Here is a 144,179-nt window from a genome sequence, read left to right as displayed (position 1 = left end):
CCGCGCACCGAACTAGGCTGGAGGCGATCGAAGAGAGGCGCTTAACACCGGAAAATATGTTGGAGTCAACCAAGTATTGGAATCAAGTTGTAATTGAGTTGAAAACGATTCACCAACAGCTAAGGGAAACAAAACCTTAGAAGAAAACAAAAACCAAACCTAACTTTCAATCGGGACAGTTTAACTCTGAATGAAAGGGCAACCCTGAGCTCATCGATGCAGAACCTGAATATAGAGATTCAAATGTAAACCAAACCAATTGGGATAAGCCGAGCCAGGTCCCTTCTGTCAGCATTCCTCTTTGCTCAAGTCCAGCTTCCTGCTGAGGCTAAAGTTTTTGCCACGCGTAAACAGCTGTCTTTGGCAAAATGCAGCATTCGGGTAAACCGTCTTCTGGCGAAACAAACAAAACAACCCTAAGCCCTAAGTTTATGAAAATGTTGAGGAAAAACGAGCATTTGGGTGCTCGCCGCTAAGGGCAAACCAAAGCGGCAGCGATCCTCTGAAAATCCAAACTTTTGCGGCAAAAAGGGCTGGACCGGTACGGGTAAGTCTTCATTTACAAGCTAATTTCCGCTGCTCCCCGCTTTCTTGGCTCTGATACTCAGGTTTGCCCTGAACTCTCTTAAGGACCTATTCTGGTTTCATGCCTTCCTTCAACTAGAGCAGATCTCTTGTTCCTGACGTCTCAATGATGACCCCAGATGTACTCTTGCTGATCCTGGCTTTTTGAGCGGGGACCTTTGTTGATTTCGGTCTTGGCAGTAGGTCAATGTTAACTTTTTTGCGGTTCGGGGTCCCGCTTATTTGTTATTCGATTTTTTAATATTTCTCTTTTTATTAGGTGCTTCCAATTGTATGTGGGTTTGGAGGTCTGCTGTGCCACAGCCCCCCGTAGCATGGTAAGGTCGGACTTACTCACTAAGGCACCCAGATATCGGTGAGGCTCCGTCCGAATATAGTCAGTTACCACCATCTGCAATGGGAACGGTTCGCATTACACCTTGGATTGGGAGAGGCGTTTTTCGTCTCCTCGGTCTAAATTCATAGCGTTTTGTTAATAGTAAGGTGTGTACCCACCATGGACTGAAAATTTGAGGTACTTGCGAACACAGGAAGGGAAAACACTCTTGCCCTAAATATTGTTGAGTTCCCCAAAAGTTTTGTGTAGAGTTTGTTACGTACGCAACAACTGTGACCCCACGTTGGGCGCCAAATCTGAAACGCTGAAAGCACCGCGTTAGATTATCTTGACACCAACACGGTCAACGAGGCTGTCCACCAACCAAATTCCCCTAATAGGTTTGCCAATCATGAACACCGACTGCGCAAAATAATATATGGAACCGGTCAGCACGTGCTGGAGCCAACCCGAATACTAGAAGTTCGGCGAGATGAGGGCCGGTATTCTTAGTTCTCAAATATTATTTCCCTGTCAGCACAGAGCATTATACTGGAAGCGGCAGGGGACCACCGTTTAGGTTATGTTGAGCCACCGCAGGGCTACTACAAATAAGGACCAATTTTGTGTTAACAATTCGATATGAATTGATGCCCTTGAACCCGATATTGTTCGCTTTAAAGTAACTTATTGAGGGCCTGGCCTACAAATAGAGTTGTACGCAGTTGTAATAAGGATTATGGCTCTATTCACGAGCTTATTTGATTGCCCATTGATAACAGAATCACCCATCGTGATCATCTTTAATGACGCATTATCCTTGAACTGTATACAATCAGGGACATAGTAACATTTCCGAATCTTATCTCCCATCGTGTTCCCCGGCAAAAACATCCGAAACAGACAATGGATCCTCATTCCATTCAAGTCAATTATCCATGTCGAATGTTTCCCATGTATAAACATGAGTGAAATTCCCAACTCCTATCAGTGAAGCCACTGTGTCGCTCCCCTTCGCCAACTTTTTATTCCATCAAACGCATCGAGATTAGGATTTCATCTGTTCCTTTTACTTATAACGCCAAGAAATCCAACGAAAACAATTTATTTTAATGAGCATAAATCTCAGATGGGCCATGAATTCAGCCTCCATTCAATGTATCATCAAATCAAAATCTTTCCACAATATTCGTATTTATTTTTTTGTTGCTGATATTCGTGGGGGAGACAAAATACTATCGCAACATTCGCCATTGAATCATTCGCAGGACAGCAGGATGTATCTGCAAATCTAACGCGTGCCATAGGATGAAAGCAGAGGCAATTCCTAAACTTCACCTCTGGGAATTCGTCTGGTGCGGAGCGAAAAAACAAGATGAGATATTGAATTTTGCGGTGTGACTAACTTTAAGTTAAGTTAGGGAAAGTTAATCCTGAAATGGCAGAGAAATATGAGATTGCACTAGCGACGTAATTACACGTCGCCTGGAACTGACTCCAGAACGCCTGAAATTTGAAACGAGAATATTTTTGAGTGTAAATTGGATGAATGGCGGAGGAATGACTATCAAAAATAAATTTACAGAAGCACTAGGAATGGTTCAGTTGACTACAACGACAATCGGGTCAAATTTCAGAGGAGGCAACAATTTTCGAAAACTTCGAAAAGGTCCTGAATCTGAGGAAAGAAGCGGATGAGACATATATCAGCGTAGGACAGACTTTAGATACAAGTCGTAAGACCATTTGAAAGATTCCTCCCAGAATACAAAGAGAAATTGCGACTTTTGTCAGCGGCATCTTTTACATAGTCACAGGACGAATCTCCCATTAGTATCCTTCGGAGTTGTCACATAAACTACCGATTTGGCAACATACCTGTGTATGCGCACAGGGAAAAGCCGGGGAAAGACACCTCGGAGGAGACACCGGGTGGAAACGTACCGAGGTCCCCGAAGAGCTCTCGAAAGCCATAGAGGCGGAAAGGACTGGATCAGCCAGCGAAGGAGACCTACTGCCCAGGGAAGAGAAGAAGCTGGACGACCTAGAGCTAGAACTTCTTAAGCTTAGGGTGGACAGCGACGCGCAGGAAAGTGCCAATGGCCAGCACTAAGATAGCCCAGATAAACCTTCACCACTCGAAAGCTGCATCCGCGGTAATTGCAAGGGCAGGTTCCAAGGAAAACATTGGAATAATGCTAGCTCAGGAACCTTGGGTGCACAGGGAGCAGATCGCGGTCTGCAAGGAGGAAACATGCAGGCAATTTAGGACTCCTCTTGCGAAAAACCAAGAGCTTGCATCATTCTTAAACGTAATTTAAAATATATGTTTTTCAGAGTTCCCGACCGGAGACCTCCTGGCCAAGCCTCATTGGAAACCGGGAGGAGCACTCGAGAGGCAGTCGTGGCATCGGGCTATTTCCCAGGAAACGACAGCCGGGTTCCACCAGAGCAAGTCACTGAACCGGTGAAGTACTGTGAGAACCGAGCCTTACCACTTCTCCTCGGCTACGAGGTATTAGACATAACTCTAGAAAATACTCTAATGAACGGGCTGGCAGAAATTGGAGAGTGTCGGATGAGCCCTTTATGTCTGATAATCACAATCGACATGGAAATAAAACAAATAATAAGGAATCCCAGGAGAATGGGTTGGGATTCGCAGTTATCATTGCTTTCTAACCCAATATGGCCTTCAATCCACAGTATTCAGACCTTATTGAATGAGCTGTGGATCAGGTTCAGCCTCTCATACCAGTTTAGAGTTCACCCGGTTGGACCTAAGTGCCTTGATCGCTGCTTGGCTGAAGGCGAGAATAGCAATGTTCTTCTCTCCCCAGCTCCTTTGGAGGAATGAAAGAGAAACATCTGTCTATGGCGTCTATTTCCGCCTAGAAAATGCTAGTGGCCTTACCCATTGACTCCAAATACATTTTCCTTGGACGAATGACACCAGGACCCGCTCCATCTGCTGTGAGGGGTCTGTCAATGTACGAAGTAATCAGTTGCTGGTTTAGGTCGTATGTCACAACTACGCTCTCCCAGTTTGCCTTGTGACTGCAACGTGTTCCAAACCTCTTGTCGAAGTGAAACCTCGTTGTTATGTTATCCCTTGGTATCGATAATTCTAGAAATCTTCCTTCCTTCCTTCACTGATACTCCTGCCTCCTTGCCTGCATCTGTATGTGCAGATGGAGAGGGATTAATCCCAGAAGGACCTCCAGGGATGCCGTCGGGCATGTCCTCATACCTCGTCCAACTGCCTTGTGCGCTGAGTTCAGTTCTTGCTGCCCAGATTACCGCCTCAAGTAATCATTGGCCTTACTATCGCTGTGTTTATCTAAAGTAGTATCTTCGAGGTGCAACCCCTTGTTTTTTTGCTGTGGACCTACAAGTCATAAAAGTCCTCGTGGCTTTCCGACAAGTGTTTCCAACATGCATCTTCAAGAGTAATTTTCGGTCAAGCGTAATTCCCAAATATTTGTCCTCTGTTTCTCTTTTCACCTCCATGTCATGTAACATTATGGCTCTCAGCTGATCGAGTTTACGCCTCCTAGTCAATGGTACTATGGTGGTTTTGGCTGGAGTGATACGCAGCCCCACCTTTCTGTACCAGGCACTAGTAACCCTTAATCTAATTTGGATTCTATCCCATAGAGTGTCCTCATATTTGTCCGTACAGATTGTAACATTGTTGTTTTGGGCGCGAACGATGTTAGGCAAATTGGTCTGAAAGATTTAGGGCGAAAAAGATTCTTTTCCCCCGCCTTCGAAACCACTTTTGCCCGCCTCCATGCCTTTAGTATGTACCCCAGGCCTATGCTGTTCCTTACCACCCTCAGAAGAGACTCTAAGATGATTTCTAGCCCTCTCTTCATTAGCGCTGGGAAGATGCAATCTTCTCCGGGTGATTTCGTGGTTTAAACCTTCTCACTGCCAATCTTACCCTAGCTTCTGAGGATACCTCATTTGCTAATTTCCAGTTCTCCTTTCTTTCCCTTTTATTCATTGTTCGAGTGCCAGGCAAAATATTGTCGCCAGCCGCCGTGTGGTAGGACCCCGAGAAATGAATTCTGAGAAGCTGGTGTACTCTGTCCTCCTCATTCTTAGTAAATGTCCCATCTACCTTCTTCAAACAGCCAGAAGGGTCTAGTTGTTTTTGTGACTTGATTTGTTCGATCCCTTCATCGAATTCCTTAAAGCTGTTCCGTGTTGCTACCCTAATCGCGTTTCTTTACGCCGTCAGTGCATTTTTGTACCTCTGATAGTCCCCGGTTTGTTTTGCTCGGTTGAGTTTTCGTACCTCTGTTGTCATTCTGCCCAAGTTCCTGTTTCACCATGGTGCATGCCTTGATGACTTAATTATTAATAACTGCGTTAACGGCATCGTTTAACCTCCTTCTTTCATTCACGAATCTCGGACAGTGGAACACAACATGCTCCGGGTACTCGGATGTAACGGCGCGTTCGGGACAATCTGGAGACCCAACCAATCCGAAGCGATGCAAGCAGTTCCTGTATCCACCGTATTCCGTAGGGAACTGCGTTAGGTGGTAATTTAATTCTCCATGCTTGCGCTCTACCCATCTCTCAATACAGGGGATCAGTGCATGGGTCCAGCAGCCCTTTTCAGAACTATCCCACCATTGCTACCATCTCATGTACAGCTCCTTCCTAGTTACTTTTAGGAAGCTTGCAGTCACCTTTCTTCTCCGGTAGAGACAGTGTGTCTTATTTGCCAGAAAATCGAAGGGAATCATCCCCGCGATGACAAACACTGTCTCACCTGATACCGTTCTGTATGCACTGCACTCCTTCAAGGCAAATCCATACTTACCCTTCTCTGGTTCGCTGTGTTATCCACTGCACACGCCCAGACAGGAACCGCGTATAGCAGAATGGATTTCACCACCCCCGCGATAAGCACCCGGCAACTAAATTTTGGCCCTTCAATATTTGGCATCATCCTTGCTAGCCTTTGCTGCCTTTTCGCGAGTATAGTCCAGGTGTCCCTTCAAGCTCAACTTGGGGTCGATCATTGAACCAGGTATCAAACGACCGATTTTGAAACCACCTCGTGATTGCCAAAGCGGATTTGTTGTGTTGTTCTTCCAATGATTGTTAATAAGGACCGCCTCCCTTTTATCTTCCGCCTGGTCCAATTTTACCATTAAGAGCCATGCTTTGATAGCATGATTGGTTTCACTTGCATGCAGTTCCATGTCCAGGTGGTCTTCCACAACTACTACCACTGCCAGGTCGTCTGCAAAACCAATCAATGTTGCCTCCCTTGGCTCGAGAAAGCCGAGCACTCTGTCATACATTATGTTCCACAGTAGGGGCCATAGTGCTGAGCCTTGAGGAACACCTGCTGTCACAACATATTCCTTCGGTCCGTCTCGTAGCAAAGAAGTATCTCCGAAAAATAACTCTCGATTATCCGAGCTAAGTAATCAGGTACACCCAGTTTCGCAAGGGTGCCCTTAATCCAACCCCAGTTGGCTGAGTTAAAGACATTCCTGACATCCAGTTTTACCACCACGCAGCACTTATCAGCGGCAGATACCTGCCGGGCCAAGTCTTCGGTCATTGAAATGGCATCAACCGTGGACCGCGCTCTACGAAACCCATACTGATGCTCCGATAGACCATCCGCTAGTTCAACGAACGGAAGCAGCTTGTTGTATATCACCCTCTCCAACATCTTCCAAATAGCGTCTAAAAGACAGATACGGCGTTATGAAGAGGGTGCGCAGAGTGTTTTTTTGGGGTTTCGGTAGCAGAATCAACAGGAATCAGCAGGAAACACTCCTTCAACCATGCATGATTAAAATGTACTTATGAACCATGCGCGCCTGATTTCAATAACCAACTTCAGGGCTTTGTTCAAAATCCTGCCAATCCCGGAACCTTATTGTCTCCAATTAGTCTACAGATCTCCCGTAATTCCTCTTCGGTCACCCCGGGGATTGTGAACACTTTCAGTTGAATGATTGGATGAGGTCTACTTTCTGTTTGCTGTGGGAAAAGGATTACGATTGTTTTGAACAAGAGTCGCGGGTACGTCACTTGGGGTGATTTTTGTCCACGAATCTTGTTCATTACAACCTTGAAAGCAGCATCCCACGGGTTCGTGTTGGCTTCAAGGGACAACTGCTTCTAGCAATTCCGCTTACTTTCCCGTATAGCCTTCTTAAGGCTATTTCGAAAATCGCGGCATTCTTTCTCCGACTACTGATGTTCTGGCTTTCCTCTAGTCCTTTAGCCTCTTCGCTTGCAGACACCATGGTTTCAACTGCGCTATTTCTTGGTTCCAGTTTGGTTTCCTACTCTGATGGAACTTTTGTCACTGTAAAGTCGCATGCCTCAGTTATCCGTTGATATAACTGGCTCACTTTTTCCAGCACCGTTCCACTCGGGTCGTAACCTCCTTCTAAAGCCGCCAGGAATGTCTCTTCCTCGAAAGCTCCAGTGGACCACCCAACTATCCTGGTTTTTCCGCTTATGATGTTCACTCGATTGTCGCCTCCCCCATTCCTGATGTAGAGAAAGATGGCCTGATGGTCACTGTGAGTATAGTGCTCACTCACCCGCCAGAACATCCGTCTCGCCAACGAGGTACTGGGGTTGGTTTTTTTGATTTTTTGAGGAGGTGCAAATCTTCAAAAGACACTGGCCTGGACATACCAGCTTGTGGAATTTTTACCCCCTAAACCTTGTACTGACAATACTGACAATACCCTATATGCCCCGTGAGAAACTGAGTAAGATTATAATTAATCTCACCGTGCTCTCCCTCCAACCACTCCTTAATGGCAGGGATGAGCCTATGTGTCCACCGACCCTTTCCCGAGCGTTCCCAATGCGCTTACTATTTATTTAGAGATCTCTCCCTTTCTACGTTCTTCGTCCCCAATAAAGGAAAGATAGACTTCGAATTATATATATTCGTCATCTCATCTGCCAAGATGTCAATGGACATCATTCCAGAGATGACGAATGCTGCATCCTCTGAGACTGTCCTGAATGCCGATCACACCCTTAGGGCTGTTCTTCTGTAGACTGAACTCAGTTTGTAAGCGTTAGATGTAACCTGCAATGCCTTTCCCCAAACGGGAGCTGCATAGAACAGGATCAAACTCACTACCCTAGCCATAAGCACTGGTACTGGGGTAGGTTAGATCGACATTGAGCCTCCTCTGCCTCGGAAGATGGGAACACATTCCACGCTGGCGAGTACCATGTCCAGCGCCGCGAAGGTTTCAAGCAAGTTTTGGCCCAATGATTTGAGGCTGTGGTGTCTAGCGTCCAACACCAAGCCGTCTAGCAGCTCCTCATGTTGCACTAATGTTGCACTAGGAGGAGCATAGCATCTGTAGATATGAACGCTGTTGGCTTTCGCCGGTACAAAGCCGGCTCCCCGGAATGCCATTGTTTCTCCACATTCGACTCTCGAATGGTTTGCGAGAGCTAGTCTTGAGCGGCGTTTGAGGTTGATTTGTATCAACCTCATTTAGCCTTACAATTCAACTCCCTCCTTTATGCCGGGCACTTGCCACCTGCAACGTGCCGGACATTTACTCCAGTTCTCCCTTTGCATAACATGCATCGTGGATCTTCCGTGCAGTCTTTGATAAGGTGGCCCCCTTTGCCACACTTCTTGCACCTTCTCAACATATTGTAATCGCTAGTACATGCTGCTGCAAAGTGACTGAAATCGAGCCATCTGAAGCTTCACTTGATAGATATTTGCTCTCTAAGTCGACATACGACCCTACCTTGCCCGCGGTAGTCAGTTTAATCCCTGATTCCCCTGGGAAGGTAATAATAGCGGTCTGTGTACCTCCAAATGCCTTCTTCCTCCTTTTGATGGCACTGTCTTCTCGGTCGCTAAGGTGCAATTGTTTCCTTAGCGCAGCACAGATATCCTCTAATGATGTGACCTCGTCTAGTTCTTTACACTCAATCATTATTTGTTGCTTCCGACCTTTCATGTCTGCTTGCTCAGCTAGCACCTTCTCCACCTGGCCGCGAAAGCTATCCACTATCACACTAAATTTGTTTAGTTCCAGCAACAAATCCCCCCTTTGCGTTCGCTTGATACGGCTCACATTGCCACCTAGGTCTGTTAGTTCCGAATCGGCTTTGACTTTCCGAAGGATGTCGACCTAGGTCTTAACTCCTTTCTTTGAAATAATGATCACTTCCGGAGGAGTATTCTTTTTCTCCTTGTGCCGCTTTTTGCCGCCCACCTTTGTCCATTCTTCGGGTTTACGAGCTGTAGGCAGTTCCCCTTTTGTCACAGTTGGACCCGTAATCGAAGAACTACCCGGAACTTTAGCCGGCGCAGCTTTCTTTAGCGATGAGGTTTTTTTCTTCTTGGCCGCTTATTCGTCACCAAAGGATTCAATTATTCCATCCCTACTCCGCGTTCTCACCTATTTTACGTTGAGGTGGTCTCACCTGCGTCTCCCGTGTGACTTTGCCACATGACGATTGGACGTTTTTCTCCACCACTCCCCTAATAAAGGACAACTTAATACTTCGTATCAGAGCCCTGATATTTTGGTGGATATTCCGCCTATCTTTACTGAACTCACAGAGCTCATTTATGCGTTCCCGCAATGAAACCAACGCCGCTGTAGTTTGCTGGCTTCCACGATCGCCTTTTACTGCATCGATAAGTATGTCAGTCCGGGGACTCTCCATGTTTCTTTCCGAGTCCTTCGACGAATCTCGACTGCCTAGGGGTAAGGTTGCCTTCAGTGGTGACCTCCCAAGTTTTGAGCTTTTCGAAAAGGATCAGGTGTAGATCTCATTCCGACTCCACTAAGATCTCTTGTAGCATTAGCCAAGCCCTGTACTGAGGCACTGCGGTCACTGGATTATGACGGCCGGGAGCCACTTGCGCACTCCCGCCGTTAGTGGGTTTTCAAAGCTCTGCACCGTAAAAAACTACCTTTCTCGTCCTCCATATTTGGTTTGATTTCTGGGTGTCCTTCCCATAGCCAATTTTTATCCACGGGTAGGCATTTACTTCCCACCTACCCGGTCTGCCCATAGGCATGCCCATGCATGAACATCTCCTGTGATTGGCCCTAACGCATCCACCAAGCATTCCCTTATCTGCACGAAGGGACGCGCCTGATGGAAGATTTGGCTAGGCTCCCTTGAGATACTATGATTAATAGGCACAGTAAAAGGGACACAATAGTTCTTTAAGGACGCCGTGCGACAGCCCCTTAACAGAGTAATAGTATCCTTCAACGAATACCCTGCACTGTAGTTGGCTTAACGACAGCATTTCCATTTTGCTAATCAAGACGCGGCAATTTATGTCCCTACGATGTTCGGTAACTACCTGCGGAAGGTGCTATCCGCATGTACCAAAGTTAGATCCTGCAGGAGCATCTGCTCTCCGAAAGTCCCCGAACAAAACTTTGTCTGCTACAACCTCCGTTAAATTAAGTGCTAAAATCAACTATCATCGTCACGATGCACTCACTAAATTATGTCTACGTTGTTGGTGTTTCCCCGTTTTGTAACTTTGAGACATTTTAACCTTTGAGATAGCATTTCAGCGCTCTGATATGATATCTACAAGGACGCGCGAATACCGCCATACACCGTCGGGATATCTGGAATAATTTCGAGTCATAAAAAGTTTACACTGTGAATGTAAAAGGCCATGATCATAAAGTGCACTCCTTTGTGCCAATAAAAAAATTTAATCTGCTTTACTTTATGCATAATGGAATACAAGTTGGTTACGTAATGGCTCGATGCCTCGACTCTTCTCATGTTTTAACGATACCCTTGACGCAGCTCCTTTGCTGCAGATAGAGCTTCGATTGGATGCATATGAATCGTTTAAGGATATAAGCAATTGAAATCGTATCCGAGAGCAGCTGGGTCAAGGATTGCATACAATTTATTGAACTCCTGCGAGCCTTTCCGGGTAAGGTGGCCTTAATGGGGGAATTTCGGAGAATCGTCCTTTCCTATGCCAAATTGATTCCTACCAATAAGTTTAGAGTATCTACTCCTTCCTCCACTATTAGTACCTATATATAATAGAAACTGAAGCTCGAAATTGGGCGTCTATCTACTAATAACAACTTCCTTTTGAGATCCAAAGCCAGGACCTCCGAGGCAGGGATACTATCCTCCACAAATTTCACATTTTCATTAAACAGAATAGCGTTGGCTTCCCTTGGATACATCCACGACCGAAGCATGATTGAACGATTTGCTCCGGGGTGGCTTCAATTAAGTTCAATCCTTCTTCGAAATCATCCCTCGCGGCAACTGTTCAATCGCATGCTGACCCGCATTCACTCTCGTGTCAGGCGAATAAATTTGCAGAATCTGAGTAAGGACGATTTTCATTAATAGTCAAAGCGCGCGATAGTGTCACAAAGTTAATACGTTGAACAATGGACTAAACGCTGATGAGGTTGACAGAATGTGTAGGCATGCATAGGCGTGAATGTAGGTTATTGCGTGATTATATGATAGTATGACGTAATTGATTTTGAGGGATCAATGATTGGTTGACGGTTTATTAAGAGCTCGGTCTATTCAACAAATTGTGCGTTATCAATTTTCAATGAATTATAGGCAATTGAAGGCATTAAACGGATTACGGAAAAGTGGATAGTTGGGAGCCTTTTGTGGAAAACGGAACCTTATTAAAGTCGATTCATTGTCTGGCTGTCTCCTCTTTACTCTTTCAAATCGTAGTGAGATCAAGAGTTTGAAAACCTCACCTGTCCTTCGGCTATTTGAAACCCTCATTCACTTAAACCCTGTCCTTCTGCTTATTCCAAGGCAATGATACCACATCGAGAGCAGGATCAATTACTAGCTGCTGCTCAGAGTCCAGCTGGCTCAAATTTTCAGAGCCAGCCCGTAGCATTCACGAAAGAAAGCAGCTCTCCCACCCTGCAGCTCCAAACCTCTCTGAGGTCCTCCAAGAATAGTTTACCCAGTGTGCGTAGCCTGACCCTAGCTAGAGCTGGGCAATTGCAGCGGAAGTGCCTGAGAATTTCCCCTCTTCTCGCAGCTTCAGCAATGCGAATCCCTCTATTGGTCAGTGCCCCATGCAGTCTGCCATATTCTTCTGTTCATTTCCACGCGTCTAGCAAAGGAGCTCTTGTGATCCGGTTCTGTTATAAACGGGCCAAATCCTCTTTGGTTTGGAACAGGTGATAAGCCTTTGCCACCTAAGGCCTGCGGCTGCTAAATAGTGCGAGCAGATTCCGCTCTTGACAGTCGCCAACGAGAAACCGACCGTACCCGCCGCAGGACTGCCTGTCCCCCCTGGCAAATCCTTCAACCCGCTCATTCTCCTCTATGTTCCTTTCATCAGGAACCCAGAGGGAGGTGACCTTAAGCGTGCCACCTAGATCAGCGCGTTTCTGCACTGCCCTACCAGCCTGGAGGATGCCTTTTCTCTCAGTCAGAATGGCTATGTTGCGCTTAGCGCTCGGGTCATGCCCCAGTCATCGACACGCTCCTAGTGTCGCCTGTACTTCCACTTCGACTACACTGACGACTGGGAGACTAGGAGACCACGCGAATCGGACACACGGTGTGTATTCGAGAAAACCCCGCGGACTCCACCTACCATCTTTGATCCATTGGTAAAGAATACTGTGTCATAACCTTGCAACACGCCGCCGGTCTTCCACTTTGCCGTGATCAGAAAGTCCACAACAAAATTTCTCATGAAGTTCAGCTTGCGTCTAGCAAAGTCCATGGAGAGTGCCCAGATTTCCCGAGGAATTTTGGCCAGGATGTTACTATGGCCGTAGGGTTTCGCTGTCCAGCATCCTGACTCAAGTTATCTGATGGCACTCCACGCTACAACGTATTTAATGTAGAAGTCTAACCTCAGGGGTCGTCAACGACTCTTAACGGGCTGCTTACGATGCGGGGAGTGACATCCCCGAGGTGCCCGAGCAAGTAGTTCCGACCCTCTAGCTGGTATAATACCTGCGTCCTAGGTAGTAGGTTCTCGGCGAAGAGCGAACTGCTAATGACCAATACACACCGGGGAAAACTGTGAGTCCTCGGAGCCGTCGATAGCTCTCTATCCACTTCGATGGGGTGATATGAGCCTAGCTCTGCCAAGGTGGTAGCTGCGGCGTGTACCAAGTGCCAGCCCCTTTGGGACCCTGGTCGGATAGTGTTCGTTGAACCGATATTAGTATACCGCGTTGCCCCGAGCGAACGCTCATCCGTCAAAAATACCCGACGAGACATGCGGATGCGCAAATATACGAGAAGACCTGCAAAGCGATGCGGCACGGAACGGGAACTCAGACAGTACCACGCAGTGCTATAGCTGCGGAAAAAGGCACAGTGGAAACTGCCGAAATTAACCAAATGATTTCGAATATAAGCCGAGTGGGAGGGCTGTCAACTACTCTGTCGCAAGCTGAAGGGGAAAAGCTTATTAAGAAATGCGCGGCAGTTGTGAAACGCATGCGATCTGCGACGTTCCCTCAGAAAAACGTCGGCGAAGGGGTGAAAAACGGTCTAATGGAACTGGAGGAGCTCCTGGATAGGATTGCATATTATAGGCGGATATGGAAAGTAAGAGAAAATCTGCAGAAAGCACAAACAATCGCGCCTCCTGGCGACAACACTACGAGTGCCAAGCAGATCGTAGACAGCCCAGAACAAACTGGGGAAAAAACGAAAGAAGGAAGGGACATCCGAAGGAGACTTCACTCAGGTACTCTCCAGAGCTCAAAAGAAGAAGGCGAAGAGGAACAAGAGGCAACAAAACGTCGCGCCAGCAGAAAAACCTAAACGCCTAAAATGAAGGCGTACACAAAGGACGGAGCACCAAAAGAAAAGGTAGGGAGACGAAGGAGGATTAGACTGCCAGCTCTGCTTATCAAGCCGACGGAAGGCAAGACATTTGCAGAAGTCCTCAGTGAAATCCGTTACAAGATTAAACCCGAAGACAACGGAGCAGAAGTCTGTTCAATTTGTAAAACGAAGGCTGGTGGAGTCCTAGTCAAACTAGTCCCAAGGACATCAAATGAAGTTACGCTCTGTGAAGCATTCAAGGGGCTTCTGGGAGAGAAAGCTTTGGTTTCCAGTCTGGAACCCACGTACTCTCTAAAAATCCGAGGTCTTGACTACCTCAGAGAAAAGAACGAGGTAGAAGAGGCCATCAAACGCGAATGTCCGGAGATAACCGATGTCTGGATTGGTATAACCTCTGCGAAATCCCTAGGCCAAAAACTTGCTGTGATGAAAATTGCCAAGCAATATGCGAGGGAGCTTCTAAACAGCGGGAAAATTAAGATTAGATTAGCAATTAGAATCGGGGCCACCCCAACCAAATGTTACAGATGTTTGGATTATGGGCACATGTCGGCAACTGTCGGGGACCTGTCAGAAGGTGCAAATGCAGTCAGGCAGGCAAACACCTACAACGAAAAGGAAAGCTGCGCCCTATACAGGGACCGTGGCGCGTCTGATGAAAACGCTGATTCGGATCGGTGTCCAGTCTTCAGAGCAGAACTGGAAAGACTTAGGACGTGGTCAACATGATTCGCATCGTACAAATCAATATGCACCGGAGTGCCACCGCTCATGCTAGCGCAATTCGCTACGGAAGCTGATTTAGTGCTCATCAGTGAACAGTACCGAAACAAGCACCCAGTTTCATGGCACCCTGACATATCAGGGACCGTTGCCATCTGGGTTCGGGACGGCACCCTCCATAGGGTTCTTGCCCGAGGCCGACGAGACGGCTTAGTCTGAATTCAGTGCTTAAAGATAACGCTTTTCAGTGTGTATCTTACGCCTAATGAGACGGTGCCGGATTTTCGACGCAGTCTTGATGTTCTGGAGAACGCTATCTTAGGCACAGAGAGGCGAATCCTAGTTGGAGGCGATTTCAATGCCAGGGCTCTTGAATGGGGCATTCCTCATCCACACTCCAGAGGAAAACGAATTCTCAAAATGGCGGCGGGAACAGTACTGGTAGTTTTAAGCACCGGATCCACCTCAACATTGCGGCGCTAACGCTGCGAGGAAGCATTCCCGACGTAACCTTCGCGTTGGAGTCTCTGGAGTCGCTGGTGGAAGGGTGATGAGTTCTGGGAGACTTCTCGGCAAGTGAGCATCAATACATTGCCTAGGAAGTGGTTGACACAAACCCTCGGTGGGCGCCACCCCAGCGTTCTTTCTGCGCATGGAAAGTTGCGGAGGTGAACACCGAGAAGGTTGTCGAAACTCTTGGAACAGGTGGGGCCGCGCTGGAGGGTACTCCTGGGGATGGTGACGCTGCAGCTGACACTGTCGTAAATTCAATTGGAAATCTGATAACGACGACCTGAGCGGCCTCCATGCCTAGGTGGGCATCGAGACGTGGTAACCTTCTATGTGTTGATGGACGGTGGAAATTACAGAGCTCCGAAAGGGGTGTCACACTATCCTTCGCTTATCACAAGATCGAAGCGACCGGGAGGAAGCATGTACCATAATAACGGAGTACAAACCAGCCAAAAGCAGACTCCAGAGCCCAATATACAGAAGCAAAGCTCGCTGCTGGCAGAATCTGGTCGACGAGGTGAATGGGGACCCCTGAGGACTCGGTTACAGACTGGCAACTCGAAAAATCGGGGTTCTGCAGAAACCCTGTTCACTTAAGGCTGAGCAGATGGATCGCATTGTACTGGCACTATTCCCCCTACACCCCGTTCGGGATGATGATATCGACGTCGAGAACGTCGAGGAGTTTCCGCTTTTCTCTATGAAAGAGTTGGGACAGGCAGTCCTCCCTATGAAAGGCAAGAAGGCGCAGGACCTGGTATGGTATTCCAGTAGAGATATGCAGACTGGTATTCCAACATCGGCCAAAAGGGCATTTTTTCTTCTCATTGGAAGGTGGCGAGCCTTGTACTGATCAGCAAAAGGAAAGGCGACCCTGAGTTGCCGTCTTTATACCGCCCACTTTGTATACTTCACATTGCTGGCAAAGTGCTCGAAAAGCTCATCAGAAGTAAACTCTCTGAAATGATACGGGCTGATGGAGACTTATCCCCACAACAGTTCGGTTTTAGAGCAGGCGAATCCACAGTTGATGCTGTGATTCAAATGCCGTTCGACGAGCAAAGGCACATAGTCGTCGAACTCGAAATGTGGTGCTCCTTGTAACGCTTGATGTCAGAAACGCCTTTCATTCCATATGATGGGAAGACATTCTAGGCACATTAGACAGTAGTTTCCATGGGCCGAACTGTCTCATATTGATATTGAGGGACTATCTGAGGAACCGCTCCCTGCTCTACGAGACGTTAAGCGGGTAAGCGGATGGATGGTTTCAACTTCGCACTGGAAAAAAACCAAAGTAGTTATCCTGACTAAAAAGAGAATTCCGACCCTGCGTCCCATATCGTTCGGCGAGACGATAATCGAGTCAAAACCAGGGGTAAAGTACCTCGGGCTGACTCTTGACTCAAAGATGAGCTTTTTTGAACAAATTAAAGCACCAGCGAACAAAGAGTTTCGACGTTAAATAGGCTACGTCTAACAGGCCTTCCTTTTTGCTGTGATCGTGAACCATGTATGCCAAGGAAATATACATGTTCCCTGTCCCCGCCTGCGCCAATTTGACCAGGACTAGGTTGCCGAAACTCATGTCCGGACACAGAGAAACGTTCACAATCCTCCTCGCGAGGATATATGGTCAAGGTCTGTCCTGATCAACGTCTTCTGCGCTACGGAATAAATTATAATACTTACTTTGGAGCCCTTTGATGGTTCGATCGCCTCCGGCCCAAGATTCCTGTATTAGAGCCATACCAATGTCTTCCCTTAGAAGAAAGAGAAGAAGATTTGCCGAGGCGCACTTCGAGTGCTGCAAATTTATCTGCGTTAACCTCAGCATGATCTGTTTGCGTGAGGTTCATCAGCCTCCATCGGACCGTCAATCTTCATTTTCAGCAAAGGCTCGTTAGCGGTGTCGACTGGAACCAGGTCGTCATCCTCCAGGCCTTCTCCGTTTATTCGGAGCAGAAAACATTGGCTGTTCGCCTGGAATTCTGCCTCCTTGGTAACCACCCAGTCGTCCATGGGAATCCAGGGGTTTTAATGGCGCAGGAATTGGACGAGTTAGTCCTTACCCATACGGATCTTCGGCAACCAGATGCGAGCCAACTATCTCCTAGAAATATCGTCGTAGGGGATCACTTTATGATGAGCTTTACGCCCTCCCAGGCGTTGCCGATCTTATCGACACACGAACCGAGAAAGTCCCCGGAGAATTGGTCTTCGCAAGCTATAACGTGGAATCCACAGACCACCTGAGAGGAATCAAAGCATGGGATAGACCCCATGTATTCACCTTCGGCGTCCAGGAGATACTCAATGACTAGCTTCGACAGACTGTCCTCAACACTGGTCCACACCTGCGGCGCTAGTTTGCCGCTGGTGGAATCATCATCCCCCAGCGCCACACATAAGTTGCTCCTGGCCACGTCGCTAAAAAGTTTTGCAGTTCGTGACTTGTCAGCTGACTATTGCTGCTTACTTTTCTCCAGAGGTTACTTAACGTCCGAGCCCGTGCATACTCTGCTCCGCTGGTGTTTTTGTTCAACATCGTTTTGAGACCGATTGCTTTTGTGAGCGGTGAACTCCGCCTTTTTGGTCTGCCAGGCATTTGCTGTGATAATCTTCAACAATGGGCTGGTGTTTAGCGAGGTTCTTTTCATCCTTTGGTTCGAAATGACTATTCACCACATCATGTGGACACAGAGTTTTCCTCCAAATAGGAGAGAAATTTCCCCACAGAGCTATTCATTGCTACACCTGTAGTTTCTGCAGAACTACTACTTCTACTTATACACAAATCCTAGGAACCCGAGACCTTTTCCAGTGAGTTAAAGAAGCTCATGATCGTTAAGCTTCCGGAAAAGGACACCCTGGTTGAGCGCGAGAATTAGATGAACATTTGCGCGTTGTCTGCTGTCGCAATGAAAATGGATAAAATAATCCTGGAACGCATCAAGGAACATCTTGAAAGCTTGGTAGATAGAGAGTAAGCTGGTGAAGCTCTTCGTCCTGCATTGTCCGGAGAACATGAAGAGTTTCAATGGACCATCTATTTGTTCTCTGATCGAGTCATAGACCTTGGCCACTGCACTTGGAAAGAGAGACCAACGTCTGACGGCTGCATTAAAGGGGAGAACATCGGAAGCGTTGATCAAATTATATATCTCGGAACCGTAGTTTCTGCCGACGCTGACCTGATATAATTTTGAGCGAGGAACTTCGTTGGTGGGACCCACAATCCTAAGATGGCGACGAGTGAGTCCTCCCAGGAGCACAAAGGGTAATGGCGCGAACTAAATAATGTAGGTGCTGGGACGAAACAAGGCAGCCGGTCTTGAAAGGGTCCATAGTTAGCTGTGAAAAAAAAAATATTAGAAAAAGGACCCTCTAACTCTTCTAGTCGAAGTAACTCTCCAAACTTCTACACAAATACCAGTAAATTAGATTGAATAACTCCTGCGTTTTCAGGATGTTTCCAATCCAATTTCATTCCAAACATCACGAAAATGCATCCCCATTCATGAATTTCTCAAACTTTCCAGCAAATTTCCTATCTCAAACTAAAATCTAATCAAAAGTTATGGAACATATCCAAGGAAGTCTTCCAGACGTAACCATTTAAAATAGAATTACTTAAATGTAAATTTCGAAATGGGAAATAAAGTATTTTCGTATTTTCCACTCCAGTTTCACATAAGTGGAGAGGCTCTATCCAACTGAAAGGAAACCAAGAAAAACTCAGTACACAATTGCAAATAACACAACATCCTTCTTTTCTGTTTGGTAATTTAACTGATACTTAAGTCGATACATTTCTTTTCTCGGACCATTAAACAGGAGACTGAGACTCTATTCACTGGAATCGTCCTGAACTCTCTGGAAATGAACTCTTCTCTAGTCTACACTATTCAACTCTATTTTACTTTAGAAGAATAATTTCCATACCAGGCAAGGACTGTATGGACTTGATGCCAAAGTGCTTTCTATATGGTTGTTTTTTTTGTGCGCTTCCGCAGGATCTGTAGCCAAGTTAGGGTTGTCAGGACATTTTTTTGACAATACACTGAGTTTGGATCTGGGAAATCATAAGTAAAGTAAGCAGAACGTTGGAGTGGACCGGAAAATCGATTCTCATATGTGGTGACCATCCTAGCGAGAAGCATATGATTGATGGATTATTCATGTGATTGTCAATATATCAACCAAGGAAGCTAGCTGTAAACAGGGGGTTGAGGCAGGTCTGAAAGAGGAGCTGATATACAAAACGTCGGAGGTAATGGTTTTTATACTCGGTTGGAAACTGACTCGACTGCCATGCATACCATTTCACCGACACCCTTAAAAGAAAAAGTGCTAAAATAAGTGCCAGTAAAACCTGTCTAAAGTGAGCCACTTTTGTGGCTTCATTTTCAGATTCCTATCAGCCACAAAGTTGATACCAACCATCTTGAAAAAGAGGTGTCGATTCAATTTTTTTACGGGCCTCATAAAATTCCCATAGCAACAACCCTCCATCCAAACAAGGAGAATAATGAAAATGCTTCAATCCTAACAAGTCCCAAATAACAAGGCAAAGGACGATAAAAAAGGAAAACGACACTCAAGGAGAGAACGAGAAGTTTTTAATACACAGTTCATATACGTTATGTGTGTGCATTTGGCAGCCACCAAACGACAAGTCGTACATTTTCCCAAAAGCTATAGAAAGGCTCAAAATAAGGATAGCCTCTATGTCTACTACTTGACTCAGAGACAAGTCACTTTGCTCCGTTGTATTCTTTCGGAAAATTTATGCACTTTTACAATTGAAAGTTTAATGTTCCTTTGCACTGACTACATTGTCACTGTTGCCACCGTGCCAACCCTGTCTGCATTCCTTATGCTTCCTTCTATTCTCCTGGACTTTGCCGTAGCTAAGACACGGGCCCAGGACATCAGGCGTGCATGTACCTATACAATATACTACATCCCAATACGTGGAAAGTACTGCGAAAATGGATTTCGTTTCGTTTCATTTCGTGTCCTATTTTCCTAAGCTTTTAAATTCAGTTCAGAAGTCAAGTCATGTGGAAAATATGTACTTTGGGAAAGCGTGTCCTTATTTCGCGCACAAGTTTTCACTATTTTGCATATCTGCCAAGCGAACATGCCGTACCAGAAACATGGGTAATACACAGTTGTAGTCTATGATTACACTAAGACGTCCCCTCCCCAGAGCCGATTTAAGTTTTGATTTTTTCCATTTCCCTTTTATTATTAGGTGGAAAGGAGCAAAACTCAAAATGAGGAAACACGAAAGAACGTTTGGCCCATAAATTTCCAGGATATTTTTCGGATAATTTTTGCTTGCATTTATGATTCCTTGTTTTTTTGTCCAGTCTCCTTGGAACGCTGCTTCAAGTCTGCAGGATCTGCTTCACCACAGTCACACACTTACGGATATATCCGCCGTTTCAGATAAAAATTCCCAGAATAGCTAATGTTATTGCTTGGGGATATAAACGGGATGTTTTTTTTTCCGCCATGGCGGTTAAGCTCCAAGACAATGGGTTTGGCACCGACTTCCTTGGCGGAGTAATGCTTATCAGGCTTTCTTGGATGCTTGTCGTGTATCATTCTGCGTGATAAATGTAAATTATTCAGGAGACGGAGACGCAGACGTTCAATGTATCCTTCTGGGGGCTTAGATGAATGCGAAATTAATTAGGATACTTTGAATGGGGGGAACGCGTCGAACGCAGACGGTATAATCTGTGGAAAGTGTTTGAAATTAGGATCAACATGACGTGAGTGAACCTTTCTCAGGAAGCAAAACAATGCATAAATCACGTGAACAAATTAAAGCTTATCTTGGAAATTGTTTAAAGACTGCTTGTTACACTGTAGGCTCTCGACGGATGAGCTTTATCCGGATACCATTTGGGAGTCATCTCCACAAGTTTCACCTTGCCAAAATACAATGACGACTTCCTAGCTTATTTCTCCATAAACAGCTACACGTTTCATAGATGAAAGAATTTAAGCCTTTAAATACTTGTATATCTTTGAGGAAAGTACTCCTGAAACTAAAATTGAAAAACAGGATCAACCACTGCAAACATATTTCACAGAATTAACACTGTTTTTACGTAGGAATTCTGCAACACCTCTGAATTTTGCGGTACTTCACGAACCGGTCTGGCCTGGTCTGATTATGCTTCAGGTTAAAGTTCCATAATTCGGCAGGTCCTCACACGACCTCCTCGCGGTGGCCGCTGAAACCGTCTTCAGACGGACCCACCGTGTGCAGGACCAGGCTGCGAGTAGGCTCATCCAACTGCCAAGGATCTGCTTGTCAGCTGGTCATATTTTAGGAGCAAGTGCATCTGGCTCGGGGGTCGTCCTCCATGTACTAGAGAAAGTGCTAATAAGACCTCAAGCCAAGTGGAACAGCATACCCCGAGGACTGCGTGGTCAATGGTCTTTAATATGCGAACTCTGAATACCTTCGGCACCTTCAATTTCAAATGAGACCCTTACTGTAGTGGCCGGGTTAGCCAGGGTGGACATTTTTCACGGACTACTCTTAGGACCAGACCAAGGCATGGACTCAATTATGATGCCAGGTGCATCATCGGAGTATGAGATGCTGGCATCCAGCCTAGAGACAGCAACAACAACACATTCAACGCGAGCCGTAACAGCGCTATGATGAAACCAAATACAGGAATCTCCCGGAGCGAGGCGGCTGACGGACTAGTGGTTTCCAGCCTGGAATCCACTGCCATCAACCTGGGTGTTGCGGGTACCAGATATAATAGTCCTAACCCGAAACCCTCAAAGTCGGAAGATCCCTCAAAACTAAAGACCGACAAGAACATCGATCACCGGAAACCGACTAAGAAGCGAAGCTTCCCTGGTGTCCTGCCAGTACCACGAAGCATGCATATTCTCAGTAAGATTGCTAAGAATAAGGAGGCCGGTACTGTCGAAGCGTGGGATGAAAAAGACCTCGCTAAATACCAGGGGATTGTTAAGAAATACAACAGCAAACGCCTAGCAGATGAGCAGAAGGCGAAGCCCACCGCTCACAAACCCAATTGATCTGAAGGCAAGGACGAACAAAAACACAAGCGGGACAGAATGGGTAAAAGCTCGGACGTTAAGCAACATCTATAGAAAAGTATCCAGCAACAGCCAGACGAGGACCTACGATCTACGAAACCCTTCAGCAACATATCCAGGAGCGACTTACGTGTCGCCCTGACGGATGGTAATTCCGCCAGCGATTAACCAGCGCCGTAGATGTGGACCAGTGTTGAGGCCAGGCTGTCGGAGATGATTATGGACCATCTCCTGACGCCAAAGGCAAACACACGAAATCCATCATCTGCTTCGATTCATCTCAGGTGGTCAAGGGATTCTACGTTATAGCTTGCGAGGACCAATTCCCCTGGGACTTTCCAGGTTTGGCGACGCCTGGGAAGGCGTAAAGCTCAAAGCCATATCCTACGACAAGATTCCCAAAAGACCGGTCGTTCGTATGTGGTTGCCGAAAATCCGCATTTATAAGGACAAGCTCGTGCAATCCCTGCGCCTTTAAAACCCTGAAGGAGGAACTCCTGAAAAACAGCCAAACTTTTCTGCTTCGTATAAACGGAAAGTGCATGAAGGCACTGAAAAACGTCGATTACAAAGTGCGGTTCGGAGTCTGGAACGCAAAGGTGAAAGTGTTCCGGTCTACAAAACCGGACGACGACCTGAATCGAATCAACGCCGCCAACGAGCTGTTGGATGAGATGAGGCTCGATGATCTAACGGGGACTGATGGCCCCCCAAGCAAGCAGATCATGTTGAGGGTAACGCAAATAAATCTGCAGCACAGGAGCCTTGGGCCGGAGGCGACCGAACCATCAAAGGGCGTCAAAGCAAATATTTTAATTTATTCCACATTACAGGAGACGTACGTCTCAAATCTAAAATTGACCGCAATGTCGTCCGTCCAGTCGCTTTCTATGGTTCTGAGTCGAAATGAGGATATCCGCGATCGTTATGGGATTGCATCGATCGTGGAAAAGTTGCGAGAGAGGCGTCTTCGATGGTCTGGTCACGTAATTCGTGCCAACGAGAATTCACTTGCCAAGATTGGTCTGAACATCGAAGTCGTTAATAAACGACCAAAAGGCACACCTAAACAACGGTGGCTTGATACGCTAGATGGGGATTTGAAAGCCTCGAGATTGCACCCAGATCAGGCATTCGATAGATCCAAATGGCGAAACCGATCACGACGAGCCGACCCCGCTTGTGAATGGGACAAAGGCTGAAGAAAAAGAAGAAGAAGAGAAGACACTGATCAGGACAGCCCTAGAGCATGTATCTTCGCGAGAAAAAGTTTGCACGCTTTTCTGTGTCCGGACCTGAGTTCTAGCGACCTAGTCGTGGTCAAACAAGAGCAGGCAGCGGCAGAGAACGTGCATATTTCCTTGACTTACATGGCTCAGCTCCGCCAGAAGAACTACAACATTTGACGAGCACCGAAGCGACGAAGTAGACCAACATGTTGGTAGGCTACAATGCCAATGCATGCAAGGCAGACATTTCGAGGCAACTCGGAAATCAGTGAGAGAGGTGAGTTATTCTTTGATTTTACAATTACTACAAACCTATCGGTGCGTAACGAGGGCACTACACCAACCTTCCATTTCCCCACCACAGAGAATTAAAACTGTTGGAAGGAGGCCCTTGATATCACCCTAATAACCGACAATAGGATTCTTAGGGTGGAAAACTGGAGAGTGTCTGACGAGAGATCTTTCTCAGATCACAGTTAGATACTTTGCAGTCTAGATCTCGCCGCAGAGGTCTCCAAACCCTCCAAACACCCTAGGAGGATCGACTCTAGAAAATTCGAACAAACTCTCAACGAGACGGGTAAGTCATTCTTTTATTTTATTATTAACACAAATCTATCGGGTGTATAACAGGGGCAGTACACCAACCTCCCATCTCCCCAGCTCAGAGAACTGTGACGGTTAGGAAGAGGTCCTTGATATTACCCTAATAATCGACTATTGGATTCTTAGTGTGGAGAACTGAAGAGTGTCTGACCAGAGATCCTTCTTAGATCATAGTTGAATACTTTTCAGTCTAGATCTCGTCACAGAGGTCTCCAAACCCTTCAGAGACCCCAGGATGAAGGACTGGAGAAAGCTTGGTCATGTAATTAAAAACAAAATCACCGATCCGCAAATAAGTAAGGCTCTGCGAAAGTTTCTTGCCTGCTAAATACAGCAACAAGACACTGCCACCGTGGTGGAATGAAGTTCTCTCCAGGCTCAGGAAGCTGAGTAAGGAAACATTCAACATCTGCTACAGGCATAAATATTGGTATCCATACAAGGACTGCCTGAAGAAGTACAAATTGACCATCAGGACCGCCAAGAGACGGTCTTGGTTGGATTATTGTCAGAACATCGAAACCACGAACGAATCCACGAGGCTCAGTAATATTCTGTACAAGGAACATTAGAGCCCATCCTTTCTTAAAAAGTCGGAAGGCTCCTGCACGGAATAATCTGGTGAAACTTTGGAGCTGCTGGTCCAAACGCACTTTCCCGCTAGCGAGGACGACTGTGACCCCAGCCGCGCGAGACTATCAAATCGGTAATAACTGAAGCTAAGATCGGTTGGACTATAAACAGCTTCTCCACATATAAATCTCCAGGCCCAGGTGGCATAATACCAGTCACGCTACATAAACAGCGGGAAAGGGTTGTGCCGTGGTCTGTTGAGATCTATTGGAGCTGCATTTCTTTAAGATGCGTACCATAGTCCTGAGGATGCGCACGAGTGGTTTTCATACCGAAAGCCGGCAGGCACGTCCATGAGTCCACGAAGGACTTTCAACCAATCTGCCCTGCTGAAGACCCTAAAGCGCTTCCTGGACACTTAAGGGCGATTATTGGAGAAAATGCCTTTCTCTAAGTCCCAGCACGCCCACTCAAATCCGCAAAAACCGCTCTCCATTAGGTAATTGCCACGGTTGAACGGTCGCTGCAGTGCAAGCAGTATACCCTAGCTGTCTTTTTGAATATAGAGGGAGCTTTCAACAACCTTATTACCAACGCCATCAAGGAAACCTTTACCAGTATTGGATTGGAAGGGTGTCTTACGCATTGGATTATATCCATGCTAAGTGCCATGATAATCCAGTCGGATCTGGGAGGCAACCACTTGACCAGAGCTGTAAACAGAGGCACGCCTCAAGGTGGCGCCATCTCTCCGGTGCTCCGGTTAATGGCAATGGACGAAATTTTATGAATATTGGACAGCAGCGGGGTGATATTAGCGTCGGGGATGTTTCCGTCCATTATGAGCGCCATCATGGAAATAGTGTTGCGAAAGGTGTGCCTGTGGGCGGCCAAGTGCTGACTCAGCATAAATCCAACGAAAATGAAACTGATGTTATTCACCACCAAGAAAAGGATACCTAAATTTCACCTACCACGGCTGAATGAACAAAGATTGGTTCTTTCCTCTAATGTAAAGTATCTGGGTGTAATCCTGGATCCAAAGCTAAATTGAAGATTGAACAAAGAACTGAGGGTTAAGAAGACCTGAGAACCTTTGCAAAGAAATGGGGTCTCCGTCCGAGGATGATTCTCTGGATATACACCGCTGGGGTGTGTCCAATCCTTGCTCCAAGCTTTGAGAGAAAAATACTATAGGATGAAGTTTAATAGGATTCAAGGAACCGCGAATGCAGGTGCTACTGGGGCTCTGCAGTCCTGCCCAGCAGATACTCTCAATGTACTCCTGCATCTCCTCTCCCTAGACCTCCACATTAAATACGTTGCAGCGTGCAGTGCCGTTAGACTACGTGAGTACGGATGCTGGACAGCGAAGTCCAACGACCACAGTAACATCCTAGACGAAGTACCTCGGAAAATCTGGGCATTCCGCATGGACTATGCCACACGCAAGCTGAACTTCACGAGAAACTTTGCTGTGGAGTTTCCAACCAGGGGAAAGTAGAAGACCGGCGGCGTGTAGAAAGGTTATGACACAGTATTCTTTACCGATGGATCAAAGATGGTCTGTGGAGTCGGTATGGGCCTTTTCTCTTATACAAATAGTGTACCCGAGCCGTATGGGCTCCCAGATTTCGCAAGTGCATTCCAAGTGGAAGTACTGGCGATACTGGAAGTCTGTCGATGGCTGGAGCGTGATCCACTACTTAGCAACCGCGGACTTTAGATTGCGAATGCTTACCAGCTATGATCAAGAGAACTCCTGTGCCAGACGCCCATAGGGGACCATGCTGCCAGGCTTGTCATACCCTACAATTCGCATTGCCGAAGCTGCGAAGAACGAAGGGAAACCCTTATGCACTTTCTTTGCGATTGCCCAGTTCTAGCTAAAGTCAGGCTACGGACACTGGGTAAACCATTCTTCGGAGACCTCTGAGAGATTTCTAGCTGGAGGGTGGAAGAACTGCTTTCCTTCGTGAATGTTACGGGCTGGCTCTGGAGATCGGAGCCGACTGGACTCTGCCTCCCTGCTCTCATAACAGTCACGGTCTTATGAGTTTGTGGCATCAAAACAGCGCTAATTGGGCTTCTCGGAGCGGGCACTGTTCTCATATTAGTAGTTGTTTGCTCTCTTTCTGAAAATTCCTGAAATTTTTGTTTTATTCCAGGTTTTTTGGTCTGATTTGTTAGACATTTCTTCCCATGACTCATCCCAATATTTCTTTTTGGCTTTCTTAATTTCTTTCCTCTAGTTTTCTAAGCCATTTCTTGTTCTGAGTAAGTTCCTGAAGTTGGGCACCTGCCTGAAATCCCTTAAGGCACTCATGTTTCGAAGAGATATGGGTTTAGGAGGATGGACGATTCCGTAGCCTACACAATGACGAAATCTATGAGCGATACCATGACCGTCCGGTTGTGGATAAAATCCGGCTCAATAGGTTACGGTGGGCGGGTCACTTAATCCGTATGGATGAGGATGATCCCACCCGGAAAGTCTATAAGGGCAATATCTATGGTAGAAAAAGAAGACGAGGCAGACCCTGCCTAAGATGGAGCGATGGCGTAGGTTAGGACGCCAGACAGCTTTTAGGGATATCGAATTGGTGGACCTCGGCGCAAAACCGGGATGTCTGGAATTCCTTATTAAGGCAGGCCTAGACCGGATACCGGTTGTTGCGCCGTTGATGATGATGATGGGTCTAGATCCCACCAAGCCTTGGATTTCGTACCTCTCCGTGTTGCAAGTTTGATTTTCTCTTGAATACTATGGATAAAGCCTTGAATGGTGTCCTGTAGTTGGATATTTCCCATCAGATTATCTAGTTTGTTTCTGGCAATTTTGAAACTTGGTTGGATTGTAAATGATCTGCTTTGTAGGAAGATTGGCTTGTGATGACTGTTTAAATAGGTGTCATCTAAGGTTTTCCAGTGCCAGGAGAGTACCTGAGGGTTTGCCTAATTAACAGTATCCCAAAAGGCTGTGAAACTGGCGTTCAGGTTGCCAAGGATCATCGTATTAGGATAGTTAGATAGAAACGGAGTTAGGTTCTCAATTTCTTTTTTAAAGGACGAGGCATTCATTTAAGGCGGAAGGTAGACCGATGCCACAGTCATGTTGGGTTGAAGGTTACACGTTTCTGCATTAATGACATCTTCATCGGTATCGTATTCAACTTTTTTAAATGTGATATCATTTTTGAAGACGATGGCCACCCCTTCAAAACCATCTTCCCTCATTTTGTGTACCAGGCAATAGCCTGTTAATAGTTTGGATATCGGGTTGAAATGAATGGAAAATATTTCTTGGGGTGCTATCATGTCTATTTCCCTTGCATTGTAAAAGTGAATACCATCATCTTTGCAGTTGGAGATGCTTTCAACATTATGCTGCAACACTCATACCATCAGGTATACTCGTAAAAAGGACATCACTGGTGTTATTCAGTTTCTCCGTTAATTTTCTGGCTTGAAGAACTTCTTCTTGTATCCCCAAGTCCTTTTGGCTTTCATATATTTTATTAAATATTAGCATCATCTTGTAGAGGAGTCTCTGGTAGTCAGGGACAATGTGGTATGCAGGGCTATTGAACATCGGACCAACATCATTGTATTGCACATTCTGGGAGCTATTTTGAGTTGAGCTTTTTTGAATACTGTACAGCAGCACAAGTAGTTTGATATATAATCAACACTGTTTGTTCCCAGAAACGTTTAAATGCATAATTTCCGGTAAACTTCAGTCTGCTCCCACATTTTAATACTTTCACCTTAATAACCGCAACGTTGGCGTCATCTGCATAACAACTTGGCCGCCATCTATTGAGCAGCACTTGAATTTCAACGTTTCTGAACAATTCAAACACGAAAATTAGAAGCTTTATTAGAATTGATTTCTAGACTATCTAGTAAAGAAAGTTCAGCGTGGTACTATACGCGCAGATGCTAACTTACCTCATGATAGTCTGAGGTGAGACCAGAAAAAGTATTTTTCACTTTTTCCCAGCAAACCTCTCTTGAACATTTTCAAAAAGGATTCAGAGGATTTAGTTCTGGAAGTTGTCTTCGATATAATGGTGTCCAATGTGTAAGGAAGGGAAGGTCCTTTTTGGTGGGATCTCATCCAAGACACTCAATCCTCAAGTCTACTGAACTTTATGGTGGAAGAGCTGTTAGATATGAGTTGAGTCTTCACTGAAAGCGATGGGAAATGGAGGGTGAAAATGGGATTCGAGCGTCCATGTATATGTATGTTGGTGAAATCAAGAGTAATTGAAAAATCTACTGTACGGAGAGCAGTCATCTTTCGGCTTATCGTCTCCGGAGCGCCAACTTTTCTGTTTTTGTTGTTGCTCCCAAGTTACTGTCATCTCTGAATTAATTATTATCAACAAGTGGTAGAGTCGAAGAGTCGTAAACTCAGTCTACCTTGGTGTGCGGTCGTCATTTCTGAATTTTCCCGCTGAAACGAGTTATCAATCTAACTTAGAACCTAACTGTGGTGCGAATACATTGTTAGTAACAGATTTCCGCTTGGAAGCAACCTTGTGAACCATACAATGTCGAATCCTGTTGTTTACTTGACCCGGAAGGCTACCTTTAGTGCGGCACACCGACTTCATAGGTAATCCTGTTTGACCACTCTCAGTTGGATCATCTAATCATGCCTCTGATTCCAGCAAACATCTTAGTGAGGAGGAGAATCGAGAAGTGTTTGATAAGTGCAATTGGGATAATGGTCATGGCCACAACTATGTCGGTAAGACGTTCTAAGGCCAAGTTGATTGCCCGTTCAATTTGATAAACATTGTTGCTCTCGTCTTTAATCTAATCTTATGCATTCATACGTATCTGCTCTACAGTGAGAGTCACAGTTCGTGGACCGGTCTGCCCGAAAACTGGAATGGTAATGAATATTACGGAGCTGAAAAATCATATGGATGAGGTTATTCTTAAGAATTTGGACCATAAGAATCTTGATAAGGATGTTAACTACTTTTCTGATAAGGTATGTAGAAAATGTTGGGATGAAAGGTCAAAGTTTGAATATTTAAATAATTGAATTAATTGCCGAGCCTTGGGTTTTTTGTCCCGAAAAAAAAATCACTTGCGTTGTAATTATACTATGAAAGGGGGCTCTTAAGGCATATTCTTTCTTACGTTATAGTTAGTATGTCTAGGCGAAAGTTGCTAATCACGAAATGCTATCTCGTAAAGCTAAACTGTACCCTTCCCAACCAGGGAACCTCCTTGTTTACCCCACAATATTAATCTAGCGCCTAATTTACATGGTTTGACCACAACGGAATATAGCCTTAATTTGTTGATCAACTGTGGTATCTTATATCTTGGCTATAATGTGTATCTAAAAATCCGAAAGGAAATTTAGAGCTAAAAAATCATAGTTCCGTGACCCCACATTGGGCGCCATTGACAAATTTAAGTCCACTTATTAGACCATGCCGTACACCTCGAACTTTTTGTAAGAACACAATGCGATAGCGAGCTCTCAATAAGGAAACACCCTGAGGATCTTAATAATTAGCTTCTATGCCAAACGATAATCATGAGCTTCACTCCATTACCATTAGCCATTATAAGTATCTTCTCGGAAAAGCTAGCTAGCTTCAATACTATCCTCCCTACCCAAACTTATAACGAACAATATATGGAACCTCAATAATGATGTTGGAAGATTGCTGACTTAGGACATGACATCACCATCTCCTTGTTCTTTTCCTTTTGTCTTTTTCCTGCTTTTAACGACATCGAATTATCTAGATTGAGTTCATCTTGTCCCCTAGTTTTTATCGTTTTCAAATAGTCATTCAACCTGTCAACCTGTTGCTTGTAACGAATTAAACCAATCTAGTGCAAAGTGGAACATCTTTATCTTAGAGAAGAAAAAAAATCTTGACTGACGGTTTCCTCCAGAGCAGAGGCAACTCATCAGACGCTGCCTCACCTCTGCCCTGGGAGCAGCGTGACCGAAAGTGGCAGCACCTTATGAGTTACCTCTGCCCTGGACAAAATCGTCAGTCAAGATTTTTTCTTCTTTTTTTTTAACTTAGGTGTTTAACCCAAAAAGAGTAGTCTGTGCCCCATAAGAAAGTAAGTAAATTACATCCAAAGTGGTCCGGTCCGTCATCAAATGAATGCAGACTCAAAACTCTCAGCATCCTCAACAAAAAAAATCTTTTTCTTAATATCGCGAGGAGACATCCGTGGTCATTTGAAATTTGAACCTCACTATCCATAATAAGGCCTCAAATGAATGAGCCGATTTTCTTTTCCTATATCTTTTGAACGAATAGAAAGAAAACTGTACAATTTTTATTTTATATCAATTGCAATATAAGGAACTCATTAATGATGGTAATGTACCGCCCACCATTTGCAGTAATTGCTTGGCTTGTGTTGTTGTCAACAACAAAGAATGGACCGATGGTATCCCTTTTTTGTAAGGAGATGCTAATCTTGAAAAGACTCTGGCCTCGATACGCCAGAGTGTAAACCACCCACCACTCACCCTGCCCATGGAACCTCACCGTAAGGTAGTACTTCACGGGACAAAGTTTGCTCACTTTAGCTATTTCTCCTATCTTCTATGCCCATCCTTAGTAACTACGCCTTCCTCACCTCTTCAGCATTTCGCAGTTTGCCCTGGATTGATACGATCATTGAGTTGATCACATACCAATCCTTCTGCGATGTTAGCATCACCAGCTCACCACTCACCAATTTTTCCGGTATCAGTGATTCACCTAAAGTTTTCTGTAAGTTTCTTCTCTCGTCCCAGAATCTTGGACAGTGGAAGAATATGTGCTCTCGGGGACTCCCTCGCAGTTTGGACAATTGGGCGAATTGTCCCATTTGAAACTGTAGAGCGACTGGCGATCTCCCCCAGGCCCCGTCAGAAACTGGGTGAAATTGTAACTAATCTCCCCATTTTACCTTCCCAGCCACTCCTTGATTGTAAAGATCAGCCTGTGTATCCGCCGGTTCTTCCCCAAGTGTCATCTATTTGAACAACTCTCTATTTCGGCGTTCTTCGTCTGTGACTGACTTCAGAGTGTATACTCGTCATCTCATCCGCCAAGATGTCAATTGGCATTATTCCGGAGATGACGAATACAGCCTCATCTGAGACGGTCCTGAAGGCAAGACACTCCCATCGAGCTGTCCTCCTTTAGACCGCACTCAGCATATTAGCACTACATGATATGCGAAATGCCTTTCCCCAAAAAAGGGTGGAATAAAGCAAAATCGAGCTCACCATCTTGGCAATAAGTAGCCTATAAGTATACCGTAGCCCTACCACGTTCGGCATTATACTTGTCAGAGCCATACTCGCCGTGGTTCCCTTATCCTTAGCTTTGTATCTATCATCACTCCCAAATATTTGATGGTTGGCTGATAAGTGGTATTGTGATTACCGACTCTAATTCGAGCGTAACTTCACTTCCGGCGCTTTGCGATGAGGACCGCTTCCGTTTTTTCCCCGCAAGTGACAATCCAACGCTCTCTAACCAGACATTAGTGCTAATGCTTCACAAGAGTATAAGTCAGCATCATCTAGGTGCTTTCCGACTACAACCAATGCAGTATCATCGACTTAACCCACCACCGTGGCCTTCTCCGGAACCGGAAGGTTAAGTATACCATTGTACATGATATTCCACGGTAGTGGGCCCAGTACTGAGCCTTGTGGGGCACCCGCGGAGACAACGTACTCCTTGGGTCCATCATCGGTGTCATACCATAGCGCCCGTTTTCGCGGGTAACTATCGAAATAGCTATGAAAACACCAACCATCGCCAAGCACTTTCCTATAAGGTTCCAACTGGCCGAAATAAATACATTCCTCACGTCCTGGAACACAACCACGCATTTTGAGGGTACAACCCCTTCCATGAATTGCATAGTCGTCAACCATTTTGATGGTATCAATAGTTGCTCTAGCTTTACGAAACCCAAACTTCCGATCTGAAAGGCCTCCTTGGCTTTCGACGATCGGGAATAATTTGTTGTAAATTACCCATTCCACATAGTGTCTGGAAGACATATGGGTCTATAGGCGGATGGTCCACCTCAAGGTTTACCAGCCTTAGACAGCAGTACCAGATTCTACCGCTTGCATGCTGTAGGGAATGCCCCCTGAACATGCACACTTTGAACAATTCATCGAACATGTCCAGTCTGGATTTTACGGCGAGCTTAAGAGCTCTGTTCAGTATGCCGTCCTGACCCGAAGGTTTGTTGTCACCTATTCTGCTGCAAATCTCCAACAGCTCGTCTGTGGTTACTGCAAGAATTGCCGTCACATTCAGAAATGTGTCAGTGCCCCTCTCTTCCTGGGGGGAATAACCCCTGGATAATTCTTAACAAAAGAGTAGGGCCTCAACCGTCCCGTAATAATTCTATAGGCGCTCTCCCACGGATTTGCATCCGCTTCCGAACAGAGCTCCTTAAAACATTCCATCTTGCTCTGCTAGATAGCAAGCTTGAGGTTTCTGCAGCCTACCTTGTAAACGTGCACCTTTTGTCTCTGATTACTCCTACCTACCTCCCTCTGAGCTGTTCGTCTGGCTTGGTGGTAGGCTGATCGAAGGCTAGCCAGTTCACTATTCCACCAGTAGTTGCATCTTCTATTGGAGAATAAGCACTTCCTAGACATGGACGCGTTACATGCCTGGGCGATGCATTGCGTGACATGGAGAGCTCCCTCCGTAGGACCACCTACCTTAGTAGGTTGGTAACGCGCCAGGGCAAACCACATACCAGTGTAGGGCTGACAAAGGTCAGGTCTAATGAGGAAGACTCCCTTTGGGAAAAGTGCTTGTATCACCTTAATTGCCCAAAATTAAATCCAACTGGGCCCCATTTGACCGGCAATCACCTTCGAACTTAGTCCCCTTGCATTGAGAGGAAGCTTGTCTAACATGTCTTCAAGTTCAAACAGTGTGAGACTGGGTGAGTCATAACAGCTGTGTACGTCCACACCGCTTATTTTCGCCCACACGAAACCACTAGCCGATATTCGGCCTTACTGACTACTCATGGATGATCTCAGGTTTGAGATCATAATGAAATTACTAACGAGTCACTGCGGGTTAAATTACCACCTAAGTGATATCTGGGGACACTGCCTTCAGATTCTGTGAAGAGAAGGATAAAATCTCCATGCATCTTCTAGGATAATGTCAAGCAATAGTGCAAAGAAGGTGACGGTATCTGGAAGAATACTTAATACCAGATGCTAGGCTGAAAAATCGAGAAGGAGAAAGTATCCTAAGCTTGTTTCACCTACTTTAATTAATAGGTACATCATAGCCGTTAAAACGGCGAAATAGTTATTTTGAAAAATAGCATCGGTAACAGGATGCAACCCTGGCGGACTCCGCTTTGGATTTGAGGTTTACTTCGGTGGAACACGTGGCATTTTGTGCCAACATATGTTGTTTTGAATGCCACTCCTGCGCAGAGCATTCCAGATACACTCTCTGTTCCCGCTATCAAAAGTTTCCTGGAAACGAAAAAGAGCAGGGGCAGCGAAAATCTAAACTCCGCAAACTGCCAAAATGATCCGTAGGGTGTTGATGGCGTCCATGCCCCGTCAGCCTGTTCTCCATTGATTAAGCTTTCAAGATGTTCTTTGATACGTTTCAGGATTATTTAGCCATTATCTTTCCGACACCAGGGAGCGAAAAGATACCCCTCTCGCACTTATCACACCTAAAACAGGTCCTCTTCTTTAGAATCTTGGCGATCATCCCCTTCTTCCAGACCGTCAAACCAAGCGGCTTCACTCCGTTTGAGTGCATTGATGGCAGAAATGATTTCGCTTTTGCTGCAAGGTATAGTCCTTATCCGCATGTTACGGTGACTAGTCATTTCATCCACAATGAACTTGACCGGCTATGTCCCGCCCGCGATCACTCGCACCAGTTAATAGAGCTTTCGACCCCTTCCGTTCATGGACGTGCTTCCACAACTCCGCAGGCAACCTGATCTTATCCTTCGGGACGTGGCCGACAACCTATGTAGCACCCAATAAAAAAGCATTTTTGATAGTAGCCCAATGCTCATCGAAATTCTCAGGCGGATTACTCAGTATATTTGCCGTCCGATCAAGAAGATAGTTATCCAATCGTCGGACGACAGATGGATCATACAAGCGATTAAAGTTAAAACCCAACTCACTTTATGGCAGGCTCTGTGCTCAAACAATATGCCATCAATGATGAAGCGATGGAAGTAGAAAAAAAACAATATCGCACCATTATCGTTACGGTCGCTATGACCGTGTTTCCCCATCACATACCCGAGCAAGGTGTTGTTAGAGTCCACCTTGACATTCAGACCCCCCCCCCCCACAATATTCAAGCGTACCAACCCAAACTTGTAACAACATCTTCTCAATGTCTGCGGATAGTGCCACTCGAAATTGCCTAAATCGAAGGACGATTTAAAGCAAAGGAGGCTGAATTGTGGGTCCGTTCCACTGCATGTCGTTCAATGAATTGCGTTGGGCGTTGGGGCCGAGGATTTGAAGACAACTCGCAACTTCTGCTGGGGAGCATGGTGTCGAATATAGTAGCCTGAAATCTGCTCTTTAGGCCCTCATGGAGGCTACATACTTCTGTCGCAACTCGAGGTTCGCCGTTCCCGGCTGAAAAATTGTCTCAATGCTGTGTGTCAAATATTGCTCAAGTTTGGCACTTCCACTCGGAACAGGAACTGCACGACGTATCTATCTTCCTTGGTGCGAAAATGGGTATCTGTAAAGATGCGGATGCAGTGATCTACCTCCTGATCAGCATCCAGAAATCTTCCTGATACCAAAAATGTCGAACAAGATCATCTAAGTGTAGCTTCTGGTCGCCAAAATGCACATTAAATGACTGAATTGAAAGTCAAATGTGCTGCACTTCAATTTATGGACGAGCGTTGTAAATGTGTTCTTGAATGCTAGCCAATTATCCAGTGCTGTGTGAAAGCGAAGAATTGCCAGTAGATCTGGTTTAAAGTTCTAACGTACACGTGTTCGGCACCTCTGATTTGGGCTCCGTTGGGGCGCCGCTAAAACCTCTAGTGCTCGGCGAACCGTAACTCACTGCGTCTAAAAACCCCTCATGCGCCTCCATCTCCTTCTCATCCAGCGCCTCAGATTGGAAAATAATATGCACAATAATGTTCACAGTAAACAGCATCTCCTCCAGTTCAATGTAGTCCATTCCCGTGGCTGCTTGGGAAATTAAGAAGCGCTCACACGTGCGGAGGATGCATACTGCTATTATCGTCAACGCCATGAAAAAACAAGTTATTTGCCAGATTCGAGTGTTATCAAAAGAATTTCATTTCAGGCATAAATTAATCGTTATGCCTCATCATAAGATGCTCTAATACTCTGTGAGGCAGAGGTTCAGCGACGACGCGCAAAATGAGACTTTACGCCTCCAAAAAAATCAACACGCTTCCCTTCTATCCACACGTGCAGCTCGTACGTTGTACTAAGTTCAGATCTCACTCCGAATTCCCATGAAAACTCCACGATTGCCAACTGCCAAGCTAGGACCCTCCTTTCTGCTCCCACTGCATGAAATTCCTGCCCCAACCCACTTTCCCCCAACTTTCGTGACCGCCACACCACCTCGTCCAGCTTATCAGCTATCTCTCTAATCAGCCGGTCCCGGTCCCACTAATGCTCATTCTGCTGGGAAAGCTAAGGTTAGAAAAGGAAGGAATAATGCATTCTCCCGTCAGATAGTCCCTGGGCAAAGCAATCTAGTGGCAACATTCTTTCTATGAAGGTGGACTAGACTAGCTCCACCACAACAGACGCAAAAAAAGTGGATCAAAGGTAGTGGATAGCTAAGCAATACTTAGCCATTGTATACCACCCTGAAATGAAAATCATACATAATTTGCTTTCACAGTTCCTAATCAACTAATAACTCTTCTCCAATGATATTTAGAGTATCAAAGAGGAAAGTTCCTGCAGTTAAATAAATCATTTTCATTTAATTTTTCAAAATCCTCAAACGGTGTAAAAAGAGCTTCCAGGAATTAAAGCCATACATTAGTAACAAATTACCTTTCTGACCACTTTCATTATCCGTCAAACTCCATTACCCTTAATATCCCCCAGTCGAAGTAGCGCCGCCTTTCCATGAATAATTCACTGTAAGTCAATAGAAAATAGCGCCATTAGAATGTCAAATGATAGCAACAGTTTCCATACACCCTAATGTCTTTTCCAATAAACTGAAAGGGAAATTATAATTTGAAGAAGTCCTCAGGCTGGTATGACCCACTGAAATAGTAAAATTAGAAGTTCCAGGCCACATACACATTAGAAAACGTGACCAAATAAATGGTTCTACCACGAAATGAATCTATTTCTGTAAAAGATACATAACAAGAAAATTAGTTCCCTAAAAACGAAGTGCTTGAAATTAGATTCCATTTTAAAGCTTATGTGGAGTCGACTGAATTTAAAAGTGGGTCTAAATCCATTGTTTTCAAGTGACACAACACCGCAACCAAATTAGATAATTTGCTTGCGTGACTTGGTCATCGGGTTATTAGTATGCACTTAGAACTGTTCTAAGTTCGGCCCCGTGTCACTTTGAGTAATCAAGATATTCACTGTCACGCAATAATTTAGTGGGACTAAGTCGAGACCTAGTTTTTCCGTGAACTTGGTATGACCGAGGGGTTATATGCAGAAAAGCATTTTTGTTTGAAAAATATTTGAATACTTCAGATCAATTTGCGTGGAAAAAGATATTCTCCTTAAATAAAGATACAGTAGATAAAGATATTCACTCAACTGAGCCCACTAGATTCCCCTAAAATTGACTCCTGGTGTCATATACCCCCAAAAATCATAAATTTCCAATTCTTCTCATTCCAGCCAAGTACAACAGAAAATCTTTCAATTTACATATGGGATCACGTACGTGCACTTATGAAAAAGCCTGAATTACTTTATGAAGTGAAAATAGATGAAACAGACAAAAACTCAGTGACATACCGAGGACCGTATCCATCACAAACCAAGTACACTAACAAACGCTGTCAAGGGGGTAGTTGCAACAATATATCATCCGATTCCGATTAGTTCCTTCCAATTCGCTACAAGCGTAGTATTACCAAGTAAATTCCAGGAGAAACAGGAAAACATGTCGTCAGATAATTAATTAAAAAAAACAATGAATTTATTTAAAATAAATAAACTTTATTATTTTCAGAATAATATTCGTTTTATTTGCATTTAATATTTGTAATTATTTTAATTAGCATTGGATTTATCACATGAGTTTCGTCGCTGTTTATTTATTTATTTGGGTAGCAAAATCTTTTTATTGGTTTTAGTTTAGATAGATTCGAAATTTGAGACAGAAAATTATCTTTTTGTAGTTTTAATTCATCTTCTGAGCTTTCCAGTTGCAATTTGTCATGTTGTAAGCCCAAAACTTAAGACTAGGATGCAACAAGAGTCAAAATTTAAAAATGGTAGGGTTTATTTTTTAGATTAAAATATCTAAACCTGGACTTATCATTTAATAAAAATATATCTATTTTCATGGATATAATGTAACAATTTTTTTTTGCTTTTTACTTTTTATTTTTTTTTTTTAAATTTATCTTAAAAATATATTTGACATATTTTGGGGATGTATCTACTGATCATAACCAAATACGTTCAGGCTAGATACAACCTGGTGTGCTGTGACCAAAGGCCATAGAACTGTCACATATTGTAACTTTTCCTGTGTGGAATTGCCAAATCTCCCAACAGGCGCGTTCCTTCGTGCGGCTCAAGCTCTGCGAATGAAAATGCTACTCCCAAGGGGGAGAATATAGCGAGGTACGGGAAAAAGGAAACAATGCCGGATAACTACCTGAGCGACATAAGGTGCAGCAACAAATCGGCAGCTGCTTTCATCGCCCTAAGTACTAAAATCCTAGAACTTTGCGAATTTATCAAGGAATGCCGGTATATCCAACACAGTATGAGAGCCATGGTTCGAAGCATGAGGTTGGCGTATGGCAAGGCGCAGGATGAAAGAGGAGTGAAGGCATCGGTTGAAAAAGTAAACCAGGCAACAAAAGTGACGCACTCAAAAAACTCGAGGGAGGAAAAACCGCGGAAAAGGCATCATGAACGATTGAACGAGCCAACTAACCAACAATCCCCTAAGAGAAAAAAGGGCTCAACTCCCAAAAAAGTGGAGCAAATAAGAGGTCTGCTCAAGCTGCTGGTGAATTTCATGTAGCCGCAATCCCGGGGAGAAGATCCAAACCCCCTAAAGAAAATGTGGAAGCCTGGAGAAAGGTAGCTCCTTGAAAAAAGAGAAATATAGGAGGACGATACGACAGGAAGTTATCAACACCTCCAAGAGTGGCGAAGGGTCATACGCTGACAACCTCAAGAGAGTGAAGGTAGACCCCGAACTTACCACTTTGGGAGATAATGTTAGCCGCATTAGACGATCTCAGAAAGGAGAGCTTATGCTGGAGCAAAAGAGATCCGAGGTTTCAACGGCGTATAAACTCTTGAGTCAAATTGAAAAGTCCTTGGGACAGGAAGCCGAAATCAGGACTAGCAGACCGAAGATCTCTATAGTGTGTAAGGACATAGATGAGGTCACCACGAAGGAGAAAGTTCGTGAGGCTTTGGGAAAAAAGTTCAACCCCATTGGACTTCAAGTGTCAGCGGTAAAAACACTACGAAAAGCCTGCGGTAGGACACTAACCGCCATCATCAGTCTACCAATAGAGGCATCATGCAAACTGTTGGCAGCAGGAAGAGTAAAAATAGGTTGGATTATCTGTCGCCCTACAAAGCAAGTATCGCTGAAGTGATGCTTTACATGCCTTAGCTTGGGTGATATCGCAAAGGTATGTTCCAGTGCCAAAGGCAAGTCGAAGTTATACCGGAGATGCGGAGCGGAGGGCCACATAAGCAAGGACTATGAAACAGACCCAAATTGTCTACTGTGCAGGGGAAGAAGGAAGTATACCATCGGCGCATTACATGCAGCAGCAGATGCCGAGAATACATGAGAGCACTTAACACAAGTCGCAAATGAGTTTGATACAACACAAATCTACTAAAATTTGGTTAAGAATCCACTTAATGGCGGACCGGACCAGTTGGAAAGCAACATGCTTTCTCGGTTGTGGTCCAGGGAACCCTCATCCATGAGCAAGCACCCAAGTTACAAAATATATGACTTGCGGTCACGCTGCCTCCAGGGCAGAGGTGAGGTAGCGTCTGATAAATTGCCGCCATTAAGTGGATGGCGGACTTAGGAATCCATCGATTCTACAACAAAATTTTAAATTAGCCTCGGCCCGCTTAGGCCTAAATTTTAAAGGGCGGTTTTGTATTCATTATAACTCATACACTTGTCGTGTTTTTGAATAATATAAGGGATCAAATACCAGCTTGTAACCACTTCGGTCACGACGAAACCGCAACTCCTAAATCTACCATCGCAAACCATACGCCAGAAAAAAACATCGATGTGGCCATAATTAGCAGGCCATATCGAAACCACGGTGGTAGCATTTAGGTCAAAGACCAAACGAGCGAAGTAGCGCTATGGGCTTGTGGAGAACAAACCTTCGAGGAAATAACGGAGCATCCGGAGAAGGCCTTCATCCGAGCGAAGGTGAAAGGCGTCCATATCTACAGCTGCTGTGCTCCACCCAGCGCTACACTTGCCCAGAATGAGAAGATGCTTCCCGCTCTTTTTTTGGAATCAAGAAGACGTTGGCCGGCCAATATAGCAGGCGATTTTAATCCGTGGGCTCTTGATTCGGACAGCCGAATACCCAATGTGAAGGGACGTGTTCTCCTCGAAGCATTCACGGAGCTAAATGTGGTCCTGGCGACCTTTGGGGCCTCGTATAATTTCCGGAGAAGAGGCCTGGGGTCTAGAGTGAACTTGACATACGTGAGTACCGCTTTCGCCAGTAGAGTCGCTTGGCATGTCAGTGAGGACTGTACTCACAGCCACCACTAGGCAATCTCCATGGAAATTAAGACCTGATCGAGCTCGAAGAAGAGGTTTCGCAGAATGCCGGGTGATATGCTCGGCTGGCGGGGGACACGTTTTTCGCGGGGCTCAAACCTAACATATCCCTGACATGTGAGCTTGACATACGATTAGAGAAAAAGGCACCCAAATCACCCGATGGTTGACCGAAGCATGCGACGCTACTATGCCCAGACGGCGATTGTTCCCCAGTAAGCAACCCAACTACTAGTGGAACAACGAAATCTCAAGGTTACGAGTCGTAACTGCGTGTCCGCCTAAAAGAAACCAGCCAGTGAGCAAAAAAACTGCCTCAAACAGCTCTGTGACCATGCCGACATAAAACGGTAATGAAAAGGCTGCGAGGATAACCCCAGATGGCCTGTCCGCACCTCCTGGAGCAGATTGTTACCACTCTGTTCCCTCACAACGAAAATAGGGGAAGACAAACGGTTGTTTAGCTAAATGAGGGGATAATTACTCCAGTAACTGCGTAGGAGCTGCGGCTTGACCTTTTCGCCAAAACCTTCGAGGCATGCCTAAAAGAAGGAATATTTCCTGTCCAGTGGAAAAGGCAAAAGTTGGTGTTGCTTCCGAAACCTGGCAAGTCATCTGGAAACCCAGCCTCGTATTGTCCTATCTGCCTGCTGGATACAATAGGGAAAATGATAAAGAGAGTTATCTACAACAGACTCCTGCTCATCGTTGAAGCCAGTAATGGTTTATCGTAACGCCAGTTTGGTTTCTGACGTGTTCACTCTACGGTAGCCGCAATTACCATGGTAGTAAACCTGGCAAAACGCGCACTTATTTCTGCCGGCTGCTCTGCTGTTTTAGCGCTGGATGTCAAAAACGCATTCAACTCGGCCAACTCGGACAATTGATGTCCCCGGGTAGTTAGCAAATTTGGGGGAAAACTATCTCTCAGAGAAAACTCTCTCGTGCAGGACGGATGAGGGCCCCAAAAGGTACATTGTCACAGCCGCTGTACCACAGGGATCAGTACTTGGCCCCCTGTTGTGGAATATAATATATAATGGAGTGCTTGCTTTTCCCGTCCCAGAGGGGATCACGATCGTCGATGCTACTGCTGCTGATGGCCTAGCTGTGGTTGTTATAACAAAACACCTAGAAGATGCGGAAGTCTTCGCACCGGAAAAAGTAAGAGCGGTAAAGTCCTGCCTAGAAAGAGCGGGGCTCACCTTAGCGGACGCGAAAACGGAAGCGGTCTTAATAACCAACCGCAGAAAAAAATAACACTGTGAAAGTGGAATTCGGAGAATCACGGCTATCAAATACCTGGGGGTAATAATTGACACCAAATTAAGCTTCAGGGAACACCTAGAATATGCTTGCTAAAAGGAAGCCAATGTCACTGCAGCACTTGCAAAAATGTTGCCGAAACACTGTCGAAGGTTGCTTCTAGCCAGATTGGTGCGTTCCATCCTGCTTTACTCGTCACTTGTGTGGGCAGAGGCGTTTGCAAACTCTCAGAGGCAGAAGCAGGTGGACTCGATTTACCGGCTGATGACTTTCAGGGTTTGCAGTGCCTTTAGAACAACATCAGATGAGGCAGTATTGATGGTGGCAGGCATGATCCCTGTCGACATTCTGGCGAAATAAATGAGTATGCTGTACCATACAAGACGTATGGAAAGGCATACAGAGCGTAGAAATGCAGCAAGTTCAGAGTCGCATGATCTTTGAAAACGCAGATGGGACGAGTCTACGAAGGGTTGGTGCACGTACAGGCTAATTCTCAACATTAGGGTGTAGCTTGAGCGGAAACATGGGGAGACCAGCTACCACATTACCCAGTTCCTCACGGGACACGGTGGTTGCTACAGGCAGTATCTGCACCGCTTTGAGTTGAATGATTCTCTGAATTGTCTTAGATGCGGTGGCATACCATTGAATCCAGAGCATATGATGTTTCACTGCCCAAGATTCGCAATGGAAAGGAGGAGCTTAAGCGGGAGCGGGAGCCCGGAGAACTTAGTTGCAGAGATGCTGAGGTCCGAGGGCTTATGGTTCGCCCCGCAAACATGTAAATACAGCAGGAGTAGGACGAGTGCCTAAGGCAAACAAATTATAGGCATATCGCTTTCTTTTTGGTGTTTCTAGGTTACTAATTATTTGTATTCTTTTAAGCAGTTGTTTCAGATAAAACTGTGCATTATAATACGAATATATTCATTGTATTGACCTTGTTATCGATGTACAATTACTTTAGAGTTGATCATAAGAAAAGGTGACCTTACTTTCCTATCGTTGGAAAAATAAGACCCAGAATTATATTTTAAATAAATCTTAATCAGTCTCCCTTTATCGAAAACAATCAGATAATAAAAAAGATATTTTAAAACGGCAGTTAAAAGCGGTAAATTTCAATATTTCATGAAGTTTTGCTTTAGTTGTAAACTTTCGCTTCACTTACTGCTTAATTCGATTTTAACTGTGTACATTTAACCCATTTTTATTTTTGTTTATTCAAATGGCAGCTAGCATGAAAACGTAATGCGTAATAATGTATTGAATTAATATTAATGAAAAAATGCATGCATGTTGACGGAACAGAAGCGTTAAGTTTATTTAGACAGTTTATTTTTCCTCCTTAACTTCATAACTCCATCCTGCAACCACATAAATTGATAAAATGGATAATGCCAACCTCTTGTGGTAGTAGGTGTAGTAAAAAGCAACCATTGTGTCCAAATGGTATTAACATCGACCAAAATTGACAAAGATAGGTATGTCAGGTGCTGAGTTATATATCCTCCACAGAAAGTGCAAATTGATCCCTAATAATCATGGTTTTAGGGGAAGTTGCACTACGTCCTGAAAGAACTACGCTCCTTTAATGGTTATAGTATGTTGATCAACCTTATAACCGGCAGAAATTTCGGGATGTATCCTATTTGTTTCAGCCTAACATCTGGTATTAAGTATCCTCTCAGGCGCATGAACCGACTTTGAACCAGTGCTGGACATTGTTTGCAAATATCCCTTGTTTTCCCAGGTGATAATTTAGCTTGCAATAACCCCCCCCCCCCCCTTCCTGTAAACACCCTGAACTGCTCCACTCCTGGCAAGTTCACCCAGTGTACTTAATTTGTTCGATTCTTCAAAGTGATTCTCGTCCATATAGCAATATTCCTGCTCCCTTCTTGGCCAACTCGTCCCCTGAATCATTGCCTTTTAACCCCACAGACCCTCTGTTATAATCAAAATAATAAATCGAAATAAAGGAACGTTAAAAGCAACACAGACAGTGAGCTGTAGGCTCCATGGGAAATTTATGTTCCACACGTTTGTCCCATACAGCTGACTGCATGGAAGGGTACATGAAACACTAAAGTAAATTCGTTAAACAAATAACCTTTCCAAGGTGTGGGTGCACGGAGAGTGCACAATCACTCCCCTCTCAGTCGCCACGAGACGAGTGAAAGGAGGTGCCTGAAAGCAATAGATCAATCCCGGCAGACACCAGACAAAGGGCAATCCCTGTTACGGAGTTCCCGGGCGGTCTTCAAGTACGGCTCCCAGCATCGGAACTATGTACTACGGTGCCGCGACTGCCAAAAGGAGAACGCGAGTTACATGACCATGCATGACCATTTTCCACGATCGGTGTAACCCCATATCAATTGCGGATATCGTCATTTCGGGTGTGACCACTGCGTGTTATGCCACTGGTCCAGCGCATCATCTTCGCCTCCAATATCACAAGGCACCATTCGTTGCCTTTTATGGTCGGCGAACACTCAGAACCATAGAGGACGACAGGGCGAAAAGTACTACTAAACTTTGGAATTTTGGACTTGAAACTTTTATTGATACAAAGAACGTCAATGATGGCACACCATGTCATCCATAATTTCATAGATCAATTCTCCATTAGACACACCACTAGATACCTTGCCTGTAAACATGAACAGAATGGGGAGGAGAGGGCGGGAGTTCCTTGTCTGAAGTGTTGTGAGATCTAGGAAAGCATGGCGTTGCTCAGGCTTCGGAAGTCGCCAGACTGGCATGGGATAACTGGCGAAATATACAAAGAAATCCGGCGACATATTCAGTATCTGCATGAATGCCGCTCACGGGAGGGTTACTCCCTCTTTTCTGGAAAACCGGCAGGGTTATTGTGGTGAGTCACTCGAAAGGATAGGAGAAAGCCTCGGTCGTACGGGCCCATACCACTTTCTCCGGGTTTTCGACAAAGTCCTGGAGTGGATTATGGCCCTGCGACCGAGGACGGGAACATCCCATCTAGCACCGGAAAAATCGCATATTACCAGGGAATTATATCTGCGGGTGAGCTACATCAATGGTAGAAAAGAATTGTGGGTAAATGTGAACCGCGTTGTACTCCACTCAGAGCGGTAATTGACTTGTAAAAGCCTTCGTTGCGGCTCTCCGTGCTGGGCTAATTCCAGACAAACCGTTGGATTTTGCCGTTCGAACCTACTCGAGCAGGGCAATCAGATCCCAATCTGCAACCGGACCTGACAACATCCCATCTGAGCTCTAGAAAGTGAAGAGCTGGGATCCAACACTGTGGCTCAGTGAATTCTTTAACCGGGTTATTCAGGAAGGAAGAACACCATCTGACTGACAAGAAAGTACCATTGTTCCAATATGGAAAAAGAAAGGTAGTCCAGCAGAATGTTCAAATTACCGTCCGATCCGGTTACTTTCCCATACCATGAAGAATGCGTTCAAAAAGCATTCTTGACAACCGTATTCGCGAAATCGTTGAAATAACCGTGAATCAAGCCGGATTTGTCAAGAACTGCGGAACTACTGACGCAATACACGCTGCGCGGTTACTCATGGAGAAACACCGTGAGAAGCATCGCCCTCTTTACATTGCCTTTCTGGATCTAGAGAAAGCGTTTGACCGTGTACCACACGAACTCATCTGGTATGCTTTACGACAACACTTCGTGCCAGAAGAACTCGTGCGCTGGGTTCAATTGCTCTACCACGATCCGAAAAGTAAAGTTCGAAGTATGGCGGGTGTATCAAAACCGCTTCGTGTCTCTGTTGGAGTTCATCAAGGAAGTGCCCTCTCACCACTCCTCTTTGTCCTTGTTATGGACACCGTCACACGGGATATCCAACGTCCAGCGCCCTACACACTGCTTTATGCAGATGATGCTTTCCTAGCATCTGATAGCAAAAATGATCTCGAGCAACTTGTTCAAAAATGGAATGATCGCCTCTTGCAACACGGTCTCAGATTGAATTTAAACAAAACTGAATTTTTGACTACCGATCCCCATGAAACAGGCACAATCACTGTCAGCGGCAGTGATCTGCCTAGAACTGAGCGATTTAAATACCTCGGGTCAACACTATCAGCCAATGGAGAGCTGCGTTATGCAATTGCTCTACGCATTAACGCAACCTGGATGAAGTAGCGTTCCACAACTGGTGTTCTTTGTGATCGACGTATCAACGAACTTCTCAAATCTAAAATTTACCGCGATGTCGTCGGTTCTGTCGCTCTCTATGGTTCTGAGTGTTGGCCAACTATAAAAGTCAATGAACCGTGTCTTGCATTAATGGAGACGGAGATGTTACATTGGACTAGTGACGTGACACACTTTGATCACATCCGAAATAAGGATATCCGCGATCGATATGGGGTTGCAGCGATTGTGGAAAAACTGCGAGAGAGGTGTCTTCGATGGTATGGTCACGTAATTCGCCCTAACGATCGAAGAGAAGAGATAGATAATAAGCGTGCTCCTGAAATTTTATATGAAGGCAGGCCTTAAGCAAGTCGATTAACGACCAAGAGGACTCATTCGCCGATGCCAGGAAAATAGTTCTACCTATTTTGAAGGGACGTGATCGAATGACAGAGTTGTGTGGAACTACTGTGTCCTGGAAACGAAACTGGCATCCTTCCTTACCAGAAATGCCACAAACGGCCTTTTTGTGAATAGCGCTATATTGAAAAGAAAAAGCAAGAACCAACCTAGAAAGGTAATAATTGTACTGTTGTAAATTGTTACTAAAAAATCTTTTTTTAATAAGGCAAATTTAATGTTACTTTCAAAAAATAAAATATATACATCGACAATCAACACTCTCGACTTATGCATTTTATCTTTGTTTCATAAATACATATTTAACATTGATTTAAAATCCATGAACAACGTGTCCTTTGTAACTTATATCTAAAATGAACAAATCTTTTTTCCTTATTTTCAATAACACAAGCAAGTAAAGGGACAATACATACTAACTAGAAACTAACAATTTAATATGGAATTAATTGATCAACATTAATTATATTTGTCAGATCACATCGGAAAAGCTTTAAAATATAAAATAAAATACTTTAGGTTGCGTTTCCTACGCACAGATTAAAACCATAAAATATAGATTGATTTAATACTGAAATTCATCAACTGATGATTACAAAAAGATACAATAACAAGTTTTTTTTGCGAGACAATAATTCGGTGATAATTTTTATTTGTAAATAATTTTCCATAAATAAATTGTAAGTGTAAATAGTTTTCAATTATATTGTATCTGATAGTTGCATAATTTATCTTTAGAAAATAGACATAAATTTCAGTTCGATATGATAGAATTTCTGTTTCTTCTGCGTAGGTTCTAACAACTATGATATAGTGACTTCTATCACAAATTCTAAAACTATTGGAAGCATTTACCTAAATATATATATATATGTATCTATATGTGGATGCGTTTGCAGCTTTGGACTTAAGATAATCTGGAATGCGTGGAATCATAGGAGAAGACAAGAAGTGAAGACCGGACAAAGATTCATGATAATTACTACCATAATTTGGGAAAATTTTAAGATAGATGTGATGAGGCTCAGAAAGAAGTGGACTTTGGGCGGTTTTATCTGAACAAGCAACTATGCATGTACTTCTCAGAATTAAAAGCAATTACCAAACTCTTAATGGTTCTTCGTCTTACGGATTTAATTAGGCAAATAAAAATTCCTGAATTAGTTGAAAACTAACCGCTTTTATGTGAGCCCCATCGATTTAAAGAAAGATTCTTTCAAATTCTCGGTATAGGGGTCGTATACCGGACAATTTTTACTTTTTCCTCAAAATATCTGCATCTAAAATTTCGTGGTAAACAAATCTTATTAAAATCGGTTCATTGTCTGTCTGGCTGTCATTTATTTATCAGTGGAGCGACGATTTCATTCTGCATCACGAGCTCCTTCATAAAAAGTTTCTTACACGTTTTTTTTTCTTCCAATGAAAGACATACAATTGCAACCAGTAAAATCCATCAGCTGACTTTCGCGGCAATGCCGTTTACAACAGCACTCACGTGGCAGTACCTGATAAGATCCCAATTTTTAAAAGAGCGCCATTTTTTTTTTAAATTTTTATCAAACAAGGCCTCGTGATTGAAATATCCATAAAAAATCGGATTGGTTGAAAATAAACATTCAAAATTGTTAGAAAACATCTATTTATGCTTTTCTGTAGATAACAGAAAAGTATATGTATCTTTTTAGCGGAAACTGAACTGCATTCGACACAGTTCTAGCATTAAAAGAGAAACCCTGACATTCTCTCCGGGCAAATACGAAGGTGATGCGTTAACTCAACCGCTATAAACTAATAAAAGCCCCCCACATTCAATTTCACGTATTACGTTCTTAACTGCACGAAGCATGTGATTAGTCAGTCAAATGAGTAAATTTATTATATGATTTTCTGCAATAAATTAATCTTGTTCCGGTAAACAACTAGCTTGGGAAGTACTTACAGATATGGATGCAAGATTTGAACTTGTTTGACTGGAATTAACTCAGGAGACTTTTTGGCGGTTGCCTCGACAAAATTTTTGATTGGCGCACAATTAAATTTTCCCCACAAAATTATGGTTTCAAAAAAGATTTCTGATGACTGACAGTTTCGTTTACCAGAGGATAGGGAAACTCCATCAGACGCTGCCTTAGTTCTGCCCTACCATCTAATACCAGATGATAGGTGTGACGAATGTCAGCGAGCGAACGACCACCCAGGAGCAGCATTTGCCGCACTGGGTGAGAAGATAATGGAGCTCTGTGAGTTCATAAAGGATAGGAAGAACATCCACCAAAATATTAGGGCAATGATCAGCTGTATCAGAATGGCATATGGCAGAGCCCAGGAGGAGAAAGGAGCGTGTAAACCAGAGAAAAAAAGTCACCCAGGCAACACAGGTGATACCTCCTCTGCAAAGGTTACTCGGTGAGAATGCTGGAAAAAGAAGCCACGAGGGGATGAGTGAAATACCTGGACCCCAACAGATCTCCAAAAGGATTAAACGCCCCTCTCCAAAAAAACGAGACCAGGCATTGATAACAGCCAAAGATGTCAAAGGAAAGGCAGTAACTGTGATGCCTGGAAATGAGGCAGAGCATGAAGTGCGAGGCACGAAGGCATGGAGCATTGTTCTCTCCATGAAGAGGAAGGAGAGGAGCAGGATACAGCCAGACGTTATCGTCATTTCCAAAAAGGGGGAAGCAACTTATGCCGACATTCTTAAGCAAGTTAAGTCGGACCCAGAGCTTAGGGATCTAGGAAACAGCGTCAACCGAATGAGGCGGTTGTAAAAGGGAGACCTCATGCTGGAGCTAAAGAAGTCGAATGATAAAACAGCGGAGAAATCCCTCGGTCAGGTAGAAAAATCCCTTGGCCAGCAGACTGAAGTAAGGACCAGACGGCAGGAAGTAACTCTCGAGTGCAAGGACATAGCCAAGGCCACCACGAAGGAGGATGTCCACGCAACACTGGGAAAGGTATTCAAGCTTTCGTGACGACAGGAATCGGCAGTCAAATCGATGCGAAAGGTTTATGGGGGGACGCGGAGTGCAATTATCAGTCTGCCAGCAGAGACAGCGTAAAAAATACTAGCGGCGGGCAGAGTCAAGATAGGCTGGGTCAACTGTCGACTCAGAGAGCGAGTGGACATGAAAAGATGGATTTTGGGCGCATAGCCGCAGCATGCACCAGCGCCCACGATAGATCAAAGTGGCGCAGAAAGTGCGGAAGAGATGAACATATCGACAAGGAGTGCACAGCTGACCCGAAATGCATGCTGTGCGAAAGAAATGAGGACATCGACAACCGACATATTACTGGCAGTAGCAGATGTCCAGGGTTCAGGAGAGCACTAAATACCAAGCCCAAATGAGATTGATTCAAATCGATCTCAACAACTGTGAGGCGGCGCAAGACCTTATCTCACGGATCATCCGAGGGAAGGAAATTTACGTTCCCATTATTTGTGAACCCTATCGCAACTACGGTAATGGTGTCTAGACCAGGGACCAAACCGGTAAAGCAGCGATGTGGGCGTGCGGTGGGCAGGCCATTCAGAAAGTTATGCGACGTCCGAAAGCTGCTTTCGTGAGAGCAAAGTTGGACGGAATTCATGTCTACAGCTGTTATGCTTCTCCTAGCGCAACACGTGCGCAGTACGGGGAAATACTGCACCATTTGGTGCTGGACGTAAGGAATCATACCCCGAAAATCACAGCAGGTAACTTTAATGCCTGGGCCTGTGAGTGCGGTAGTCGAAGGACAAACGAGACCTATCCTGCTCGAGGCGTCTGCCGAGTTGGATGTTGTACTTGCTAATGTTGGGAACTCTTTTACGTTCAGAGGGAGAGGCCTGGGCTTTATCGTCGACCTCACGTACGTGAGCACCGCATTGGCAAGGGGAACCGCCTAGTATATCAGTGAGCATTACACCCATAGCGATCTTCATTAAAGTCGCTGGTGGGCCAAGTGGCCCGTTGAATGCTCGCAGAAAGCGGGCTGGACGACGAGCAAGATACATTCTCTTGAACTCGACGACCTGAATGGCACGGCGACTGAAATGGCATCGAGAATCACGCGGAGGCGAGAGTTTGCAAGCAAACAGCCAACCTATTGGTGGAATAGCGATATCGCGGAGCTAAAATCGGCATGCCATCGAGCAAGAAGGCAGTTCCAGCGATCCAGGGGAAGACCTAATCACGATAAGCGCGAACGAGATTATAGGACGTTGCGTGGTAGAATAAAGGAGGCCATTCGTAGGAAGAAAAAGATTGCTTTAAGCGACTGTGTGTGGATGCTAATATACAGGCTGGTTATGAAGAAGCTGCAGAGGCAAAGGTTGCCTCAGGTGACCTGTCCACGGCTTCTACAAAAAATTGTAACCACGCTCTTCCCTCACCACATGGGGAGCAGGTATCAAACGGAGGCCCAATTCGAGGTGGGTGTAATACCTCGCGTTACCGAGGAAGCTCGACAGTTCTGCGGAAGGATCGGCGGTAGCAAGGCCCTGGGTTTGGACAGTATCCTTAATGAAGCTAACCTAGCGGTGGGAACCAGACCCGATTGGTTCATAAATACCTTCGAGGCGTGCATGGCGGAAGGCCTATTTCCTCCACAATGGAAAAGGCAAAAACTGGTGTTGTTGCCGAAACTCGACAAACCACCGGGGGACCCAGCATCCTATTGACCTATCTCTTTGTTGGAAACTATGGGGAAGATGTTAGAGCGCATCATCTACGTTAGATTGCTTTCAATCGTGGGCGACGGAAATGGATGAACAATATAGTTTCTGGAAAGCTCGCTCGACTGTTGGCGCGATGGGAAGAGTGGTGGACTTGGCTTGAGAGGCAAGTGCTGTGGTGTGGTGAAAGTGAATGTAAAAAATGCATTCAAGTCCACCAACTGGGGCCGCATTAAGGAGTCATTTGCCAAAATTAATGCAATTGGTTACTTAGCTAAGCTAAGCGAGACTTACCTGTCAGAGACAGCTCTTTAGTACATGAGGAACGAAGGGGCCAATGCATACATCATTACAGAGGTGGTACCTCTGCACTGCAACGTGATGTATAACGAGGTGCTCTTTCTTCCCGTAGCAGAGGGGGCCACGTTGGTCGGTTTTGAAGATGACCTGGCCACAGTGATCGGTGCAAAACTCTCGGAGGATGTGCAAGTTTACACCACCGAATCGGTCATGGCGGTAAGGTCCTAGCTTGAGGGAGCCGGACTGAGCCTGGCGGAGGGAAAGACTGAGGCAATCCTCATTACAAATCGAAGATATACGATCAGTCTGCGGGTTGGAAACCATGTGATCTTCTCAAAGCCGATCATCAAATTCCTTGGAGTGCCTCTCGATGCCAGACTGAGTTTTAAAGGGCATACATTGTACGCCTGTGAAAAAGTTGCAAAAGCCACCACGGCACTTGCCAGGATGATGCCGAACGTAGGTGGGCCAAAACACTGTAGCGGGCTGCTGATAACTGGGGTCCTGTGGTCCAAATTGTTGAACGCGTGGCCTGGACGACGTATAGAACTAGAGGAAGATAAATTCTGCCTATTGTCTGATTGCACTAAGCATATAGAGCGCATTTCGAACTATTTCGGATAATGCGGTGTTCGTAAGCGCAGGGATGGTCCCTATTGACATGTTAGCGAGAGAGATGCGGTGCCTGTATGGACGGAGACAGGCGCGTCCATCAGGAACGGAAGCAGATCACCGGCGAGTGGCAAAAGAAGGTCGGTGGACATACAAGCTTATTTCTGATATTAGGGAATGGCTTGACCGACGACACGGGGAGGCGAACTATCACCTCACGTAGTTTCTCACTGGACACGGTGGTTACTACCGAACGTATCTGCATCGTTTCGGTGTGGATGATTTCCCGAACTGTTACAAATGTCGTAGGATCTTACAGGAGAGAAGAAGCCTGAGCGAGGCCCTGGCAGTCGGGGTGAACCCCCCAAAACTCAATTCGGGAAATCCTCAGGTCGGAGGTAAACTGGACTTCGGTCATCCACACAATTGAGCGGATACAAACCCAACTCCTGAGAGAAACGCAAAGAAATGGAGAGGCTGTACCCTAAAGACAGAATGCAGCTGCTGAAGGAAGCAAAGGAGCGAAAGACTGCAGAGTTGGAAACATGAAAGCCTACGGAAGGCAAGCCCGCCTCGCGAAGTAATGCCTACATGGTGCTCTCGTGGGACAAGGACAGGAGAGAGGTGGGAGTGCTTTTTTAGTGGGTGCGAATCCCACATTAGATCCACCTAAAAAAAAATCTGGAACGCCGAAAAAGGAAAAACTCCAAGAGGTAGGTTAACTAAGGCACGAAATGAGGCCAAAAATGGCAGGAGCTATGATATGCAAATTGTAGTGACAAATGAACTGCCAAACTAATCCCCAGTGTAAAAAATGAGCCCGGATAGATTTCAGCGACATAAACTACCTCATGACGCAATCCTTCTCTGGATATGGGTATTTACGCTTGATAACCTGAGAGCCAAAGGTTACATGACATGGAGGTGAAACTGGAAACAGAGGTCAAATATTTGGGAATTATGCTAGACCAAAAATTACTCTGGAAGACGCATGTCGGAAAACCGTGTCGGGTCAGGTCCATAACAGGAAAAAATGGAGATGCACCTCGAAGATACTACTTTGGATATACACTGCAATAGTAAGACCAATGAATATTTATGGGGTGGTAATCTGAGTAGAAAAAACTGAACTCCACACACAAGCCAAGGAGTTACACAAATTCCAAAGACTAACTTGCGTGTGTATCACTGGAACAATCACGACATGCCCAACGGTATCTCTGGTTGTCCTTGCGGGATTAACCCTTCCCCATCTGAACATACAGATGTAGGCACGGGGGGCAATTTTCAGGATGGCCGAGAATATCAGTGAGGCGGGGTGTTGCCTAAATCGATATTTTTGATACCAAGGGATAACATTACAACGAGGTTTCACTTCGATAAGATGTTTGAAACACGTTGGAGTAGCAAAGCAACCTGGGAGAGCGTGGCTGTGACATACGACTTAAACCAACTTATTACTTGATACACTGACAGATCCCTCCAAGCAGAGAGAGCGAGTGCCGGAGTCATTGGTCCAAGGAAAATGTGCTTGGAGCCAATCAGTAAGCACACTAGCATATTCCAGGCAGAAATATACGCAATAAACAGACGTGGCTCCTTTAACCTCCAAAGGAACTAGAGGGAAGACTGACAGCCAAGCAGCGATCAGGCATGGGAGACTGAATATGCTCGACTCGCTCAACAAGATCTGAATAGTCTGGCGCGCAAGCCATGTTGGGTTGAAAGGCAATCAGGCAGCAGACGAACTGTCCAAGAATGGAGCAGGAACATCTTTACTGGGTGATCCTACCAGGAATGGAGCAGTCCACGATGCTTAATGGAGGATATGAACTCAAGTGCGCAAAGGACTATTTAACTCTCACCAAGAAGAACCTCCGAATCATGCGAAAACAATCTACAATGGTCAATCAGCAAATGAAACTTTGATAAAGCCCTGAGATTGATGGATAGATTCCTATATGCTAGTCGGTATCCCCGAAAGGAGATACCGATTCGATAAAATGGATTTCAGCTCTCTGGACGTTTTCCCGAAAAGCCTACACTCCTTCTGATTTGGATTTGAATGTCATGAATGTGATGGGCAAATCATCTTGTATACCATACGTGAAACACGCAGCACAAAACACTCCCTCTTACCCATTTGAGGATGGACTCAAAAAAGTGGATATTGCCTTTCCTTCGGTATTTTCGAAAGCAGAAGACTTTTGTGGAGAAAGTGTTAAAAACCTCGACGCTGCAGACAGATTTTGCAGTTACGTAGTTTCTGAGAATGGGTCCGTGAAAGCAATTATCAACTTATAGCCCCGGCACCGTCCAGACCCTTCTTTTGAAACGAGGCTAAGCCAATCTAGAAGTGGAATGAAGGCGTCCTTTGCAGATTCCAGATCAAATCAACTCCTTGTCCCTATGATTCATTAAAATTTCGGAATTTTCTAAGGCAAATCGCATTCCAGACTTGATTCTACAACCGTTAATATCTATATCTCTAAATAAACTTTTAATTTCATATCTTATTGTTCAAATTCAACATCACCTACGAAACATTTGAATCTATATAATAGTCCAAAATATACTAAAATCTAAAATGTCTTTCAACGGTTTCTATCTTTCAATATCTCGGATATATGTTCATGTTATCTTTAGTTAACAATCTTTTTTTTTAAAGCTTAAAACTTACTTCTCAACAACCATTTTTTTTTCGTTATGGCAACTTTTCAAATGTCACCCTTTTTCTCTTCAGTTGAGTGCTTGATCGAAATATATGGGATGCCGAATTCAAATGAATTTTTCGGCCAATATTTCAATACTGGAATCTTTTGTGGTTTCTCACTTTCAACAGCGAAATATGCAAATAGTACACATACCGTGTAGGCGGCTATGAAAATGAAGATATGCCAGAATCCATGCAAGTAGGGGAAATTTATTGCAGACCATGTATCACAGAACATACGATCGTTGATCCAGCAGAAGACAGCTACCAACCAGACAGCGGTGCAGCGTATTCCAAGACGACGAACTCGTGGACACTTGACTCTGTAAGTAGATAAAAAAGATAAAAGTTTATTTAGAAGAGAACTTTAGCTATAGACTGTGAATGAAACATAAAGAAGGGCTGTCGAAAATGTCCTTCTATACGTATAGAGGGGGGGGGGTTAATTTAGCATACGAGGGGAGTGGATGAGAATGATCCTACCCGGGAAGTCTACAAGGTATATCTATGGTAGAAAAAGGAGATGTGGAAGGTCCTCCCTCAGATGGGCTGATGGCGTAGGCCAGAACGAATTGGTAGACCTCAGGACAAAACTAGGATGCCTGGAGTTCCTTACTAAGGCAGGGAGGATAATGATGCCAGGAATAACCAGAAGGTAATGTTAAACAGATATTCCCAGTGCCCTTAAAAATATAGAAGACATACCTATGAACCTCTCCCTCTTTGCTAGTGACTTATCCAAAAAACTGTCAACCTCAGAGGGTCAACTGGAGAGAAGAATTATGTCCAAAAAAGAAAAACAATAATTTCGAATCGTCAGAGCAATTGGCTTACCTTGATGCAAAGAGTATCCACCAAGCCTGATGACCGAACCTAAAGACCGCAGGCACTTCTGAAATGGAGGGAGCTGCAAGCTCCAGAAAGCTTAGCTATGAAGAGCTGATGGTAATACCCTCACTAGCAAAAAGGGACTGACAGCAAAAGCCGTCCGTCTTAAGTAGTTTTAAGGAACGAAACGGACGACCTAGGTTTATTCAACTTCCCCCGTCAAGGTAATCTAAGAAGGCACAAATCAATTGTAAGAAACTGTATCTTTTGGTATCTATCAAATTAGTAAGAGAATAATCCTCCTGAACCTGGGAAAATAACGATACCCCCAATTAATAATAATGACTATTATAACCCAAAAACAAGCAGAAGGACGTAATGGGTGAGACGAAGATTGCGCATTCGCACATACTAATTAAGTCTCTCACAAACCTGACTATTTCGTCATTGGTAAGGACGCACTCTGGGGCAGAACGATCCTTAACTGGAATGCGAATGTCCTTTATAATTGGCTGTCCATCACCCATCTTGAGGTAGCACTATCCAGTTAATACTTGACTATGCTATTAGTAGGTAGCTTACGGCGATATTTTTCCAGTAGTGGATACTTGAGTGCGGTGGTTTCGACGCTTTCGAGAGGGCAGCTTCGACTTGAAGGACAAAACATGCCCTGAACGGCCGGAAAAGTTTTGAAACACCGTGTTGCACGCGTTATTGGACGAGGATTCCCTGCAAATCCGCAACAACTGGCGAACAAGTTCGACGTCGACCAGCAAACTGTAGCGGCACAACGGAGACAAGAACCACCGACTGTATTGCCGGCGATGAGATGGCCGACGCACTGAACTGCCGCTAACACAGCTGGCGGCCTGGCACGAGGCCGGCGTGCGGGGTTTCTTTTTCTTCTTTTCCTAACCACCGTTGGTGCTCAGAGGTGGCGGCGAGGAATATGGGGCGGCAACCCTATCGGCCAAACCAAAACCAAGTGGCCGAGGAGAACCTCCATAGTGGTGGCACCGGGAGACGCTGTAATCACTTTGGTTTGCCGGCCGTGATTCAGTAGGCGAATGCTCCAAAGGCCTAATCAGGGCGATCAGACCCGAGTCTGCACGGGGACTCATCTGAAGTGGCAAATTGGTCACGAAACCTTACCAGGGGTATACTGGTACCATGGGAACCGGGAAAGCCCCTCGACTCACATACTTCGGGTGAACTCCTGTTGTATGTGAGGACAGCTCGGTTATTTGCGGTTGGCCCCCCTAGTTGGAGTTTCATGGTGGTTGTGGTTATGCTCAAGCGAGAAGAGACCTTCGGGCCTCGACGTGGTGTTGCGTATAAACACGGGTGCCGTACTCCATAGTTTGGTAGAGATTTAGCTAATTCTTGCATCCACCAGTATGAATGCTAAGTCATGCACTTGGTATAGACTGGTACCGTTGTTGCTTGTCTCAGCGGGGCTCTGATTGTGGTCACAAAATCAATCCGTGTCTGAAGAGGACCGTAGGATTTAAGTCTCACGACAGGTGCCTACGTAAAACACCATGGGCTTCACTTCCTAACCACTGGAGAGTGAACTATTCTTATAGCCACTATGGCCTGTTGCTGGACTTCTAGAATAAAACTTCAACCTCGCAACCTCTTTAAAGTCGTCAGGAAAAATTTCCACCTGCGCAAACGACCTTCTTTCCATCCGAGGGCCCTGCCTAACATCGTATGCGCTCACTCCTCCAAAAATATCGCAATATTACTACTGAAAGTACTTTTTCCAAGGCGGTTAAGCACGATGTGCAGCACTGCATCAATACTATCCTCAAACTTCTCAAAAGTGCGCCTCCTTTCACCCCAGAAGCTGGCTGTTTGCACTTTGCGCATTCACTGACAAACTTAAGTGTTTTCACGACCTTAGATCTAGCCAAGGCGTATCACCAAATCCCTGTTGCTCCCGAGGACATTCCGAAAACGGCTATCTACCCACTTTTCAGACTCTTCGGGTTCACCAGGATGACATTTGCTTGTGCAACGCTACGCAGACATTGGACCATCGAGTGCATTTTTCAACTTCCCCTTGAGGCCAAGGTCGTTTTAAACGTTGGCAAATGCAAATTCCTACAGCAGCAGGTGAAATTTCTCGGCCACATGATCACCCCTGACGGGATTCAACAGACTCAGATAAGGTTGAAGCGATCAAAAACTGAAGGATCTACGAACGTTCTAGGTCATGTTAAACTTCTATTGTCGTTTCCTGCCCAAGATCGCTCATCACCAAGCGATCCTCAACGTTTACTTGTTTGGGCCCAAAACGAAAGACTCCCGCGAGGTTGCGTGGTCTACTGAGGCCATCTAGGCGTTTGAAACTGTCAAACAACAGCGTGTTGATGCTACACTTCTGGCATTTCCTCAGCCAAATGCACCACTAACCGTGTTTGTCAATGCCTCGAACGCAGCGGTAACCGCCGCTCTTCACTAACGGGTGAACCAAACCTTCCAACCGTTGTGCTCCTTTTCGAAACAGCTTAACCCAGCTCAACGTAACTATAGCGCCAACGATCGTGAGCTACTTGCGGCATACCTCTCCATTAAATACTTCCGCTTCTCCCTTGAGGGCAAGCCATTCGCTGTATTTACGAACCACAAGTCCCCTACGTCCGCACTTAAACAAAACCCCGACAAAGCGTCTCTTCGATAACTTCGGCAGCCAGTTTACTTCCGACATCCAACGCGTGCCTGGAAAAACAACGTTGTTGCGGGCGTTTTGTCGCGAATCTCGGAGATTACAACCCCCCCCTCGTGGTCGATTATACGGCAATCGCCGAGGCGCAGACAGACGACGCAGACCTTCAAAACCTGAGGGCAGACTCCAAATACAAGTTCAAGTTTCTTATCTTCAGCTCAATTCCTACTTATTCTGCGCGACCTAAAACAAGGAACCTAAGCCATTTTTTCCAGCCGATTTTCGCAAGGAAGTATTCCACACTGTACACGACCCTTCGCACCCAGTTATCAGGACTATTTACCGGCTAATCACTGGGAAATACTTCTAGTCGTCCATGAACAAGGATGTAAACTCTTGGGCGAGACAGTGCGTCGCGTGCCAGAAGTGTAAGATCAACAAACAAGTAAAAAAATAAGTAGGCATATTCCCTCGGTCGACCAAGCGTTTCTAAATCATTCACCGCGACATCATTGGCCATTTGGGAAACTCGCATGGATACAAGTATTGCCTCACAATCATCGACAAGTTTACGCGGTGCTCTGAAGAAATACGTCTGACTGACATTACGGCACAATCATGAGCCAAGGCCCACTGTCGAGAATGGATCCCGAAATCTGGTGCACCAGCCGTAATTATCACGGACCAGGGAATGCAGTTTAAGTTTACTCTTTTCTCGGAGCTAGGCAAGCTCTTGAGTTTCAAATGCCATAGGGCCACTTTATACCAGCCGCAGTCCAATCAGATTTTGGAACGTTGGCACCGGACACCAAAGACCGCCCTAATGGTTCGTGACGATCCATTGTGGTCGCAGTCCTTGCCTTCCGTCCTCCTCGGCCTTCGCACAGCTCATCGAGAGGAGTTCACGGTCAACCCTGTCTGCAACACCCCACCAACTCTGTGCTGGAAATCAGAGCAGGGTTAAGTGACTCCAGCATGCTGGGACACTGCGGCCGACTCCTTCTTCTCGACATACGACGCCCTCGAGAATTCTCCCAGGTCCTTAGAGTGGACGCTCCTCGGAGGCCGCTGGAACCACCATACGAGGGCCTGTAGTCATGTAGCGACGGCAGCACTCCTTCAATCTTGACGTTCCGAGCGGCCCCAAATGGGTCTGTTTGTCGAGGTTGAAGGCTTTCGCCGAACCGGGGACGCGCCAAAATATCGTCCGTGAAGCGTCAGGTTCGCCCGGTAACCCCATTGGTGAGATCACGTCCCGGGTTCCTCCGCTGAACCCGCCCAATTAAGTGAACTATTCCCAAAAAAACATCTTCAATCGTCTACATATGGAGAATATCCACGAGACAAGAAAGTGGATACCCGGTCAACTGAAAGAAAGGCAGATAGAGAGGCGGAAAACAGTGCGTGAATCGTTGCCTTTTTGGTCTCAGGAGAAAATGATGTTTGTGCCGGATCAGTACCTAAGTCAAGAAATGGATCGCCTTCAATAACTGCAACGCAAAAAATAATGGATTTCACTCGACGAACTCTCAATCCGCGTTAAGAGCCAATCACTTCGGCCAGAAAGGGAAGTTGTGCAACAGCAGACGGGGGTGCACCGGGAGCTGATAAAACTCGGTCAGCCCCTCTAGGAGGAAGACTACCTGCAGTAACAATAAGAACGAAATGGACACGGAGGCAAGGCAAAGAGTCAACTTGTCTAGGTCGGTCATAGGCTTAGTCCAGGTCGAGTTGAGAGACTCTCAAATCATCATTTAGCATATGAAGCGATCGTTTGGTTTCGGGTTGTACTCCATCATCGAAGACACCGCCATGCCATGTCCTTATTTCGAATGTGACCATATCCTGGTACGTGAATGATCCAAAGTAATATCTTCGTCCCCATCACCGCAAGACGGTATGGACTATCTGAGCGCATCAATAACGAGAAGGTGCCAAATAGGAATTCTCTAAAAAAATTAATTTGAGAAGCTCCCTAATTGCAAAACAACTTCTCTTTTAACTAACTTGGTAGAAGTGTTTGAGAAAGTCTTCACTCCTGGTATAGTCGAGCAATGCGAAACTTAAAATCCGACAATCCCACAACAGCAAATATTCTCAGCTTGGAGAAGACGCTTGACTCCTTTTAGATAGAAGGACAACAACTAACAAACTGAGTTTCCACGAATTCACAATTCCTGTAAAGTTTTTTCGCGGTTGGATCCTTTTACGTGAGTGTAAGAGAGAAATTCTCGGAGCTATACTCTGTAATACCAGCAGCTTTCCAGGGTTCTATCTCTGGACCTTCACTAAATAACTTTTCACATCCTGTTTTCTCAATGATCACACGCATGTGAAATTCATTCGATTTGTCAAACACGCCCTTCTTTTCTAGTCTCAAACCCATCAAGGCGGTAGGAGCTATCGAACATTGTCTAGTGGACCTCACCAACTCCTACCCAACTTGAGAGCTTAAAATCAACTTTAACAAGGTCCTGGTGAGAGGCGGAAGAGAACACGCTATAAATCGAATATTCCAGAATTATTTCAGTTCAAATCGTCATAACCTCAGATAGCACAACAACGCTCAGGACGGGTCTTTCTGCGGAACCTTAGTCATCACCCCTTTCTCCTATTCACTAAAAGGCCTTAAATTCTGAGGATTGACGAATGAATGGAAATAGCAACTCTGAAGGGGCTGCAAGTTCTGTACGAAAAAGTTCCGCAGGGAGACCATCAAGGCCGACGTCTTTACGCAAGCTTTTTGCTGTTCATAGTGTTTGAGAAGCAGACTGTTAACGTCCTTCATAGGACCATCGAAAGGCTTACGACACCATGCAACCTATTTCGTGATGCGGTAGACGGTAGCGTGGTCATTGCTTTTTACGACAGGGTCTGCTACCCTTACCTACGCATCACCTGGTTGTCTGGTATTTTTTTTGGTTGCAGTCATCAAAAGAGCTCTTAGCTCCTTACCTTTATCGATCCGCCTTCACGTTTTCGTACTTTCCCATATCTTGGGGCGCGATCGACAACTATCATATAACCACGTTAAAGGTAAAGGCAATGTTGATGACAACCCCCTGCTCATCATTTTTTTCAGGCAGCGTATTTAGAGTCTATGTTACTTGCACAGCAAGAAAACTTTCCCAATGCTGGGCCACAGTGAAATTAAACTTGGGAGGCTAACGCTCTCTTTCTCCCAAGCAGAAGCATTAGTTAATTTGATTAGATGTTTGTTACCGGACAGTCCGAACCCAACTGACTTTTTGGCAGGCCCTGTTCTCAAACCAAGGGCCCAAGACCATCGGCAACGAGGCAGTCAAAGTTGCAGAAAGCCTCGAACAAGGTGTTGCCAGACCCACCTTGGCCTGGAGATCATCCATCACGATCACACCCCTTTGGAAAGACTCTCCTAAACTACGTGTACCTTCTCTTCTATAAAGGTAATCTCCGTTGGTGAATGACATCGCACAAGGGTGTTGTTCCTTAAACTGGACCGCAGTTTTGTAGTAAAAGACGTCTCTCAGGACATGAAAGCGTGCGTAACGGAAGCCATCAGCAATAGTCTCGTCTCGGATTCGTGTCTGCTTCCATTAAAATTATCAGAGTACAGAAGCACAGTACCACAAAAGGATGAGGAGTACTCTCCAGAGTCTCACTATTTTACCTTCGCTTAGGCCCAGAATATCCGGCCAATATTACCAAGTTCTCACTGAAGTTGGAAAAGCGAGCATTCTGGGGACATTCAATGCCACGATTGAGGAAGGTAGAAACCAATCATAAGCCGTTTTCGATAGTCAAACGTTGTAGCCATGAGATCAGTCCCTATCCGAGTCTTTTGACGTTTTGGTACCAGGTAGGGTTTCGAAATAGCTTAAGTAAAATAAAAATAGGCTTCGATTTTGTAAGTTAGCCTTCAAAAATAGATAAAAGTTTGCCAATCAAACTTGTTTTCTCTAATCTGATTTGAACAAGATTATAAAAAAAATTGGCCTTAAATTTATACCTTTGTTCACAAGAAATTGCGACGTTGGAGTTCAGACCATTATTGGGGACAAAAGTTCCTACGAATATAAGCCTTACACAAAGGTCATATAATTTACGCAGTATCTGGATCTACATCTCAATTTTTGCTGTTGTTTGATGACTTGCCCATTACAATAGAATTATCCAGACAGGTGCATAGTAAAAATAGGTTCTTATACGCCTCAATGATTTTGATAAGGTTCCAATGTTTACTTTCGATAGATTGTGGGCGAAAATAAAATTTATGTTGGTTGGAAATTTATGGAGTTGTCCAAGGTCTCTTATCGCAACTTCATATATTGTTCAAATAAAGCTTTTGTATGGTGATATCAAAGCGGTTTAGAAGGATTAGTTTGGTTGCACTTTTGAAGCTAGCTTAGCTTATTAGGTGGTCTGAAAGGTTAATGTGAAAGGGGCGAAATTATTGCGCTTATTGTGTATTAGGAATGAGTTGGATTTCCTGTTGGGAGCGGCAAAATGATAACATTCCAACCCTCCAATATGAACATACAATTCCAAGACAATATCTACAGACCCAAAGTATACAGAGAAGTCATTCAACCGAATCGAGACCAATTTGACTAATTCGTTGATTTTCCACCAAAATACGCGTGGCATAATTACTCCGGAAATATTTTACTGTCGAGACAAAAGTAACTGACAGCGTATGTGTTAAAATCTATGAATTTATGCCGTAAGATACAAACACGCACGCATTTGCGGTAAGGCCGTTCATTGGAGATCTGAATTTTCTCTGCAATATGGAGAGGTGAAGCGTCCAAGCAATCGACTCCATAGAACTGCAAGTAAATTTTAAAAGATCTTTCGTCAGCATCATGTTTTCTAACAGACGTATCTCAGATATTAAGACCGTTACTGATGGGAAGAGCAAATAATCTTTATCCCACATATTCAATATCTGCTCATCAACTGTCTTCCCGAATGAACCGCTACCATATATAGGTTTTGCAAGTCTGATTCAGAACTTTCCAAATTTTCTAAACAATTTCAGGCTTTTCTAAGTCAATTTCAAAATTTTCCATTTCAAATTCAGACTATTCCATTCGAAAATCAGATTTTTTCATTTCAAATTCGGAGTTATTTTATTTAACAGAGAGAACCCTCAAGAGACACTGACAAAAATGAAGGAGGATATCTGAGCCAGAGACGGACACTGGAGAAAGTCGGTCACGGAAAAACTCCAGTCCAAATCCTAAAAAACTGAAATATGGAAAAGCTGGACTAAGAGTTATACTTTTAACGACTACAGCCACTAATTATCACTTATTTTCTCGTTTCAGACAACACCTCACCTTTTAACGATAAAAGCTAAAGCTCAGGCCCATGAGCGAAACTCTTAAGGGCTCTAAACGCCGCAAGACAAGCGGAGACCTCACTGACGGCGCCCCGTCCAACGAAGCCCCGAAGGATGACATGGAGCTGGAGTCCACCGTGCCATCCGATGACGAAACCGAATATGGAACCGACTTCGATACCTCGACCTCGTCACATGACAGCGCCGCAAGATGAAATTCAAGATTTCGTTCGCGTGAAAAGAGAGAAGCGTGCGCTCGTTTCCAAACTGCGGGTAAAATAGTCCCTTCACACTATAATCCGAGATCCGAGAAGAACGCAGCCACCCAAAGACCCGGCAACCCAAGCATCACCCTATCCAGCAGGAACGCAACCGACCTGAGGCCAAGCAACGCCAACACCGCCCCATCCAGCAGCAACACAGCAAACAGCAACACACCGATCAAGACAAAGGTTAAGAAAATTCCCCCACTCGTGGCAGTAAGCCCTCCCAGCGAATTCTCGTCCACCAAAAACACCCTTCAGAAATCACTCCCTCACGAGCCAAAATCGAAACCACACGCTCGATCTCTGGCTCATCACTTTTGATGCTACCTTCTTTGAGCTAAAGCGAATCCGAGACATCCAACGAACCATCGTCCATTTCGAGGAAATCCGAAACAGGCAATTACTGCAGTGTATAAACTGCCAAAGAATCGACCACGGCGCCCCCAATTGAAACCTAGACTACCGCTGTCTCAAAACTGCAGAGGAAAAGCCCAATTTCATTAACTGCGGCTCTAACGAACATCCGGCTAATTACAAAAATTGTCCGACGTTCACTCTGGTCATGTCCAAGCGCAAGGCGAAAAGACGCGCACGCACCCCTCAACCAACCCCGAAGCAGGCACCGCACCCCATCAATACTCCCTCTTTCGTATGCCCATCGGTGTCGTACGCGCGCTAACGCGGTCCCATCGACCAACATCAATATGCAACAACTGTTCCGACATGTTCTCGATGATGGTAAACTCGCTAACTTCCAACAATTGACGTTAGATTTATTGAGTTAAACATCAACTCAATTGTCGCAGCGATCTACTGCCCACACCAAATCCTTGATCCCTTTTATATATCCAACCTTTTGTCCTTTTGCTCAAGCCAACCCCGCGAAGTAGCCAAAGCCTGGGCTCTCGCATAGGCGGAGACTTGAACGCTAAACATGGCTCGACCAAAACCCAAACTTCAATGGTCACCAACTCCACAGGTGGCTCATCCCACCATCCTCACGCCGTAACATATCACACGTTAGCCCTCCGCTATCAACCTTCTCCCGTTCCAACTATCACTCCTACGTGGACCACTGCCTCATCACCTCCAACATCACCATCGTCTCAAATCCGAACACCTTCCCATTCCTAGAAACCACCTCTGGACTCAGTGACCATGACGCGGTCACCCTCGACTGCAAATTGCCAGGAAGGGTCGAAAATTCCCCTTCCCGCTCAGTACCGGATTTCAGTAAAGCGAACTGAAAATGCATCAACCACCACATAAGCAGGGAACTCAGCAACATTGAGGTCCCAACCTCCCACCAAATTACCAACAACCTGTCGACCGGCTCACTCAGCTATTGCAAAGTTCATGCGATGAGCTTATTCCCTCAACACACCCTCGGATATGAAAATCTCATCACACTCCCCAATGACATCCTGAATGATATCCAAATGAAGAAAACACTTCGGCGCAGACTTTTCAGAAACAGATTCTCGCCACACTTCGACACCCTAAAGGCCGAGATATACGATCTCGACCTATCAATTCGAAGCATACTCCGCTCCTTGTACCTCCAACACACCAACTCTTGCCTTACGAACACTATCCTGAATGCAGAAACTTTCCACGAATTAAGGAAATCCTGCCCTGGGCTCGGAAAATCCTCCGCCTCAGTCCCAATTCCTCCCCGAAACATACCCCCCCCCCCCCTCAAGCTTGAGGGGGGACTTGGATAAGCGCGAGGAAAGGCAACAAAGGCTAATTCCCATATAGCCAAAATATAATCAGCGGCTGCTTATCGCGGAGGTAATGAAATCCATCCTGCTATACGCGGTTCCTGTCTGGGTGAGAGCGCGAAGCTCATCGCTCTGAAATGCAATCGATCTCAAGGCGAGGTCGAGCAAGATCAGAAGTGGGGCAGAGTGGACAAGAGCTCAGACGCTAAGCAACATCTGAAGAAAAGTACGCAGCAACAATCAGTCGACGAGCCACGAATTGCAAAACCCTTCAGCGACGTGGTCAGTAACCACTTACGTGTGGCGGAGGTGATGGTAACTCCGCTAAGGGCAAACTAGCACGGAAGGTGTGGACCAATGTTGAGGCTAGGCTGTCGGAGATGGTCATTGAGCATTTTCTGGACACCGAAGCCAAAGCCATTCATCTCCTGATTCGATTCCTCTCAGGTGGTCCGTGGGTTTCACGTTATAGTTTGCGAGGACAAATTGTCTAGGGATTTTCTCGATTCGTGCGTCGTTAAAATCAACGTCGCCTGGGAGGGCGTAAAGCTCAATGTCATCCCTTACGACGAAATTCCTAGGAGACTGGTCGCTAGCATTTAGTTGCCGCAGATCCGCAAGGATAAGGACAAGTTAGTCCAATCCCTGTGCCTTCGAAACCCCAGGTTTTCCATGGACAAATGAGGAGCGTCTGGACCCACTGAAAAAGATCGACTATAAAGCGTGGTTCGGAGTGTGCAATGCAAAGGCAAAAGTATTCTGCTCTCCGAAACCGGACAACGACGTAGATCCGCCTAGACGCCGCCAGCGACCTGTTGGAGGAGATGACGATTGACGGTCCAACGGGGATTAACGAACCCCCCAAGCAAGCAGATCATGCTGAGGGTAACGCACATAAATCTGCAACACTCGAAGTGCACCTCGGCTAATCTGCTTGTCTTCCTCCTAGAGGATGACATCGACATCGCACTAATACTGGAGCCCTGGGTCGGAGGCGACTGAACCAAACGGCTCCAAAGCAAATATTTATAATATGGACAGACCTAGAGCATGTATTCTTGCGAGGAAGAGTCTGCACGCTTTTCTGTGCCCGGACCTGAGTTCCAGTGACCTAGTCGTGGTCAAGCTGGAGCTAGCGGGTGCGGAGAACGTGTATATTTCCTCGGCTTACATGGCTCACGACCAATCAGCTCCGCCAGAAGAATTACAACATCTGACGAACACACAGCAACAAAGAAGACCAACCTGTTGATAGCCTGCGATGCTAATGCAAGCCATACGCTTTGGGGCAGCTCCGAAATATACGAGAGAGGTGAGTCATTCTTTGATTTTATTATTACTTCAAACCTATCGGTGTCCGGATAGCTCAGTGGTTAGAGCACAAGGCTGTCGTACGGAAGGTTGCGGTTCAAATCTCACTGGTGGCAGTGGAATTTGTATCGTGATTTGACGTCGGATACCAGTCGACTCAGCTGTGAGTGAGTACCTGAGCCAAAATAGGGTAATAATCTCGGCCGAGCGCAATGCTGACCACATTGCCTCCTAGTGTACCGTTACGGTCTTGAATGAAGTGCTCTAACACACTTCAAGGCCCTGATCCAACATGGATTGTTGCGCCAACGATTATTATTATTATCGGTGGGTACCAGCGGCAGTATACGAACCTTCCATTTCCCTAGCTCGGTGAACTGTGACGGTTGGGAGGAGTTCCTTAATATCATCCTATTAACCGACAATGGCATTCTTAGGGTAAAGAACTGGCGAGTGTCTGACCAGCGATCCTTCTCAGATCACAGTTGAATATTTTTCAGTCTAGATCTCGCCGCAGAGGTCTCCAAACCCTTCAGAGATCCCAGGAGGATTGACCGGAGAAAGTTTGGTCAAGTAACTAAGAACAAACTCTCCGGTGCGCAACTTGGTAAGATTGGCATGACAGACGAACTGGAGTCAAAGGTGTGGGCTCTGGAAAAGCATGCCGTCTTTAAAGTCTCGTGTCCTACTAAGTACAGCAAAAAGACACTGCCACCGTGGTGGAGTGCAGATCTCTCCAGCCTCAGGAAGCTGACCAGAAAAATCTTCAACATCTGCTACAGGCATAAATATTGGCAGCCATACACAGACTATTGTGAGAACATGGAAAACACCAGTGAATCTGCGAGGCTCGGTAAGATTCTGTCTAAAGAAGATAAGAGCCCATCCTTTCTTAAAAAGTCAGTAGGCTCCTGGACAGAATCTTCTAGTAAAACCTTGGAGCTGCTATTCAAACGCGCTTTCCCGGCAGCGAGAAGGACTGTGAGTCGGAACCTTGCTTGGAGGGTTTGCGGCCACTCCAGCCGCCCGAGACTATTAAATCGGTAATTACCGAGGATAAGATCGGCTGGACTATGAACAGCTTCTCCGGATAAAAATTTCCGGGCCCAGATGGCGTAATGCTAGTCATGCTACAGAATTAGCAGGAAAGGGTTGTGCCGTGGCTTGTTGTGATTTACTGGAGCTGCGTCTCTTTAGGATACGTACCACAGTCCTGGAGACGCGCACGAGTGTTTTTCATACCTAAATCGAGCAGGCGCGGTCATGAGTCCGCGAAGGACTTTCGACCAATCAGTCTAACCTCTTTCGTGCAGAACACCTTAAGAGTGTCCTGGACATCCGCTTAAGGACGATTACGGAGAGAACGCCTTTCTTTAAGTCCCAGCATGCCTACCTCAAAGGAAATCAACAGAAACCGCCCTCCAGGAGGTAATTGGAACGGTTGCTGCCTTCTTGGATATAGAGGGAGCTTTCAACAACGTTAGTACCAATGTCATCAAGGAAGCCTTGACCGGTATTGGATTTGAGGGGTATCTTACGCATTGGATTATATCCATGCTAAGTACCAGGATAATCCAATCGGATCTGGGAGGCAACCACTTGACTAGAGCTGTGAACAGAGGCACGCCCGAGGGTGGCGCCATCTCTCCGGCGCCCTGCTTAATAGTAATGGATGAAATTTAACGAACATTGGACAGCAGCGGGGTGAAGGTGATGGCGTATGCCGACGACTTGGTAATATTGTCAAGGATGTTTCCGTCCATTATGAGCGACATCATGGAAGAAGCGTTGTGAAAGGTGTGGCTGTGGGCCGCAAGATGCGGATTCGGCATAAACCCAGCCAAAACAGAACTGATGCTATTCACCACCAAGAAAAGGGTATCTGAATTCCACCTACCACGGCTGAATGAACAAAAGTTGATTCTTTGCTCCAATGTAAAGTATCTGGGTGTAATCCTGGATCCGAAGCTAAATTAGAGATTGAACACAGAACTGAGGTTAAGGACGCCTGTATAGCCTTCTATGCCTGCAAGAGGACCTTTGCAAAGAAATGGGGTCTCCGGCCGAGGATGATTCTCTGCATGTACACGGCTGTAGTGCGGCCGATCCTAAGGTACGGCTCTATTGTATGGTTTGCTTTGAGGCTTTGAGCAAAAAACACAATAGGATGAAGCTTAATAGGATTCAAAGAACCGCGTGTGCAGGTGCTACTGGGGCTCTGCAGTCCTGCCCGACAAATGCTCTCAATGTACTCCTGCATCTCCTCCCCTAGACCTCCATATTAAGTACGTTTCAGGGTGCAGTGCCGTCAGACTACGTGATTCTGAATGCTGGGCAACGAAGTCCTACGGCCACAGTAACATCCTAGATGAAGTACTTCGCGAAATTTGGGCATCTCCATGGACTATACCACACGCAAACTGAACTTCACGAGAAACTTTGCTGTGAACTTTCCGACCAGGGCCAACTGGAAGACCGGCGGCGTGTTGCAAGGTTATGACCCAGTATTCTTTACCGATGGATGAAAGATGGCCTGTGGAGTCGGCGCGGGGTTTTCTCGAATACACACAGTGTATGCAAGTCGTATGGTCTCCCAAATTTTGCCAGTGTATTCCAAGCGGAAGTACTGACGATATTGGAAATTTGTCGATGGTTGCAGCAAGATTCGAGCGCCAAGAGTAACATAGCTATTCTGACCGACAGCCAAGCGACCATCAAGGCCTTGTACTCAGCGACGACATCTTCCAGGCTAGTGGGGCAGTGCAGAGACGCGCTGAACCATCTGGACGGCACGCTCAAGGTGACCCTCCTCTGGGTTCCCGGGCACAGGGGAATGAGCGAACTGACGGATTGGCCAGGCGAGGCTCTGTTCTTGGCAGCCTTTCGGTGAATACAGTGGGTGTTTTGCTGGCGGCTATCAGGGGCGGAGTCTACTCGCACTACCAAGCAGCAGCAGGCCTTAGATGGCGAAGGATAACGAGCTGTACCAAGTCAAGGAGAATTTGGCCCGCTTATAACATAGCCCGATCACGAAAGCTCCTGGGCAGAAATGCATTCAAGATTACGGCGGTCTGCACGGGGCACTGGTCCATGCACTTTCTCTGCGATTGCCCAGCTCTAGCTGGAGTCAGGCTACGGACACTAGGTGAACCATTCCTTGGGGACTTTAGAGAGATTTCTAGCTGCAGGTTGGGAAAGCTGATTCCCTTCATGAAAGCTACGGACTGGCTCTGAAGATCCGAGCCGGCTCGACCCTGTCCCCCTGCTTTCATAACAGCAGTCACGGTCTTAGGAGTTTGTGGCATCAAAACGGCGCACCACAGCGCTAATTGGGCTCCTCGGAGCGGCCACTGAGACCTACCTACCTACCCTACACTGAAAACATATCGTGTCTGAAGATGCCTCCAAAAGTACTCTATAAAATTAATTGACTTGAACCGACGTAATGTGTCAAAAGAATCTGGAGTTCTCGACATAACGAAGGTATCCTAGCTGGGACTCTGCCTCGAAACAGAAGAATAACCTTCGTTAATCTTTTCCCTACTCAAAAATAGACAAACGAAAGCGGAAAAACACCAGCTCAACAATCGTCTAAAATATGCATAACATGATACACGAATAGTGTAAATGCTGACGTCCTTCTCAGCGCTAAAATATTACATAAAAAGCTCTTCCACTTTCTCCGCACTTTCTTAATATAACTTACCCCCCGACAGGTCAAAAGAACTGTTCCATGTCATTTCTTGTACGAAACATCAGCATTATGTCGTGCGTAAAGAACATGTAACAGTTTCCCATTTTCATGCCACTAAATTCAGTCTCGTGCTTGGAAAAGCTGAATGACACGTGTGACTATTGAACAAGCTAAAAGAGGAGATATGAAATGCATACAAATTTTCCGTAATTAAAGGAGATCGATATGGTGATAAGTTTTCTGAATCTCATTCAGTAATTGTTCCTAGCGGGTTTGGTGTGACTCTAAACGAGTCTTAGATTCAAATGGTCCTAATTGATGCGAACCAAAATAGCCGCTCATAAATGGATAAATGTCGCTAGATAAGTTCAATCAAAAGTCAACAGCATGATACCATCAGCAATTCATAAATCAAGAGCAATCAAAGCTCCATAAACGCATTCTAACCTTTACCACCCAACGAGAGCAATCATACCAACTCCTATCAATCGCAGTCCATCGAGAGCGTCCTAATCAATAAAAGTTGTGAAATATTCGCAACCTCGGACCTTACTCCACGGCCAATTAGGCAACTGGAAATCTAGAGCCAAATGAATTAGAATTAATATTTAAAATCTAAATTGTTGCTATCATGCTGGCCGTATCAAGAATTGATAACAAAGCCACAATCAAAATGGGGGTGTGTGGGGGCGTCTGGGGGCTCAATGGAATCGGCAATTTAGAGTTCCTTCTAGTTTTCATACATAATTGATTAAATCATCGCTTTGTAATCATCAATAAGAGAGCAGTGAGGGGAGTGATTTCACCAATTGGTACCAAATAAATTGAGGAATTTAATGAATCTATCAAGATATCGGAAAATGTAGTACATCCGCACCGAATTCGGAATGAGGGTGACATAGTCGATCGACAACAATAAATTTCATTTGAATTGCGCAACCTCTGGAATCAGCTCTGACCAATTGGCCTCTAACTTTCACACTCCAATTGCAATTTCATGATTATGATCGAATCAATTAACAGCGATTTAATAGATTTATAACCAAGTTAGCACTATCGCGGAGAGGTGTGACCGCCTGGGTAATAAACATCACTATCAGCAACAAACAGCGCTCAGACCCCGTACTCAAGTACTGAGCCCCAAGCTCGCTTGCGGTTTGTTTATCATCGTTTAAATGATAGATAAAAAAAAACACTCGATAAACAAACACACGGATATTATCGATAGTGAAATGTGCAAATTAATCAAAAGATACAAGATAGATCCGTGAGAACGTTAAGCTGCCTAATCGGTGGGGGAGGCGATAAGGTCACTTGGGTAATTGACCATAAATCTTAGAATGCAATCTGAAAATTGCCAGGGTAAGAGATACTTTGTTACTTTGGACTTCAGCTTGAAAGTTATCAGAGATGATATCATACAGGAGCGATTGAGATGATTGAAAGGTGGGAGGTAGCCCAATTTATCGTTCAGGCAATGACATGCAATTCATCTTGCACTTATTAGGGGATGTCGATGGAGGTGTAATCGATTATTCTCCGTCTCTGTCAGAGTAAAAAATTTCATTCTTTGGCATTGGACATAATGACAAGGTTCAAGCAAGCCATCAAGAAACACGATGAAGAATAACGACCTCCCCAACAGGCAACGATACCATTCGTCTGGAGCGTCAGCTCAACAACTGGTCCTTTTCCCTTAAATTTCATAGTCCAATTTCAATTAAACCAACTCAAGTTCTATTTTTTTTATAAACTTGCTCATATTGTACACTATTGGATACAGGCAGGCGATTGATCGTGGCTGAGGGAAATGACCTGCTGCAGCCTTCAACACAGCAGTGTACATTGCTGTTGACACTGACCCGGCATGGACTTTTAAGTTCAAGGCCATGGACCGGGGACGAAATTAGCGAAACCTAGATCGGCTGATCGATTGACAGCGGATCAGCTGAACCGGGTAGTTGGTTAAAGGCCACGGTAGAGATGGAAATTTAGTGGAAATGACTCGAATTTGTTTTTGGCTTCAGGATAACCTACGATTTTAGCGTGCTGCTGTTCTTCTGCATTGTGTGAGGCTGAGAGGAAAATCTGCTAAGCACACTCCTTTCCTGTGCGGTTTGTGGGAAATTGGCCTGTGTTAGAGTTTCCTGGCAACTGATCTAAATTTGACGTTTTGACTTTTTTCTAGAGAGTTTTCTAGATTGCTGAGGGAAGACGATCGAAAGTGAATGGTGTTCGGGCGAACGATTCCGACGAGTCAGGAAAAATTGGATGCTCGACTAATACCAGTCCCGTATTTCGAAGCCAGTTCAAGTGGAGAAGTGCTTTGTGGTAAATCGGAACGAGTAATTAGTGTTGCGTTTATGCGATTCTTCGACACACGTCATAGATTAAGAATTTGCGAAGGTTTTTGGGCATGTTAAACTTCTATCGTCGTTTTTTGCCCAAAGCCGGACAACATCAAGCGATCCTCAATGCCTACTTGTCTGGTGGACCCAAGACTAAAAATTCACGCGTGATTGCGTGGTCTATAGAGGCCACCCAGGCTTTTGAGCTAGCCAAACAATAACCGGCTGACGCTACACTCCTATCATTTCCTTACGCAAATGCACCTCTAGCCGTATTCGTCGATGCGTCAGTCATCGCAGTAGGTGCTGCTCTTCATCAAAAGATGAACCAAATCTGCCAGCCTCCCTAGAAAACAGGCCGTTCACAGTGTTCACGGAGGTTAAAATCTCTGTCACGGTCGATTTTTCGGCAATCATCGAGGCTCCAAAGGATGACGCAGTGCTTCAGAGCCTCAGGGACAAGACTAAATACGAATTTTACGAGTTTCCCCTTTTCGGCTCAATCTCCGAAATAGTCTGGGAGACCTCTGAAAAGGGACCTAGGCCATATATTCCGGCCGCTTTTCGCAAGGAAGGATTCTATGCAATACACGATCTTGCGCATCCAGGCAATCGGACAACGAATCGGCTTCTCACTGGTGGATATTTCTGGCCATCAATGAATAAGGATGTTAACTCCTGGACCAGACAGTGTATCGCGTACTAGAAGTGTAAAGTCACAATGCACTTACAGAAAGAGGTAGGCTCATTTTTAAGGTTTTGTATAAAACAAAACCTTATTAAAATCGATTTACTGTCTGTCTGTCCGTCTGTCTGTCTGTCTGTCTGTCTGTCTGTCACACGCTTTTTCTCGGAGACTGTAGCAGGGATTGACACCAAATTCGGTGGAAAGGTTGGAGCTGTGGACGCTCACGCATACACTGAGTTACATCCTATTACGTCGAATTTAAAGGGAGGTCCTAGCATGCAAAAGGAGATGTAAATTCTTTTTTCACCCAATATAGTCATGTGGGGTATCATACTTTTGACATTTGTTGGAAAAGCGGGGAGTTCAGGGGGTTGGAAGTGATCATTTATTTAACGGGGCCATTCTCAGAAACTGTCCCTCCGAAATATTTGAAAAAAATCATGAGGCTGCCACTATGTGGTCGCTAGGCTCCGAAATACCTCCCGTACCGATATTCTTTCAAATAAAGTTAATAATAGTACATTACCATAATTTTGAGTAATTCACGAATTTCAGCAATGTAGGCTATAATATAGAGCTTGATCCTACCAAGTTTGATGGAAAGCGACCAGCTGCCGGTTTCCCGACTTGTTTCGGTCTACAAACCGTTTTCACACGATCCGCATCCACATTATTGACCCCTTGCGAGATTCGCATGGCTTCAAGTATTGCCTCACAATCATCGATAGGTTCACGCGGTGGCCTGAAGCAATACCTCTGGCCGACATTTCCGCATAATCGTGCGCCGAGGCCCTTTGTCTGAATAGATTTCACGCTTTCGAATTCCGGCCGAAGTTATTACTGACCAGGGAATGCAGTTCAAGATTATCCTGTTCTCGAAGTTGGGCAAACTCCTGGGCTTCAAATGCCACCACCAATTCAATGCGATGCTGGAACCCTGTTATAGGACACTGAAGGCCGCCATAATGGCACACGATAACTCCTAGTGATCGCAAGTCCTGGCGTTCGATTTACTTGGTCTAAGTACAGCTCATCGTGAGGATTTTGTCGCCAGTTCCGTCGCCAGTTCGTCGTTGGGATATGGGGAGAATTTGAGACTCCCTAGCGTTCCTGTGTTCGATACCAGGTCGGCTTTTTTCACCACTGGGTATGCCTTTGCTCCCGGACACCGTGGCGAGATTTAAATCTGCCCGCCATTCCGTCATTCTTTGACAAGAACTGACACTCCCAGAGACCTGGATGTTTGCACACACGTCTTAGTTCGCGTGGATGCTTCCCGAAAGTCCTTGCAACTACCATATGATGGCCCATATGAAGTACTGAACAGAGGGAAGCACTTCTTTAGGCTTGCCATCGGCGACAGGACCAAGAACGTCTCCTTGTCCATGTTAAAGCCTTTTGTTTCCGGAGCTAAAGTTTCGAGGGGAAGTGTTGCAAGGCGCAATTCACAGACCAAAATGTTTGACAATTGGTTGAGCCTTTTCCTAGTAAATCGGATATGACAGACAGAGCTGTGAAGAATTGACAGATCTCCCACAGGCGCCACCCCTATTGGCGAATCGGGGCATACTTATTGATGTATAAATATGTGTTTATGAACTTTTTTTTCTGACTATGCACAGAAGCGCTTCGATGGAGCTTCAATGTGTGCGGGCAGACCTTCACAGTCAATTTCGGCATCTTTTCAGGTTCCTGAGCAAGCAAAAAATACAGATGAATCATCTGGCGCCCACAATCATCGGGCATCATCAGCCACTACGCGGTAGCATCACTCATAACGACAATTTTTAACCCTCTGGGAAGGCTTGAACGAATCACAACAAGGGACAAAATCTACTCGTATATGCAAAAATTGTGGTTATAGAAACTTGATTGGTATAACTCTTTACGCCACGATTTTTCCAAGGAAGAGTTGAATTATCTGCCTGAAATACCCGTAACCGAAGCCATAAAAGTGCCCTTAGTTGGTACGACCTCTCGGGATCGGTTCAAGCTCCATGGATTTTGTGACGCTTATAGACAAGCAGTAGCAGCAATAATATACATTAGGTCCCAGAAAAGTGGTCAAGATGAACCAATTATCAAATTACTAACCTCGAAAACAAAAATGACTCCTCCCCATCTTGATTTGGCTAACACCGTCCTGTCAGTGAAGCTAATGGAACAAACGAAATCGTTCTTCCACGACTGTATGGGCATCCAAGCATACTATTGGACTGATTCAAGCCTCGTCCCCCGTCCTCCGTGATCGCCCGTTAGCATACATACGTGAGGAACCGCATAAGCGAAATATATTCAATAAGCACTATAGCCCAATGGCACCATATTTCATCCCCCAAAAAATCAGCTGATTGTGCATAACGTGCACTCACATCGAAACAACTTAAGGACTTCAATCTACGGTGGTTTGGACTGTTAAAAGCACTCAGCAGAAAACCTTTCATGATGAAATTACTAGATTATATGGTTGCGTTTCACTTCTTGGTGGGGTATAGTGCGTCAACCACACCTAGGCGCCATCGCTCGCGGTTACCTGAAATGCGCTTCAGCTCCTTCACGACTTCCCGAGACGCTCGCATTCAACTTCTACTGCTCTGTGCCAAGTCCTCTTGGGACAACCCAATCGTCGGCCATCTTGGGAGAGTGGATTCCTGCATTTCCAGGCTTTAGACACCGCAACGGAAGCGGATCTAGCGCTGTTAATGGGCTGGTCAACATCCGCAGAAACCAAGCTTCCTAAATATACAAATTGATCGAGGGTTTCGATGCTCTAAACATTAATGCAGATAGGGAGAGGGCGATGACCCATTAGACTGAGAACCTCGGTTTTGTTGGTGTTTATATTCAGTCCAACTCTATTTGCTTCAATTTCCAAATTCACAGTCATTTGGCCCAGGTCCATGACCTGGTGAGAGAAGGTGTTTGATGGATGATCTCATTGTCCATTGAACTCCATCATGTCCTTCGGACAAGGCAGCATGAAGAACGACAGGATGTAACCCTGACAGACTCCTTTCTATATGTCAAACTGCTCCGAGATTTTGGCTCGGTGCAGCACGTGACATTTTGCGCCACCAAATCTCGCTCTGATAACAGCTGTTAGTTTTTCTGGAAGGTTCCTCCTAAGTAGAGCACTCTAGTAAAACTCCCTGTTCACGTAATCGAAAGCTTGCTCGAAATCGAAAAAGATTAGGTGCAGCGAAGGTCTAAACTCCTCGCACTGTTCATAAATGATCCGTAGGGTGTTGATGTGGTCCATGCAAGAGGATCCGGAGCGGGAACCAGCCCACTTTCTGGCGATCAAGGTTTCGAGATGTTCTTTGATGAGTTCCAGAATTATTTTAGCTATTATCTTTACAACGACAAGGACCACTCAGATACCCCTCCAATTGTCACGCTCAAAACGGGTCCCCTTCTTTGGAATCTTGATAATCACCCCCTTCTTCCACTCTCTAAGAAACTACTCGAATTTCCAAGGTTTCTATACGAATGATCAAATAACTCTGCGGAGAGACCACCAAACCCAGCGACTTTACTCCGTTTGAGTGCATTGATGGCCGAAAGGATTTCTCTTTTGCTTAGAGGAATAGTCAGTGTCCGCATGTTACGGTGACTAGCCACTTCATCCACACGAGGAGGAACTTCACCGGAAGAGATACGATTAAGAATCGTGGTGAAGTGTTCCTTCCACTTCTTCAGTTGTTCATCCTCGTGGATGATTGTTGACGCCCTTCACAGGACCATAGGAAGATTTGCGACCATATCCAAGCTCTTTCGTGATGCAATATACATTCATGAAATCATTGTAAGTTACGGTATCTTCCGCTTCCCTGACCAGCGCAATGGCAAATTCTCTCTTGTCTCGACGTACACAATACTTACCTGCTCGGGATTTCACTCGGCATCGGAGTTCAAGCGCATCATGCCCGCCACCATTCTGGCCCACTGGTCTAGATTTTGCCGGACCAACCAGCGATCGTGGGTCGAAAACTAGTAAGGCATATATAGCAGTCTTTATTTGTATAAGCGCTCTTACTACTGCTACGTCTGGAAAGCAATTAAAAATGATTGACCAAATGGTCGAAACCGAAATAAACGCATATTAAGGCAACGAAGGCATTATCTGGCATCATATTCCAACCAACCGTTCACATTTTGGCGGACTATGACAAGCTGGCGTTAATCCGGTTAAACGACACATGACAAAAACATTCGGAGAAACGCTGCGCAATGTAGAAGAAATCTACGCAGTGTTAGCGCAAAAAGAAGCGCTACCTATGCAGCCGTTCTTTGGCCAGGTCACTTTCTCATCGTCAATTCGATGTTCGCAATCCTGGAATCTATTCCTCATCATCAACGCCGCTACAACCGATATCCGGTCTTGGACTGCCTTAGTAAGGAACTCTAGACATCCTGGTTCTGCACGGAGATTCACCAATTTGACATACCTAAAAGCTGCCTGGAATCCTAGCCTACCCCATCGCTCCATTTGAGTCAGGGTCTGCCACATCTTCTATCTAATCTTTTCCCGATAACTTATCAACCTTGAAGCGATGGTAGCTCACGCAGAAACTATCACTTCATTTTTGGAATCGATGGCAGACGTAGAACCTCACTAAGTTACAACAGAGACCTAAATCGTTGAAACCGCAAAAAAAATTTCGAGCTCCGGCAACCAATCCTAGTAAAAAAACGAGAACACTCCAACTACGAAATGGCCCTTAGAACGCATCATACACGTTCATCCGGAAGAACATAGATTTGTTCGTGCAGTAACTGTCAAACTACGCGATCAGTCAACAAAACGACCCATTGTATAGTTATGCCTGTTATCATTTGACGCAGAAATTCAAGATTACAATCAAATGCATGGTAAGCAACAAATAAGCAGGACTGAACCGGACGAAGAAAGGGCTGTCACAAGAAGAAGTTGCTTATGAAAAATAATACTGAACCAAAACAAACTATGGGAATGCGCGCATTCCACCGATATGGTTGATGACAAAACCGAGTCTTCTCTATTTTCGACGTATAAGGTCTTCCAAAAGTCCACGGGGGTAGCCCAAACCAAACGTTTAACCAACGTCACTATTATCCAAGGACATTTTCCAGGCACTGACCAACATGATTTAATTAAGGTTAATCGTGTACCACAATATGCCTCCAAGAATTCGCTCATTATTGACAAGTTTTATCCTTGCGGGAAATTACCACTCTCAAAAATATTTTGAGATTACTAAAGATGACCTTGGAACAAGGCTAGTTCTAAGGGAGAAAAGATGCATGGTTCAGTTGTTCCCCTGATGGCCGAAAATAGCAAGATAACATCAACGCTAAAACGTCTGTTTTAAGCCTGTCATGACAAACCTCAGTATGATATCATCCCAATCCCAAATGGGTCCTTGTTACTTCAAAAATCGGACTCGTTTTCGAACTTAATTCAAGAAACTTACTTACGACACCCAAGAGGAGCTTACTGACACCAACTGGTAGCCACTACCTCGTCATAATACATCAGCATTTATACCGGTTATATTAACGCTTAGCCCAATAGTTAGTCTTTTCATCTGCCAATCACGATGGCATTTCCCGAAGACCCCCTCCTAAAGAACCAATATGGTAGTTTTTGGTGGTGTGTCAGAGCTTTTTTTAGAAAATTAAATTTTTTGGAAGTGTTCAATCCTTTCTGCTGCGAACTCTAGGACATATCCCATGCATTAAATCCAAAATAAAATCCCACAAATTCAGGAATATTTAAATCACAAACTCACCTCTGAAGCTCCTTATACAGCAACATCATAGTAGGAATCCCTAGTGCCATTAGTGCAAAAGCGTTGATAATCGGCTTCCACACTGACAGAAACGTCCCACCGAGTGCAAAGTAGAACATCAACTTGGCAAATTCCTTCCTGAAAATGGAGAAAAAACACTCGAATTAAAACGATTTCACGTTAACACCCTTCATTTTATCTTTCTCTGACTTCAGATTCGCCAATACTTACCGATTGCCACGACAATACTTGGGAAATAATCTCTGGGGAAAGAATAACGAGAATCCGGCCATGAAAACCCATAGAATTGCCAATTCATCGAGCAGTTGTCCAATAAGGCTCAGTGTGGCGTGGAAGTAAGCTGAGCTTAATCCGACAATAATTAAAAGTACCCAAATCACATGAATTCCTGGATTTACAAGGCGTGCGTATTCTTTGAATAGATGAATTAGAATAGGCGGCAGTAGGACGAATAGAACATTGCTGAACTGGAATGGGAAAAAAAAGTTATTTTTAGTTAAACGTGTTAAGGAAAAAATTTAAAAAAAGGCTTGATTTTGTAATGAAATGGAGTCTTGTAAAACATATTCGAATGTCCTTGCTTATGGAATTGACCCTTCTGTCCTTTGAGGGTAGAGTTGAGTTGTAGCAAAAAAAAACTAATGTCAAATCAGCAGAAGAGGCCTGAAACACCCCTAAGAGATTGAATCTCTCCACGCCATAATCCGAAACCAGCAACAACGCATCAATGCCCTGGAAGTGGCAGCTCCAGCCAAAACATCTTCCTCCGCTGTACAGAGGGCCAGCAACCCGGCACATCTCCCAGCACCCCATCCAGCAGCAACGCAACTACCACTACCACATCCACCAACCGATCTGCCAAGGTAAGAAGAATCTCCCCTTGGTATTATCAGCCCCCCCCCCCTTCCGTGAATTTTCCGTCACTAAGTCAACCGAACAGAAATCGCTTCCACGCGACTTTTTCATCAAGAACTTAGGCCCTAAATCTCACCAAATCTTCGTCAAAATGAAAGGGTCTTCTATCTCCATAAAAACGCTCCTGGTCGAGAGCAAAACCAGTTCTACACTTAAACCCTGCCATCCGAGAAAACCGCAAATCTGACCATCAGAGGCCTCGACCGAATTTTCGCATCAAAAGAAATCATAAACGACCTGCACTCCCAGAGCGTCCAAAATATTACATCATTGAATCCCTATACGACCACCTGAGCCAAAATCGAGAACAGTACTCTCGATTTCTGGCTTCAATGCGACCTTCCCCCAGAAGTAGCTGAAGAGAACTGGGGTCATTCAATGAACAATCGTTTGCTTCGAGGAAATTCGAAACAAACAAATCCTACTTTGTAAAAATTACCAGAGAATTAGCTACGCCGCCCCTGATTGCAACCTTGATTACCGCTGCGTGAAAGCCACCAAGTCCATCCACCAGCAGCCCGTCCGAAAACCCCAGAAGATAGACCTAAGTGCGTCAAATGCGGTTCCAACGAACACCCGCAAACTCCCGAAACTGCAAGACTTTCACTAAGATCGTCTCTAAGCAGAACGCTCAAAGGCACTCACACGCTCTGAACCAACCCCAAAATAAGCCCCATGCCCCATCAACACTCCTTCCTCTCCTTCCTTTGTACGCCCCTCGGTGTCATATCCCGATGCCGCGGGTATCCAGCCCACCGCAACAAGTTCCACTACCCGACCCATCCTGCGCCGTCTAGCCATACTAACTATTCCTAAAGCAGCGTTAATATGCAGCAACTTTTAGAAATGTTTTCGATGATGGTCAATGCCCAATTATTATTGAGCAAAACGATAACTGCTAGTCGGAAGGGCACGTCGAAACCATTTTGAACTTCTCTCAAGGAATACAACAGGCTCAACCACCGCTACAAACCTTCTTTCCCAAATTATAATCTGTTCCGAACATACCACTTGTGGAACCGCAGTGCTCATCTCCGCCAGATTCCTCTCTACATTACACTACCCTCCAGTGGACTTCTTCCATTCAAATCACCCTCGTCTCCATAGATACAGTGTCCACCACGGTATACATTGCAATCTATGTACTGCCCGAAGGACACCTTCGATTCCTCCGACCTCTCCAAACTCATCTCCTTTGGCTCCTCTCAACCACATAAGGTAGCGAAATCTTGGACCTCCGTCGTTGAAAAAGACCTGAACGCCAGACACTCTTTATGGCTCGAGCATAATCTCAACTTCAATGGTCACCAATTCTACAAGTGGCTCACGTCTCCCTTCCTGAGCCCGAAACATGTTCCACTTCAGTTCCGCACAAGCAACTTTCTTCCGTTCCAACTACCATTCCCAATCTCCGCTAGCATCACCATAACCCCAAATTCTAGCATCTTCCCTTTCTTAAAAATCAACTCTGGACTCAGTGACCGCGGCGCATTCATCCTCGACTGCAAACTGCCAGGAAGAGTCAAGAACCCCCCTCCTGGCTCTGTCCCTGACTTCAGTAGAGCAAACTGGAAACTCATCAACCAACACCTAAACAGACAATCAAATAAGATACCTTTCCCCACCTCCCACCAAACCTCCAACGTCACAAAGGATCTATCATCAGATCAATATCCACTACCAATCGTTAAAGACATCCTTGATGTCTTGGCGTAGAATATTAGAGATGAAGTGCAGAGATCTCAGGAAATCTTGATGGGAGCTGAAGGGTATTTCAGGTACCGAAATATTACCGGATCTGTAGTTGATACGGTATTAGTTGCTCTTGATTGTTCATCCACCTCGATCGTGAACAGTTTTCCTTTGCCTTCTGCTTTACTTCTGAATACTTTCCACAGTTATGTTTGGAGGCACTATAACCTTCTCTATCTCCATTGTTGGTGCTTTGGGAAGGTAGAATGTCAGTGCACGTTGATAGTTGTGCTCTCTTCCAGCCTGGCAGTTTGGGACCTATGTTCCTCAGCTATTCTGCCGTGTCGTTTGCCTCGCAGTTATCAGGCCTGACAGACAACATATGCAGATTAAAAGGTCGTTCTGGCCCCGACCCTCGACCTTAATCTATCGGAAGTTTTTCTCCTCCCCCCCCCCCCCCCCTACCCCCTCTTTATGGGTTCTTTTTTACTGCTTCCTTCAGCCATTCAGACTTTAGAGCTATCTTAAGCCTCCTTAAAGGTTTTTCCAGTTCCAGGCCTATTTTTGGTCGCCCGGAAGACGCGATTGTTGCTCTGAGGGTGGGACCACTTTGTCAGTTATGATAGAAATCGTCCTTAAACATTTTTCAGGCGGGATCTTGTCAATTCATATCCTGCCCAAAGTAGCCCGTTGAGTCTGATTTCATCTATGGTTGCACTGATATGATTTAGTTCGAAGATTTCAATGTTAGGCAGGAGTTGGAGTTGTCCATTATCATTGTGGAGCTGAAGATGTTCTGGAGGAGTCATAGTTTCAGTATTGGTACATTTAGTAGGTTCTTTGTTCTTCCCTGACCTTAACGTCATCAAAAATAACAATAAAGTCGAAAATAGCTTGATCGAAATAAAGATAGATCGCCGAGTGAGAATTTTAGATACACAAAAAACTCCAGACATTGCAAATGACGGCTGCAATATTATTCATTGAAAATCAAGAGCAGATTTGTTAATGAATAAATATAGACCAAAGATTCGTACGAATTCATATTTACATATTTTTTTTGAATCAACATTTATAATTGTTTAATTTATTGTATCTTTGTTAACTCTGTTGGCAATCAAATATTATTTCCATTGTTTACCTAACCATATCAAGTGCAAGTCCGAGAGCAGAAAAACTCTTGGTATCTTGCATTTCTCATGGATGCTTTTTAGATCTAATTCGATACACATTCCACGCTACATATTAGCTCGGCTTATCTGTTCATTTGTAAAGTACGTAGCTTACGAGCCTTTGTTTGCTTTGTCTCAGCGCGAAAGTATTCGAGATAAATGCTTTGTGGCTACTACGATCGAGTTAATAGAACGTAGAATGATTAGAGTCACTTGTGTGATTGTGCTCTTTGTTACTTTGTGATGTTGTTTTCATTCAAGGGTAATTATTCTAGCGAGAGGGTAGTTGGATTATTAAATGCGCGAATGATGAATTGGCAGAGCTTTGTGACAGAATCTCTGATTTAGTGCCTCAGGAACGTCTTCAAACCTATAGAGCATGCTGTAGATGCGGTACTAAACATACTTTCACATTTAGGGATCAGTACACTTCTCTGGAATCGGGAGGATATCCAAGGAATCAAGGAAATGGGCGATCGGTTGAGGGAGTCATCTTTGGCGAACTTATCAGTTTAAATATCTCGAATCAATCATGTATCAGCGCTACTCGGACGAAGTGGTTTTGCACAACCGGCGTTCTTTCTGATCGACATATCCACAAACGTCTCAATTCCAAATTTTACCGTGTCGTCCGGCTTGTGTGACTCTATGGTTCTGAGCGATAGCCGACTATCAAAAACAATGAATGACGGCTGGCGACAATGGAGACAAAAATTTTCCGTGAGATGAACGGCGTATGACGATCACCGATCGTGGAAAAATCTTTGATGTGATGAACATGTAATTCGCGTTGAAGTAATGATGAGAACTCAGCTAAGATTGGGGCACTCGATTAAGACGAGCTAACCCCACTTCTTCGGGACAAAAACCAAGGGAGAAAAAGAAGTTGGATTAGATGTCCGTTACCGGCTAGCCGGAAGCCAACTGATCTAATCGAACAGTGTGTCAAGGGATGATGCTGCAGTGCAATATGTAGAAATCTACAAACTTTCTACCAAAACTATGCCCCTTCATCACATGCCCCAGCAAGAATTTGTTAGAGCCCATTGGTGCACAGAGCGCGCCTTGCGTCCATTACCACTAGACTTTCTAGAGTACAGAAGGATTGTGCCGCAAGTGGGAGAAGAGTACTCGCTAGAGTCCCGCCATCTTACTTCGCTTAGGCTCAGAATGTTCAGCTTATATTGCTGGAATTCTCATTAAAGTTGGAGAAAATGAGCATGAGAAATGAGCAAAGGTTTTCGATAGACAAAGCTCGGTGACACTTGATGCTCCAGAGTTACAAATTTTCCAGGTTGATTTTTCTTTTTGTTTCTTTCGTTTTAGGTTTTACTCGTGTTAGCCGAGGAATGTCGTAGTAGTGTCTAGTATATGACAAGGCAAGCCATTGTAACATGTGGATACTATTTGCTTCTCCAAACATCATCATCATCAACGGCGCAAGAACCGGTATCCGGTCTAGGTCTGCCTTAATAAGGAACTCCAGAGACTCCAGGTTTTGGGCCGACGTCCATCAATTCGATATCCCTAAAAACTGTCTGGCGTCCTGGCCCACGCCATCGCTCCATCTTAGGCAGGGTCTACCTCGTCTTGTGAAGGAAATGTTAGCCAAAAACCGCAAATTAACTATCTGGGAGATCGTAGAGGACTTGAGCATCCGTTCAAAGCATTGTGGTGAACGATTTGGGTCTCCGTCGTCTTGTAGCCAAGTTGGTGCCGAAGGACTTAAATTTCATACAAAACAATGCATCATTACTGGAGACGAGACGTGGGTTTATGAGTACGACACGCAGTCCAGACATCAGGCGAGTGAATGGCGCGCGTCGAACAAGCGGAGACCAAAAAAATTGCGTCATTTCCAGTCAATGCTCACGGTTTTCTTGTTTTCTTACCACAAGGTCAGACTGTCAAAAAGGAATACTATTTGGATGTTTTGAAACGTTTGCCTAAATCAGTCCGTCGAAAACTTGATCTTGTCCCACGATAATGCACCGTCGAACAATGCCATCATTATCCGTGAATTTTTGGCTAAAAACAACACGAATACCATCCAACAACCACCGAATTCACCTGATTTGGCCCCATTTGATTTCTTCCTCTTCAATCGAATCAGAAACCATTGAGAGAAACGCGTCTCAGTAGCTGAGAGGCGATAATGAAAAAAACGCGGACGGCCCTAATGGAGATACTTAATATGGAGTTCAAAAATGTTTCGAGGACTGGATCAAGCGTTGGCATAAGTACGTTGCAGTCGATGGGAACTACTTTGAAGGGTACAATATCGATTTTCAATAGTAAAGGGGTATTGTTTATTTCTTTAATGAATTCCGGGAAATTTTTGATCAAGCTAATATGGTATTCACTACGGCTGAAGTCGCAGAAATCTCCAGTATGCCTTCAGGTAAGGGACATTTACAGGAACAGTCGAATGAGCGGAGAAGCCGAATAAACGCGGACAGTTTTGCATTATCTTTGATGCGAGCAGGATATGGGATGAGGAAAATAGGAGACTCCGTAGCCTACATAACGATGAAACCCGTATCCCGACGAAACTAATAAGACTGACTAGGCTGACCCTGACCAATGTGTGAGGCCAGATAAAAGCAGCAGGATCACTCTCAAACCCATTCGACATCAACAACGGTCTATGACAAGGGGATGCCCTATCATGCGTCCCCTTTAACCTGGCCCTGGAGAAAGTGATCCGGGATGCTGAGGTAAATGCGAGGGGTACGATCCTCTTTAAGTCCACGCAACTACTGGCCTATGCTGACGATATAGACATCATGGGAAGAACCACCCGAGATGTACGAACCGCCTTCATCCAGATCGTGCAGGCGGCGCGAGATCTTGGGCTGCACATTAACGAAGGCAAGACAAAATATATGCTGGCAACGCCAGCACCAAAAACCAACCAACCAACAACATCAAACCGCACTGGTCAAACGGGAAGAATAAAAATAGGAGACTGCAACTTTGAGACCGTTGATAATTTTTCCTGTCTAGGGTTGAAAATCACAACCAATAACAGGTACGATGATGAAATCCGCGCACAGTTGTTAGCTGCCAACAGAGCCTATTTCAGTTTACAAAAACTGCTCCGCTCGAAACGTCTCATCTTAGGGTCAAAGCTCTTACTGTACAAGGCAATGAACTTGCCAGTCCTTATGTATTCCTCGGAGAATGGGTTCTTAGCAAGGAAAATTGCGAACTCTTGGCCGCGTTCGAGAGAAGAATCCTCCGAAAAATTGTTGGCCCCCTACATGAGGATGGACGATTCTGTAGCCTACATAACGACGAAATCTATGAGCGATACCATGACCGTCAAGCTGTGGTTAAAATACGGCGGTTATGGCAGGCGGGTCACTTAATCCGTATGGATGACGATGATCCAGTCCGGAAAGTCGATAAGGTCAATATCTATGGTAGAAAAAAAGACGAGGCAGGCTCTGCCTGAGATGGAGCGATGGTGTAGGTCAGGACGTCAGACAGCTTTTAGGGATATCGAATTGGTGGACCTCGGCGCAAAGCCGGGATGTCTAGAGTTCCTAACTAAGCAGGCCTAGACCAGATACCGGTTGTTGCGCCGTTGATGATGATGATTGTTTTCTGTGCATTGTTTGTCGCTGCTTTGGAATTTTCTGGGGTTTTCGCTATTTATGCAAACGTTTTTTGACAGCTTTTGGGGTTTTTGAGGCAGCCTCTATAACTGGCCGGATGATCACCCTGGCAACTGTACGCTTCGCTTTTTCTGCCAATTTTTTGTTGCATTTGGAGAAATGGTGGTTGCCTTCGCATTTCACGCATCTTGCTTGTGCAAAGCAATTGTTTGATGCGTGCCAAATTGCCGGCGAATGTGACATTGCGATTTTTGAGTTCGTGATCTTTGGGACTCTATTTGTACGATTATGTGGCAGATTACCTTGACATTATGAATATTTTTCTCATTTTTGAGTAGGAGCACTTTTACTCTTCTCGGAAATCCGTTTTTTGTTTTGAGGAAAAAAAACTGAATTGGATGGAAGCCCTGTTCCTCTAGGTCCTCTTTAATGCCTTCAAGGACGATTCCCTCAAGACCTTTAATTATTACGTTAAGGTTCTTGTCTTTTGAGAGAAGGTACGTATGATATGGGATACCAAGGTGTCGAAGAGCTTACACGTTTTTCAATTGTCTGCTGGTTCTTAAGGGGTTATTCTTCTTCTTCTTTTTCTTCAGCCTTTGTCCCGTTCACAAGCGGGGTCGGCTCGTCGTGATCGGCTTCGCCTTTTGGCTCTATCGAATGCCTGATCTGGGTGCAATCTCGAGGCTTTCAAATTCCCATCCAGCGTATCAAGCCACCGTTGCTTAGGTCTGCCTTTTGGTCGTTTACCATCGACTTCGATGTTCAGACCAATCTTTGCAAGTGAATTCTCGTTTGCACGAATTGCGTGACCATACCATCGAAGACGCCTCTCTCGCAACTTTTCCACGATCGGTGCAACTCCATAACGATCGCGGATATCCTCATTTCGGATGTGATCTAAACGTGTGACGCCACTAGTCCAACGTAGCATCTTCGTCTCCATTACCGCGAGACGCCGTTCATTGTCTTTTATGGTCGGCCAACACTCAGAACCATAGAGAGCGACTGGACGGACGACATTGCGGTAAATTTTAGATTTAAGACGTTCGTTGATACGTCGATCACAAAGGACACCAGTTATGGAACGCCACTTCATCCAGGTTGCGTTAATGCGTGAAGCAATTTCATAACGCAGCTCTCCATTGGCTGATAGCGTTGACCCGAGGTATTTAAATCGCTCAGTTCTGGGCAGATCACTGCCGCTGACAGTGATTGTGCCTGTTTCATGGGGATCGGTTGTCAAAAATTCAGTTTTGTTTAAATTCAATCTGAGACCGTGTTGCATGAGGCGATCATTCCATTTTTGAACAAGTTGTTCGAGATCATTTTTGCTATCAGATGCTAGGAAAACATCATCTGCATAAAGCAGTGTGTAGGGCGATGGACGTTGGATATCCCGTGTGATGGTGTCCATAACAAGGACAAAGAGGAGTGGTGAGATGAACACCAACAGAGACACGAAGCGGTTTTGATACACCCGCCATACTTCGAACTTTACTTTTCGGATCGGGGTAGAGCAATTGAACCCAGCGCACGAGTTCTTCTGGCACCAAGTGTTGTCGTAAAGCATACCAGATGAGTTCGTGTGGTACACGGTCAAACGCTTTCTCTAGATCCAGAAAGGCAATGTAAAGAGGGCGATGCTTCTCACGGTGTTTCTCCATGAGTAACCGCGCAGCGTGTATTGCGTCAGTAGTTCCGCAGCTCTTGACAAATCCGGCTTGATTCACGGTTATTTCAACGATTTCGCGAATACGGTTGTCAAGAATGCGTTCAAAAATCTTCATGGTATGGGAAAGTAACCGGATCGGACGGTAATTTGAACATTCTGCTGGGCTACCTTTCTTTTTCCATATTGGAACAGTGGTACTTTCTTGCCAGTCAGATGGTGTTCTCCCTTCCTGAATAACCCGGTTAAAGAATTCACTGAGCCACAGTGTTGGGTCCCAGCTCTTCGTTTTCCAGAGCTCAGATGCGATGTCGTCAGGTCCTGTTGCTTTCCCCGATTTCATTTGTTTTATTGCCTCCTCGACTTCAGTTGCGCTGACTGGTGGAACTGCTCCAAATGTCGGCAATGATTGTGGAAGTGGAGGATGAGCAAATTCTTCAGTTGAAATCTGCTCGAAGTATTCTCGCCATCTATCCGTTGCGGCTCGACAGTTGGTAAGCAAAGTACCGTTCTTGTCATTAACACAACAGAAGTGTTCGATATCCTGTGTGCGTTCATCACGGCTTTTATGTCTAGGTATGCATTTAGCATGCGAGATTATGATTCCAAGATGTTTCAGTTCCTTTTACACTCGTAGATTCGGGTCTGGTTCTTTTGCGGGGGAGAAGAGGGGGGATAGATGAAGGCCCCAAGGAGTACATTGTCACAGCCGGAGTACCACAGGGATCGGTACTTGGTGCCTTGTGTCGGAGGTTGCTTCTAGCCGGAGCGGTGCCTTCCATCCTGCTTTACTCGTCACCTGTGTGGGCAGAGGCGCATGCAAACTCACAGAGGCGGAAGCAGGTGAGCTCCGTTTACCAGCTGATGACTTTAAGGATTTGTACTGCTTTTAGAACTACTTTAGATAAGGCAGTATTGGTGGTGGTGGGCATGATCCTTGTCGACATTCTGGCAAAAGATATGAGTATGCTGTACCATGCAAGACATATAGAGGGGCACACAGAACGAAGAAAGGATGAGACGAGCCTACGAAGGGTCCGTGGGCACGCCGGCTCATTCCCAACAATAGGGCGTGGCTTGACCGAAAACATGGGAAGGCATTACCTAATTCCTCACGAGAAATGGTGGGTGCTACAGGCAGTATCTGCACCGCTTTGGGTTGGATACTGGAAGATCCAGAGTATGTGATGTTTCACTGCCCAAGATTCGCAATGGAAAGGAGGAACCTAAACCAAGTGTTGCGCAAGAGCGTGAGCCCAGAGAACTTAGTTGCGGAGATGCTAAGGTCCGAAGAGAACTGGCTTACGGTTTGCTCCGCAATCGTGCAAATACATGAGAAGTTTCTGCCCGCGAAGTAATACCTAAATGGTGGTCCCGCGAGGATGGGGCTGGAGAGACCGGGAGTGGTTTTTAGTGGATGCAAATCGAACACGGAGCTGGGGCGGAACTGTTTTTCTAGGATTTTCCACCTCCGTGTACGAACAAAAAAAAAATACTCATCCGTCTAACGGTACCTGGTCATTCGATGGTGGTGTTGTCTGAAACCTAGCCATAGCAGAAGATCAAAAATTCTAACAATATCCGACAATACTTGGCGTTTCGTTGCCTTCTTATCTGGATCGTATTCCACCAACTTTAGGCCGAAAGTCGTGCATCGTCCGGTTCCACATCAGCCCAAGGGTGGTAACTGTGTGTTCATGTTTGATATCTAAAAAAACCGATTCCTTGGCATCTTCTGAGTCGTCGTCCAACCAGTTCGGATCCTTGAAAGCCCAATTTCACGAATTGTAGCCGCCCAACCTCAACAATTCCGTCGTTTGGCATTGAACAATACGCAACACGCCGTAACCTAATATATATTAATCACAACTATGAGATGCTTGAGGGTGATAATGACAAGCAGGCTCATCAGCAAAATGCACAGGTTTATTAAAAGGCGCAGTATCAAGTGCAGCTTTCAGAGCCATAAAAGTTGATAAGACGAGGAAGTTTCCGTAGTTGAATTGATAGTAAAACATCATCAAATGAACTCTTCGAATATGGCATAAACTACGGCCGGGGTCGCCGCAATTTCTAGGGTATCAAGCCAATAAGTAGGGGTATCACCTACAGCCCTTAGGTAGTTAGCAGTCATTCGTAAAAACTGTCAAATCATTTGAGCGGAGAAACCGGAGAAACTTGGTCAGTTTCATATTATCCTTGATATTGAACTTTCTTCAGCCTTTGTCCCGTTCACAAGCGGAGTCGGCTTGTCGTGATCGGTTTCGCCATTTGGCTCTATCGAATGCCTGATCGGGGTGCAATCTAGAGGCTCTCCCATCCAGTGTATCATGCCACCGTTGTTTCGACCTGCTTTTTGGTCGTTTACTATCAACTTCGATGTTCAGACCAATCTTGGCAAGTGAATTCTCGTTAGCACGAATTACGTGACCATACCATCGAAGTTGCCTCTCTCGCAATTTTTCCACGATCGGTACAACCCCATAACGATCGCGGATATCCTCATTTCGGATGTGATCAAAACGTGTCACGCCACCAACCCGTCTCCATTACCGCGAGACGCCGTTCATTGTCTTTTATAGTCGGCCAACACTCAGAAGCATAGAGGACGACAGAACGGACGGTAGATTTTAGATTTGAGACGTTCGTTGATACGTAGATCACAAATAACAACTGCCACCGACGGGGGACACTACATAATCTAGACGAAGTAACCTGTGGCTAATATGAGGAAGCCTGTCGTTTGCAAGCAGATGGAGACCACGCGATTTTTTTTCCTAAAATATTGCAACTAAAATGTTTAGTCACGGTCGAATGTACGTCTCTCGAATAGTACCCCGAAGCGACAGGTTTTTTATATAATTCAGAAATGAACCCTCGCATTGACCACATCCGTGCGTAGTGCCGTTCTAAATGTGTGAAATGGAATGTGGTACTCAAGGGTATTCGAAAACAGCTCAAATTGAATGATAAATTGGGATGTGCATAGCCATTTCTCACAGTTCTAGGAGATTCCATCTACTTCTCCTGTTTCGCATCGAAAAAGCGCTGACCGAATTTACTTTCCGTACAAATACCAACCTCCACCATCAATTTGCCCATAAATACCTGATTTCCAAGGTAACGGCGTGTATCTGCAAAGCAGAGCCTAAAGCGCATTGCATCAGATTAGGTAACTGCAGTATTCGCACCTGCTGCAGTCAAGCCGATTGGAGCCAATTGTTTTTAGGGAAAATTTTATCTACAACTACGGGAAGAGGACTGGGAATGTTTGCCTCTTTCTGGGACGATTATCTACTCTAGCAAGGATTTGGATGAGATTCACAACCTGCACATGGGACAGCAATGAGGCCACCTTCCCAGGGTTCTCTGAATTCCATTCGAAGCAAACCGTGCAGAAAAAGATTAAATACGTGAAATAATGTCTAATCCTCTTGGATTTGATGTGATTAACGAATTTCCATTGATTGGCTTCCAATCGATATGTTGACACGCGAATTCAGGAACGTGTCCTTGTCCCAATTCGCAATAGACAAAGCAAGAAAACCCAATTCAGTGCAAAAGATACAAATTCTGAGGACACGCGTCCTTATTTGGTCCAAAAATAGAGATACACCGACCCAACAAGATACGCAACAACGGGCCAGTATCTTCCCGCAGCCTATCTGCATCGAAGCATCTGCGCGCGAACAAGGCGCTGCCAACTACGCGCCTCCATTCACCAGACAAAGGAATATCTTTTGTTTACGACCAGGTACCCACCGTGTTGACGAACTCAGCGATGTTGTTCGAGATCTTGTAGTTGCCCTCGCACCAGTCCACGGGCGAGCTGCCCGGCTTCAGGTGTTCCCACGTCATATTCACGCTGGCACTCCCGACGTTCAGCAGGAAGTCGGTCAGCAGCTGGACCCGTTCAGTTATATAAGTCGCGTTGCTAGCAAACCATGCAAGGGAGGACGACGGCGCGGCTGTCGGGGCCCCGCAAATCTTGAGCAAATGCACAGTCACTGGCACAACAATCGCGTCCGCATGCACCGCCGTTCACGCCAACCTGCCCGCACCGTACGTAGTCAATTCACTCAATCACTCGCAATTTCATTCAATAAACTCGACCCGGAGCACAACAAGCACTGGTTCCCGTACGCACTCGCCTCTCGCCAATTGGACTCGCACCAGCTTCCGTCTGACCGTTCGACGCCGTAATTGGAACGACTCTGACCGCGGCGCAACAATTCAACGGCCAGCGAACCTCACGGACCCGGACTAGCTGTTTCGCTGTCACGAACGGAGAGCGGAAACGTCATGAAGACATTTCGACGCCAGTCGCATCGAAACAACAACAAACACTGCATTATCTGCCGAGAACGGTGTCGCAATAGAACAAAGAACTGTGTCGTCATCGGACGTCAGGTGTGCAGCGTAGTGTGCGTGGCCGTTATCAGCTGGTGTGCAGCGGAGTCATGAATGGAAAAAAGACGGATTCTAGTGTACGGTGAGTGCGCTTATCAGCTTGTAGCGTGGAAACAGCTGTTCTTTGTTTTGGTTTTTTTTACAGGGACTGGTGCGTAGCAGGGGATTCCTCGAAGAGAAATGATGCGAACTTTGGACTGAAGAACTCATGGCGACCGTTGGCGTTTTGAAATAGTTCACGGAGGACTTTTTCTAGTTTTGGAAGCTGGAAATTGACATCACATTTCACGAGTGAAAATAAAATTTAACCAAAACAATTTCTGTTCATTGAGCGTGTCTTGAATCGGCTTCCAGATGATGACGGGCTCCAACAATTGGAGAAAAAGTTCCTGCTCCTTTTTAAGTGCAAAAAACACTCTCCGGCAAAGGTTTATGGAGGTGACAAGGCGGAGGTCGTCCTTCTTCAATCCCGAACAAAACTTGTGGCGATCAGCCCCCCGTCCCCCTAACAGTTGTAGGTCCTCAACGTTTCATATCATCAATGAAAACTGTGAGGGGTACAAGAAGCTGTAAATATTGGGTTGGGGAAAAAGTAATGTCATATTTGTGACCGAATTTTAACGCTTTATTTAACATACTTAGAATTATCCGATTTAAGTCAAATATGCACCGTTTTGTTCGAAAACTTGTTGCCATTTAGAAGGCAACTCCATTACCTCCCTCTTATACCCCCCCCCCCCCCCGCCGCTGCTTATTTGCAAAAAACTCAGACAGCCAATTTTCGCAAGCCTCTTTTGAGGCCAGCTTAGTAGCACGAAGAGCGTTTTGCATGGACCGGAATAGATAGTAATCACTTAGCGTCAGGTTCAGACTATACGGTGGGTGTGATAGGACATCCCATCCGAGCTCCCGTAGCTTCTGGCGGGTCATCAAAGATGTGTGAGGCCGAGCGTTGTCCTGATGGAACAGAACACCATTCCTATTGACCAATACTGGTCAATCGCCTGCTTCAAACGGTCGAGTTGCTCACAGTAGAGAACCGAATTGAGGGTCTGGCCATAGTTGAGCAGCTCATAGTGGATGACTCCCTTCCAATCCCACCAAACACACAGCAAAACCTTCCTGGCGGTCAATCCGGGCTTGGCGATCGTTTGAACCGGCTCGCCACGCTTCGACCACGATCTTTTTCACTTGAGGTTGTCGTACGTGATCCACTTTTCATCACCAGTCACCATCCACTTCAAAAATGGGTCGAATTCGTTCCGTTTCAGCAGTGCATCGCAGGCGTTGATTAGGTCCAAGAGATTTTTTTCCGTCAACTCGTATGGCACGCAAACATCCAGCTTTTTTTGGAATACAATCTTCTGCAAATGGTTCCAAACGGTTTTATGGTCCTTACCCACTTCCTGGCAAATTGAGTGAATGCTCACATGCCGGTCTACTTGGATGATTTCGACGATTTCATCGGTTTCTACGACGATTGGCCTACCAGTACGGGGTGTACCTTCGACATCCACTACACCAGAACGAAATCGATCGAACCAACGCTGTGCAATGCGAATCGTTACAGTATCTTAAACTTTACAAATTTTTTTTGGCGACCTTCGTTGCATTTTTACCTCTCAGGTAGTAAAAATGTAAAATATGACGAATTTCTTCCTTGTTGGACTCCATCTTTAACGCGTTATAACTTGAAACTGAAACGTACGATCATAAAACTGTCAAAGAGACACCTGTAGCCCAGATTGTCGTCTTTAAATCGCCGTATAGTATGACCCGATGCGATAAGTACAACACAAGATATGTTTAAATGTCGCCATCTATTGACAAAATACGACATTACATTTTCTTCAATCTAATTTATGGAAAGGAGAAGAGACTCCCTTCCTCCCTAATCCCATAGAAATATGGTGGCGGTCAACACCCTTAAAAATTCATAGTGCCTCAAACTATGGTTATTTCCATGTCATAATACTCCGCCGTAAACGGTCCTCAACCCGGTTGGGAAAGAAGAAGGCATGGATAACTTCAGTCTGAAAAACTGTACTCCATCACAGCGCTTCAGGATGAGGAAAGTGTCTTGCAGATTACTCATTGAGGCAACTATCATCATACTCTGGCAGTATAGAATACACTATCAAAAATGTGAAGAACGGAAAATTTTAGGTGTGGCACGAATAACCAGCCGGAGTCGTCTGATTCGCTGACTAACTCGCGCTCCAGTACTGGACAGCACGGCGTCAAAACCGCTAATTGTGGGGCAGTTCGAAATCTAGGCGTCACGGTGTCCACGGCTCCACCTGCTATGGCTGCTTCGCCACTTCAGCAGGTTTGCGTTGGCAACGGATGAAGTAGAAAACAGGAAATGGACTTTTGGATCATCCGCCCCTATTACGAACTAACAACAGTGGGGCAAGTACACCATGTTACCCTCCCTTATAGCATTAAAGATTCGGGGAGTATTTCAATATTCGCACATGCTTGTGCAGCGGATAGCAGACCAATGCCGTTTTATGACTATCAACGGCATAATCCCGGCTATCATCAGGGAGTGTGTTCCACTCATCAACTACACCACGTCGCACTACGGACAAGATTGAGATTTGGGCGGAATTGCCATCCGCTAGCGGCAAACTAGTGCTGAAGATGTGCACCAATATTGAGGTCAGGCATCGAGCATCGACAAAAACGAACACATGGGGTTCATTCCCTGCTTGAATTCTTTCCAGGCAGTCCGTGGCTTCCACGTTATCGCATGCGAGAGCCAATTCTCGAAGGACTTTCTCAATTCGTACGTTCCCATTCCCATTCCCATTCATCATCATCATCATCATCAACGGCGCAACAACCGGTATCCGGTCTAAGCCTACCTTAATAAGGAACTCCATACATTCCGGTTTTGCACCGAGGTCCACCAATTCGACATCCCTAAAAGCTGCCTGGCGTCCTGGCCTACGCCATCACTTCATCTTAGGCAGGGCCTGCCTCGTCTTCTTTTTCTACCATAGATATTGCCCTTATAGACTTTCCGGGTGGGATCATCTTCATCCATACGGATTAAGTGACCCGCCCACCGTAACCTATTGAGCCGGATTTTATCCACAACCGGACGGTCATGGTATCGCTCCTAGATTTCGTCATTGTGTAGGCTACGGAATCGTCCATTCTCATGTAGGGGGCCAAAGAAACTGATGACTATATTCCAACAGTTTTTTCATCGCTTGCCGCAGAGAGAAAATCTGATCTGTTGCTGATTTGCCTGCAGTGAAGCCTCTTTGGTATGGGCCAATGATGTTCTGGGCGTATGTGGCAATCCAGCCTAGCAAGATAGCGGAGAATATCTTATAGATGGTACTCAGCAACGTGATACCTCTATAATTGCTGCACTGTGTGATATCTCCTTTTTATGTATGAGACAGATAATGTCTCGTTGCCAATCATCAGGCATTGATTCGCTGTCCCATACCTTGAGCGCAAGTTGATGAACCGGTGTAACTGGTCGCCTCCATATTTAACCAATTCGGCTGTAATTCCATCGGCTCCTGGCGACTTATGATTTTTTACCCGATGAATTGCACGGACTGTTTCTCCTAAACTTGGTGGTGGCAGTTTTTGTCCGTCGTCTTCAGTTGGCGGGACCTCCAACTCGCCGATGTTCTGGTTGTTCAGTAGCTCATCAAAGTACTCAACCCATCGCTCCAATATGCCCATTCTGTGGGAAATTAGATTTCCCTCTTTGTCTCGGCAGGATGAGCATCGAGGTGTATAAGGCTTCATCCTGTTGACTTGTTGGTAAAACTTCCGCGCCTGGTGCGGTTGCTCCCTGTACTTTTCTAGTTCACAGACTTGTTGATTCTCCCAGGCTTCCTTTTCCCGTCTGTGAAGTCGCTTCTCCGCTCGACGGAGTTCGTGATAAGTCTCTGTGCGTGCCCACATTCTGTGAGAATGCAACATTGCTCGGTATGCGGCATTCTTCCGTTCAGTTGCTAGCTTACATTCATTGTCAAACCACCCGTTCCGACTCCTTTTGCGGCTGGGGCCAAGTATGGTTGTGACCGTATCAATAATAACGTTCTTCAGGTGGTTGTGAAGATCATTTTTTTATGCTTCATCTCCAGGTCCTCTGTCGACTGCAGTTATTTCAGCATCCGTTTCCCTCTTATAGGTGTCGCGGAGGGTTTTGTTGTGGATGGCTTCAGTGTTCACTCTCACCTGATTGTCAGAGGGGATTCCAGGTGGTGTTGTTATTCGAGCTGCCATTTGGCCCGACGAATTAAGGTTGGTCGTGGGATCTATAAGAGACTTGTTTTGCAAGTCCACCAGCAACCCATAATGACACAAGAAATCGTCCCCTAGAATGGGGAAGCTGACATCCGCAAGGATGAAACGCCACGAAAACGTCCTACGCAATCCAAGACTCACATCCACTTGCCTATACCCGTAGGTGTTGATACGAGAGGAATTTGCTGCTGCCAGTTTCAGTGATTGTGGAAATAGTCGATGGTGCCGGGATACGGGGAGAACCGAAACTTCCGCACCAGTATCCACGAGGTAGTTGCACCCGCTGAGAGGGTCTTAAATTGTTAGGCGACGTGGCGCTACGGTCTGGGTGACCGTCGCCAGGATCCCTCGCGGACCTTGTTTTTGACTTCAGTCCGTAGGTTGTCCTGACGACCTGCTACCCGATCGCCCTTTTCGCGCTTTAAATCGCTAACTTCGTTCGACGACTGCTGAACGGCCGCTATGGTCGGACGTGCGTGCACCTTGTCGGCCGCAGCTGTCAGTGCCTCCAAAGAACCGGAGACGAACGCGAGGACCGCCTGGGTGCCCTCCGCAGTCGACGCAGCTAGAGCGACTTTATCAAGTCATCGTCGATCTTGCTCCCACCCAATTGCCTCATTTCGAGAAGTAATTCGCTGGGAGTTCGACCGCCCAATGTTAAACCTGCCGGGAAGTGATCCAGCTTAGCTGACTCATTTACCGACAGGCGTTTAATCAACTCGGCCTCCGGAAGAGTGTAAAAAATCGACTTTATAACATAGAACACCAGTAAGACGGACTCCTCATCCATGATGATGACCGGAACTTGAAGTAGTGGAGCTCGATGGACTGGGCGTCAAAAGAGCAGGCGTTCTTAAGCGGAAGAGACTTAATGTTGAAGACTTAATGATGTCCTTTCCATCTGGCTAATAGGATGTCAATTTTTAGCTTCGACTTAGCAAAATTTTCAAAGATATTGTTTCCAATTTCTGATGGTGAGAAAAGTGTAATTTGTTTGAAATTGGTGCTGGATCTTGCTTCAATATAGTTTCAGCAATGATTGGAATGACAATAATTTCTGGAATCTGCACCGCTGGATTGGTTTTGAAGTTCGGTGTCACCAATTGTAGTTCTACCTCATTAGGTAAAGCCACATATCACTTTAAGCATCTTTATTTGGAATACCGGACAGAACTAGATATTGTGCTTCAGTGAGTTTATGAAGGTGGCTAGGTGGAGATTCCCTTCCCCTGGCAGTTAGGTATAAAATGCACTACCAAAAATGTGGAGAAGGAGAAACCAGCAGGAGTCGTAGGGCTTGGTGAGTGGGTCGGACTCCAGTAATGAACAGCATAGCGTCAAAACTGCTAATCGTGGGGCGGCTTGACGTCTTCCCATCACGATGATGTCTCCACCTACTGATCCAACTGACGAAGATCTGTTTGCCTGCTGTCATGTATTAGGGGCAAGCGGATCTGGTGGGGGATGAGCCGGAGCAGCAGTCCGGGAATCGTCCTCCCTGTGCTAGAGAAGGTGCTAACAGGACATGCTAACAGGCATACGCCGAGGGCGCCGTGGTCAACGGGTAACTTGGTGTTTAGTATGTGGACTCTGGATACTGTACACGTTCAGTTTTAAATAAGACCCTTGTCCTGGTGACTGAGCTAGCCAGGGTAGACTTTCTTCCTTCCTAGACTTCCTTCTTCGGACAACTGCTCGTGGGATCAAGACATGGACTCAACAAAAGAAAAATACAAAAAAGGACGATAAAAGAAGGAGTGGTGACGCCGAGTGGACTATCGCAGGACGAACTGCTGGCATCCAACCAGGAGACAGTATTCGTCGAGGGTAATACAATCGGTGCCAGCGGTAGCACCACTGTGCTGAAACCAACCGCAGAAACCTTCCGCAACAAGGCGGCAGATGGACTAGTGGTTTCCAGTTTGGAATACACTACTATCAAGCTGGATGCAGCGGATATCAGGCATTATACTTCTAACCCAAAACCGTCGACGCCAGGGTCCCTTCAAAAGCAAGGGCAGACAAAAATGTCGATCACCGAAGACAGGCAAATAAGCGGAGGTTTACTGGAGCCCTACTCAAGAGCCAGTACCAGAGGACCGTCAATATTCTGACCACAATTGCAAATTATAGGGAAGCCGGTACTATAGGATGGAAAGGATCTCGCAAAATAGGTGGTGGTTATCGAAGCATCTAGCAACAAACGTCTGGGAAACGAGCAGAAGACGGAGGTCGAACAATAACAGAATCGCAGCAGAGTGTGCAAGGACTCAGATGCCCTGTTTCACTGGCAGTACCATCTGCTATTCCACTAGCGGCAAACTACCGTCGGAGGTGTGTGTGGGCCAATATTGAGGCCAGGTTGCCGAAGGCGACAAAGAGGAACGGGGTGGGTTCCTCATCTGCTTCGATTTCTCTCAGATCTCAGATCTCTCGTGGGTTGACGCTACAGCAAACAAGGACCAATTCTACATGCACTTATCGGTTCATCCCCCGCTAAGATTATCAACGCCTAAGAGAATGTACATTTCAAACTCATCCCATACGAAGAGATCTCTAGAAAAACGATCCCTCGCATCTGGTTGCCGCCGAATTACACGGACAAGGACAAGCCCGTCCGAATCCACCGCCTGAGAGACTGAAAGAAATCCAAGAAAATTGAAAATTTGCACGACCTTCGGCCCGCCAAAATGGCAAAAAAAAGGAAAATCCTCAGATTCCTGTGGACGATATCTCGATCGTAAGGGCAGGCGGCCCAGATTCCAGAAAAGCAAGAATTTTTCCGCTCCCACGCCGGAAACCCGAGATATCGCGGAAAATCCGCGCCGGAGAGGCTGGTCGAAATCCAAGGAAATTGAAAAGTTTCACGACCCCCGGGTCGTCAAAATGGCCAAAAGTGCGTCAGATTCCCGTGAGCGATGTCTTGATCGAAAGGGGAGGCGGCCCAGATTCCAGAAACGCAAAAATTTTTACGCTGCCATGCCGGAAACGCGAGATATCGCGGAAAATCCGCTGCCGGAGAGACTGCCCGAAATCCAAGAAAATTGAAAATTTCCACGACCCCCACGTCGTCCAAATGGCCAAAAATACAAAATCGACGGATTCCCGTGGGCGATGTCTTGATCGAAAGGGGAAACGGCCCGCATTCAAGTCACTGGTGAGGCTAATTTCACTCATGAACTCAAGATGATAAGCAAGTGCGGATTTTGAAAGAGTCTGTGGTGTGCCTTTACCACCAAAAAAGATCCTCAAAGCAGGAAGAAAAGGAACTGTGTTTCAGTGGGCAAATGCGGCCACCAATTGCATTCGTTTATGCACTGCCCACTGGAGTGAAGGTGTCACCTATTCCGCAACTAGTGCCTGGGGATCTTGAAACCAAAGATTTTTGAGATCCTTTTATAGTTTACCTAAAAACCGGAAAAGCTTAGTAAAACACAATTGTATCTTTTTTAAAAACGTCTTCTTCTTTTCCAATGATTTCATAAGCCAAAGACAATTTAACTGAAAACAATTTTGCACATTTTCAACTTTAACAGTTCAAAAAGAAGTTTCTACTTAACAAAATACACTTGTCCCTTAAATCTAACTTCTTAGAGCTACGCGGATCTGAACCCTTTCATCGGTTCCCATAATTGTCATTCTGCTATTCTCCCATTAACATCAAACAAGAATTATTTCTTCTTCCTATCCTGGGAACACTTTGGACAGAACCACTTGCCTTTCGGCTTTATTGTCAGCCCGACACATGCAAAGTGGAACCATTCAATCGGGCACTGAAACGAGAAGCAAACGATTTGGTTAGAGGACGAAAAGGACCTTGGAATTCGTAACTTACATCTGGATTATCGCATCCAATCATCTCGCCATAAGATACTTGATGGCACAGGCAGTAGGTTGGCTCGTTGGGGTCAACAGGCATGTCGAGAACATCACTTGGATGCGGCGTCAGATGACCACCGTCTCCCGAACCCTCTTCTATGTCTGCTGATTTCTATTTAAAACGAAACAACAGCACAGAGAGAAGTGTTTAATGTGAACATGATCATCTACGAGACTGGAAAAAGCCAGCATGCGAAAGTAATAAAAATGAATATGAAAATGAATCATGCATGAAACAGGCAATGGAGCTTAGAATTATTTCTGGAAATCAGGAGGAGCTCAATGAGTTAGTTCCTACCTGTCATGGCTTCAACCTCACTCTTTTACTATAGTTTAGGCAGTTGGAGTGGAAAATAAGATGAATTTCAAACTATTTGTATCTGTGGGTTCTTATGAATTCCAGAGAGTGCATCTACAAAGTCATGGAAAGTAGGCACTGCCTAAGGTACTTTGTTAAAAATAAAAACCAACTAAAATCTTACAGAATCTCCGTCCTCTGAATGTTAAAAGATAGTTCTAATGTCAAAAGGTGATAAAAGCAAGCCAATCCATTCTTAGAAAAACAAAACACAAAATTAACAATTCAAACACCATCAAAACTATTAACACGCCCAGCCGCATAGTTTTCATGTGTACAACGTCTGTAGCGATAGATCAAACTAAGAGAAAGCCAACTGGAAATAGACAACGCAGTCATTCAGGACCACTACAAATCATACAAATCCAAAGTGATAAATCAGATACGAATCGTGCAGCGAGCACAAATGCAAGTCAAGGGACATCCTTTTTGGTCCTTGCATTTGCGCTGCAGCCACCGCCAAACTCTACTTTGATATCAACGCTTCTAACGATTACGAAAAGGAATTAAATTCGCAAATACAAAATGTAATGATGTTAAAGTTGATGAGCATGAGATTACCTTCTGGCCCTTGCGACCCTCTTTTTCTTGATTTACCTTCTGCTTTTTCTTGCCTGGACCGCTTGTTGAGTTTGTGTTACGCCCTTCATCCTCAGATGAGGCCGAACGTTTTTTCTTACCCAATGCTTTGGCATCCTTTGTTTTTTTACGACCCTCTGTGAAAAGGAAATTACAGAATTAGAAAATTCATTCACTACGCAGCGTTTTCCAATTTTAGAGTTGCAAAAAAAAGGGGCGGGACAACGCAAAACAATTCGAAATATTTCGCTCACGGATTGGTTAACGCGTTTGCGGAAATCGACTCTGGTTATAAAAGTAGCATTTTGGTATAATGCTGTGAATTTGATCTCTAAAAGATTTGTCTACACAACCCAAATAAGATTGCTTTACAAATATAAGATCCTTTTTCTAGCTCAGACCAAAAAAGAAAGATAGAAACCAACTCATTCTAGGTGCAACTCGACTAAGCACTGCTGCAAATAAAATCGATCGAATTACTATGGAAAGCGGCTTCATGTCATGCCAAACAACTGTTTCTCTATTGCTTTGTTTGGATCCGCCAGGAAAATTCATTGGATGGCATGCAAAATTTCCTATTTTGCCTTATAACATAATTTCTTTTCCTTTCATTTGATTCTCTCATGTCCATTTCCCTGTATCCAATCTCGACTCCACATCCATAAAAATTAACATCATGTAAACATCAATTTCAAATAATAATAATAAAACTCCGCCGTAGCTGGTCCCAAGCCCGGTTGTGAAAGGAGGAGGGATGGATGATTTCAGTCTGAATGGCTGTACGCCACCGCAGCGTCTCAGGGGGTATGTGAGGAAAGTGCAGGAGCTTTTCAGTCTTGCAGATTACTCACTGAGGAAGCTATCCCCACATCTGGCAGCTAGGGATAAAATGCCCCACCAAAAGTGAGAAGAGGAAGAAATTTGAGGTCCGGTACGGATAACCGGCGGGAGTCGCCTGACTTGGTGACTGAGTCGGGCTCCCGTAATGGACAGCACGGTGACGAAACCGCCAGTCGTGGGGGGGTTCGACATTTAGGCGCCACGACGACCAAGAACATTGCTCCGCCTGTTACAGCTATTTCACCACAGTTTGGTGGCGACCACTTCACCAGGTTCGCGTAGACAGCGGATGAAATGAACCTCACCATCATCCGCTCCTACTACGAAATAACGGCGGGGGCGAGTATAACATCTTACCGCCCCCTGTTGCACCAGAGATTCATCGAGCGTTTCCCGCAATTCACGCACGTGACTGTGCAGCGAGTCGCAGACCAATACCGCTTTATAACTCGCAGCGACACAACCTCGGCAATCATGAGGGAGCGTGTTCGACTTGAAGTCACCGCGGAAACGATGACGGTGACCGAGAGGTGCAGGCAACAGTTTCAGTACTCGCTAAAGCACTCTTCTTCACCGTCCAGCTGAGGTTCGGGACGAATTCCAAAGAGGGTGTATAGAATTCTCGGATATGAATCCTTTGCATAGACCAGGTATTCCCAGGCTCTATGCATCTCCAGCAACTCTGGGAACTCTATCTCAAATCAATGAAGAGATTGCATCTGTGTGCTGATATGTCACTGCTGCAATTACAATCACTTGTGTATTGTAGGGCAGTTACGGCTGTCAGACTGCACGGGCAGAAGATTCGCTTTCGTGTTATTTGCTTGAGTGACCAAAGAGATCCACCATGGAAAATTCGTCTAGAACGGGACTTAGTAAGGCAGGATATTGCTAGACTGATTCAGATCAGCACTGTCAATGTCAGCTGACGGGTGAAAAATAAAGTGTAGAGGGTTTATCGGAACTATGCCATCCCCAGTGAGATACCCGTAGTTGCAATTCTGCACACACTAAAACAGAAACTTTCTGTCATATGCAGTCGGTTACGACGGTATGGCGAAAGTCATTCCAGACGTGTCCAGAATGCAACATACACGAGGAACCAGCGGAGCTTTTTCAGATCTCTCAACGAATCTCAACAGAGCGTCCAGACAGTACAGTTTTCGGTGACGGAAGCGAAAATGTATTGGGGTGGGCTTTGGAGATTACCCGCACAGCAAGCTAAGTGGATCACCGCCGAAGGCACCCGTCATGCCAATACGCCTGCCATGAATTTTGCGGATGTTACCGAAGAGAAAGTTCGACGAGTCATAAACAGTTCGAAGAACTGGAGGGGTCCAGGGCTGGATCGGGTGCAGAATTTCTGGTATAAGAAATTTATCAGCGTACACAGTCGGTTGGCACACAGTATAAATGAGGTCATGAGTTGGCCGGAAGAATTTTCACCCTTCCTCACTGCGGGGATTACCTGCCTTATCCCTAAGATCCGCACTCGTTTGTGCTGTTGGCGTCACCCGCTGGAATTTGGCACAGGGACAACAACAGCGATGCTCTACATACGGTGGTGTATCCAACGTCAATTGTGTTTTAGCAACAACAAATATGTAAGCAGAAATAACAGCATCCGCAAGTTAGGTCATTCAAGCTGCTTGTAGATTTCCATTTAGGGCATGTTTATAAGGGTTTCGAGGTACTCGTAGTGCTCCTACAATATTTGGTCTACGTTATCACAATGACAACAACCGCAGCAACAGCAGCTCCAGGAGCAGCAAGCATCGGCATCGTCGGCATCGGGCAAGTTCCAGTGTGTTCATCTGGCCGTGCATGCTATGTCAAGTGGTATGGAATGCTTGCAGCGTTTCGACGCGACAGTAGTGGCAGATTCCCGCACGTTATTTGAGTTTATTGTGCTATGGCTGCAGTAGCGGTACGAGTGCCTCCTTTTTGCCGACGTAACCCGGAAGCCTGGTTCTGGCAGTTCGCGCTCGCGGGCATCACTTCTGATGCTACAAGATTTAGTCACGCGGTCTTCGGCCTAGACGAGGAGTCGATTCGACTCATCCAATCAAGTGTTTCGGCTCGAACGCACCCTCATCAAGCATGAGTCAGCAAAGCTGAATCATTTGATGACGGAGGATACCTTAGACCACCCATCCCCGAGCCAACTACTGCGTGATATGAAGTATTTGAACGAGGATAAGGTTGGGATTGAACTTCTGAACTCGCTCGATCAGGTCTTCAGGACCCGCTCTACTGACAGTCTTTGGATCACTTTTGAATAAGTAGCAACAATACAGCAACATACCGAAAGTAGTCTCCCACAGCCAGCTAAGCATGGTGTACAGTACCACATCCGCACTAGTAGCTCTCATATCATCTCAAAGGTGCGTCCATTGCCACCCTAAAAGCTCGCTGTTGCTAAGAAAGAATTTGACACACTTTTAAAGCAAGGTATTTGCAGACCATCAAATAGCTGCTGGTCTTCTCCACTACACATGGTCCCAAAGTCCAACGGCGATTGGAGACCTGAATGCTCAGACCATTTCAGACTGCCACCCCATACCACTCATCCACACCTTTGCACACAACCTCGCTAACTGCTCTGTGTGTTCTCACGACCTTGGACTTAGCCAAGGTGTGCCATCAAATCCCTGTAACTCCAGAAGATATTCCGAAAACGACAACGGGCACTCTTCGGATTCTTTGGATGCGTTTTGATTTGTGCAATGCGGAGAAAACTTTTCAGAGGTTCTTCCACTCTGTCTTGCGAGACCTTATGATGTTTTGATCGTCTCTTCTTCAGAGTCTGGGCATCTGAAACATCTCGAATGCATTTTTCAACGTCTCCTTGAGGCCGATCTTGTACTTAACTTTGAAAAATGCAAATTGCTTTTACAGAAGGTGAAGTTTTTAGGCCACATGATTTTCTTTAAGGGAATCCAACCGGATCCATGACAAGGTTCAGGCCATCATAGACTTCTCACGATCCAAGACGATGAAGGATCGAAGGTTTTTGAGCATGTTAAACTTCTATCGTCGTTTCTTGCTCAAAGCCGCACAATACCAAGCGATCTTCAATGCCTACTTGTTTGAACCCAAGACTAAAGACTCACTCGTTATTGCATGGTCTACAGAGGCCGTCCAGGCTTTTGAGCTAGCCAAACGATAGCTGGCTGTCGCTACACTCCTGTCATTCCCTCAAACAAATGCATCTCTAGCTGCATTCGTTGATGCGTTAGACATCACGGTAAATGCGGCCTTTCACCAAAAGGTGAACCAAATCTGGCAGCCGTTGAGCTGGCACCTTCGATCGTGAGCTATTAGCCGCGTACATGACAATAAAGTACTTTCGATACTCCTTAAAAAGCAGGCCGCCCATAGTGTTCACGGACCACAAGCCTGTTATCTTCGCGTTTAAACAGAAGCCGGACAAAGCATCCCCTCGTCAGCTCCGGCACCTGAGCTTCATAAGCCAGCTTACTTCGGACATCAAAGATGTGTCCGGCAAGGATAATGCAGTTGCAGATGTTTTGTGACGCGTTTCAGAAGTTAAAATCCCTACCACAGTCGATTTTTCGGCTGTGAACAGTGGTCCACACCTCTAAGAAACTCGAAGTTTGTACCCATGCTCTGGCGAGGAATGGTGCCGATGTAGCCATCATACGAGGGCCCCTTTAAGGTACTCGAGCGTTAGGAGCACACGTTCAGTCTGGACGCCGGCCGGTAGGAAGCCCAAGACCATCCCCTACGACAGACTGAAGCCTTTCTTCCAGAAAGCAGCGCGAATGTTGGGGCGTGAGAACGTTCGGAAGCGGTGGCGTTCTCCAAAGCAGTCCTTCCATTGGCATCCCGCTTCCAGCAACTAACGGGAGAATAGCTTCCACCGCGGTTTATACTCCTTGCTTTTCCGGGACAAGAATTTCCAATAACAATCCCAAAATTAAAAAAAAATCCAGGCCACTGCGGTTTCGTCCAGGGCAGAGACGCTGCCTCCGCCCTGGGGGCAGCTGACCGAAGTGGTTAGCAAATGTAGTTGGCTCCCTTTTATTAATTCGCAAACACGTAATGAGTGCGAATTATATCCTGGGGTAAAATTGCTCATTTCTGAAAAAAAGGTGACCGAAACTGAAACATTTCTTATTTAGAATTCAGACAGCCCTGAATCCGCCATCCACTTAATGGTGGACCAGACCTACACACAGGTGACGTCGTGGAACTCCAGCAGACGCAGCAGCTGACAACCGGGCATACAGCGTTCCCTGACGTTGGATGCCCTCATTCGTACACGGGTCCAGGGAAATACAGCATAGCCCTCTGCGTTTTTGCAAAGAAGCCTCGACGTAGCGTTTCGGTTAGCTCCACTTCACTAGGTACGCACCGCAGGCAACAACATCAACAAATTTCTGCATAATTTCATAGAACTCTGCGAAGTTCTCCATAGGTACCTTTCCCCGTTGGATTAGTTCCTAGAGATCTAAGCCACTGGGCTCTGGAAGCGCACTCGAAGAGCTTGGTTCGCGTCCTGTTAGTGAAAGCGGCCAACTGATCTAGTAGTATCTCCAGTAGCAGTCCACAGTATTACGCTCAAACGGCATGTGTATGTTGGCATAGTCGTCCGAAACTCCCTGTAAGGATCCATCGAGGGAGGCATTCTGGCTGGCTAGAAAACCTCACATTCCGCGTAATGAGTGGGTATTGTGCACTAACCGATCGATTGGCAGTGCACTCAGGAGATGTTCTGGCAGCTCCGGAAGGGCTGGCAGTGAAGAGCACCCGGAAAAAATTAACTTTTGCTAACTCCTCTTGTAGTCGCACCAAAGTTTCCAAAAGTGTTTGCTTTGACCCACCCGAGGTGGTCTACCGTGTGGTGTAGCCAACGAGGGGATCACTCTGAAGAACTTGTTGCCGGATCGTTAGCGTTAAGGTGCCACAGGACGATCTAGGGGAAAACAAAGGCGTTGGCCGCAGTTTGCGCTCGGTGAGTTTGATCGAATGGTGGCCACCACGCTTTGAGTTTACACTTTGTGTAGAGTTGTCGCTAAAATACGGCTCCTTTAGAAAGGGACCTCCCTTGAAAGTATGAAACCTTGCATACCGAACACTTATGAGCTTCTGGGACATGTTTATCGCAGCACTTGCTCACTAAACTTTCAAGTTGAATATTCCCAGCTTTGAATAACGTGGCTGTCCCTGTTCCCTCTCAGCTTCTTAACGAAGAACTCACCTTTTCCTTGGAATCACTTTTGAATCAAAATAAAGTCTTCAAACATTTTTTCATGAGCAAAACACTCTCACCAGGTACTACCTCGCAATCATACTCCTCAGGTGCTGCCTCATCTCCACAACCAATTTCACCTCACAAACTTCACACGACTTACTCTTGGTTCCCGTCTCCTCCGCCTTACTATGCGTCGATATCGCCTTATCCTGAATCTCTCCCTCAAATCTCGCCAGGTCCGAATCCAGCCTTCGAATGTGTTTATCCACCAATTCGTAGGTCTGAATCGCGAGCTGAACCTTGTCGTCCCCGTACTCCTTGGCCTTGTTGAACAGTTCCTGGATCTCCTTCAGTTTCTCCTTCTTCACATCGTCCGGGAACGTATCCTTGTTGTCAACCAAACGCTTCATGAAATCCTTGGCCTTCTCGTCGATATCTTTCATGAGATTCTGGGCGCGAGCATCTAAATTCCGCATGAGCTTGAAATTTCTTTGGAGTTCATTTGGAAGCGATTCTAGGCCTGGGGAAAATGGGAATGAGAAGTAGGAATGCGGGGTTTGGTAGAATGTGTTGCTTACCGTCAAGATAGTGTTCTAAGTATAGCGCAGACGACATTTTCCATTAATTAAACTCAAGGCAAAAGCATCAGCAAGCGAACAACCCTCGAACCAAGAAACCTATGGCGCTGCTTGTTTACATGTGAAGTTCCGTCACCTTTCTCGTCTACCCCTTCAGACGTCAATTCACAATCACAAAATTCACGAGAATCTGTCATGGATTTGAAATTCAAAACAATCAAAACATTAAAAATTCACGAAATTCTGCCTTTTCCTAACTCTCTCCCACTTTCCATCGATTTCAATCTAATTCGCTTTTGATTTTCACGTCATTTGCACTGGCATTTGGCTACCAAATTCAGGCCTGACAGTTGGAAGTGGTTAACGAGAATTATCGGGACGAAATTAAACTAAGAATTTAGTTTGAATATTGCATCAAGATTAGCTCATTTTTCCTAGTTTTTCGTCTCTAGCGTGAGTAAATTTGTATTTAAGGGTTGGATGCGCGTTAGTTGCAGCAGGGACGATCTGGGAGGAAACTTTTTTCGACGAGAGAATGGAGTTCGCTTGGAAACGTGCGAAAAGTATCTGCGAATTTGGTAGTTTTCAACGAGATGATGGCACGCTGGGCTTGGGAAAGTAAGTTTTGAGCTTTGTTTGTTTACTTTACAATTGTTTTTGGTGGAAATGTCTATATTTGTTGTGATTTATTTGGTTTCTAGTGGAGATAAGGATGGGAGTATGTTAAAATCTTTTCTTCCAAATCGGTCCCAGCAATGACAGTTGTCGTATTTCCATCGAAACATTTCAAAGTCTAGTTTGAGATGAAAATTTACCAGAAAGATCCCCGGTTTTCTCTGAAAATTGGATTTTCTCTGGGATTTCTTGGTTCAGAATTTCAAATGGCCGCTCATATTTAGTCCCGCCACCAGATGCCTCCCGGGCCACCCGCACCAGACGTCACTACGACGGCGCTGCCAACCTTACGATTGTGCTCCAAATTCTATCCGACAGCCGACGGACAAAGATACATTTTCCGTGGACATCGCACACTTAATCGAGAATAAATTCTAATTCGCCTGCACGTTCGCCATAAAAACCATTCGCGGATAAACGTGTTGACCCCCTCTCCAATTGCGAGTGCCACTTGTAATGTATTGGATCAGTGATAATGCGGGAAAAATGATAAAGCGCCTCGCACTCGACCTGACGGAAAGTTCGCATGCAGAAAAGTCGAAATCGTTCCGCAGCCAAGTCGTGAAATTTGCATCTTGACGGGACTGCGACACGGGCCAGCCTATGGGAATCTAATTTACGAATAAATTCGTCCAATAAACGTTCGCACGCAGTAGAAACGAACCAGAAGCAAACGCAACACGATCACCGCGCAATCAACACCCAAATCCGGAATCGAAAGAGAAAAATTTTTTTTAAGGAATCGCGTCGGCATTCGTACAAAAATAATTAGCCAAAAAGTTTTCGGTAAAGTGCAACGTCGCGGGCGGGGGAGCAGTTGGTCGTTGTGGATTTTTCTAGTTCACGCGCATCGCGCAGATATTCCCAGCCGAATTGGTGGGCGAAACGTCAAAACGCGTCGCGAATTTTGTTTGATTTCATCGCGAGACATTTCCTCTGTGAAGTTTTGTTTAAGTCCAGCCGGGCAAGGAGCGTTGTCAAGGAAGCAGGAGGCCAGGATTGAGGTCCGAAAGTGGGTTTCGAGTCGGTGCAGTCGCCAGCATTTGCAGCCACCGCCGCCGCAATGGAACCTTCCAGCAGCGACCCGAAGGAAACCTATCGGTGAGTGGGGCCCACGGGGCTCGAGTGAGTATTTTGCATGAGAAATGAGTGGCAGGCGGGGGGTTTTCGTTGCTTCCGTACGGATTCCGGACGTGGAGTTGTGGAAGGTCGCGGAGCAAGTCTCGCGACTCGGGGACAGCGTGGTTAGCTCGCGGCCCAGACGTCACGGTCTAGTCATTTGTGCGGGGTCGTCAAGGGGAGGAAGGGAATTTGCATTCAAGTCGGGCTCGTTGCTATCCACTGGTTGGTAAACATAAACAAGCATCAGCCGCGAGAGAGGCACAATCCGTGGAGCACGCACCGCGGACCTGCCGCCTCGCTGGAGGGTGGAGTGCGAAAATATTTGCTCTTCCAATCGCGAAACTTGGCCGCGTGCGAGTTGTTTTTCGCAATCATTCCTCAACGACGGGGGTCGGTCCCACTTTCGTCTATCTTTAGAGTTGCGGACTCGGCGTCGAGACCGTCGTTTTGCTTGTTTTGATCGTTCCAATTGCGTTCTTTGGTTGTAGCGAGACTTGCCGTGCGTGGAGTAAACAAAGATCCAAATCGGAAAACAGAAAACGTTTTTACGTCACCGTGAAATGATTCATTTGGATTTTCGCGTATAGAAAGCCGCCAAGTAGTGACGCAGCTTCAATTTCACCACATGCTTTTTTTGGGAAATTGGCGCACAAAGTCAGTGACGCAAAGACTACTGGACTAGGAAGGGAAGAGTTCAATATTATGAAATTTTCAAGCACAAAACGCATTCCAAATTGCACAAGAGGATTCCTAAAGTGTGGCTAGCAAGGCTGCAGGATCGACTAGCAAACGTTACTACCAACTAAGCTCTGGCGCCACTACTTAAAGCCCAGAGGCCTACTTGACTATCCAATTGGGAAAAATCCCAAATATTCAAAAAAATGCTCACCACCCTTGGTATTGGCGCCACCAACTGAGCCTTTGCTAACTATTTAACGTCTTACTAGGTCCCAAAGTAAAACCCGCCCCGTTTGAAAAATGTTGGGCACACTCGACTCATAATTTTGAAAAGCGAATTTCGATAACAGATGGAGCCCATCATGCGTTTTTGTGCATTTTAATTTGACACATGGTGACCTTCAGATGTTTTCGTTCATCTAACATTCGCGTCAATCTTTGGATTTTACTCAGTCGGGCTGAGATTTAATTTAGTTATAAGAATACCCCGGAGATAGGGGCTCGTTTTGAATGCAATTTAGTTGCCCTCTGCTGTCGCAAAGATAATAGCTAAAATAATAATGACATTTATGGAAAAACTCTTCGAAAATCTGTTCACAAAGAAAGGGCTGGTTTCCATTTCGGATCCTTCTATACTGATCACATTAGGACGTAGGAAATCCGGCCGGTCAAAGGATAGTATAGATCCCAAAGTGAAACGTAAAAACGATGGACAATGGAGCCTGGAGAACTCTTGCTTAACCAACATCAATAGCTCTGCTACCAAACTCTATCACCACCTCCACGTGGTGACCGCTAGGATCTCTTTCGTAATGAAAAGCTGCAGATGGAAAAGGATGAAGGTGAGTCTTCCGCGCCTGAATACGGGACGAGTTACACCAACTGGCCTTCCAGGTTGAGGGTTAGGTAGGTTTGACAACCCTACCCGGAGAATCGAAGCCACGAAAGGAGCCGGGATCCGATTTTCGAATGACGAACTTGGCAACGAAAACGGACTAACCTAAGATAATGCAGCTAACTAAAAGATAATGCAGCTGCAGCGGCGAAAGAAATTAATCAGGTTTTGGGACCAGATACCTGCAAAGAACGCACAGTGCAACGATGGCTTGCCAATTTCCGAAAAGGCAATTTTGGCTTGAATAATGAACTACGCGATCAACAAGATAGCAGTACTGATGACGACGAACTGCGAGCAGAAGTTGAGTGGAATTCATCGACAACTTTACAACGCCTTGCTAAGACCTTCAATGTATCAAAATCAACTATTAGTCGCCGCCTTAAAGAAACTGGGAAAGTTTAAAAAAAAACTCAATCGATGGGTTCCACATGAATTAATCGAAAGAAGCAAAATGCTCAGAGTTGAGGTAGCCTTTTCATTGCTAATACGACATAAGAAAGAACCGTTTTTGAAGAGAATTATGACTTGTGATGAAAAATGGAATCTGTGCAATAATAGGGAACACTCAGGGCAGTGTTGGATCACAGAGAAGCTCCCAGGCACCAAACAAGAGCGGAACTGCACCCTAAGAAGGTAATGACTAAACGATAACTACTGAGTCCTACTGTCCACAATTGGACGAAATGGCCGCGAAATTGCATTTAAAACAGCTTTCTCTTGTGAATAGGCATGGACCAATTCTATTACACAATGACGTACGACCGCGCGTATCCCGTTTAACCCTGCAAAAACTACAAAAGTTGCAGTACGATGTTTTGGCTTACCCCCATTATTCTCTAGTGCTATCACCATCTTTTCCAGAGTCTGGGAAGCTATTTCCATGAAAAGTGCTACTCCAGCCAAAAATGCTGTAATTCCGCCCTTTGGAAAATTTATATGGCTTGCTGGGGCATGCATGCAAAAGAAAAAGATGATTGGGCTCGTTGGGCTCCTCCTTCTAAGCCCGTGATTTCTGGAAATGATGTAGTCGAACGTTTACGGGAACAGCCTTGAGAACGCAATCTGGGCCTTTTTCCATGTGGAAACCGCGCACGAGGCTGTCCAACTTTCATCGATCTCGCGGCAGAATACAGCAAACTCGTTCCTTACACTTATCCCAAATTGTGCAGATTTGAGTTTTAAGGAGGTTTCTAGCAAGAGTATACTTGATTTGTCATCTTGATAGATATTTGAAGATGGTTGGAAACAGACTAAGGTTTCGATGATTTTGTTTGCAATGGCCATCAACTGGTCCAAGGTGAGATCATTGTGTGATCGTTCACGCCCTTTTCGATATTCTGCTGGGAAAAATGGATTTATAATCATCTTCCTTCCAACCGATATTCCACCAAGTTTTCGAAAGTGCCCATTTCTTCTTGCTCTAATAGCTACCTTATCTTTTGTTCATATGACGCCGTGAGTTGCGCAATGAGAGTTTCCTTGAAGCTCACTACGTGAATTCATTTCGAACTCAAGATATTTTGGTTGTACAACTCAAAATTTAATTCCGAAACAAACAACAACAAATGCAAGAAACCAAAGCGCCATCAGGGATCGTTATAGATAGTGAACGTCCCCATGTATCGTAGACATCATCATCATCAATGGCGCAACAACTGGTATCCACTCTAGGCCTACCTGAATAAGGAACTCCAGACATCCCGGTTTTGCGCCAAGATCCACCAATTCGATATCCCTAAAAGCTATCTGGCCTCCTGACATACGCCATCGCTCCATCTCAGGCAGGGTCTGCCTCATCCTCTTTTCCTACCATAGATATTGCCCTTATAGTCTCTCCGGGCTGGATCATGCCCGATCTGGATGAAGGCAGTTTGTACGTATCGGGTCGTTCTCCCCATCACGTCGATATCGTCAGCATAGGCCAGTAGTTGGGTGAACTTAAACCTTAACCTTAACCTCTTGCATTTACCTCAGAATGACGGATCACTTCCTCGAGGGCCAGGTTAAAGAGGACGCATGATAGGGCATCCCCTTGTCGTAGACCGTTGTTGATCTAAAATGGTCTTGAAAGCGATCCTGCTGCTTTTATCTGGCCTCGCACATTGGTCAGGGTCAGCCTAGTCAGTCTTATCAGTTTCGTCGGGGTATCGAATTCTCTCATGGCTGTGTACGTTTGACCAGACGAACTTTTTCTTAACCAATCTCTACGTGGCTTGGCTATTGGGGTGAGCACAGCGATGGTATGTACCAAAAATAATTTTGCTTAGCGCCTTGGGAACAAACGGTCTGGCTACTGCGGTAAATACGAGCTTAGACAATTAAGTAATGAGACTTATTTTATATGCCGCGCTTGTGGTAAACCTGCAACCTTCAAATTCCCTTCCCCTTCCCCGGCATACTTCCCCTCTCCATTGATATATTCACCATCACTAGCTTCTTTAGTTCGCCTGCTGTGCCCTGTTGAGTGGACGTGTGTTGGTGGTGCTTGTCACGAAAATGGTGAAGCGAGCAACGCGTCGCGATAAAATTTTGTGCCAGATTGGGCGAAACAACTCCGGGAACGTACGCTAAAATTGTAAAAGTGCATGGTGATAGTGCTCTTAGTTGTGCCCAGATGTTTCGATGATATAAAGAGTTTAAGGAGGGGCGTAAAAGCATGGAAGACGAAGTACTGAGCGGGAATCATCGTGTGGCATCGTGTGCGCGCCCTAATCCGTGAAGATCGGCGTTTACCAGTTCGAATATTGGCCTCGGAACTGGGTATGAGCCGTGAAGCAGTCAGACAAATTTTAACAGACGATTTCTGAATGAAAAAGTTGTGCGCGAAGATCGTTCCAAAGGATCTATCTGAGGAGCAAAAGCAGTATTGAATGACCATCGCAGAAGGCTTTATGGAACAAGTAAAAAACGAGCTGCTTGATCGATATATGTCACCCTATGACTTCTTTCTGTTCCCTAGAACAAAATCTCGGTGGTCAAAGGAACCCATTTTGAGTCAATTACGGACGTCTAAGCGGCCGTGACGAGGGTATTTGCGGACATACCAGTCAAAGCGTTCCAGAAATTAGTGAAAAACGCGCTGTATAGTTGCCCAAGGGGACTACTTTGAAGGGGACGGCGTAATTTTTAAATATACGGATTTTATGGAATCAGTCTCATTACTTAATTGTCTAACCTCGTATGTCGCAATAGATTGAATGGTTGTCTAGCGTTACTAGAATCAGCTTCAACGATGTTGAATTTGACGAAAGAAGATCTTATAGCTCGGAATCTGTGACTTGTTCTTCCGCTGGAAGTTTAAAGTCGAAGTCCGATGGCACAGAAATTGAATCTATTCTAGACGTGCTCGATCCTCGGTGTGAACTTCTGTCGCCGTGCTTCTGCTCCAACACTGCTCCTACTGCGATATTATATGCACCGGTGACAGGTGCGCTCGGTTGGAAACAGACGAGTAACGTTGCTGCAACAGTGAGATTTGAACCGCAACCTTCCGTACGATAGCCTTGTGCTCTAACCACTCAGTTATCCGGATACTGGACACGAACATGGCTCTTGGACTAAAAATATATAAGGATAGTCCTGCAACTTTGCCAGTCTTGCTGCCGTGAATGCATTTACGCATACAGTGTTGGCCTCCCGCAACGGTACAACAAACTCCTCCCCGATATCAGAGAGCTAGCCTGGAATCGTTTGTGACATTACTTCGGGCTAGCCCCCGTTCTCTCCTGCGTTGCGGAGCCTTCAAACCAGGGAATTCCTTTCACCAACGTTAGAAGAGAGGAGGAAGGAAACTGTCAGTTTAGGGAATCCTCTGCCATCCGGCCCTGCACCGGTCGAGCTCTATCTTCTTTGCAACGAGAAGAACACGAACGTAATGCACAATACGGCTCCACCTGTCAGCGCTCCTCAGCATCTCCTCGAAAATTGCTTGGTGAGAGAACCTCTGTGTCTAAATAGAGCTGACGAAGCCCATCCTACCTTCCACAAGAAGAAAAGGTACGACGGATGTCGTCCACAACTCTATTTCAAAACATACAATCTTGTGCAGGTAACACTGGAAACCTCCATGTCCATTTAAGAACTGGGTAAGGAAATAGTCAGTCTCATCATGCTTCCGATTCAGCCACGCACCTAAATTGCCGAAGAACCGCGCAGCCCATCAACCTCTAGTTTCATTTTGCCAAAAGAGTTGCCACTCATCTAGGGTGCGTTGCCGTTCTTCATGAGCAACCATCTATCTTGGCTCTTCTCCCTTGAGCTTGTATATGGCTTTACGTTCCTTGGGAAGAAGGGCAACGGGGATCTCTCCCACGATCACCATCACGACGGGTTCAGAGACAGTGCGGTACGCGTCACGCAACTCTTTTATAGAGAAAAATGGGCAGTCTTCCGCGCTGTCCGCAGAGTCGACTTCATTAATCCGTACGGGATGAATAACACCCTTAGAATGCAGTCCAACTGCTTGGCCGTAAGTGAACAGGGTTTCCAAAGAGCCCCGATTTTTCGAGTTCCAGTTTATAACCGAGTCCACACGGGTCCTCATTCTTCTCGTCGACAAGATCCTGTCAGCAGCGAGCTTTGCTCTTGTTTATTGCGCTGCGGCGTCTCCTTTTGGCTGATCTGTACTCTGTTACTATGGTGCATGTCTCCTCCCGGTCGTTTAGACGTTGTATCAAGCGACGGAGTCTGTGACACACCTTCCGGAGGTCTGCTATTTCCGCCCTCCACCAATACATAGAAGGTTTGCCACGTCTCGATGCTCTTCTGGGAGTGGAGGCTCCGCAGGCCGTCGATATTAGGTTCATAACTGAACTTACGACAGTGTCAGCTGCAGCGCCACTGCCCCCAGGAGTACTCTCCAACGCGGCCCCATCTGCTCCAAGAGTCCACCTTCGTGACGTTCCATGCACAGAAAGGGCGCCGGGGTGGCGCACACTGAAAGTTTGTGTCAGCCACTTCAAAGACAATCTATTGATGGTCGCTTGCCGAGAAGTCTTACAGAATTCGCCATCTGTCCACCAGCGACACTCGCAGCCTGGGGACGGGAACGTTGGAGCGGATCCGGTGTTTAAAACTAAAAGTCCTGTTCTCGGTACCAATTTGAAAATTCGTTTCCCCCTGGAGTCGGGGTGAGGCATACCTCATTCAAGATCCCTGGCATTGAAGTCACTTCCGAAAAGGGTCCGCCTATCTGTGTCTAAGATAGCATCTTCCAAAGCAACAAGCCTGCGTCGAAAGTCCGGCACCGTCTCGTTCGATGTCACATAAACACACAACGTTACCCCTAAACACCGAACCCAGAAAAAGTCGCAGTCTTGGGCAAGAACCCTAAGATGGGTGCCGTCCTAGCTCGTTCAAGTTCTGCTCTGAAGACTGGACACAGCCCGAGCCCGCAAAGTGCGCGTTCTCATTAGAAGCGCCACGGTTCCTGCATAGGACGCAGCTTTCCTTTTCGTTGCAGTCGCCTAAAGACTCTTAATGAAGTTCCCAAAGGAATTGTTTTTCTCGAGAGCGTGCGGTTGTGGAGAAGGATAACATTTCGTTTTCTTAGGGAAACGATTTCTCTTCCGCTTTTCCAACGCTGACATCCGCGGATTTATTTTTGACGATTCCTTCGGGGTTGTCTCCGCTGTAAAACCTGACCCCGTCATAGGTGCGTCCTTATATTCGGACCCATCTCCACTGGAGCCGGACCATCGCTATTCTTCGGGTTCTTTTTAGTTTTAACTGGTTTATATTCGACCTCCGTTGGGGGTGGAAGCATTTTTCCGATTACACTTTAGTGGGAAATCCTTCAGCACCTTTGACCTTTTCATTTGTGTTTATGAACTCTGATTTTTCCATTTTCTCGTTCCAGAATCATCTACAATATCGCCAAAGAATTAGACGATCTAAAGAAATCCGCCAATAACATTCCACAATTGTTTGATTCATCTGTGGAAAACAAGCGACAGGAACTTGTCGAGCGATGTACAAAGCTTCTATTTGTGTACAACGAAAGCATCGGCAAGAAAACTCGCGAAATATTATGGCGTAAAGGTTTCTACGATTTCATTGCCCTCAGCAAGAAATTCTACCATTGCAAGGATACCGAGAACGCGGAGAATGACAAGGAATCACAACAGCTTGCCATGACACGAAACCGCGAAAAAATCCGAGACTTTATTTTCGACGGAATTCGAAGCTACAAGCATATCGCCATCAAAATTGAGGAACTTTACGATTTGGACCTACAATATCTGATCGATTTTACCATAATTAAGGATGAGGACGACAGTCTGAAAGCGGTTAAAGGAAGCAACCCGAATCAGGTTGCGAATGGACACTCTGTTGCGGACAAGTCGCTGGAAGCGATCAGCTATGCGTTGGATATCGTGCACTCTTCATTTTTGTCGCTGGGCGATTTGCATCGTTACTTCATCGACTTCCATCTCGACAAGACTCTTATTACGAAGGAAATGACGGCTCGCTTCTACTTTGAAGCGTTCAAGCTGAACCCTACAATTGGAATGGCGCAAAATCAGCTCGGAACCTTGTTTTATGGGCAAAATTACGACTTAGACTCGATATACCATTATTTGTACTCCCTTATTTGCACAGTCCCGTTCGATTTGAGCGAAAACAACGTATGCAGGTTGTTGCTGGCTCATGTGGACTATTTGGAGGGTCTAGACCCCGATAAGGTGGAGTTTAGCCTTCGCGACTTCTACGCCAGGTTTTACCTAATTGTCGACATATTTTTCTTCGACAAGGATGTACCGGACTTCAACAGTCTTTGCCACTGTGTTTTGATAGATCTGCGCAAAATTCTTTGCTCTAATTCCATAAACATTGCGGAGGGTTGTCTGTTTAAAATTGTTTGTATTTTGCTGTTTTGTTTGTCCAAATTGAAAATGATAAACTCTCAGAAAGTTTACTCGCTGAATGCGTTCCTTGTCGCGGTTTGTTCGGATTTGATAGATGCAAGCATTGTGAACTTGGAGCAGTATATTCTCACGAAGTCGAAGCAGAACGCGAAGTTTGAGGAGGAGTACGCGGAAGCGTTCAACAAGTTCGAAGCGGTTGTGAGGAAGAGTCGGGAAGACTACAAGTTATATCAGGAAAGGATCGAACCTAATAATCGGAGCACTTTGAGCTCCCATAATAAATCGGCCACAACTGATTCGGAGGGCCGATCGCAATTGTCCGATGTTCATGACAAATTGGCGGTTAATAATCAACATAACAAGAACAACGCGACTCGAAGCAGCGACGAAGCTAAGGAGTCTGATCTGAAGACACCCCTGTCTACTAAGAGCAAGCGTCGCAAGATGAGGCGTCGCCGCAAGAGATTCCAGCACTCCGACGAGAGTAGTTGCTACGATTCCGAGTCTGACTACGACACGGATCTGAGCTCGAATGAGGATCAAAACGATGACTACTCCGACCTGAGCTCTAATTTTGAAAGTGATTTTAGTGACATTGAGGACGATGAAGGAATTAAGCCAGAACGCGATGATGAAGGCTTGGAGGACGAGGGGAAACAGACAACTTTCTCGGAGAATGAAGACATTGTTATTGAGGAGGAGAGCATTATCTATCCGAATGGGCGAGAGACTCCCGATTTGCTGAATGGAATCGCTCAGATTAGCATCACGAGTGCACCACTGAACTTTAAATCTGATAGCGAAGAGGATAAGAACCTTCGAAATGGAGAGAATGGCGAGGACCTTCCACTGGAGCCTCCTGTAAAGCTGAAGTATCGGAATAAGTACTCGAAAATTGATCCGAATATTATCATCGACTTTGCGCAGAAGGAGAGCACAATGCGCTGCTTGAAGATACTCTTCGATTGGTTGCGCATTAACCATGAAATACTCTTCGGGTGCTACCACTCGAATCCGGAATTCATTCATAAGATCATGAAGTTGCTCAACTACTGCAACATTGATATTTTCACACGAAAAGTCTACTTCGATAGGGGCTTCATCAAATCCCCGAATGTTCGTCAGGACCTTGATCAATTGTTCGAAATTCGCTCGACAATTCCACTCAGCGAAGACGCGATCCTGAAGAATTTTGATCTTTTGCAAAACACTCAAATTCCACTCGACTGGGAGCTGACTATTCGGGAAGGCATTACCAAAAACGAGGAGAACATCATGCGTATCTTCAAAATGGTTGATTTTGGCTTCTTCATTTGTAAAATGAAGAAATTCAACTATAATTTTTGTGCAAAGACCCGACGCTTCACGGAGAATTTAAGGAAGAAACGAGAGAAGAAGAAATCGTCAAGGCGCCGTGAACGTCGTGCTAAGAATGGGCGCAAACGTGAAGGTCAGGTTCGTCGTTTTAGCGAGAGGCGCAACAGCACAAGGAAGGGTTATACAAGCAACGAGGAGAAGGATACTGTGGAAGAGACCCGCAGTACGTCGATACCGATCCAGCGGAAGGGCTACTTGAGGAATAGGAATCAGAATAGCGAGAGCAAGACCATGACGAGCAGTGGCGGAGATGATGAGAGGACTTCCTCGTTGGCTGGTAATAAGTGCGAGATTATGGGACAGTTGTGGTTGAGGAATGAGGTTGAGACGTTGGAAACTAAGGTAAGGAAGGCGGGGGGGGTGGGGATTTAGATTGATGTGATTGTATCCTTTCGATTTCAGATGAAGAAGAAACCGATGAATGTCATCCTTACGCCGTACATTGTCGTTGATACGAAGTCCTTGACCGAGTACACGAATATTGTGAAGAATTTGGTTAAGACGAAGAAGTTTATCGTGTTGATACCGAATGCAGGTAAGTTTTGGTGGAGATCGGTCCGTTTTTAGGATGTTCGAATGTTTTTTGTTTGCAGTTTTGTCCGAACTTGATGAGCTGAAGAAAAACAGCGACCGCGCACGCAATGTTATTCGCTGGTTGGAGCAGGAATTCCGCAGGGGAAATCGTCACATGCGCTCGCAACGTGACAACGAGTCGCAATCCTTATCCTTCCTGAAAATCCCGAAGAAGCTTGGTATGTATAGAGCTGACCTTTTCACTGCAGAATGAGCCATTTAGAGTGTCACCTGGTCTCTATGCTGTGGAGGGGGAGTTTTCCTGTTGTATTTTTGGCTCATTTAGTTGCACGATTTACAGATCGCGACGCTACCTGCTTCCTCCAAATCGTGAAATTCTGCAACTACATCGTCACCCATCACTCCGACGGCATTGAGCATGACGCCAACGTCCTGACCTACCTATCCGGCGACAGCCTACACGAGAAATGCATCCCGAACTTCAGCTACACTGGCATCTTGGAAACGATCCCGGTACGCTTCGATCAAGTCGCAAACTTTTACGATAAATATAAGAAAAAATGAGACGAATGCATATGGAATGCCCCGGGATTAAATCTTGTGATTTTTATCAAGAAAAAAACATTGTGAAAATGGAGATTTACGTTTAGATACCGAGCGACGCATCACGTGCAATGGCAGTTAAATCCAGGAACAACGAATGAAAATGACAATTAAGAATTTGGAAGCAAACAAGTTTCGCGATGAAACCCTCACATGTGTCGTCTCTAAAACGGACTCGAATGTCAAATCAAAACAAACAAAAAATCGCCATAAAATCAACTTTAAAAATAACAACAGCAGAACAAAAAAAAACGTAAAAAATCAGTCAAAATTTCGCGGAATATTCTAGAAGTATTAACGTCGTCTACGCATCCTCAGAAAGCTTATCGCGTTGCCTAAAAACATCGGGTAGAAGTTACAAAAAACACATTACAGCTTGCACTCGTCATGGATTTCGTCTCTCTAACTTAGGACAAACAAACAAACAAAAAACAAAGATCTGGTTTTGGTTGAGTTGCTTTCCGTATCCTAATCGGCAAGAAAGAGCTATCTTGGCTTTCGGACCACATTAGATACTTGCGACCCTCGAAATCCAACCTCGCAACGCTGTCAATGTATGTAAGCCCTCGTTCTTCTAGGCAGTGTGATGCCTTTTATTTTTGTGTCGATTATTTCTTCTTTTCCGGGACTAGTTTTAATGGTTAGAGAGCAAACAATCGTAAATTAGCTTTAGTCGGACTTTTTGAAATCCAACCAGAAATCGACTAAATTCCATTTGAAGGTGCAGAGCGAACTCGGAATAGAATGGGAGTGGGTGGGATGTGTCCTTGTCCGGGATGCATTCTGCTAACTTTTACGGTTCGAGGCCGAGTTGTTAATATACCACTTTAGATTGATTGGGAACTGTAGAATGCCTGTCTGCCGTTTCTTTTGCAGATAGTTCACTTAGGATCCTTGTAGTAATGGTTTTTCGATTTCTTCATAAATTCTCAAGTACATGCAGTAGAAATGTAGCTCTCTCGTGGCGTGGCTGCTTGGAGAGAGTGTTGTGTTCGTTTCAGTTTTCATTTCCCCCTCCCTTGCCGTGTTCTATGCACAGTAATAGTGACCTTAATCCTTTTTTTCTTGCTTATTTTTCTCTGTACTAAATTCAGATGGAAATCTATGCTATTGCTATTTGTAATCCGGAATATTAAACCTTTTTATTTTAAACTAAATATATCTGTAAGCAGCAAAGATTGTGTTTTATTTCTTTGTCCTTTGGCCCAGTTTTTGTTGGTATTATTCATTCAAAGGTATCGGTGTTGAAACAGATGCGCAGCGTGTCCAACCATGCATTCTTTGAACGTATCTCCAGACGCTTTCGAGCAACATAGGTGGATATGAAAAATCCGGGTAATATGTAGTGTGCAGCCGTGTCACCGTTGAAATTTTCACGTCTTCCATAGTAGGTAAATGGGTAGGTATCAGGGGCCGTTCCGAAGGGCCGAATTAGCCCCCTGGTGTGCCGTCTTGATGCCAAAAATGTCTAAGACCTTGACTACTGCAGGAGAGACAAGAAGAGCAGAATCCCGCAGGCACAAATCTTCAGAGCCAACTCGTGCCGTTTACGAAGAATAGCAGATCCCCCACCCCGCAACCAGAGATCTCTTGGAAGTCGTGAAAGAATTGTTTTTCTGTTGTTCGCAGCCTGGACAATCGCAAAGGAAGTGCTTAAGTGCTCCTCCTTCCTCTTCGCAGCATCGGCAAAGCGAATTGTAGGATATACCAAGTCTGGCCAGTACCCCGTGGAAAACACCTGCATTTGCACGTGTTTGACATAAAACCATTCGCTATTGGGTCTTCTCATGGGAGGACCAAATCCTCCTCAACTTGACGGTGATGAGCCTTCGCAATCTGAAGTCAATGGCTGTTAAGTAGTAGCCAGCGAGACGCCGACTGTACCAACTAAGGAATCGTCAAAAGCGAAGCCCCGCTTCGACAACCCGTCAACGCGCTCATTCCCATCTAGATTGCTATAGACAGGAATGCAAAAGGGGAAGCGGGGAAGGGGAACCATCGACCAGCCTCTAGTATCACGAGTACTTCGGCTTGGAATACACTGCGGAATCCCCGAAGGCTGCACGACTCAACTAAACTGGGCATATCCGCGAACATTCCCGGACATACTCTACAGACCACCTTCGATCCGTCGGTAAAAAATACTGTGTCATAGCCTTACAGCACGTCGGTGGACTGGTTGGGAATGCTATTCATCTGCATGTGGCGCAGTTAGTTTGGAATTCTCAAGGTTCCTCAGGTGCTTCGTCTAGCTGAATCACCGACTGCATCGCCGACAGTGTAGACATACCACCGGCACATCTGGTGGCCTGGTATGAAGGCGGCGCAGTGCACTTCCTTCTGTTTCCGACCGCCGGTGCTCAGAGATGGCGGTGAGGAAGACGAGGCGGCAAACCTGTCGGCCAAACCAAAACCAAGTGGCCGAGGAGAACCTCCATAGTGGTGGCACCGGGAGACGCTGTACTCACTTTGGTTTGCCGGCCGTGATGCAGTAGGCGAATGCTCCAAAGGCCTAATTAGGGCGATTAGACGCGAGTCTTCACAGGGACTCATCTGAAGTGGTAATTGGCCACGAGACCCTACCAGGGGTATACTGGTACCATGAGAACCGGGATAGCTCCTGGACTCTCATACTTCGGGTGAACTCCCGTTGTATGTGAGTACAGCTCGGTTGTTTGCGGTAGGCCCCCTAGTAGGAATTTCATGGGGGCTGTGGTTATGCTCAAGCGAGAAGAGACCTTCGACCCTCGACGCGATGTTGCGTTTCAACACGGGTGCCGTACTCCTTAGTTCGGTAGAGATTTAAGTATATCTTGCATCCACCAGTATGAATGCTAAGCCATGCATTTGGTATAGACTGGTACCATTGTTGCTTGTCTCAGCGGGGCTCTGATTGCGGTCCCAAAATCAATCCGTGTCTTAAGAAGACCGTGGGATTAAATCGCAAGACAGGTGCTCACGTAAAACCCTCAATGACTTAACTGTTTCCGATCGCCAAAGAGAGCGGACTTGTGTCAAGTCGCTCCCGCAACAATACACATCATCATCATCATCAACGGCGCTACAACCGATATCCGGTCTAGGCATGCCTTAATAAGGAACTTTGTCAAGAATCTCGGATGTCACTGCCCGCCGCAGTCGACTATACGTCAATCGCCGAGGCCCAGAAAAACGACCCAGAGCTTCAGTTCCGGAAATCCGAAAATCAGATCTTGAAAATCCGGCTGTCTATAAACAAGGACGTAAATTCTTGGCCAGACAGTGCATCGTGTGTCAGAATTGTAAGATCAACAAGCACGTGAAAATGGAAGTAGGCGTATTCCCTCGATCGACCACAACATCCACCTCGACATCATTGGTCCTTTGCGGATCGGAAGCAACACCTCTGATTGACATTACGACACAATCATGTGCCCAGGCCCTTTGTCGAGAATGGATATCGCGCTCTAGAGTACCAGACGTAATCATTACGGACCAGGGAATGCAGTTTGAGTCTACTCTTTTATCGAAGATAGGCAAGCTCCAGGGTTTCAAACGCCACAGGACCACTGTATACCATCGCTAGGCCAATGGAATGTTGGCACCGGACGTTGAAAGTCGCCTTAATGGCTCGCGAGGATCCGTCGTGGTCGCAGTCTTTGCCTTTCGTCCTCCTTGTGGCGCGGCAGGATTCGCGGCATTCGAAATTTATTTCGAATGTTGCCAATTGCGAGCGGACAAATGACGCCATCGGCGCTCTCCACTCAGTTTAGACCTCGCCACAGAAGTGGAGAGCAGAGTGCCATGAAGGGACGGCAGGATATGTCAGATATAAAGATAATGGCTGGACTTCTACTTCAACTGACAGGACCTGAAAAAGAAAAAGGACTTCGATTTCGACTCAGCTTACATTTTTGAGACGTTAAAAAGTTATTGCTTGAGATATTGAGTTCAATTTGATTTTAAAGTAACCTAATACAAAATCCTCGCCATTCGTACAACCCACTGAGAGAAGTTCATGGCCAGCCCCACGGAGATGGTGTATGGAGGGGAAACTGCGGCTTTCCGTTGACCGTGGGCTGATTATCAAAGTAGAGTTAAGCGACTCTAGCAAGTTACGTCTGCTCAGACGCTCCTTACTTGTAATAGTTTCGTTTGGTTGGATTTATGCCGAGGTCACATCTTGCAGCCCACATGTACACCTTTCCCAACACGCCTTTTATAATCTCCATGATAACAGGGAAACATCCATGATGTTACCATGGATAATATCCACTTTCACACCAGCCTATTCTGATTAGAACTACCATGATGGCTTGGATACTTACGTTGATGCTCTCTCTACATCCAGAAAGAAGCTAGAATATTTTGCTTGCATTGTAGCGATGGCTCAATCTTCGCTTAGAGTCAGCATTGGGTCTGAACTAACAGTTACAGGATTTCACCAGAAGATTCCCACCACGAGCCTTCCGATTTTTTGAGAAAGAATGGGTTTCTGTCTTCTTTGGCTAGAATCTTGCCAAATCCCCCAGATTCGCTGGCACTATCAATGACCTGACAATAGTCCAACCAGGACCGCTTCCTGGCTGCCATGGTGTCTTGTACCATTTTCGGCAATCGTTGTATAGTTGTTAGCATTTGTGCCTGCAGCAGATATTGAAGCTACCCTCAGCAAGATCTTGCTTAGGGGAATCGTCAGTCCCCGTCGGACTGTCGATCTTCATGTCCTCCAAGAGCTCGTTGGCGGCGTCGCCTGGGTCCAGATCGCCTTCCGGTCTTATCAAGCGGAACACTTTCACCTTTTTGCTTCCAACTCTAAATCATTCTTTATAATCCGCCTTATCCAGTGATTACAGGCACCTTCTATTTATACAAAGTAGAAAAGGTTAACTGCCTACCTGGTGTCTCTCCTTGATCACCCCATGGGGATCCTGGGATTTTTAAGACACTGAGATTAGACGTGCTTGTTCCCTTCTAGGAATCTTGTTATATAGGACAATATTAAGCTTCACGCCGTTTCAGATGTCGCTGATTTGGAATTGGAATGGAGTTCATGCAAGGTTCTTCGTGATACCGTCCAAAGTATCACGAAACCAGTAATCCATCGTTTGGCTCGTCGAGGCGGTATGAAGCGTATCTCAGTTCTGATCTATGAAAAAATTGGTGGTACCTTGAAGATGTTTTTGAAAACTGTTATCTGTGAGGCCGTGATGACACTGAATACGCCAAGCTGAAGATCATCACGCTAGTCTGCGCACTTCTCTTGTGTTCAAAGGATGCTGAAGGACCCTTTACGACAGCTTAGCCTCGCGGTTGGTCCATACCTCCAGGTTTATCGCTAGCGGAATTACTATTATAACAATGATGCCATCTCCCGGCGTCACTGGTAAGTGGCTACTAGCTACCTCGCTGTTTTATCATATTCTTTGTTTGCAGAGGTTGCTTAGCATCCGAGGTCTTGCGCTCTCTGCTCCTCTTGTTTTCCTGTTTGATCTCATCTGGAGATCGATTACGCTTGAAGGCGGCAGATTTCGCCTTCTGCTGGTTTTCCAGGCGTTTGTTTTTATATCCCTCAACAATCGCCTCAAATTCAACTATATCCTTTTCATCCTGATCAACAATATTATCGCTCTCATTATTTTACCCCATCTTGCTCATAATATGGATGACCTTGTGAAACTGACTTTTGGGTAGGACTCTAGCAAACTTCCGCTTCTTCACTGGCGGCTGGAAGCTGATATTCTTTTCAGCTCTTGTTCCTTGGGGAACCCTTAAATTCGACATTTGTGGCGTGGAAGTACTATAGCTAGCACCCGCTACGTCCAATTCGATGGCAGGGGTTTTCAGGCTGCAAATCGCTAGTCTGTCTAATCCGAAGGTCCCTGCTTTTGATTCCAGCACAGTAGTGCTACCCCTGGCACCAGCTGAATTGCCCTCGACGGCTACTGTCTACTGGCTGGTTTGAAGCAGCTCGTCCTTCGATGATGCGCCTCGTCTTCTTCTTCTTGGTGTCATAGCCATGAACCCGTTTCCGATTCCACAGAAGGATTCTGGCCCGTGTAAAGGCGTCCCTGCTTCCTTCTTGGCTAGTTCGACCGCTGCTTCGTTGCCTTCCAACCCAGCATGACCTGTAACCCAGATTATCCAGACTTTGTTTGACGAGCCGAGTGTATTTAGTCTCTCAAGGCATTCCCATACCAGTTTAGAGTTCATTTGGTTGGACCTAAGTGCCTTGATCGCTGCTTGGCCATCGGTGAGAATAGCAATGTTCTGCCTCCTGTAGTTCCTTTGGAGATTAAAGGAGGCACATCTGTCTATGGCGTATATTTTCGCCTGGAATATGCTGGTGTACCTGCCCATTGGCTCGAAGTACATTTTCCTTGGACCAATGACATCGGCACCCGCTCCTTCTGCTGTGAGGGATCGGTCAGTGTACCAAGTAATCAGTTGCTGGTTTAAGCCGTATGTCGCAGCCACGCTCTCCCAGTTTGCCTTGTTACTCCAACGTGTTTCAAACTTCTTATCGAAGCGAAACCTCGTTGTCATGTTATCCCTTGGTATCAGTAATTCGGGATACCGCCTAGAAACAATATCAATCTTCCTTCGGTTTAGGCAGCTCCCCGCCTCACTGATATCCCCCGCCATCCTAAATATTACCCTCCTTGCCTGCATCTGTATATGCAGATGGAGAGGGGTTAATCCCAGAAGGGCCTCCAGGGATGCTGTTGGGCATGTCCTCATTGCCCCACCGATACACACGCAAGTCAGTCTCTGGAGCTTATGTAATTCCCTGGCTTGTGTGCTGAGTTCGGTTCTTTCTGTCCAGATTACCGCACCATAGGTAATCATTGACTTTACTATTGCAGTATATTCCAAAGTAGTATCTTCGGGCTACAACCCCATTTTTTCCTGCTATGGATCTACAAGTCATCAGAGCCCTCGTGGCTTTCCGACATATGTCTTCCAGGGTATTTTTTGGTGTAGCGTAATTCCCAAATATTTGATCTCTGTTTCTCGTTTCACCTCCATATCATGTAATTTTATGGCTCTCAGGTGATCAAGCTTACGCCTCCTAGTGAATGGTACTATGCAGCAGTTAATAGAGCATTCAATCTATTCTATTCATCGAATCATTTCCACGATTCCAGCCAGGTCTTATAGTGCCCTTTCGGGACGTAGCCGACGACTTGCGTAACCCCGCGGCTTAATTCTTATCGATATTCTCAGGCAGATTATTCTCTTAGCTCTTCCATTGTCGAGCGTCAGCTGGGTCGTACAAGCGATCGATGTTGAACTTAGTGGGTCGCAATTCTCAAAGCCTGCGAGAAATGGCGGACGCAACACGCAAGCGACCATCAGATGCTGATCCCTTTCGAGGCCGATGTCAACGCCTCTCCACCAACTTACTTTGCTTAGACCCAAAATGTCCAACTTATATCGCTGGAATTGCCGGTTAAGTTGGAGAAAGCGAGCATTCTAAGGACCTTTGCTACCGAGCACCGTGCCCACATTCCAGGAACCAATCATAGCCAGTTTTCGATAGTCAAAGGTCGTTGCCGTCAGGTCAGTCCCTATCCGAAGCGTTGTTGACATTTCGATAGCACTACAGTTTCAAAATTTTGCAGGTTGCTTTCTCACAAATTTCTGCCCCTTTTAGTCGCCTCTTACGACAAGCCGGGAAGGCTTTGGGTGTATGCTTAAGCCCTAACTCACAGCCAGAAACGCGGAGTATAATTTTTCCTTCCGACGACCCAGGCTATGGTCAACTTTCGCGAAGGATCGCTTTGGAATTAGAAGCTATAAGGGGGGAGCGGGGGTAGCCTGCGCCTGAGGACCTACTGTTTATTTTGGACTGCAATTAAACAACCAATCTAAAAAGGACAGAAATAAATGAATGGAAGAGTCGGATGGTGTTGAGAGTGCCTAACATTTGCCATCATCTCCACTCGAAAGTCCTTGCTCCTTGTCTACCTCGCTTAGTTTTCGGATAGTTGGTTTAGAGAGGCTGGGCCGATCTTTTTCGTTACTTTGAACTAACATAGGCACTCCCATTTCAGTTTAGAAAAACCCATTTGTTCGTAAAACAGCACATTTCGTTTAATATTTATAATATAATTCGATTTGATACAAGTTCATCTAGTTCATATTTTGAATTCCTACTTATGCTTTTTCTTCCTGAATTCCGCAGCTTCGCCTAATATTTCAACATTTAGACTTTTAGCAGTAGCCCTGGATCGCCATACCTGCACAATAAAGGTAAAGAAGGACATGTTGAAAAGGCAAAATGACAATTACTGCTTCCTCTTTGATTTGATGGGGTTGTTCTCTCCGAAAAACCGATAAAAATTTAATTTAATTGAAGCAACTCTCACCTTGATTGTGTGATCATCGCTCGCCGTGATGAGCAAATCACTGCTTTTAGGGCTGAACGCTACACTATTCACTACATCCTCGTGTGGATATTTTGCTAGGCACATTCCGTAGTATCGATCCCAAATGTATGCATGGCGATCCTCAGCACCACTGCGGAAGGGAAAAAGAACGTTAAATAACTCGATCATCTCTCACTGTTGTTTCCACTTCCTACCTCGCAACATAGTCATCAGATACACTTAAAAATATAAAGAAACATTCAATGTTTCCGGTGAAAGCTTTATGCGCACGATATGTTTTCCCGACCAGTGTCATTCGTTTTAAATCGATAACATGAATATCGATCTCCTGAGCAATTGGCGGAGGATGAATGTAGTCGGTTATGACGTATCCTTGCGGCCAAGCGCGAACATTTACATATAAATATCTGAAATTTGATTGAAATGGAAAAGGAAAATCAGATCTAAATCGGTGATTCAGCAAAAGGATGGGACTCTGGTTACCTCTGATCGGGGCTCAAAGCCATCCCTGTAATATGACCATGCATTTCAATAACTTTATCCACTCGATCGAACTTATCGGCTACGGCAGGGAAGTTATTCCAATCCGTTTCGACTTCTACACGCTAATAAGGAAGATTTTTTATACAGATACATAAATCCATGGAGCCATTAGATAAATTTCATACCATTCTCCTCTCTCGCTGCTCCATTCTTCGCTTCTCAATGCGCTCCTTAAGCGACGGTCCAGGATCCAACAACTTAGGAAAATGCACATTTTTCATTCGCTTGATAGCAATCTGATGTGGAGTATACGTAAGATACCCAGCGGTAAAGATGAGATACTTCGGATTGCGATACTCCTCATCATCATCGGACGACGATTCGACATAGTATTTGCTATGATTCGGGGGAACACGCTCTTCACTTGATTCGTTCCTTTGACTATTCGAGGAACCTTCGCCCACGTCTTCAGCTCTTGGACTACTCTCCCGAGATGAGCTCTTTGCCGTGCCTTTTCGGGATTTTTTTCTCGATGGAGACGAACAGACTTCTTTTCTTCGTCGTCCGTATTTTCGACGGAAAGCATCAACGTAGCGAATGGTTAGCGGAAGTGCTTTCATTTCGGCTGCTGGGTATTCAGCGTCGGAATCAATATCGGTTGAGTCGTCGCTGTTGAATACTAATGGAGGTAGTCCTTTGAATTTCGGATCCTGTAGAGGGTTGCCCACGATGTTTTGTTCCTTATCGTAGTAGAGAATATGCGCATCGTGCAAACCAAAGTCAGGATTGCCTTCAGCTTGGGCCAATTCCTGTAGAGCTTTCTTTATTGCGGCGGCGTTTTCTTGTTCGTCTACAATCGCTTCGGCAGCGTATGCTTCTTCCTTTTCATTATCAAACCAAGGACAATCGGCGACAGTTATGCTTCTAATTGAACTTCCATTTGGGTTGTAGAATTTATACAATTGCGTAAGGACCGGCTTTGTGGCGGAAGATATTTCCTGATCCGCTTTGTTGAGCCAAACTATCGAACAACTAACAGAACTTGAAAGCCAATACAAGTCTCCGGAAAGGAGATATTTCTCGCTGAACCAGGTCCCAAAAACATCGTAGGGCCGATTTCGAACTCGACATTTCAGATATGTATTTTCGTCTGAGGGAAAACGAAACCCCTTATTAGGCTCAATGGTTTTGCATAATTTGAAAGGACCATTTACCGTCGATTGCATACACTGCAATCTCCCCAGCTACTGAATTTATGCTTGGCAGTTGAACACCAGAGATCAAGAGGGCTGTATCGGACTTGTTGAAGGCGGACCATTGTGTGTATTTCCAGCTCCACGAGCGCATGTTGTAGGTGTACTTCTTTGTTGCCGGATGAGTTGCTGTCCACACCTAAAGTAAATGTTACCATCAAACCCAGGATCCTTTGGCAGTAACTGAATAGGCCAAGTAACGGCTTTTGAAATTTGAAAGTTGGCACTCACAATACAGTTGGCATCCTTCGAGCATGTTGCAAACCATTTTCCATTATTTGAGAAGCTAACATGGAGCACCTGATTTGTATGACCATATAAGATTTCGGTGTTGACTGATGGAATATCTGATGATATACGAGCGTATTCCTGACGCCATGATTCAGCACCTGAAATTAATAATGTTATTTTGTTTGCGCAGATTCTATTTAATTTGTAGCAAGAGAAATGCACGTGAATACAGACTGACAACATTCTATATTTATTTATTTGACGGACAATAAACAGAGTAAAATCCAATTACTTATTGCCCTCAGGAGGAGGAGAAAGGAATAATCTTATCTTATACTTAAAACTACTTAAAGAAGAGAAGTTAAAAGAAGTAAGCTTTTGTGCGTTGTAACTTCGGTAAAGAGATCGGGGAATGGAACTTCGAGCTCTGTGAAGGGCACGTAGAAAATGTCTGCGTTACGTGTATTATAAGACGCAGCACGGCAGGTGATATCGTTCGAGGCGGAGTAGTCTGTCAGATTCGAGGAAGCTTTAAAAAATGTGCATAAATCCAGATAGGATCTACGCTGTTGTAAAAAGGGGACTTTCAGAAAGCGGAGAGGAGAGGGGTAGTTCACACGAAGATACCGGAGCAGTCTTCTTTTTCTTCAGCCTTCACAGCGGGGTCGGCTCGTCGTGATCGGTTTCGCTATTTGGCCTGATCAAATGCCTGATCTGAATGCAATCTAGAGGCTTTTAAGTCCCCATCCAGTGTATAAAGCTATCGTTTTTTCGGTCGGTTTTTTGCTCGTTTGCATTTTTTCCACAATCGGTGTAATTCCATATCGATTACGGATATCCTCATTTCGGATGTGATCAAAACGTGTCACGCCATTAGTCCAACGCAACATTATTATCTCCATTACCGCGAGACGCCGTCCATTGTCTTTTATAGTCGGCCAACACTCAGAACCATAGAGAGTGACAAAATGGACGACTTTGTTTTAAATTTTACATTTGAGACGTTCGTTGATACGTCGATCACAAAGAATACCAGTTGTGGACTCCACTTCATCCAGATTGCGTTAACTTTACTTTCCGGATCATGGTAGAGCAATTGAACCCAGAGCACGAGTTCTTCTGGCATTAATTGTTGTCGTAGGATATACCAGATGAGTTCGTGATCGCGAAGTGGTCAACCTGATCACTTGTAAGGTGTCGGTTAGTTCAACCCCAACTGACCTTATGACCAGCTCTGGACTCGAACAATGTAACACCAATGGCGATGCTTTTGAAGTGCCAGAAATCCACAAACTTTGTACCATTACCGTTGCGGTTACCAAGGCGGTGTTTCCTCATTGTATGTTAGAGCATTCAGATCACCTATCACGATCATAATGTCATCTTTAGAATGCCTCTCCTGAACTGCGTGTAATTACCGTAGAAACCATCCCTCTGGACTACATCGGAAGTCTCCGTTGGTGTATAGCACTGTACAATAGTGGTGCTCCTTAATCTGCAGTCAAAATCCTGTCAGAAACCGCACCTTGAGGTAGCCGTCAGTAAAAATCCGACATCGGATTCACGTCTACTACCTCAAGAGAAAGAGAGAGAAAGAAGTACTCTCCAAAGTCCCATCATCTTTCTCTGCTCAGGTCCGAATGTCCAACGTATATCACTGGAATTCTGGTGACCCTCGACCGTTGCGCTTTAGCTAATTTTAAATATCCTTTTTTCCGTAGATGTTCTTCCGATTACCGCACCAAATAGTTTACAGTTGCCATTTGTCTAACGATACTTCGTGACCTCATAAATCTGTAAAACTACGTGGTTTCTGGTGAATCGGAGTTATAAGGGGCGAAATAACGGTCTAAAGTTTTTGAAGAGGAGGAGGAGTTTTTTTGCATACAACTTCATAACCATAAATTTCTGTAAGCCCAAATTCAACATGTTTATGTAGCTAAAAAAATCCTATCGGTTGAATATAATCCCCCCCCACCAAACGTTCGCGCTCATACTTTCGTTTGGTAATTTGAGTCTCCTTCTTTTCTATAATTTTGCAGACACCGTCAATTTATCTTTGTCGTTCATATGATTAGTCTAAAATGATCATACTGACTTCTTTCGCATAGGAATACCGATCGACCACAGTTTCGGAATTCAGGATTTCACACAAAAAAAAAATTTCCCTGTTCGAGTACTCATTGCCTAGCACCAAAAGTTCGGGGATTTAAACATTAAAAGCCAACCGTCAACAAAAAAACGACAATTTATGTTTGCAGGGAAAACGTTTTTTACAGAATAATCGCCAAATTACGAATGCCAAGAAAAGGGAAGAAAAATCAGACCCAAGACTACAGCAGGGCAATGGTGTTTTGTCGCTATTATCGTCAATATCCTGTCCGATTGAAGCGCTTGCTTCGAAATTGTCCAGCTGACAAAATGATTTTACTCCCAGGGTAGCAAATCCGCTGCTGGTCTGTAGGATGACATTACGAATGAGACCATCCCTGCCTGGATGTAGCTGGACAACTCGGCGCATCCGTCAATGGGTGGATGGTAGCTTGCTACCTTTGATTAAGACATGTCTCCCACCTGCCGATCGGCGAATCGGCGTCATCATTTGTTGCGAAGCTGCGGTGTCGCCAAGCACCCGTCGCACCAGCGCCGCCAAAATTCCTGTTGGAAGTCACTACCAGTGTCTGAGTCGATTACATGGACGATTCGGCAGAGTAGGTTCAGACACCGCAAAAAGCGGCCAGAGATAGTGTAAATTTTTTGTTTGGGCCGTCTCGTCGAAGTATCACAGGCCTGGAGTTGAGGCGATGCGTCATGCTTCGCCGACTTGACCGCTGCGTGCGGAGATATGAAATGCCAGATCGTGCTGAGATCCGCGAAAGTTCACTGATTCTGCTCTGATAGTAGCAAAGATAACCAGACCCTGCTGTTCTCGCCGAGGACGGCCTTACTATTACCGCTGTAGAGGTCGGTACATCGACATCGACAACTTGTGAAATGAGTGAAAACATCAAGAAATGCTTGAGAGGTAACAACCTCGACCACCCCGAAGTGCACGACTCGCGTAGCCATCGTCGAGTATGTCGAGTATTTGGTGCCCATGGACAGCATAAACGGGCCACAGTTGTCGACCCGGCCCGGTGTCATTTACTGTTCGATGAGCTCCCTTAGATGCTTTCGGTATACTGCTAAGCGATGAATGGCTGTCTGTCTGGCCTGAAGAATCCAATATCGAGAGCGCAACTATTGTAACATGAGTTGTACTCCACAAGTAGTGAAGTGCGCCTGTTTAGTCAGTGCATCGTGCTTGGGTAAGATGATGGGGAAGTGCTGGTCGTGTAGGAGCTTCGAGTGTTGGGGTCGTCCTCCCAGGCATTGCAATCCTTAATCGTCCACGCTTGCAGCTCCGTCTTCAAGGCCATATTTTGCTTGATGCGTAACATAAGATTAGACACCTGGTTCATTTTCTGGCCGTTGATGATGGAGGTGTCAAGAAGAAGTCGTCGCGATGGATAGAGTCCAACGCTTTATACGAGTCACAATGCTCAATAAGTGACGAAGTTGGTTGAATCGCTTTGAAAGCGAGATAACCAGCTCTTCGAGAGCACGTTGGGAAGGGCAGTCGGAGCACGAATAAAAGCTGCCGATGTCACGATGACTGGATACCTTTCCTCAATTTGACTTTATTGCAAATCCGCTCAGGAAGACGATGCTATAGCTACGTCAGAAACTAGTGTTGACGTGCCATGCTACATCGGGCCTTGCCACCAAAAAGGATAGTCGAGAAGCTCTACCGCTGAAAGGCCTCGATTCGCACAATCAGCGGGATTCTCGGCCGATCCCCAGTAACGACAATCCGCTCTGAAACCGAGAGCCCGGATTTTCTTCACTCGATTTGGCACATAAGGTTTCAATTCTGTTGAGTGCTTGGGAAGCTAGCAGAGCAAGACTTGAGAATCCATACAATATGTGCATGGGATCTCCACAAATGGTAACGCTGATCGCACGTTGTCTACCATGACTGCCAGAAGAAGTCCTGCTGTGAGCTCCAAACTGGGAATCGTAGTGTCGTCTTCTGGTGAAGTGATTCGCTGCGGCATCTTAAGAGATACTAGCTTTGTACGCGTTGCAATGAAGGTGTCATGAGCGCGACTTTCTTGGTCTTGGGTATGCGCCCAGAGGACTGCTGCGCAAGCCCGAATTTTGACGCGTGAAAAGCCGTGAAGGACTAATGTGTGTGTAGAAGCCATGTCTGATCATTGTGGAATACGCAATTGGTTGAGGTTATCAAAATATTGCGAAAGCTTAGGCAAGTCCGTGCCGTATGATCTGGGAAAGGCGCATTTCAATCCAAACCAGCTGCCTAAATGGATTGCATCGTAGACCAAGCGCCGATGCCAAAGTCAAGTGAAGAGGTAATTCGGTACACTGCTGCAAGACGGGGACTGTATTGTATGGACTTGAGGCTATTCCATACACAATTGTGACCGCGAAGACAGAGTAACCAAGTCAAATGAGCACATGCTTATATCTTCTTCGAAGTTGGAGCTGCTTCGCCAATCGAAATGTTATCAAGCTCGCATTTGAGCCAGAGTCGCACAATGCTCGGACCAAATGCTGTTGCCCAAACTTGTCAATTGCGTAGTCTTATGTCGTTGCCAAGAGGACTCCTATTTAGTCTCTTGCCATGAAGGAAATCAAAGGTTCTTTTCATGGGACTGGAATATGCCTAATCCGTCTCGTGGATCGGCTGTGCCGCCGCGGGGCGATGTTGGTTTTTGGACTGAAGCCTGTTGTTCTATTGGAGATGGGGTGTGGCAGAACCTCGTGTTGCGTGGCTCTTCGCACCGCCGGCACCCTTATGGGGAACCTTCCTTACACGAATGGCTCAATCTGAGGCAGGTCAAGTAAAGATTTGAGGCTCATGGCCATCATGCTTGCCAAGTGCTGACAAGGACTAATCCACTATCAACTGCTATCAATTGATCAATTTTTAAGGATGTGGGTTTAACCGTGACTCAGCTATAACGCTAAATATGAGAGATGTCCTTCATGTTCCCACGTAATGTTATCTTAAACCAAGTGTGGTATCAAACCATAGGAATTTTGAATATTTGTACCATAATTAAACCATCTGACACCCGACAGCCCATATATGCTTGCTTTCGGTAGGACTGCTATGTCTGCCAACAACTCCATATAGCTTCCTTCAATTGCTTTCCCATTTCACTAATGTCGGTCGATATTTCTTGGTTATTCAGGCTCTCTTATTCTACTTTTCCGCAAAAGTAGGGCCATCCTCTAAGAAGTTTACTAAGAACCAGTGAATTATATAGTGTTGTTATGACCGACACCAGAGTCATACCTTCCCTATATCGTCCACTAAATTGTGCCGGCAAAAATCTATAAATCCTCAGAAAATATCTTTTTATATAACATTAGCCTGCGACGTTAACATTTCATCTATTTTTAGCCAATTTTCTAACAAAAATAGAAAGTTTTCCACGCACCTGGTTTGATAGCAACATCCGATTGCACGTCAAAGTCCCGCAGGAACAACTTGTGCCACAGATACTCTGTGGTAGCGATTTCCTGCCATCGTTTGCACACCAAACTGCACTTGAGCACCTCCTGCACCCGCAACTGAAGAAAGATCTTGATTAGGACAGGCTCCGGAACTCGCCACCAATTTCCATACTTGGGGGCAGGACCTGGATTATTCATTTTGCAGGGCGGGGTAGAAGTAGCAGGTCTCCCTCAGTCTTTGGGCGAGGAGGACCATAGGACTCACTAACGGTTTTCACGACGTACAATTGTACGAATTTGGCAAAAATATCTTAATGACCTAAAGCCATTAGAACGGTGCACCAAAACGTAAATAAAAGGTTTTCACCCTGTTCGTGGATTGGTAAACGTCAGCCACGCTAAGAAAACAGCTGGCAATCAGCTGGTGAGGTGGAAAGCTGTACGTGACGTTGAGGTAAATTAGAAGCCATTTACCGAAAGCAGCCACCGGAATATGGCGGAACCAAGAAGCTCCGGAATTGCATTGCAACTTTGGATCAACGCGAATGAAGCTTTCATTTTGGTTTCTGCATTAACTACACAAGGATTAGATGGGCGGATAGGCAGACATTGAATCGATTTTAATAATTTTTATGGATCTCGAATGCATACTATACTCAAGCAAATACTTTAGTAGACACTACAGTGTCCGCGAAATGTACGTGCAAATGGAAATATAAGCGATTGTTCAATTTTAACCTCAGAAACAAATTGCTCAAAGAATATTTTGCAAGTTGAAATACCTAATATGCTTACTAAGGTCGTCCTTTTTTGAATTTTCAAAAAAAAATAAATCTTTCCCACTTGGAGAGGTAATACTTTTGTCGAATGCATCTTTTTCATTAGCATTTTATTGAGAAAAAATGTCTCAAATCAACCATTATTTGATCAAGTTGCGGAGAGAGTACATTGCCTATAGCACGCAAGGGTAATTTCTCAGCAATGGTATCTAACATAATATTGAAGGGCCGGATCAATTTTGGAGGGAACCTGGAACGCCAAGGTGTGATGTAGAAAAGAAAGCTCGCTATTTATTCGATGATAAGATTAAGTAGCTCTATGAACACTTAAGGATCAGCAAAATTTACTTTTCGTGAAAAAAGTTACAAAATCCATTATAGGGACCAAAATGATTACAAAAGGCAAAAAGTATACTTACAGGTAGAGAGATAGAGAGAGAGACAGCAGTTTCTTCAATTACAGTGGAAAGCCTGCAATTGAAACGAGGTCATTCCTAACTGAGGAAGGAAATACGGTAGAAGTACAAAAAAAACATAAGTGGATGCATATGTTTTCTGTTTACTAAGGAGGTACCCTAGTGCATCAGGACACAGTTTGTTCCTTGTTATTATCAACTTTTTCCTATTTTCAATATTATTATACCTAACTCTATCCAAGTGATAAACTTACAATAGCGAAACAAACATAAGGAGAACAGAAACACCCATGACCACTAGGATTCGAACCCGGGGAACCGAGAGTCTGAACTTATCCAGTCTAACCTAGCATGTATATTTTTGAAAAAAAAAAGAAAAATAGAAAATGGGGATCCTAGTTTAAAAGTTTCTTAAGGGGATCCCTCAACTATGAGTTAGTCAATGCTAGGTGAAAAGTCCCACAGAAAACGCACTGCGTCCCAGAAGAACTTCACTGGTTATCCTCTATCTATTAATAATAGTATGTCGTCCTGATTATAAATGAAGAGCATCTGTATGAGCCCGTGGGATATGATACAGAAAGTTTTGAAGTAAAGGTAGCAAATGTAAATATCAATCCGTGCCAGAAAATTGCTATTCCTTCTACATCGAAGAACGAGAACGCTTGGATATTCAAATTGATTTTGGGTGAATATCCCCGTCGCAAAGGGTAAAGTACGTTGAATATGTAAAACAATGAAAACTTATAAGGATTCAAGTAGGTATGGCGCCATCATAAAACCTCTTCAGTTTGTTAAAGCCGACTAGCTCGGTAGCGTCTATAAGGTATACATAGTTGAAGGACTGCTCCATTCACACAGAGGAGAAGTGAAGGCTAGTATTGTCACAAAACCCTCCCAGTTACTTTCTGAATTATTCACTAAAGAAAATAAACACTCTATGAAATTTGTTCCTATCCTTCTAAAAAGCCTTCTTTAAATGAGCTGCTGCGCAGAGCCTCCTTTTTGTTGGGGTTTATCTTCTTGCTAATTATGTCTGATTAATTTTAATTCAGAACCATTTCGCTAAGATCCACGACTTGATGCAAGAGCTGTCATGTCAGTAGCATTCGAGGAAAGATGGCATGGTCCGCTGACAACCTCGGGGTCCTCTAGCTAAGGAAGCATAGTGAACTCCATCGATAACAAGAAAAAATTGTATCGGTGAACTTCGCCGATAGATCCTGCGTCATGTTGATAATAGCCATTAAAATCTCCGACCTTCTTGAAATCAATGAAGAGTAGAGTAGTAATTGGGGCTTTAAACTCTGTGTGCTAGATGTCCTTACCGGTTTTTGATAATCAGGACTTTAGAGCTTTCCTTTGTATGTGGCAAGACGGTGGAGCTATCATGGCAGTTGTTTCTACCCTTGACAGCTTCCAATGTATTAGAAAGAGTATTACTTCGTTTGGCCATTCCGCTAACCCTTTTATTGCTTTCTATGTTCCTATGCCCGGGAACCTAATGGAGGCTGACTTTGGGCATGCGCCTAGTCTGCTCACCGCATCCTTGGATATTCCACCAGTCTGAAGGATGTCTCCACTGACTATAAAGCTTGAAATGCCGCTTGGTTGTCGTTCAGAATGGCTAAATTACGTTTGGGGCGCGTATTGTGTCCAATCCATCGGCAGGCATTCAGTATCGCCAGTAACCGCGCTTGGAATACACGAATCCAAGATGACCACACTGATCTGACTGGAAAGGCCCCACAACATCCAGACTCACCTAGTCTGAGAGTATTGCACGCTGCAGCGTATTCAATATGAAAGTCCAGGGGAAGGTGGTGTACCAGCATATTGACGGCGTCTGTCGGACTGTAGAGCCTCAGTCGCGGTTCTTTGAATCATACTTTAGGATGGGACAAACTAAAGCTGTCTACATTCAGAGAACCATCTTCAGCTGAAGACCCCGCTTCCTTGCAATGGTACTATTGGAGGCGCAGAAGATGTTTAGTTTTCAGTTCCATGTTTCGTCTCCAATTTAATTTATGATCCAGGATCACACCTAGATACTATACATTGGACGAAAGTTGAAATTCAGATATCCTTGCCTTAGTGGTAAGTAGCATGAGATTCGTTTAGGTTGGATTTATGCCAAGCCCGTATCGAGTAATTCACAAGCACACTCTTCCCAACGAGCCGTGATTTTATTCAAAACGGAGGGAATCATCCCTGACACCAATATGTTCACGTTGTCGGGATACACCATCATGTTCACTATGTTCTTGTCTAGTATCCTTAGTATTTCATCTATCACTATCAATCAGAGCACCGAAGAGCTGGCATCACCCTGGGGTGTCCTTTCGCTTACAGTTCTGGTTCAGTGGCTGCCTTTCAGATAAGATTGAATTATCCAATATGTACGACACCCCTCCAATCATATTCTGATAAGAACCTCCTTGATTGCTTGAGTACCAACGTTGTTAAATGCTTTGTTGATATCTTTTTTTTTGTACGTACACCGAGGTGGAAAATCTTAGAAAGACACGTCCGCCGCAGCTCCGCCGTCCGAACGGCGGAACTACAGCTGGCGCGTGTGGGATTCACACCCACTAAAAACCACCCCCGGTCTCTCCAGCCCCAACCCCGCGGGACCACCATTGAGGTATTACTTCGCGGGGTAGGTTTGCTCTTAGGCACTCATCCTTCTCCTATTTGCAGCTTTCCTCCTTCTTTGTTCCTTCAGCAACTCCTCCTGCATTTCGATGATTGCGGAGCCAACCGCAAGCCACTCGAACTCCAGCATCTCAGTAACCAAGCTTTCCGGGGTCCCGCTCCTGCCCAGCACCTGGTTTAAGCTCCTTCTCTCCATTGCAAATCGTGGGCAGTGAAACATCACATGCTCTGGATCCTCCGGTATGCCATCGCATCTGGGACAGTTCGGAGAATCATCCAACCCAAAGCGGTGCAGATACTGCCTGTAGCAACCACCGTGCCCCGTGAGGAATTGGGTAATGTGGTAGTTGGTCTCCCCATGTTTTCGCTGAAGCCACACCCCAATGTTGGGAATGTGCCTGTGCGTCCACCGACCTTTCGTAGACTCGTCCCATCTGCGTTGCCAGAGATCAAGCGACTCTGATCTTGCCGCATTTCTACGCTGTGCATGCCCCTCCATATGTCTTGCATTGTACAGGACACTCATTTCTTTAGCCAGAATGTCAACTGGGATCATGCCTGCCATCACCAATACTGCCTCATCTGATGTGGTTCTAAAAGCACTGCAAATCCTCAAAGCCATCCGCCGGTAAACCGAGTTCACCTGCTTCCGTTTCTGAGAGTTTGCAAGCGCCTCTGCCCACACAGGCGACAAGTAGAGCAGGATGAAGCGCACCACTCCGGCTAGCACCAACCTTCGGCAATGTTTCGGCCCACCAATATTTGGCAACATTTTTGCAAGTGCCGTGGTGGCACTGGCTGCCTTTTGGCATGCATACTCTAGGTGTTCCCTAAAACTCAATTTGGTGTCAATTATTACCCCCAGGTATTTAATAGCCGGCTTTGATACGACCGTATGTCCACCGACCTCCACTTTTACAGTGTTATTTTTCCTGCGTTTCGTTATTAAGACCGCTTCCGTTTTCGCGTCCGCCAAAGTCAGCCCGGCCTTTTCTAGCCAGGACTTTACCGCTCTCACTGTTTCTGTTGCGTAAACCTCCACATCTTCTGGGTGCTTTGCTGCAACAACCACAGCTAGGTCATCAGCAAAGCCGACAATCGTAGTCCCCTCTGGGACGGGAAGAGCAACAACCCCATTATACATGATATTCCACAACAGGGGACCAAGTACCGATCCCTGTGGTACCCCGGCTGTGACAATGTACTCTTTGGGGCCCTCATCCGTCCCGTGCCAGAGAGTCCTCTCTGAGAGGTAGTTTTCCACTAAATTCGCTAAGTATCCGGGGACACCTATGTCAGCCAACGCCCGTTTAATTCTATTCCAGTTGGCCGAGTTCAATGCGTTTTTGACATCCAACGCCACCACGGCACAGCAGCCGCCAGAAATCAGTGCACCTTTTGCCAGGTTTACCACCATGCCAATTGCGTCCACCGTAGAGTGGGCGCGTCGGAAACCAAACTAGCGTTCCGACATACCATTGCTGGCTTCGACGATAGGCAGGAGTCTGTTGTAGATGACTCTCTCCATCATCTTCCCCATTGTATCCAACAGGCAGGAAAAATACAAATAATAGGAGCAATAGAACAGAGTCAGAGATAGAGGGAGACGAATTGTATGTGAAACTATCAAAAAAATTTAAGGATTGGCTAGAAAGCTAGGAAGTGAACAGGAGAGTGTTGGGCGAATTGAATTTTTGGAAAATTTTCTTGTCATTTCCTGAGCTAAAAGCCTTAGAAAAATCAGTGGAGACACTCGTAACATGCGTGAGAATTTAAGTATTGCATGGGACCGAAATGGTATCAATCAGGTCTGAGGCTGTTCATCCTGTTTCTGTACATAATGTTTGACCAAGTAAATTGAATTAGCACCTAGATGAAGGGGTATCAGGAGATCAGGTAAGGTGCAGTATGGTGAAGTTATCCCAATTAAACGGACTGTCCACCTCTACTTTTTTTCCACTTCCCCAATCACTGTTTCTTTTACTGGGGATTATACCAAATACGTTGCTTCAAACCATCCTTCTTTATCTTGTTTTGTAAGTAGGTGGAAATTTTCAAAAGATGCTGGTCTGGACCCGCTGTGGGGAGTGTGGGATTTTTAGCCACTAAAACCATTCCGACTCCCTCCTGCTCTGTGGAACCACCATAAGGTATTACATCACGGGGCGGAGTTAGCTCAGTTTAGCTATTGCTTATATCTTCTATTATCTCTTCCACTTTACGCAGTTTGCCCTAGATTGATGCAATCATTGAGTTGATCGGCGAATTATCCAATTCGAACCTGAAGGAGTACTAGAGATATCCCCCATGCCTCGTCAGGAACTGGGTGAGATTATAATTGACTTTCCCACTTTGTCTCCTCAGCCAATCCTTGATGCTAGGGGTCAATCCATGTGTCCACCGGCACTTTTTCGTATGGGTTCCAACGCTCCTGCGCCTCCTGCCTCTTGCCGTTCTTTGTCTGCGACAAAGGAGAGACTAGCTTCAAATTGTATGTATATACTCGTCATCTCATCCGCAAGATGTCAATCGGCATCATTCCGGAGATGACCAATGCAGCCTCATCTGAGAGGGTTCTGAAGGCAGAACACACCCTTAAGACTGTCACTCAGTTTATAAATATTACGATTATGATGTGTGAAATGCAAGCAAGATCGAGCTCACCGCCCTGGCAGTAGCCAACAAATATACCGTGGCCTTCCCACGTTTGGCATTATCCTCGCCATACTTGCCGTGGATTCTTTATCACAAGCAAATTGAACGTATTATTTAAAACTTATCTTCGCATCTATCACCACGCCCAAGTATTTGATGGTGGGCTTGGAAGTGATGATTTGATTGCCAACTTTAATTCGGGCATAATTTCGCTTCCGGCGCTTTGTGATGAGAACCGCTTCCGTTTTTTCTCTCCACAAGTGCCAGTCTAGCTTTCTCTAACCAGGCCTTAACAACACTCATTGCTTCGCAAGAGTATAACTCAGTATCTTCTAGATGCTTTGACCGGCCTCTCAACCGTTCCATCACAATTCTATAGGCTTTCCCCCACGAATTTACATCTGCTTCCGAGCATATCTCCTTAAAAGATCCTTTCTTGCTTAGCTGGATGGAAAACTTTACCTTGTAAACAGGCTCCTTTCGTCCCTGATCACACTTACTTACCACCCTCTGACCCGTCCTTCTGGCTGAAAG

The 144,179-nt window shown here is 45.4% G+C and overlaps 5 protein-coding genes across 6 annotated transcripts; 2 read left to right on the top strand and 3 right to left on the bottom strand.

The window, feature by feature from the left end:
- Positions 1-28,789: 28,789 nt before the first annotated feature.
- On the top strand, positions 28,790-37,750 carry LOC119652614 (6-pyruvoyl tetrahydrobiopterin synthase). The gene is made up of 4 exons (XM_038056851.1): positions 28,790-29,113; positions 29,169-29,248; positions 29,352-29,497; positions 37,409-37,750. The coding sequence occupies exons 1-4, from the start codon at positions 29,049-29,051 to the stop codon at positions 37,613-37,615; spliced, it is 498 nt and encodes a 165-aa protein (XP_037912779.1). The 5' UTR covers positions 28,790-29,048; the 3' UTR covers positions 37,616-37,750.
- An 8,792-nt stretch (positions 37,751-46,542) lies between these two features.
- Positions 46,543-92,656, bottom strand: LOC119650698 (alkaline ceramidase). Its single transcript, XM_038053684.1, has 4 exons — positions 92,145-92,656; positions 79,522-79,778; positions 79,291-79,428; positions 46,543-54,989 (listed from the first exon to the last, which is right to left on the bottom strand). Exons 1-4 carry the CDS (start codon positions 92,238-92,240, stop codon positions 54,671-54,673), a joined length of 810 nt encoding a protein of 269 aa, XP_037909612.1. The 5' UTR covers positions 92,241-92,656; the 3' UTR covers positions 46,543-54,670.
- Positions 92,657-100,514: 7,858 nt separating this feature from the next.
- LOC119652928 (inhibitor of growth protein 4) lies at positions 100,515-108,667 on the bottom strand. Of its 2 annotated transcripts, none has more exons than XM_038057314.1 (5): positions 108,526-108,667; positions 108,108-108,467; positions 101,872-102,026; positions 100,909-101,064; positions 100,515-100,846 (listed from the first exon to the last, which is right to left on the bottom strand). In XM_038057314.1, exons 1-5 carry the CDS (start codon positions 108,560-108,562, stop codon positions 100,745-100,747), a joined length of 810 nt encoding a protein of 269 aa, XP_037913242.1. In that variant the 5' UTR covers positions 108,563-108,667; the 3' UTR covers positions 100,515-100,744. The 2 variants fall into 2 exon arrangements, with proteins under 2 accessions (XP_037913242.1, XP_037913243.1); XM_038057315.1 differs by having other exon boundaries at positions 101,908-102,026.
- An 826-nt stretch (positions 108,668-109,493) lies between these two features.
- LOC119650959 (protein SMG5) lies at positions 109,494-122,454 on the top strand. The gene is made up of 5 exons (XM_038054205.1): positions 109,494-110,301; positions 117,756-120,483; positions 120,544-120,676; positions 120,735-120,893; positions 121,016-122,454. Exons 1-5 carry the CDS (start codon positions 110,264-110,266, stop codon positions 121,237-121,239), a joined length of 3,282 nt encoding a protein of 1,093 aa, XP_037910133.1. The 5' UTR covers positions 109,494-110,263; the 3' UTR covers positions 121,240-122,454.
- Positions 122,455-129,332: 6,878 nt separating this feature from the next.
- LOC119652606 (F-box/WD repeat-containing protein 5) lies at positions 129,333-137,528 on the bottom strand. The gene is made up of 8 exons (XM_038056838.1): positions 137,125-137,528; positions 131,618-131,775; positions 131,348-131,525; positions 130,319-131,283; positions 130,134-130,255; positions 129,845-130,057; positions 129,630-129,780; positions 129,333-129,500 (listed from the first exon to the last, which is right to left on the bottom strand). The coding sequence occupies exons 1-8, from the start codon at positions 137,336-137,338 to the stop codon at positions 129,414-129,416; spliced, it is 2,088 nt and encodes a 695-aa protein (XP_037912766.1). The 5' UTR covers positions 137,339-137,528; the 3' UTR covers positions 129,333-129,413.
- Between the last annotated feature and the right edge of the window lie 6,651 nt (positions 137,529-144,179).

The sequence above is a fragment of the Hermetia illucens genome, chromosome 3, assembly GCF_905115235.1.
Source record: "Hermetia illucens chromosome 3, iHerIll2.2.curated.20191125, whole genome shotgun sequence".
Taxonomy (NCBI): domain Eukaryota; kingdom Metazoa; phylum Arthropoda; class Insecta; order Diptera; family Stratiomyidae; genus Hermetia; species Hermetia illucens.
Note: the sequence above shows the minus strand (reverse complement) of the source record. Positions and strands in the feature narration are given on the sequence as shown.

Excerpts from the sequence above, each read along its gene's own strand:
- LOC119650698 (XM_038053684.1), bottom strand. The coding sequence starts at position 92,240 with ATGACGTGGGAACACCTGAAGCCGGGCAGCTCGCCCGTGGACTGGTGC. Across the intron at positions 79,779-92,144 it reads TCGCTGAGTTCGTCAACACG|TTCAGCAATGTTCTATTCGT; the intron begins GTGGGTACCTGG and ends TTCCCATTCCAG. Across the intron at positions 79,429-79,521 it reads AAGTATTGTCGTGGCAATCG|GAAGGAATTTGCCAAGTTGA; the intron begins GTAAGTATTGGC and ends CTCCATTTTCAG.
- LOC119652614 (XM_038056851.1), top strand. The coding sequence starts at position 29,049 with ATGTCGAATCCTGTTGTTTACTTGACCCGGAAGGCTACCTTTAGTGCG. Across the intron at positions 29,249-29,351 it reads TCATGGCCACAACTATGTCG|TGAGAGTCACAGTTCGTGGA; the intron begins GTAAGACGTTCT and ends TCTGCTCTACAG. Across the intron at positions 29,498-37,408 it reads TTAACTACTTTTCTGATAAG|CCAAGTACAACAGAAAATCT; the intron begins GTATGTAGAAAA and ends TTCTCATTCCAG.
- LOC119652606 (XM_038056838.1), bottom strand. The coding sequence starts at position 137,338 with ATGAATAATCCAGGTCCTGCCCCCAAGTATGGAAATTGGTGGCGAGTT. Across the intron at positions 131,284-131,347 it reads TGCAGTGTATGCAATCGACG|ACGAAAATACATATCTGAAA; the intron begins GTAAATGGTCCT and ends GTTTTCCCTCAG. Across the intron at positions 129,501-129,629 it reads GCGATGATCACACAATCAAG|GTATGGCGATCCAGGGCTAC; the intron begins GTGAGAGTTGCT and ends TTTATTGTGCAG.
- LOC119650959 (XM_038054205.1), top strand. The coding sequence starts at position 110,264 with ATGGAACCTTCCAGCAGCGACCCGAAGGAAACCTATCG. Across the intron at positions 120,484-120,543 it reads TTGAGACGTTGGAAACTAAG|ATGAAGAAGAAACCGATGAA; the intron begins GTAAGGAAGGCG and ends TTTCGATTTCAG. Across the intron at positions 120,677-120,734 it reads CGTGTTGATACCGAATGCAG|TTTTGTCCGAACTTGATGAG; the intron begins GTAAGTTTTGGT and ends TTTTGTTTGCAG.
- LOC119652928 (XM_038057314.1), bottom strand. The coding sequence starts at position 108,562 with ATGTCGTCTGCGCTATACTTAGAACACTATCTTGACG. Across the intron at positions 108,468-108,525 it reads CTTAGAACACTATCTTGACG|GCCTAGAATCGCTTCCAAAT; the intron begins GTAAGCAACACA and ends CATTTTCCCCAG. Across the intron at positions 100,847-100,908 it reads TTGGATGCGATAATCCAGAT|TGCCCGATTGAATGGTTCCA; the intron begins GTAAGTTACGAA and ends TTCTCGTTTCAG.